Genomic DNA, 124,314 nt, shown 5'->3' with positions numbered 1-124,314 from the left:
AGTGAAAAACAATTGAGGATAACTTGCTTCATGGTTTTGAAAGCACTATGCAGATCTTCCATGCTGTTATTGCTAGCAGTATTCCGCGCTGTTAACTATGATGAAAGAGGTTGTGGGGATATGGCATGCAACCATGACACAGGCTATGTTTTAATCCAGGGCTGTGCAGGTCACCATAAAGAACAAACTGTCTGCTCCACTCGGAATGTAGAAGTGCGATTACCAGCAATTTAGAAGTTGCTCAGCAATGGGAAAACTGGCTGAAAAGAACACATGATGCACCCTGCAGGATAAGAACCGGTTCCATCACCCCAGCAACAGTGCAGTGTGACAAGGACATTTGCAGGTGTTGATGTTTAGTGTTGTGCTCTTAAATAAGCAGAAAGTTGTGGGAAGGAAGTGACAAGAAGCAGTTTTCGTGGTCAGCTAGAGAGCATGGCAGGTGTATGGTGCGAGACAAACAGAACTGTGAGAAAGCATTATTTTAACTTAAGGAAGTATTAGGGGGAGTTACTATGTGTAAGAAGTAGTTTGGGGGAAAAAATACCGTCCACCTTTTTGTCTCCCCACAGGACCTCAGATGCAAGCAGCAGAGAAGAAAAAAAAAGTTAAGAAGACCAAAAAAACAAAAACACCCCACCACCGCAGAACACATAACAGTACTAGTCTGTGCAAGCCAGCAAAAGAAAGGAACTAAACCTCAAGGGACTCAGCCAAAATGTTAGCTTTGGTTCTTACAAAAGCAAAGGGTTTTATTAGGTTGAACAGGACAATCTTGTTCTCAGCTTACCAATAAATTGTGTCCCCATGTGCTCATTGGGCCTTACTTCTAGGTAACAGCGAAAAAGCCGTAGCTTTTGGCTGCAAACAATAGTCTTACCTCTTGTAAAGAAGAGAATAATATTTTGCTTCTTTCAAGCACTGCATCCCCAAGGCAGCTGGTTTAAATAGCATTGCAACTGTTGTGTTGTGTTTCATGGAGTCACGGCCCAGGTTCAGATTCTGGTGTGTCATTTATAGGAAATTGGTAACCTCTAGCTAGAGAGCTAGATTAGGGTGGTGGTTAAGGCATTAGGCTAGAAACTGAGTGATTGCGAGTTCTAGTCCTGCTCTAGGCACAAAGCCAGCTGAGTGACCCTGGTCCAATCACTTTCTCTCAGCCCTAGGAAAGAAGTAATGGTAAACCACTCCTGAAAAATCTTGCCAGGAAAACTGCAGGAACTTTTTAATCTACCGGTCTCTCTCTCTCTCTCTCTCTCTCTCTCTCTCTCTCTCTCTTCTATCTATCTAAAACCTTTATGTAGTCACCCATTTTCCAACCATCTTTGGGAGGCTCCCAATCACAAGTTAAAACAATATGTACAATCATATTAAAACTATAAAACTGTAAAATAGATTAAAACTTTAAAGATAACAAAGATCTGGTACCAAGTCAAGCTTCTAATGTTCAATTATACAATCTTCTCCTAGCGCTTGAGAGAAAAGGCAGGTCTTCAAAGCCTCACGGATGGCTAAAAGGATGAAGGTCCAGAGTGTTCCATAAGGCAGCGGCTGCCACAGAAAAGGCACGCTTCTTGGCTCCCATTACATGGAAATATTTAGGAGAAGGGATTAGGAGCATGTTCATTAAAACTGCCATTTTCTATTATGAGATAAAAGTATTTCAGCCACCAATTTCATTTGTTTATTGAGTGCGAAATTGCAAGACAAACTAGCCTGGAGGAGGGACTTTAATGAGGTTGTCCAGTTTAAAGGGTAAAAAAACAGGCCATTTCTAAAACGTTTGTAGCAGCATTGGACCATTAGCATAAAATAACCCAGATCGACCCAGAGTAGAACACATGGCCTTTGGGTTTCCAGTCTGATGCCTTAACTTACTAGACCAAATGGCTCTCACATCCTGTAGACTAGAAGGGATTTTTTAAAAAAAGGAAACTGTGGGATGTCTGATACGCTATGGATGCAATTTCCAATGAAAACATTGGAAAAACTGTACAGGAATGCAAGTTACAAATTAGGATATAGTCCTTGCTTACCAACTGCTCATTTAGCAACCGCTCAAAGTTTCGATGGTGCTGCTGATGAAGATTTACGAGAGGTCTTCGAAGTTATGGCCATTGCAGCATTTCTCGGATTCTGGTGCTTGGGAACCTGGTGCTGTACACATTTATGACGGTCATGTCTCCTGGTTGCCATTTGTGACCTTCACAGCTGATAGGCAAAGTTTGCAGGGAAACTGGCAGAAAATCGTAAGACCTGGTCATGTGACATCACAGTGACCCACACGTGATTGTTTTTAACAACCCCTACTAGAATTGCTGTCATAGGTTGGGAGTGGTTATCTGACATTTCACTTTACAATTGTGTCATTTAGTCATGGAGTTGCCAGTTCTAACTGTGGCCAGTAAAAGAGGGTGGCCTGTATTACATAATAACTTATAGCAGTCCTGAAATCCTCTTCGTGCAGCTCTTGGTTCCATTTGATCAGTAATCCAGTGAGCGATCAAACTGGTGGTGCAATTTTTGAAGTGGGAACTATCTAAATCTACGATGGTGTAAGCTAGCTTGAGCAACTTAAGTTGGAATGGCTGTTTTTGAATAAATAAGCAATATATACAAGATACAAGATATACAAGCAAAGATCAGAGGTGATTTCTTCCATTGCAAAATGATGTTACGAAGATTTCTGAGCATTGACAGATTAATACATCATTGCACCCCAAATAAACATTGATGTTACAATAATCCCCCCAAAATGCATTTTATCACTGTTGCCTTTCCCTCATCTTAACATTCAGTGGAATGCATTTGTGATTTGTAGCCGATCTAATTGAGGAATCTATCCTCTTACTAAGATTAAAGGCTGCAGTTAGCGAAGGATGTGTTGTGATTGCATATCTAGGCAGGCCTCGCTGAAAGCGGCTAAGGCTTGCAATATTGTTGAAGTTAACATTTGCTAGTTTTGGAAAGATAACTCTCCTCTTCCCTTGGAGCCTCCGTCCTCTACTTAACTTTCCTTGGTTCTCCAAAATACACAAGGAAGAGCAAAGTTAGCCTCATTAAGCAAAAAAAGATATTTATCTAAATTGTGCATCTTGGTAAAAATCTAAGTGCATTATGGAGCATAAGCAAAAGGTTAGATTTTTTGTGCTCAGACGACAGTGGATGGGTGTGTGTGTCCCTGCGTGGCTAAATTACCGGTATGTATCCAAGATGAATGACATTTGGATCCTGAAAAAAAATCAAGGTGAAAAGGGAATGCCTGTAGCCATGTTGAGAACCCACATTGCAACACAACATGGCAAGAACTGGATATCAGTTTTCCAGCAGGGGTCAGGTATGTCTGGGATCATGTGAACATCATTATTCTCACACAAATACTTAAGACACCCTTGACTACAGGGCTTCAAACTTGGCCTTTTTATGACTTGTGGCCTTCAACTCCCAGAATTCCTCAGCCAGTCCACAAGTCATAAAAGGGTCAAGTTTGAAGACTCCTGCCCTTGGCTGTCCTTAGACCAAATAAGTGAGCATTTTTCAAGGGTTAAGAAAACGTATATATGTCCCACCCTGTCTACGACTTGTAAAATAAGCAGCTCTTTGTCTGACCTAATTCTTGGGAATGGCTCGCGTTCTTTTCTCTATCACAGCAAAGTTTCTCGAGATGCATAGCTACTTTTTTGCATTTTGATTAAGCCAGAGATGCATAATTCCAGGGGAATTATGGGTTTAACTGATCTGGAATTGATTTCCTATACTTTATTCTTGCTTGCTTTTAAACAATATCCGTATCAAAGTTTTGAAGAGAGCCTCTTTTTTTAAAAAAACATCGCACATGCTCTACGAAGCAACAATTCATGTACACATCCTGAAAACAAGTTTTGTTTATTCTACTTCAATCCTATTTGTTTCTCGACAACTGCAGGTTTACTGTCAGGCTTGTGAACTTGCACTGAACTCGCCATCAAATATCTTTTATTTTGTCTCGATTTGTTTTGTCTAACATCCATTTGGAGGCCTCCCGTTTAGCACTGTGTATGTTTGACTGTCTTCCAAAGAAATGCTTGCAAATGTATCCCTTTTGAGGGTACAGCTCAAAACCTCACTCTGAAAATTTGTACTGAAGAATTGAGAAACTGTAACCATGTTCAATGTGCTTTGTGAACGTAAGCACCATTGGATTCCTCATCGGGCGTTGATGGGCAGGGTGATACAAGAGTGAGCTACACCAAAGCTGGAGTGCTGTTTTGCCCTGGTGCTACTCCTCTTTTGCAGCCAATTTCAACAGGAACGTTCAAGTTTCAACACTGTAAGTTCAGCAACAATCTGGTGTTTGGCTGCTATGAATCACAGTCAAGGTTCCAGGAGAAACAGACATGCAGCCGGACATAAATCAAAGACATAAATTCTTAACATAGTAAGAAGGATCAACATCAATTTAGTTCCTTTAAAGCAGTGCTGCCTTTACGGCAGCAAGACTTTTGATAGGTCAATATTGGAAGAAAGAGGTACTGCCGACTATAGAAGAATGGACTTTAAAGGTTTCCGACCTGGCAGAGATGGCGAAGATTTCAGCCTATTTGAAAGATCATTCGCAAGAACGTTATATTATGGAATGGAGAAAATGGATTGAGTTTATCCAGAACAAGTATAGGGTTAAGAAGTTTTATGTAGCATTCGAATGAGTCTTCTTTCGTTTCTTTTTCTTTCTTTTATGCTAGTTTTTTTTTATATACATTTATTATGGTTAAGGTGTGTTTTATCCTATATAAGCTAGAGAGTGATGGATTTTAGAATCTATAGTCTTTAGTATATGGTAGTTTATGATTGCTTTTTTACATACATATACCTTGTATTTAGCTCTGGGAAGTCGGGGGGGGAGGGGGGGTGGAGGGAGGAGGGGAGGGAGGGACGTTGGGGGGAGGTAGGGGGGGTAGAGGGAGGGGGAAGGGTTTTTTTTTTTTTTTTTTTTTTCTAATGGAAAACTGTATTTTAAAACTTTTCAATAAAAAAAAAAAAAAAAAAAAAAAAAGCAGTGCTGCCTGAGGAATTGTGGGAGTTGAAGTCCACACATCTTAAAGTTGCCAGATTTTTTTTAAAAAACAACAACAACACTGCTTTCAAGCATTCTGGGCAAATGACCTTCCCCTCCTCTTCAGATAGCAAATGTAGCTACCACAGTTTGATTATGGGGAGTATGCAAAAGCACTTCCTTGGTCAGTTGTAAATTTTCCTTTCATTCAGCTCATTCCTTGGAAGAGCCAGGCTTCTAATACAGGTAGTCCTCGACTAACAACAGTTCGTTTAGTGACAGTTCAAAGTTACAACGGCACTGGGGAAAAATGACTTACGACCGTTTTTCACACTTATGACCGTTGCAGCATCCCCACGGTTCCACATGATCAAAATTCAGATGGTTGGGAACTGACTAAGGTTTACTATTGTGGTTGCGTCCCAGGGTCATGTAGCCACCTTTTGCAACCTTCCAACCAGGAAAGTCAAGGGGAAAACCAGATTCACTTGACCACCCTGTTACTAATTTAGCAACTGCAGTGATTAACAACTAGGGCAAGAAAGGTCATAAAACAGAGCAAAATTCATTTAACAAACGTCTTACGCTCAGCAACAAAAATTTTGGGCCCAGTGGTGGCCAAAGTAAGTCAAGGACTACCTGTATTGTCAAAAAAAGGCCAATGCACATTTTCTACACCATCTATACTGCAATTTGACAGATGTCTACCATGTTTGCCCCTCTTTTTAAAGAAACTTTAAAAAAAATCACCTTTTTCTAAATTTAAGTCCCAGGTTTTTCCTGCAGGGCAGTTGTTTCAGCTCTTTCATCATTTTGTTTGCTCTTCTCTATTTTGTTAAGATGCAATGACTGAAATGGTGCATAGTGTTCCCAGAGAGCTCAATGGGGATCTCTGCAGTTAGTAGTAGGGCTGGTTTGGTGTAGTAGATAAGACACTGGGCTAGAAACCAGAAGCCTGAGAAGTCTTCTCCCACCTTAAGCATGAAAGCTGGCTAAATGACTTTGGGCTGGTCACTCAGCCAACCCATCTCATAGGGTTGTTGTTGTTGTGGGGAAAATAGGAAAAGGATGGAGTGTGTTTTCTGCCCTATTTATTAAAAAAAAAAGTAAAGGCAGGATACAAATAAAATAAAAAAAATAAAATCATATTAATTTTTTAAATGGAGCTCACCTTTTCACTGTTGCCAGTCTAAATTGCTTGTTTCAACTGGTACTGCAAAGATTTGTGGAGACAGGTCCAGAGGAACCTTGTAACACCAACCTTCAGAGAGACTCAACATCTGCAATCCAGAAGAATCAAACTTCCCACAACTATCTGTGCGTCTTTTCTAAATCATCACACACGTTCAGGCTTGTTTTATATTCAGGGCGGTACTTTTGTTATAAAAGGTTAGAAAAATACAACCTAAGGGGGATTGGAAATGATGCTATGGCATATGCTTTTCTTATGCCTTCATTTCAAGGGCGCCAACTGGGATACAGCTAATAATTGTGGGATGCAAGGATTTGAGGACACCTCCCAGTTCTGTACAGCCAGACAAGTTTCCACCTGAATTAGATGGTTAGTTAAAAGGCTGGGAATTCTGATTTGGAGGACAGCAGCTCAGAAAAAGCTAGGCCACTCCTTTTATACGTTGCTTTTCTGCTTGTAATTTCTGCCAAAATACAAAGAAAAGAGGAGAAGGCAAGAAAGGAGGGGTGAAATTATGGTTGAAATTGTGGTTCCAGCCCAGCTTCTGGAGATCTTCACTTGTCCTTTTCCTACAGCTAGCTAGTTGAAACAGAGGTTATTCTGTGAAGAATCCAATGGTAGTTGCTGCAGTTGAAACTGGCTGACATATAGAATACTGTAAAGTCTGACCATTGGCAAAGCCAGCTGGGGTTGATGGAAATTGAGACACCTGGATGCTAAGGATGCTCTGCTCCAAAGAACAGAATTGTTTTGAACAAAATAACCATTCCACTATCTGACTGAATACAAGTAGTCCTCTACTTATGACCACAATCGAGCCCAAAATTTCTCTCAGATAGATGGAATAGGGCTGGAAGGGACCCTGGAGGTCTTCTACTCCAGCCCCCTGCTCAAGCAGGAGAAGCTACACCATCTCAGACAGATGATTGTCTAGTCTCTTCTTAAAAATTTCCAGTGATGGAGTGCCCACGATTTCTGGGGGTAAGCTGCTCCACTGGTTGATTGTCCTCACTGTCAGGAAGTTTCTCCTTAATTCCAAGTTGCTTCTCTCCTTGATCAGTTTCCAACCATTGTTTCTCATCCTTCTGTCTGGTGTTTTGGTGAACAACCTGGCCCCCTTTGCCTTGTGGCAGCCCCTCAGATACTGGAATACTGCTATCATGTCTCCCCTATTTCTTCTTTTCTCTAGAATAGCCAATCCCAAGTCCCACAGCTGTTCTTCGTATGTTTTAGCCTCCAAGCCTTTGATCATCTTAGTTGCTCTTCTCTGAATTTTTTCCAAACTCTCAACATATTTTTTGTGATATGGTGCCCAAAATTGGCTGCAGTATTCCAGGTGTGGTCTTACTAGAGCTTTGTAAAGTGGTACTAGTACTTCGTGTGATCTTGATTCTAAGAGAAACATTTGCTAGACATTTGTTAACAACTTTCCTTGCCAAGGAATTTCCTTTCCTTGCCAACGAATTTCCTCGTTAAGGAAATCACTGCAGTTCTTTAATTTAGTAAAACAGTTGTTCAGTGAATCTGGCTTCCCCATTGACTTTGTTTGTCATAAAAATGGGATCACATGACCCTAGGTCATTGCAACTGTCATAAATATGAATCAGTTGACAAGCAACTGAATTTGGATCACATGACTAGGGGGATGCTGCAACAGTCATAAGAGTGAAATACGGTCGAAAGTCACTTTTTCCCGTGCAGTTGTAACTTCAAATGTTCACTAAACGAACTGTTGTTAAGTCGAGGACCACCTGTACTGCATTCCTTCATACTTCATTTTTTGATCCAGGCCAAAGCCATTGATTTTGTCATCTAGTTGGGAATTCTGGGAATTGCAATCCCCAGGTTAGGAAAGACTGGCCTAGAGAAACCTAGTAGTATCTCAACCCCCAATTTTGTAAAAGATTAGCTTTGGGTGAATTGACATGCTCCCCACTTTCCAAGGACAGCCTCTGGATTCTGCAAGACCGGTGAACAGAACTCATTAGCATCTAAGCGCTACCTTTCTGCAGCTGATGGTAATTATACCCCACAGAACAGCTTAGCAATTAGTTGCCCTCTCCGAATTAAGTCGTGCTAAAACTTCCAATTAGGCAGATTATCCAACAAGAAACAAATTGCTGCAGCAGACCCTGGCTTTTTTTTTGTCACTCAAATTAGCATGCCGCCATATAATTTTTTATTATATAACTTTATTTTATAATTTTGACTAGCACCGGGTATGGATTTTTTTCTCCCCTGCACAATCTTGGTTCTTGAAGGTATTGCCAGGCACCAGTTCAACCCCCACTCCCCCCACTCCATAAAAAAATATAATGGTGAGAAAGTAGGATGGGAAGCCAAAACGTAAAATTGATTTCATCCCTTGTTCGTATTAAAATATTGTTCTCCGGTCATGTATCTAATACCTTTTCCTCCTACACTGCATTAAAATTAACAATTCAATCACAGTTCTGAGAAGTCCCTAGAGGACTGCAGCTGGCTTTGAGGCCTCAACTCAGATTTTATCCAAAGGTTAGGAGAACATCCTTTGGTGAAATGGGCAGCATATAAGAGATAGATAGATAGATAGATAGATAGATAGATAGATAGATAGATAGATAGATAGATAGATAGATAGATAGATAGATAGATAGATAGATGATAGACAGACAGACGTGAAAGTTGGACCTTAAAAAAATGAGACAGGATGAAAATTGACTCAGCTTCTTCAGCTGTGGTGCTGAAGAAAGATCCGGCATATTCCTTGTACAGCCCAGGTGACCAACAAGCAAGTACTAAATCGCCTAATGCCAGACATCACTGAAAGCAAATCACAAAACTACGTCTCACTTATTGTGGCCATGCCAAGCAGGGCAATTTACTGGAGACAGCAATTATGTTTGGAAGAGTAAGCGGTAAAAGGAAACTAGGCCGCCATCAAAGCTGGACACCATCAAAGCTGACACCAACCAGAGCATGGAAAAACTCAAACTAGTAGCGCAAGATGAGAAGATGTGGAGAGAGACCTGGTCCATAGAATCACCAAGAGTCGGACACAACTGGACATTATAAGAGGGCTGGGCACTTGCTTTTTCTGTTGATATCCTCAGGAATAATCTGCTTGGCCTGGTTAAAGCCAAGCAACCAAGTGCGACGGGCCCATTCCTCCTCTCCTTGACTGACCTGCTTCCCTCTTCCTCCTCAGCTGGCTTCTAGCTAAGGAGTAAATTGCTTACAATTTTGCAAATGGTCTTTGAAATTAAATCCAGGAGCTGCATCTCACGCTTAAGCTTCTAACTCTACATTAGAAGCAAGAGAAATAAGATTAATTCTTTCCTGGGGAGGGGGGGTTGGGTGGGGGGAGGGGACGTTAAGGCTGGTGGACTATGCATTTAATAATTGGTTTGATTGCATGATAGCTGGATTAAAGACAGATAATACCACAGAAAGGCTTAAAGAGGATAGGCTGTAGTTCAGCGTTGGAGCATATGGTTCGCAAAGTGGAAATGCATCCTAGCGCAATCCTTGGCATCAGTTCAGTTTAAAGGATTAGCTGGCAAGTGATTGCAAAACCTTTCTTTGTCTGAAGCTCTGGAGAATTGCAGCTTGTCAGAGAAGAAAGTGCTGTAATATATGGAGAAACAGGATGACTCGGCCTGTGCTTAGATTATGCGGCAAAACATTTTGAATCAAACCATATTAAATTCATATACCTCTACCCACAGCAATAGTGCAGCAGTTTGGCTGCCACCAACTCATTTATTTATTAAACAGGAGGCAGAACCAGCCAAATGGAAGGCTTATTAGGCTATCCTGTTTGGACATTAAGCCAGCAGAGTGTGAAGGTCAGAATTCTGGCCTTAACTTGTTGCAACAAACCCAAAGCTAATTAGATGACTTCAGAAAAGTGAGGCCGAGAAAGCTTTGAGCGCCTTGACAAAAGGTAGAATTCAAATGTGAATCATGTAACATTGCAACAATCAACAGCGGCCAGGTTAGACCCAAAGATTGGTTACTTTTAGACTAAACCATTTTGACAGCAACTTTTCCAGGAGGCTTCCAAGAAGACATCTTAGAGCTATCAGTCAAAAAGTACTGCACATTTCTGTATCATCATGGCCAGTTGCACTTAGCCTGAGGTTTAGGCTGGATTTGGCATTTTTGTCCATCTGTCGAGTCCTTCCCAACATCCTGAGATAGGCAGATGTTCGATGGTGTTAAAGGTATCGTCTGTTCCAAGTAAAGCTGCCTTTTGCTGTTGACTGACAGTGATTTTGTCAAGGTTGATGGTGGTCAAATGGTGTCCAGTTGTTTTGAAATTGCACCCGAGATGCCTTATTACTACTGGTACAATCTTTGCTTTCTTTTGTCACAGTCACTCTACATCTATTTGCAGGTCTTTGTAGTTTGTGATTTTTCTCCAGTTCTTTCTCTTCTCTTCTCTCCAGATACTGCTATGTCCACTATCCATTTTTTTGTCTGTGTTATTAATTTGAATCCTCTAAATGTCAGATTTCATCCAAAAGCCAGTTTGGTCTAGTGCTTAAGGCATCCGGCTAGAAAGCGGGAGGCCATGAGTTCAAGTCCACCTTAGCCATGAAAGCCAACTGGGTGACTTTGGGCCATTCACACTCTCTCAGCCCAACTCACTTCACAGGGTTGTTGTTGTGGGGAAAATAGGAAGGTGTGTTGAATATTTTCACCACCTTATTTGTCAAAATAATAGAGGGATAAAACAAATGAATGCAAGCACTGACCTCAAGCATGTGCAATTTTCCAACATCCCAGCTTTAACCAGCTAGGGCTAATGAAAATTGAAATTAGGAAATTTTCTCACCTCTCATACAGAAGAGACTTACTCATAACAATAACAATAACCACATTGCAAAGTATTTTAGCAACAGAAGACAGTACAGGGTTGATAGAAGATTGAATTCAAGTCTTCACTGATTGAGTTTGGAACCAAAGCTGTTTAGCTTATACCAGGGGTGTTCAAACTTGGCCCTTATATGACTTGTGGACTTCAATTCCCACAATTCCTCAGCCAGGCACGATGGTTGAGGAATTCTAGGAGTTGAGGTCCACAAGTCATAAAAAGGCCAAGTTTGAAGACCCCTGGCTTATACCATAGTTGATTTTGGTTGGTTTGGTGCCTTTGAATCAGTATTGACTCCTAGCAAATATGGAGCAGTTCATACATTTTCTTGACAACATCTTTGGAAGTGGCTGGCCATTGCATCCTTTCTAGGGCTGAGAGAAAGTGACTGGTTCGCTAAGCTGGCTTAGTATTTAAGATGGGGCTAAAATTTACAGTCTCCCAGTTTCTAGGTTAACCACTATACCAAATTGGCTCTGTGTGTCACAATGGCTGGTATAAATCAAATTGAATGGTGGGGAAATTGTAGACATGCCCTCTTGTTCTTTGGAGGAATAGATACTGTACATTAACTAATCACAAAGAAGTTGAGAATGGGAATTCTGTTTTAAATGCCACGGGTATGAGAAATTTAAAAATTTTAAGGATACTTTTTACTACATGTAGGTTTTCTTTCATTACCATGTACGTTGTTTTGCCCAATGTAAAGACAACAGAGGTAGAATTTCATGTAATAATTTGAAATAATAATTTTGTTATTTTGCAGTGAGAGTTGGTTCTTTTTTTTGGAACAAGTAGCAATAAGACAAAGCTAGCTTTAAAGTGCTGAGTGCTTATTGTATACCTTCTCCTCAAAAATAGGTTATCGTGCAGATATTTGATTTTTATTTTTTGGGTGGGGGGGAGCTCTCCTTAAGTTACATTGAGCCTGTATCTGGGTGTTTTTTTCCAGGGAAGCATTTTGAGACCTCAGAATGGGCCAATCAATGTTTAACTGGCAGGTACAGCAAATGGGTGAAGGATTATCAAAGAGGTCTAAACAGTGGCTTGCTTCTAGATTAGGCTCTGCTCAAATGACATGTATAATTAGAATACACAGTCTTTTAAGAGTTATGTGGAATTAGGTGGCACTTACAGCTTCATTTCTCTTCAACGAATGCTGCTCAGTTTTACAGATATTTCTTTAGAAATCCTTTGAAGCAACTGCATACTCTGAGATCATGGAAAAATACTGATGAGGGGCCTGGCCATTGTGTGCAAGTCATCGTCGATTGCGCAAAGGACTTCTCACAGCAGTAATGTCATATCTTCATGGATTTTCGGTGAGTGCCAGCATGAGGCCAGAAAAACACAGCAAAAAGACTCAGAGGCAGCCCTGCCCTAGCTTGCTGCTCTCTATTTTCTGGAAGCGATTCATATTCAGGGTGTGAATCTGGGATCGATTTATGCAAAAACTGCAGTGTTTTATGACAAAAGAATCCTTTGGTCAAGGCTCCAGCATTTCCATCTGTGAAATGGGGACTGGATTTTAATTGTTCTGTACAGTACATTTCTTCCTCTGATCCTCTTATTGAAGCATTTTCCCCCACGCCCCAGAATGACTTTTAGCGAATGGCGTGATATTGCCTCTTGCTGGGCCCTTGATTTTAAATAGCAACAGAGCAGTGCAAAGCAAAAGAAATTGGCAGCTGCAAATAATAATTAAATGGCCACGTGATAAGACTTTTATTTATTTATTTATTATTTATGGTAAGTGACCAGCTTACATAAGGTAACAACTAAAGTAGTAAACAAGCCAAGTACGGAAGCGCCAGTTTGAGTTCTAATGCCGCATCTGATTTGGCTGTTGCTGATCAGAGAGCTGCTCTTTAACTGATGTGGCTTCCCCCCCCCCTTTTGTGATGGTCACTGTGGTCCAAATGTACACAGCTGGTTCTGACGGCCAATGAAAATGCAGTGCCTGCTTTCCCAGCTCTATACATTGAAATGACAGCTTGTGACCATCAGACATGTACTGTGGCATCACTCATTTTTATAGTATGTCTTTTCCCAGATGATTCCTTCTATTCTGATAAAGGGATTTCCTTCCTCAACTAGGCTTGAATTCCCACTTCAGGAAAGTCGACGCCTTTTGATTCGCTTTCTCCCAAGCACCCTCTCTTTTGTTGGTCCGGCTGTCCTCCTGGCCATATTCTAAATGGACAAAACAGCAGTATTTATGCTGCGTGTATATTTGTTTTATGGCAGGGGAGTGGAAGTCCACCGGTCTTAAAAGTTGCCAAAGTTGGACACCCCTACGTATTTTAGGGAGTAAAATCGAAAATAAACTCATTTAACCAGGAACCTCTGTGGCTTCTTTGTCCTTGGTACTTGTGCCAAAGAGGCTTTTATATCTAAAGCGCTATGGAAACTGTATTCTGCTGACTGAAAATGCTTTCTCCATGTGTCAGGCAGAAGGTTGAGTTCATTCATACTGACTTCTAGCTGCAGAGTTAAAAGAGGGAGAAAACAAGGCTACTAATGCACAACTATCTGCTCTGAAGAAATCCATCTTGGCAAAGATACCCGAAGTGTGCTCGTTGATGATGTACATTCTGTGTCATTTGATAAAAGCAAAAATTCTTCCACAAGCTGCTAGCACTGCAGAGTATAACAGCTTTACGTGCCATTGGCCTAGTCGGGCCTTGCTGGTCTACCTTAACCATTATGGGATGTAACATATTATACACTAATAGAAAATCGTTTCACTGCTTTTTACAGATTTTCTAGATTTTAAATTTTTTTACATGTCATTTCTATTTCCTGATTCAGAACAAAAGCTAAATGTCAGTTTAAAAAAAAAACACTTTTCATGATGTGTAATGATAGCCATAAAATAGGAGTTATCTATTTTAAATATTCTAAGAAGCATTTAGCATAGAAAGATTAAGACATTTTAGTATTATTTCAAAGTGAAGGATGGTAAATAAAAATAATTCTTTTAGTATTGCATGAATAAACTTTAAATTTCAAAGACAACTAGCAAATAGAACTTTTGCCCCAAATCCAGCTAAAATTTGCGGTCGAATGCTGTGTGTTTCTATTCAGAAGTATTGCTCCAGAGAAAATATGTTCATTTTACACCTAAGCAGGAAAAACCAAAGGTACAAGTACAGATTAGGCAAAACCTGGCTCAAAAACATTAACTGTGAGAGGGACCTTGGAGTCCTAGTGGACGATCACTTAAACGTGAGCCAGTTGGATGTGGCAGCAGCCAAAAAAGCTAATAGAATCCTTGGTTGTATTAACAGAGGCATAGAATTAAAAACACATGAAGTACTAGTACCGCTTTATAAAACCTTAGTAAGACCACAGCTGGAATATTGCCTCCAGTTTTGGTCACCACATTACAAAAAAGGTGTTGCGACTTTGGAAGAAGTGCAAAGAGGAGCAACTACGTTGATTAAGGGCCTGGAGACAAAAACATATGAAGAATGGTTGCAGGAACTGAGCATGGCCAGTCTAGAGAAAAGAAGGACTAGGGGTGACATGATAGCAGTATTCCTGTATTTGAAGGGCTGCCACTAAGAAGCGGGGATCAACTTATTTTCCAAAGCACCAGAAGGCAAGACAAGAAACAATGGATGGAAACAAGAAGCGATTTGGAATTAAGAAAAAAACTTCTTAACAGTGAGGACAATTAACCAGTGGAACAGCCTGCCTTCAGAAATTATAGGTGTTTCATCACTGGAGGTTTTTAAGAAAAAACTGGACAACCACCCATCTGAAATGGTATACAGTAAAACCTCCAGGGACGCAGTGGCTCAGTGCGTTAGGATGCTGAGCTTGTCGATCAGAAGGTCGGCAGTTTGGCGGGTCGAATCCCGAGTGCCGCGTAGCAGAGTGAGCGCCTGTTACTCGTCCCCAGCTTCTGCCAACCTAGCAGTTTGAAAGCACGTAAAAAAATGCAAGTAGAAAAATAGGGACCACTACAGTGGGAGGGTAACAGCGTTCCGTGCGCCTTTGGCGTCTAGTCATGCCGGCCACATGACCACGGAGACGTCCTCGGACAAGAGCTGGCTCTTCGGCTTTGAAACGGAGATGAGCACTGGCCCCTAGAGTTGGAAACAACTAGCACGCATGTGCGGGAGAACTGTTGTGATTCAGGGTCAGCCTGTGGGTTCGGCAGTTGGGTCGGACGACTCAAAGGAGGAGGGGGGTGTTGAAGACCTTGCGGATGATAGCCCTCAGGCAGGCCCCTCCCACTTGGTCACCATGGAGACCCAGCTGTGTGAGCCTGACAGAGTGGATGAAGATGACCCACAGCTGGCCCTGTTCAAGGACGACCGACGCAGGAGGCAGTCAAGTAGGAGTAAACAGAGGAAGGCAATGGGGCTTCTCGGAAGGAGGGAGAGAGAAGCCACGCCCTGAACTCTTTATAAAGGACTTGTGTGGGGAGGGCTGGTTTGCTGAAAGCAACCGCTCAGATAGTGTTTCAAAGCTCCGGTATCTTGGTTCGTGTCTTGTTTGTTTTTGTAATAAATTTGGCAGACGTATTCCAGCCTCTTGCCGTCTGTAAAGGGGTTGCCTTTTCTGCAAGGCCGGTAGCAGGCTGGTACAGAACAAGAACCTTTACCTTTACCTTTCAACATCTGAATAGCAGCTCATGATGAGCTTCTCGGCTATATTGCAATTAGGTTTATAAAAAAATGCATTTCTATTTAGATATTGCAGGGCAGATGAAAATTATATTGGATTACTTATTATTGAATTATCTATAGATTTTTCTTGATCAATAGCAATAATAGTTCCTTGAATATCATTCCAATTTTATAAAGTAAAGAAAACTATGGCCTCTAGCACAATGCTAAAATGAACAGAGCCATTTAAAATTATTTATAGTAAGAAAAGGTCACCAATTTAATCATGTACATTAAGCAGGCAAGCAATTTGTAAACATTCAAAAGCGGCAGCATCCATGTTACAAACATCTTATAAGGGAAACAAAAATCAAGATTGTTTTAAGGATTACCCACCCCTTCTTCTTTGCTCTCCAAAAATTCTGGAAGTGATGTTTAAAAATACTACAAACACCAAAGGTGATCTGCCGGCCTTAACAGTCCTTTCTTATAAAAAGAAAGAGTTCCAAATTCTCAACACAACATTTTCTTAGTGTGCTCTTTAATATGATCTATATTGGTCACCAGGTCTGAGCTCTGTTTAAATCCCATTAGCGAAGGGAATGCTTGTATCTTGATTCAATGCTTCTTTAACTTCTGAGGGCAATGTATCAAAAAGATGATCTTCTACAATTAGTCCACTTTTCCTGAGAAGCCGACACTGACCCAAACTGGGTGGTAGACGGTCTAAACAGTTCCCCTTCAGCTCTAAGTTAGTTAGTTGCAACAGCTGACCAATTTTTTCTGGAATTGAGGTGATGCAATTTTGTCCCAAACTCAAAGTTCTCAACTTGGAGCACTTAAACAGCTGTTTTGGCAAAATATCCACTTTATTTCCTGTGATATGCAAGTGCTGGAGATTTTGAAGCAACCCTATTTCCACAGGAATCACTGCAATGGAGTTGTAGCTTACATCTAAGCATCTGAGTTTCTGTAAACTGAATACTGCAACAGGTAAGGATTCGAGTTTATTATTGGAGAGATAAAGTGACTCCAAGTTTTTAACATGAGTAATGGAAGAAGGAATGTTAACTATTTTATTGTGCCACAATTTCAGACAAGTTAGTCTTTTTAAATGTTGGAAGCTAATGACTTCTTCAATTGTGCGTATGGTATTTGACTTGAGATCTAGTTCCTGCAAGTTAGTGAGACTAAAAATGGCATGGGGAATACGTTCCAATTCACAGTTCTGCAGCTCCAATTCTGCTACATTCATCATTTTCTTAAGGCTATTCAGTACAAAAAGCTTGGTACCATCGTTATGAATTACCAGCTTGGTTAGATGTGGTGCTACATCTGTGATATTAGATGGAATTTTGGTCAAATTGCTTTTCACATAGAGAATCTTAAGGTGCCTTAACTCTCTAAGTGATTCAAGTCCTATCATTTTATTGTTTTCAGAATTCAAGTTGCCTACTAAATACAACTCTCGGAGATTTTTAAGCAAGTAGACCCAAGCGGGTATCTCTGCAACATCAGTAAATTTCACATGCAAGCATCTCAGGTGGTCACGAAGAAAACTGAAGGCTGTCTGCTCCACCTTTGCAGGGCAATGATAGAGATGTAGCTCTTGAAGGTTAGTCATCTGGGATATTTTAGCAGGGATTTTTGCTTCGGGAATCAGCTCGAGTTTTAACACATCTAAATCTGTCAGATCAAAAACCGCATCTGGGACTCCTGATAGCATGAAAAGATGTAATTCTTGCTTATCCTGAGCATTGCGAGAAACGTGTTGCCTCAATTTTTCAAAAGTCCATTCGTGGTTCAAACTTATTTCCCTCAGTTTGTTTTCACTGACCTCTGACAGGAATACACCAAACCTCTTGGAGTAAAGCTGATCATACTGGTCAACCATGTGTAAGAGAAAAGCAAAATCGTTTTTAACATCTGGAATATCGCTGAAACTGCTCTCTTCTCTAACTTTTTCAAAAGAGTATTCCTTCAGGGGTAACCGAAACAACCAGAAGAGAGTATACAGACAGACAAAACCATAGACACAGATGAGAGAAATATAACTAATAAGCAACTTTTTTAACATGTACGCCATATTGTGTGTACATTCAAATTCTTGGTAGCCAGTCAGATGTTCCACTTTGGGCATGCAAATATGCTCAAAACTGATTTCATTGACAAAATTGGCTGTGTAGCAGAGAATAAATATGAATTTTACAGTTTTGATGACAGTCTGAACAACATAGAGCTTGTAAATCAAATCACTGTCCTCCACGTGAGCCCGGAATTTTCGTACTTTTTCAAAAAGTGCTTTGGCTTGCTCTCCATCTTTTTTGTCCAAAATGGTCATACCTGGGACTTCAATAACTGGCTTTTCTGCTGAAAACTTGAAACCAGTCTTGCTGATCATGGGGGTACTGGCATTTGGGCTTCCTTCATCGCTACTAGTTGATACGTGCTTTGGCAGGGACTGGGCCCCAGTTAGTCTCTGTTTATTCTCCTCAGAGTCTTCACACGCCGTTTCAGACAATGCCTTTGTAGTCCAAGGGGATTCAAAGCATTTTCCTAAAATAGAGACAAAATGCTCAATTTTTGAGCAGGTTTTGGGGTATTTAAACCAAAAATTGCTACTGACCATTAAAATAATTGTGTGTATAAGAGCTAAGTAGGGAAAGTATTTCGAATACCAAGGAAGAGCCACATGATAACACATCTGGTTAATGAAAACATATTGCTGATAATCCAAGTTAGTCTTACGGCCCAGAAAATTTTTCTGCTCCTTCTTTACTTCCTGACTTGCAGCAGTTGAGTGTAATGGTGGGTAGGCAGTTCTATGTACATCAGGCGTAGTGACAGATGTTGGGTCAAGAGTTACAGTCATGGTTGCCTGTTTGTCTTTGTCTTGAATAGCTGGTGTTTCCAATTCTGGCATACTGGCAGCTTTGGCACTTCCCAAGGGGCTGGGTTGCATTTTTGCACTTACAGCAGACTGTAACACAGGCAAACAAACCACCTGATCTTTGGTCAACTGCATGGTTCCAGCAAAAATAGCAACCATAAGCATTACAACTGCCAGATAATCCATAAATACATCCCACCATGGTTTCAGAATTCGGTAAGTTGGCTGTATGTCATTCAGAGATGCAACTTCTGCAAGGGTAAACATTCCTGTAACAAAACAAAAGTTTCTATTATTTGCTGCTGAGAGGCACAGTAATAATTTATGCTTATATTTGTAATTTCTATTTTTTTCTACTTGTTTTAATTTCAATGTTATCTCTGATAAATGGTGGCCGATAGCCACAATTAAAATATAAATGGTGGGCAATAGCCACTATTAAATATAAAATAAATATAAAGGTCTCTCAAGCTGTACTGATAAGAAATTAAGACTGTGACACTAGTAGATGTTTTGGTGTTATTATCTTAATTTTACATTTTAGGACAGAAATGAAAGAAAATAATACAGAGTAAATGACCTTCAATGAGAATCAGTCTAATAGTAATGAGTGGGTTACATAATAATAGTCTATGTCAGGGCTTTTTTTCTCATAGAATGCTCAGAACGGCATTCTGGCACCTTTGTTTTCCACAAAAAAAGAGAAGCTCTCTCTATTGGCTTTCCTAAGCCTATTGCAGGGCTAGGCAATCTTGGCTCTTTTTTATGACTCGTGGACTTCAACTCTCAGAAATCCTGAGCCAGCCACGCTGAGGGGAAAGGGAGATGTTTCCAAGCTAAGCCATGCTGGCTCAGGAATTCTGGGAGTTGAAGTCCTTGAGTCATAAAAGAGCCAAGGTTGCCTACCCCTGCACTAGAGGAGGACATTAAAATTATTTACAGGGTTGCTTCTTTAGGAACTAAACTTTTAGAATCTAAAGCAGCTAATTCAAAAAAGCCAACAGGAAAGAACCTCAGATTTTTCATCTGCTTCTGTCTTTTGGAAGGTAAAATTAGATAACAAAATAATCTATTTCCTATGTTAACATCTCTGCAATGATGATTTCATAAAGGTAACAGGAAAGAAATGAGAAACATTTTTCTCAATGTAATATGTCTAATTTAGCTGATGCTAGAAGAAAAATAGTATCTTTTGTACTATTGAAAACTATTTTGAATCTTACCATCTATTACAACTAAACCACTTTAAATTAAACAATTCTTAAGAATGAAATATTCTTAATTTGGACTTTACTTTTACTGTTTGGACTGTTGTGTGTTTTGAAAAATAGATTATTTAGAATCTAGTTATGTTGCACTTCAGTCTTTAAATAATTAACCTAGTATATACATAATATATGATATTTTCCATGGTGAGCTTAACATCAATAACATTTATTAAAAAGGCTAAAATAATTTCTGGTGGTATTATCTGTACATTAAAATTTTGTTTAGTCACAATCTTTCACTTTTCACATTCTGGACAAACAGTGGTCATGTATTCTAGCAAAAGATGTTACATATGTGCATAAGTGTAGTCAGTAGCATATGCCTTTTTAAAAATATCAATCATGCAAAGAAACAAAAATAAGTCCAAAATATCTGTATTACATCCAGAAATGCCAACTTTGCAACCAATATTTCTCATCCATAACTATGGCACCCTAAGGATACCTGCATACAAGCAAATGCTTCTCTGGGATCAGTAACGCAGCAGGGATTGCTTTTTCCTTCCAGTAACATATACCTAAAACCAGTTTATTGCATTTGGCAATTGAACTAAAAAAAAATCTCATTGTCAACCAATATAATTCATTTAATTTGAAATCAAGTGAAAAATTGATTTAAATTATTTTATTAAAACAAATTAATGGCAATTCTTTTATAAGAAGTTGCCTCAAACAAAATGAGTTTGACATGCCTGGTCTAGATAGTTGAATGCTCCAAAATAAATTCTAGACCAGGCCTGTACATGCAGCCTGCCAAGCACCCTTAGACAGAGCACAGACTTTTCTTTTTTTAAAAAAGTAATAAAACCACCACCACTGCCCTAAAAGTCATGTTGCCTAGTGCCTCCATGGCTTACCATGACCATGAGCTCCAACACTGTAGATGCTCCTCTAGTCACCAAATCATTGATTAGCCCACCAGCATTCCCTTGCAGACCACAAAGATTTTTAATTTATCAGTGTGGGCCTTTCCCTTCTACAAGTTGCACAGACCTGTTCTAGATTTTCCTCTTGCCTTTCCGAATTAACTCCTTGGTCTGTCATTGAGCAAGAATTGACTTTGTAGGGAAGAATATTATCATTTGATGTATATTTAACATATGTTATACCTTTATTTACCGATTATATAATATTTGTATGGAATCCACATGGCGAGGTTTGGGGCAACTTACAATAGAAAAAAATATATTTTTAAAATCATAAGATTAAAACATAAAAGCAGGGCTTTTTTTCTCATTGAACGCTCTGAATGGCGTTCTGGCACCTTTTTTTGCACACAAAAAAAAGCTTTTGCACAAGCTATGCTACTCCCTCCCTCCTACAAGCTATGCTACTCGAAAGCCAATAGGAATTGCTGCTGAGCGCGCCAAAAGACCCGGCCAGCAAACGTTGCACCAGCAAGTTGTCTGCAGCAAAGGTGAGTTGGCAGGAAGTTTGCATCCCTCCCTGCTGCCCAACTACAGCATCTCAACTAGGTAAGTAAAAGAGGACAAGGAGTGGGAGGTGGGTTCTGCGGAGTCCATGTGCACTCCTTCCTTGTGCTCACCCATGGCAGCCAGGCTGGTGGCCTACTCAGTGCGCGCCAAAGTGGCCGCCCTGCATCGCCTGGCCCCCCACGCCTCCGCCGCCTGCCCCGCACAGCCCCGCCGTATAAAGCAGGCCCCACTGCTCCCACTGCACCAGCTGCGCCGGCTCCGGTCCCAGGGGGCAGCCCGCCGCCAACACCTCGCACCCGTGACCGCAGCAGCGCCGCCCCCACCCCCTGCCTCCTGCGTCTGCCAAGATGAGAGTTCCGGCACCTTTTTTTTTTTTTTTTTAGAAAAAAAGCCCTGGTCTATGTTATAAATTATAGCCATTAATAGTATTATTACATCAGAGCAGAGGTCCATATAAAAGGGATAGTAAGCAGTACATATGTGATTTTATTTTTCCAACTTCATATATACTTATTCATTCCAATATAGATATATTGCTATATTCTCATTTCCAAAACACTGAACTAAGGAAAAATCAATCTAATGTAATGGACAGGCAATGCTTCAATGCTATTAAATAATTAGCAGATGTAAATCCTCCTGTTAATCTTTTCCCATAAGGTAGGCATTATACTCAAGGTTTTATGGTCTATATATCCAATAACCTGCAGGCTGATTTTAGGATTAAGTGTCTCAAAATCAAAAGAATCAAAGTTTGCTTTGAACTGCCAAAGAAATGATATTTCTTTGGAATACTGGAAGGCCTAAAAGCAGGAAGGTATAATTAATGTAATTCAGCATATTTTTCAATTTGAGTTAAGCACATCTTTACTCTAGTCCACTAAAAAACAAGAGAATGAAAATGTTTTCATGATCATGAACTTGAATGATCTAACTGCCCTGTCCTTATTTAGCTCAATCCTAAATTGTTTGATGAAAAAAACAATTCCCTAAATTCAGTGTAAGTTTATTTCCAAATAATCAGGAGACAGTTGGAGTCTTGATGTCATCTGAGTTGCAAATATATGATATAAATATGAAACACAAGTTCTGAAAATACCAATTATCAGAAATTAGCTACTTGATACAATCAAATCTTTGTAGTTTAAGAGCTCTAGACAATCCAATGAGAAAGCACTATGTAATTTAGTTATTCTTTTAAAGCCTTCAAGTAATAATGTTAATGATTGGGGACCCCTGTCACAACTAATACAACAGAATGCAGCACTTTACTACTCACTGGTTTACAATAGTGTAAATAAAAAGCCACACCAAAAACCGCATGTCATATAAGCAGAACTGATATAAGTTAGGAAGGTCACTAATCATAAGCCAGCATTCTCCAAATCATATACATATGTGACTTTTATATGCAGTGTGAGACTGGGGGGAAATGAAAAGTATACAGTAATCTTTCATGTTTTGCTTCCTAAATAACCATCAGTTTTAAGGTTGCAATATTACTGAACCTAGTGTGAATGAGTAAATATAGTTAAAACTTAATTGTTAATGCTGTAATAATTTAAAACTTTGAAGCCAGGAGGAAAAAGCAAAAATAATTATTTCCTTATTCCAATTAGATATATTTACACATGTAGATTTTAAGTACACTGAATTCAGTCTAGTATGGATTGCAAAAATCTATCTGATCGCTAACCCCAAAGGTGCTTTTTCAACATGCAACTGGACTTTGAAGTCTTTGAAGACGTTTCGCTTCTCATCCAAGAAGCTTCTTCAGCTCTGACTGGATGATGAGGAATGGAAGGATTTATACTCCTCGCAGACATTTGCATTCTTTTAGAGTGTCGTTGAGGCCACCTGGAGATTTATCTGTGTCATCAGGGTCACCTGAATAGTGCGAATGGGAGTGGAGCCTTCTTGGAAGTGTTGAAAAGACTGTGTTGTAGACTGGAGATAGTTCATGTCGTATCCCTTCCCCTCTGGGAGAGATTTTGACATCGATGGCCTCTTTGACCCCTCTTTCAAACCAGCAGTCCTCTCTGTCCAAAATGTGGACTTTGCTGTCTTCAAAAGAGGGGTCACTCATTCGAAGACAGCAAAGTCCACATTTTGGAGAGAGATTACCATTGCAAAATAACACCATAGACATATTAGATGTTCATTTAAAGGAGTTACAGTTAGTCCTCAGTTAACTACAAGGTAAATGGGGCCAGAATTTCCATTGCTAAGTGATGTAGTTATAAAACATAACATCGCCTGAATACACTGCTTAGTGATGACAACCCCACACTCCCCATTGCTGTTGTTAAGTAAGGATCCTGGTTTGTTAAGCAATTCCCAGGTTGCTGCAAGCAGGGATGCAGGCAGGTAAGGCATGGTGGTGCCAGGAGTGGCTGCTGCTGGATATGGGAATGTGTGAGTGTCCTGTTAGGCTCAGTAAGAGTATAGCCAGGAGTGCCTGGTGCAGGGTGGGGAGGATGCAAGTGCCTTACTGAAGTAACTTACAACTTTTCCTGCAGGTTTCCCCATTGACTGTGCATCTGGAAAGCCGACAGGAAATATCATAAATGGTGATTATGTGGTCGCAGGACATTGTAACTATAGGTGCAAGTGCCTAGATCACAGTTACATAACTGCGGCCATGTTGTCACCGCCACAACTTCAAGGGCCAGTCACAACTTTGAATGGCTGCTGGGTGAAGACTACTTGTATTAAGAAACAGTTGCAAAACAAACACACAAGATTGGCATGTACTTAGCAAGCCAGTTTAGTCTGGTATATTGAAAACAGCCTGTACAGGCTGGGAAACATTTAGTATCTCAAAACTTTCTGTGATTTTTGGCAGGGGTTATGCATAATCACTTCTCCAATGAAAGAATAATAGCATGCATTTTGAGCATGATTAGGTTAAAACCTGGGTTTTTATTATGTTCAGAAAAGTTACCCTTGTAAGCAAAACATACTGCTTCAAAAAATACAGTAAAAGAAAACATCCAGGGAACACTATACTTAGTCAGCTAACGTAGTTATTCCAGTTAAAATAGATTTGTATCATATAAAGAATCTTCTGGCTGTTCTTGTATTTTCTAGGTCACCTTTTCACCTTCACTTATCCACAGTGCATTTTAAAAGTAAGAATAATAGCTATATTCTTTTCTCAGAATCCTAAGAATTGTTGTGCTACAGGAACCAATGTAACAAAAATCTCATCATATCACCCAGTTAACATTTCCTATGATAATACTGTATCTTCATCATTCCTCCATAAATCTCGGGATAATAACCTTGATTTTGGTTCTTAACCACTCAAGCACCTGGCCTCTTGCTGGTAAGCAAGTGAGTTTAATGATGGATTTGAACCCAGGAATTTCTGCTCCTAGGTTAAGCACACTCTGCACTTCTGCTTTAAAAAAGCCCAGTTTTAAAACAGAACTGCATCCCCATTTTGTATGAGACTAATTAAATACTTAACTGGTATCAACTTTATACAATATAGCTGGAAAAAACCCCAGGAGCTTTTATGTTTAGAAACAAAAGTATGTTGGGATAAAGGAATCACTAACTATTTCTAATGTTATTAGATTATCTAACTGTTTCTAAAATGAAGAAGCTAAATTGTTCTGGGACTTTAGAATTCGAAGAGGAAAGCACTTGCCACACAACACTCCAGATTTAACAATGGTTTATAAGAAAGATAAAAACATCTGGAGAGTGGATGTGACAATTCCCGCAGACAACAGAAGAGACGAGAAAGAACTGGAGGAAATCACAAAAACCAAAGATGTGCAAATAGATGTAGAATGACAGTGACCAAAAAAAGGAAATATAGTACCAAAAGTAATAGACACCTTGGGTGCAATCCCAAGACTTCAGGAGCACCACTTGAATAACACCAACATTGACAAAATCACCATCAGTCAACTGCAAAAGGCAGCCTTACTTGGAACAGCTTACATTCCATTATGATATCTTTAGCTCCATTAAACATCTGCCTATCCCAGGTCTTGGGGAAGGACTCAATAGGTGGATAGAAATGCCAAATCCAGTCTAAACATCTGGCTGACTGTATGATTAACCGTAATAGTAATAATGATAATAAAAAGCTGATGCTCGCAGTGTTACTGAATTGCTACGACTAAACACAGAAATTATGAAACTGTGCTATCTTGGTTTGTTTTACTTACAAACTCTAAAAACATATTTCAAAAAGCTGCTCTCAAATACTTTTCACTGAAATGTGGAACAAATTCATCAAAACTGCTCAAAGAACTATTGAAATCAATGTGTCTGAAAGCTCTTCAAAGTACAGGTAGTCCTCGAGTTACGAGTGTAATGAAGCCTGCCCATTCTACTCATAACTCGAAAACTCGTGGGAGTGAATCTCGTATCTCAAATGAGATCACTCCCTTGCTCGTTAAGACGCATGTGGCTCGTTAAGTGAACATGAGGTATGTCAGGGTGGGGAAGGCCATGGAGAGTCTAGTGATGGAATAGGGCCACAAGGCCTCCCCGACCCACTAAGGTACCTCATGCTTTCCCCTCCCTTCCTGCCGTGCTGGAGTCACCTTGAAAAGGTCCGTCTCTCTGCTGCGGTTCCTGCTGCCACCCGAATCTGAAGCCAGGGGACGCTTCCAGATGCCTCCAGAAGCTGGATCGAGGCACTGGAAGGCCACAGAAGCATCTCCTGGCCTCAGATCTGGGTGGCAGCAGCCTGGAAAAGGCCTCTGACACCCCGATCCAGCTTCCAGAGGCACATGGAAGTGTCCCCTGGCTTTGGTTCCATTCTCTGTTACAGAGAACCCAAGCCTAAAGTACCATGAGATCACACAAGATCAGTAGTGTGAAATCTTGCCCCACTGATCTCGTGTGATCTTGCGTTACTTTAAGCCTCCATCCTCTGCGAACGCACCAAAGACCTGGAGAAGCCGAGAAAGCAAAGGATCTCAATTGAAGGCCTGGTATCTAGGGAGACCCAGGGCAGGGGTGGGGAGGGACGGAATAACCTCTGCGGTCACTCGTAAGGACAAACGACTGCCGTGGTGCTGCAATATTCGTAACTTCAGGACTTGCTCGTAAGCACTAGGGGCACTTATCGTGTAACTTTGAATGAGTGTTAAGTGAAGGCTCATAACTCGGGGATTACCTGTACTCATTTTATTACTATGTAATTCTTATTTGCCCTATGAAAAGGAACAGTGCAGAGATTTCTCCCTTGAATGACTGCCCCTACATAAGGCAAAGACAAGTTTTTTGTTTTTTTACTAGGGGACCATATTCTTTCAAGAGTAATCTGGTGAGGCCACAAAGTGGGCAGAGCATAAGTAAACACTACTTAAGCTCAGAGTAAAAATGAGTGGGAAAGCTTATTTTCCAACCTCTTTTTTCTTGGACAATGTTTGCCTCTCTCTTCTAAACACCTTGCTGTAAAGAAAACAATGCTTATCCAAGGTCTGAACTGTTTTCCTGCAGTGTTTTTAAAATTAGACCAACGTCTCCAGATTAAATTTATCTCCAACTATTACAAAAACAAGTTGGACAGCTCCGTCTTTCAATCTTTGCTATTTTCAAGAATAAAATAAAGTACCAATTGCTACTAAAAATACATCTGACTTGTGGCTTTAGTCCTATTTGTCTGCAGTTCTAACAATAAAACCAGCAGAATATTACAAGAGATAATCAGTTTATTTTGTGAATTGATAACAAAGCTATGTAAATATATTGGGAAAAATTCCAAGATAATTCAATATATCAGAACTTGTAATGGGAACAAGGGAGGATAAATGAAAGAAAATATCTTAACTGAGGCTTTGAAGTTCAAAAGAAATTACATGCAGATAAGAGAGTCAGGTCAGAACAAGAAGTGTCACATCATATCTACTAAGGTAATTCAACAAACTCATTTGCAGCCTTGGGTTACTTCAGAAGTATAAACATTTATTTATTAATACTGTTTGGTCAGTTACATTTCTTCTAGCTAGATGCCTAGAAAATTCCTCATAACACAACCCCCAAGAGAGTAAACTATTTAATGACCAAACCTACATTCCCAGATTTCAAATGACAAGTTACTAAAATGGAGGAGAGATGAAAATAAACCTCTGTATGGCCACAAGAGTCGGCTCTGTCCTTCCTTTCATTTTGAGTCACTCCATATTTCCTGGCCAATCGGTTTTGTACAACATTGTTTGTAGTAAGCTGTGCAATCTGAAATTTTATTTCCAGTGCAAAATTAACTAGACAGCTTCTATACTAGGTAGAAGAAGATATAAAAGAAATACAAAATCATCACATATACTATTAAATAGGTGGGGCTAGCTCTGTCTAATTCTACCGATCCACTTCGCCTTATGCCCAATGACAACCTAAAGAATTACAGTTATAAATATTCTTAAATTAGCATTTCCTTTTGCACTTTCAAATCTATTCTGATTAGAATCATAAACGCATATCCAGAACTGGTTCATGGTTCAAAGATGAATATAACAATTAGTCGCACTGCAGAGCATTGCTGTCTCCAAATTACCTGAGACAATTCTCCCGTTCTGTTTTATCTTGGATGGATCATTTATAGAGACAAAGTATAAAATGATGTCAATTGGTATCAGAACTCTTCTGTTGGAAGAGAGTCTTCATCATGGTAAAAACCAGCAAGTATTTAAGAAGAAAGTATGACACTAAAGCAGTTTCTGGTTCTGCATCTCGTGTTACAATTTTGAATGTTTTCCTTCTTCCTCACAAATACATATTCCCAAGATTTGAAAAATGAAAAACATACATACCTAAAATGAAATATTTTGATGACTTGTGCCTAATAGTAAATTGCTTGTAAAAAAGATTTCCTTCAAGTGTTATATGTGCACCATTTTGTCTGAACATCTAAAATACCTTGTAAATATCAAAATCCTAAATACCTTTTCTATGAAAACCTATTAACTTTTTCCACTCTATACAATTACGAAACAAAGTAAGGATTTTAGTTTTTGTTTGCACAGGTGTTAAAATGCAAGCAGGGAATCAAACCCTTGGGGATTGAATTAAATCTCTGCTGGAAATAGTATAAAAGCTCCAGAATTTCAAAGCAGCGATTCAACTTCCTTACAAGAGCTTATCTACATAAACTCATTATTTCTAAATTAACCATTCTGAATTTTAAAAAAGAAAGAAGATATTTTTAATTCTGCCATTACAAATATTTTTAAAACGTTCTAAGTAGAGCTGGCAATAATCAGCCTTTACCACCCTTTGAAGACAACAGAGTCTGATGCAGTGTAATTGTTTCAAATGAAGCACACCAGGGAAAATTCTCAAATGCACACTTTTTCCCTTTCCTTTGTCCATAAACTATGTAAATACATGATCAGACATAGTAGATTTTGCCTGCCTTGTACTCACAGGACTTTCCTATGTTATACCATAAATGAACAGTTCAGATAAAGTATTTTCATTGCATGTGATTCAAATGTGTTATTTCAAAAGTAATCCCTGCTAATCCCTACATTTGTAGGTATTAAAATTAAAATACATATTAGTTCAGCCAGTATTCTGAATGATGGAAACATGATGATATGGAGCCTTCGAAAGGTTGTGGGATCTGTTTAGTTATGCTCAGATCACTATGAATGTTTGCTAGATTTTTGATTACAGCTGAAAGAATAAGGGCAACAAAAGATCAATGAAAGATTAAAAAACAAAAACAAAACCAGCCTCCTTAGCTAATTTGTCACTCATTAATTGCTACATGAACTGCACTTTGGACCAGATTAGAGCACAAAATGATAACTGGTGAGGCAGCAGTAATCTTGTATTGAACATAGAAACTGGGAGGTATACATTAATCTACAAAAGCAGCTACTTTTTATCTAAACAGCTTCTGAAGAAAAAATATCGACTTAGAAGAATCTAAGTCTATTTACATTCAAGCATTCAGCTAAATGCATGGAGGGATGCAAGTGGAATAGAGAACAGGATCCATTTTTTTCCTTTTTCTAACTTTCATGGGTTCCATTAGACTTCCGACTGGCAGGTGTACTTAAACCAACTTGAGTGCAAATAAATTTCATGATAATTTGGTTTCTTCTAGTTCAGGGGTTGGCAACCCGCGGCTCCGGAGCCGCATGCGGCTCTTTCAGCTGTCTCCTGCGGCTCCCAGTCCTCCACCGTGTGCAGTCCAAAAAAAAAAAAAACAAAAAGTGGGACTAAAAAAGTTCAACCAATCAATTCAAACTTCTCATGGAAAAGAAAAAACTTGTGAAGTTTGAATTGATTGGTTGAAGTTCTTTGGTTTGTGGGACTGCCCACAAACCTCTTCTTCTTTGGACTGCACATGGCGGCAGCGGAGGAAGAGACGGGAGGACTGCTGGAAAGGTAAGTAGTGGGTCGGTCGGAGGGGGCGTGCGGGTGTGGTGGTGGTGTTCCTGAGCAGCATATGGAGTCTCAGGTGCTGCCAAATCCCCTCCTTCTTTTCCCTCTCTCTCTCTCTCTCTCTCTCTCTCTCTCTCTCTCTCTCTCTCTCTCTCTGTCTGTGTGTGTCGGACCCACGGGGAACGGCTGGTAGGGAGGTGGCAGTCTGGCATTTTCCCCCCTCTCATTTGTGTGTGTGTGTCGGATCTGTGGGGAATGGCTGGTAGCGAGGCTGGTAGGGAGGTGGCAGTCTGGCATTTTCCCCCCTCTCATTGTGTGTGTGTGTGTGTGTGTGTGTGTGTGTGTGTGTGTGTGTGTGTCAGACCCGCGGGGAACGGCTGGTAGGGAGGCAGCAGTCTGGCATTTTCCCCCCTCTCGTTTGTGCATGTGTGTGTGTGTGTGTCAGTCCCGCAGGGAACGGCTGGAAGAGGCGGCGGCAGTCTGGTGTTTGTGTCTCTCTTGTGTGTCGAGCCCATGGGCCCGACACACACACAGGAGGGGGGGGGAAAAGCCAGACGGCCACCTCTACCAGCCATTCCCCGCGGGTCCAACACACACATACAGGAGGGAGGTAAACAACGCCGGACCACCGCCTCCCTAACAGACCTCTCCTGCATGCGGAGAAATGCCCATTCCCTCTGCTGAGCCATCCCAGCTGCTTGCATTGCAGAAGGCAATCATTTGGAACGAACACACGAGATTCGGTGTTTCTCCGCGCCCGCTGATCAGCACGCGCTAATACCCATTCCCTCTGCTGAGCCATCCCAGTTACTTCCCTGGAGTACCTCCATATCTCGCAAGGGCGCACAGGGAATCTGTGTTTCCACTGTTCTGTCAAGTCTTTTGTTTTGCGCATGCGCACGCATGCACATCCTTCTTTGCAGCTCCCAGTTTTTTCTTTTGTGAGGGAACCGGTTCCGAGTGGCTCTTTCACTGTTTCAGGTTGCCGACCCCTGTTCTAGTTTAAGCAGTTAGCACCAAACTGATAACTGGATAAGGCTTCCTTTGACCCAAGATCACTGGTGATTCTATGAACAGACGCTTACTCTTTTCTTGACAAAAGTATGAAAATGGTTAATCATTGCTGCCTTCTCCAATGTTTTTCCATTTCCCCTTCTTGTCTATAGCTTTGCCACGTCTTCTCTGACCGCATTCAAGACCAGACAATATCAGACATGAGCTATCCACTTTCTTCAATTTCAGCTCTAATCCTTTATTTTGGGGTGGACATTCAAATAAATTGATCTTTTCTTAGCATTAGTAATATTGATCTATCTGGGATGAACACACTAAAACAATAGTTTTCTTGTAATATTTTATTTTGGTCCCATAAAATATTCATGTCTCAATATGGTTACCATTCTTAATAACTAGCTAGTGACCACAATACGAACCAACAATTAATCAGAAACGACCACTAAGAATTGTATAACACGTTTATGCAAAGAAGAGCCATCAACTGCAGTTAAGGAGCTACACGGGATGGAGACAAAATAGCAGCAATCCAGACTGGGTTAATTACCCAGGTTTTACAAAACAAAGCTCAGCCAAGAGACATAAAAGCACAACATCCCAATTAGCTGCTTTTACAAGATACACTGAACAAATAGGCATCTATATTTTAAACTACCGTAATCTGTTGTGTGAATTCAGGCAATATGCTTAACTTATGGTAAAAATAATGGGTTAGTTGGGTGAACTATGGATTCGTTATGTAAGGGTAAGAATGTTGTGAATAACAATTCATTTATCTTACCTTACCCAAAAGGAAATCAACTGAAAACAAGAAATTAGATTAGCTAAGGTGAACTTTATGAAAGTTGTACAAAATGCTTCAGAAATAAAAGGAACCTGATCTCTTTTCTTGCCCTCATAGAAGCAGCTCCCCTTCTATGAAACATCAACACACACACCCCCAAGATGGCTTACACTCTCAATTTAAAATTTAAACAAACAAACAATATATAAACAACTGCTCCCCAGACACTGATTAGAACCTGGCTTTTTCAGTTGCCCTTTAGAGATTGATTGTGGAGCCACAGGCATATATTTAAGAAGGAATATAGTGGGGTTCAAGAGAGACATAGATATGCAGAGTGGTAGTTATGAGAAGCACACTATTTAATGGTGTTGTTTGAAATGTGTTTAAATGTCTCCTAGCTTCTGTGTACAGTAGTTTAGTTCAAATGTTAAGATCCAAGAAAGTTTAATTCAAGTTTCTACTTGATTATAAATTATAGTCTGCTGATGGTCTGGACAAGTCCTTAGGTGTTATCTTTAAGAAAATCTGAGAACTGATGAAATTACATTGACTGGAGAAGGAAATGGTATAAAACCCTAAAGAAAAGCAAATGAAGTACAATTCTACTTAACTGATTATAGATTCATATTTAGAGTGTCATTCCTTTGATTATGTGTGTTGTTCTAACTAAATTTCATTTTGCATAAAGTAAAATACGTCAAAGAATCAGAATTATAATAAAATAGTTAGTCTAATATATCCCTGGATTTTAAAACATCTTCTAAAAGCACTGTTTGATTTTTTTTTTACATTAAAAATCTACTTACCAATTCTTGCTAATGCAAAGTATCATTTCTGAATATTTTACCTCATTGTTTTCTCAGATTTTCTTTCTCTAAACGTATATAATGTACTTGTATGCAAGAATAAAAATGGAATGAAAATATGCAAACATTTTTTCATATCTTCTGTATGACATGATGCATCTCATAGAAGAGGAGAACGAGCCTGAAGATGCTGCATAATCAAATATATTGAAATATTAAACTACTAGATGTATCTCATTAAAAGATTTCTTGTATTTTACACTTATTTTCCAATATTCTGGAGCAAAGCGGAGTTAAATACTATAGTAGCAAGTCTTTAAAAGTTCAGGAGTTTTAAATACAAAGTTTTGTAGATACCAGTGGGCATTTTCATCAGATCAGGTAGAAAAAAATCAGGTTAGTATATTTCAACTATTTTTTTATTTGACTAGAAATGCTTAGCCCTAAAGAATGCATAATGCACTTCTAATCCCGTAATAATGAATTGTTAGTCAGAATTTACTAGAAAGCCAGTTGTGTTAGTCACCTATTACTGTTTTTTTAGCTCAAACAGCAGAATACATATCGGACAGTGCAATCTATTTACTGAATACATTTCAGAATGTATGGTTAAACTTTTTGAGAAATCTTTGTGCATACCCACAACATAACTCTGTTCTTTTAAGAGGAATTCTTAGGCTCTTAATAGATTTAGAATGGAATTTCTAAAGGATGCGCCTCTACACATTACAAAACAGCAACAAGAAAAATGTTTCACAAACTATTTTTAATAAAAGAGGATAGTTCATGCTGTCAAAGGTAAGAATCTTGAAAGATATTCTTTATAGTGCGGATTTGCTTCCTTTATTGTGCTGACATTCCTCTAATTTTATAACTTATCACACCACATCTTTAAATCTGTTTCTTTAAAAATAATGTTGTCTAAAAGAAAAAAAGGCCCTTCTAAACATCTATCAGAATTTTGATTGACACGAAAAATATAAATTGGAAAACAAAAACATAAATTAGAAAAAATAAGATCACGTAATTTTATTCTGCAAATACTTTCATTTCCTTAGCACTACCTCCAATTTTATTTCTTACTCAAATATCTGCAGGTTTTATAAAATGCCTTCAGAAGTCTTCCACTGATTCTTCTACATCTTTAATCACTTTTCTTATTATATTTCATTAATACGCTACAGGTGAAAAGGCAGCATCTACATCTTCAGACTAACATGCTGTTCAGGTACATAATCAAGCAGAGAATCAGTCCTGTGTGTTTTCTTCTCCTGGCACATGTTTTTCTAAGCACATGTTAATCACTGAAACATGTTTTTGCAAGCAAGGCTTTAACATTCCATAACTCCATATAAGCTAACAGAGCAACAGCTGTCACTGAACAAAGTTTTCATGTTTTTTAAAGGGCATTTGTCCTTTTCTATGAAAAAAATGCTAACAGGTATTAACTACTGTTTATCATACAAATGAAATCAAGGAATTCTTGCATATAAAATATAATTTCTAAATATTATGAGTAATTAATTCATTTTCTGTACAAGGCTACAGCAAATTAAATTGGCCGATACTCCTGGTGATTTTTGCACTTTTCTTAGTTTCTTCTTTTAAGTAAACAATGCAAATGTTTAAGATTCCCTAAAATTTAGAGTAGTACTTAGTTAAGGTTTGAGGAAGGCATTAAAAATATACTAAGGAGTTTGATTATAAACTGATTAGAGATAATGCTTTTCCTGCTGTCCCTCACATCTGTTCTAGTACTAGTTTTGGACTCTAGTATTAGCACTGCTCCAATGCGTTTCGATCCCATTCACACAATCTTTTTAAGCAGCAATGTAAAGGGATGGAAGCTAAGCAGCTGTGTTATTCAATATGACTAATTTTATCTATTATAATATCCTTGAGTTAAAAAAAATTATGGTCTGCACCAATCAGATGTGAAATAAAAAAATAAAAAAAATCCAAAGCTTGTATTGCCAGTTTGCTCAACAGGTAGCTGGAAATTGGTAACTGAAACAACGCTGCTGGGAAACACACATACCAGATACTTTGGGAAAAGGTATACCAAGGGCAATTTGCCAAGGGTCCTCAAGCCTTTAGAACCATAAATTGAAAATGAACTTGACTGACTTTGACTGCAAGTTTTATACATTCTGTAGGCTACGTGGCTTATATTGCAAACCAACTGCACATTGCAACTGGTTTTTTTAAAAAAAAAACAAACAAACATATTTCATCATCACTCTTCAGATGAAAAAGGCTGAATGTCTGCATAAGTAATTGTGCACTAAAGCACAGTGTTTTGCCATCAGAAAAACACTGCAGAACAGCACAGGTTTAGATATATGTTCGAGTTCTCAGGATTCAAGGGCAAAAACTAGATATTCAAGAGCGTATCTACTATGAAGCAAAACAGATCGCAGTGGGACCTGTGCTATACTCCAATCCATGTTCACAAAAAGCTGCAAGACTCAATGTAAGATGTAGAGATATATTGTCACGATGATAAATACAGCTAATTCAAAATCAGCTTTAATTTTAAATGCTTCAAGAAAAACAGACAATGGGCACTGAAAACCTGAAAGTATTTTTCCCCAGTCTGGTACATCTGAATGTCCTGGACTGCAGTTTTCTTCATCCCCCATCAGCACATATATTTCAAGGATGCTAGTTCACAAAGGGATTCTCTTCTACCTTGTATAGCTTCAAAACATTCCAAAGTATGTATAGTTCATCTACTACTACAAATGTATCTTTTAAAAAACCCTAACAAATGCCAAGGAATTTATTATTCAACTTACTCAAATTCCTAATTACTTAACAAGAATGAGTTGTGTAAATATTCAAGGTTTAAAGGTGAATGTTCTTGGAGAATATTAGCATCATTTCTATTGTCCTTTAACTATGTAATTTATAAGCATTACAAAACTAAAGAAGGTACATGTAATATTTATCATAGCTGTCTCCATAAAAGGAAAAAAACCCATTCAAACTCATTTTTGTTTAGCTAATTGCATTACAGAGAACATCAGTGCCTATTATTAAAATTGCCCAACACCTTTAAGTATAATGATTATTTTAAAAAAAAAATTGCCCTGCAGAACCTAATTATTGGAACTAATAATTAACAATTACAAAAAACTAATAAAATCTCCATAATTGGTTATTCAGAACATTGTTTTTAGAAGTTTTGCTAAATAATAATGTTAAAGGTAAATTAAAGCATTATGAAAACTTCCACAGCAGCTTGATATCAACAGAAGAGAGGAAAAATATAATCTTAAAATTAAAATTAGTGTTAATCTCAATAGTTCCAACATCTGTGAGCACATTCCCAAACTGGCCATGCCACATACTTTTAAGATAATTGGCAGAAAATATTAATTAACCATAATATAAATTATGACAATCAATTTATTTACCTTTATTTCTAGAAAGAACAGAAAAAGACAAACTAAAAAAAAATCTAAATAAAACTACAATTGGGACCAACAATTAGGTCATTAAGTGGACACTAAAAACTGCAACTGTGCTTATGATTTTATTCCTGTTGCTTTACAAACTTATAAAGGTCATACATGCAAGGACTGGTCACAAATCTACTTTGTCATCACATATCTGTAAATGGTTGCTAAATGAAGACTATGTTACATTCCCTTACGTTCACACCCATATTCCCTTGTGTGAGTGCACACATACACACGCTAGTGAGAGAAAAAGGCTTTATATTTTGCTACTCCCTAATAATCAACATTGCCATTTTTTTTACTGCTGAGATCCTGAAGAACCAACAACAAACATGGGGCCTGTAGGTCAGTTGAGTTTGTCACTGTCGTTTCTTATGACTAGGATTATGTGGTGAGAGCAAGATTGCCCTCGGCGGCCATTATGCCGCTATAGTGTCGCTGTTGTTTTGTGATTATTTATTCTTGCTCTGCTGGTTTATTGATCTTGGGTTCGCAATAATGAGAAGCAAGGCTATATAAATCACTATCATAAATGAATAAATGATAACCCCAGCCTATCCTCTCACTCTTACCCTCCTTCATCATTGTTCCTCAGTAGGAAAACGCAGTTGCTGGCAAAATTAGTTAGGCCCAGCGGAATAACCACTCTGGCCATCGTTCTGCAAACTCTATGGTTGACAACAGAATCCGTTCAGATTCTGCCACCTGCAGGGCCAGAGTTTTGCAAAGCTGAATCCCAGCATCTTCCAACACTTCCAGAATGCTTAATTATGGCTGCAGCAGGAAAGGGAAAATAAATGGGGTGCAAAACAGGATGTCGAGAACTGCATGAAATCTACTGGGTTCCTTCCCTAGATGCATGGTACAAGTACACCAATCTTCTCCAGCCAGCGTAATCATTTCAGGTGGAAATAGTAGAAATGCTGAGAGACAATGTTTGGGAAAGGTTACATATGGCTACTGTGCTATTATTACTCCATCTCTCCACCTCCATTTTCTCTTTGATCTCACAGAGCTATGGTTAAGCAAGGCCAGATACAAAGTAAAAATCTGGTATTGGATTCCAGATGCATCTATTATTTTATTCACTAGATGTACACCCACCCATTATTTTGCATCTCTCAAGGCAATTAACGTTCCTTCTTCCTATTTTATCCATAAGAATCCTGTGAAGTGGGTTGAGCTGAGCAAAAGTGAGTAGCCTAAAGTCACCCAGCTAGCTTTCATGCCTAAGGGAAGACTAAAACGTACTGAAACTCCAGTACTGTTTATTCTGAACTAAAGAACTGAAATCTCTTCATGTAAACAAGTCAAGAGGTTAATTGGAGGCTGTTGGAGTCGTGACTCAACCGTTTCATCTCCAAATATCTCATTCTGTCAATGGAATTGAGGTCACCATCTCGGAGACAGAATTCCCTGCAAGAAAACAGTTGTGAAAAAAGGATGGGCTAATATACAGTACACGATTCCACAACGAGTAAAAGGTAGCTACAGATGAAGAATCACCATTTCTGTCAACACTAGATCTCATTTCTTCTTCACTCTTGCTACGTTTTCTGAACATTAACTGATGGGTCCTATTAATGTCTTTCTTACTGAGAGATTACACAACCATTTTTAAAGGAATATAAATAACATTAAAGATTTATAAAGAACATTTTATTTAAGGGGAGAAAGCATTGCACACACATCAATTTTTTGTTTGGCCACAAGCCAAAGAAAACCCTTTAAAATTTCATTTGTTTTTAATGAAATAAACACCAATACTCCCACTGGTTAATAAATAGTGCTCCAAAAACAGAGAAAGCAATGCATAGATTTCTACACTTTTAGGAACCTTAAGCAAGCTCTTCAAAGATTTTTATCTAAACTGCACAAAGAACACACATATCTGTTCCCCAGTGAATTCTGGGGGCAGGAATTACAAAACACTGTGATATTATCTCAGGTTTGGAACAACAGCAATATTACTAGTCTGCTTACTAATTTATCTGTCTACTGAATAAGTCTATTCCCATAAAGCGTCCTGTTTCCAATACTTACCGTATATACTTGAGTATAAGCCGACTCGAGTATAAGCCGAGACCCCCATTTTCACCCCCAAAAACTGGAAAAAGTTCGTGACTCGAGTATAAGCCGATCCGCCGTTCTGCAAGCCTCCGCCGCCAGCAGAGGCTCGATCCGCCATTTTGCAAGCCTGAATACACAGGAATACCCTGTGTGGCCGCGGCTCTCGGGGAAGCCCTGGCTGTCCGCTTCCTCGTTCCACGCTGCCATTCGGGGCCCGCGCGTTCCCTGGGCAAATCACGGCGCCCAGCAGGCGAGGAAACACGCCCGCTCCAGTCGCCCCCCCTTCCCTCAGGAGACGCGAAGCAAGTGACCGCCCGGAGCTTACCGAGGACTTGCGCGCGGCCGAGGCTTCGGTGCTTCCAGGATCGCGCGCACCTCTCCCAAGCCGCCGCCGTCCGGAGACCTGCCGAAATTTGGGGAGATTTGGGGAGGTGCGCGCGCACCTCCCCAAACCTCCCCAAACGTCAGCAGGTCTCCGGATCTCCGTGCCTTGCCTGCCTGCTTCTTTCGCTCACCCGTGCTTTCTCTCCCCATCGCTCACCCGTGCTTTCCCCCCCATCGCTCACCCGTGCTTTCTCTCCCCATCGCTCACCCGTGCTTTCCCCCCCATCGCTCACCCGTGCTTTCCCCCCCCATCGCTCACCCGTGCTTTCCCCCCCCATCGCTCACCCGTGCTTTCCCCCCCCATCGCTCACCCGTGCTTTCCCCCCCCATCGCTCACCCGTGCTTTCCCCCCCCATCGCTCACCCGTGCTTTCCCCCCCCATCGCTTACCCGTGCTTTCCCCCCCCCATCGCTCACCCGTGCTTTCCCCCCCATCGCTCACCCGTGCTTTCCCCCCCATCGCTCACCCGTGCTTTCCCCCCCCATCGCTCACCCGTGCTTTCCCCCCATCGCTCACCCGTGCTTTCCCCCCCCATCGCTCACCCGTGCTTTCCCCCCCCATCGCTCACCCGTGCTTTCCCCCCCCATCGCTCACCCGTGCTTTCTCTCCCCATCGCTCACCCGTGCTTTCCCCCCCCATCGCTCACCCGTGCTTTCCCCCCCCATCGCTCACCCGTGCTTTCCCCCCCCATCGCTCACCCGTGCTTTCCCCCCCCATCGCTCACCCGTGCTTTCTCTCCCCATCGCTCACCCGTGCTTTCCCCCCCCATCGCTCACCCGTGCTTTCCCCCCCCATCGCTCACCCGTGCTTTCCCCCCCCATCGCTCACCCGTGCTTTCCCCCCCCATCGCTCACCCGTGCTTTCTCTCCCCATCGCTCACCCGTGCCGCCCCGAAAATGCCGCTGCCGCTCGCCCGCTTGCTCGCTTCCTCGCCCGGGGACCAGCACCAGCCAGCCAGCCCGCCGGCGAGAAGCCCGGCCCGGAGGTGAGGGGAGGGAGCGGAGTCGCTCACCCGTGCTTTCCCCCCCCCATCGCTCACCCGTGCTTTCTCTCCCCATCAAAGATCCTTGGAAGTAATGGTTGGAAAAGTTTGCAAGTCTTTGGGAAAGTTCAAGAAGTGAAAGGAATACCCTCCTCTTGAAAGACCAGATAAGGCAGACAGGGAGATGAAGAGTTCAACCGAGTTTCCTCTTTTGTTCAGGCATCTGCACCCGCTGCTTTTAAACTCGCCGGGCGCTGCAACGGCACCCGTTTTCCCCGGCGAGTTTTCCCTACCTGGCCCCTACAGAATCGCGGCGGCGCCCCCGGAGAAGCCTACCCCGAGGCTGCGGCCGATTTTTCCTTCTCCTAGACTCTGCCGCCCAGAGCGTTGTTTCTCCCCCTCGTGCGTGCGTGGGATGAGGCGAGAAACCAACAGCCTGCGTCCGTCTCTCTTTATGTATATTTCTGTATATATCTTATCTCAGGATCTAGACCTTTCGAAGGAGAAGGGGCGGCTGGAGTTCGTGAGTTGCTGTGGGACCCAAGGGTTGGGGGAAGAGAGATGGGAGGGAAAAGGGGAGAAACCTGCCGCTGGCTAGTTCTTTGTCTGATCGGGGAGCCTGAACAAAAGAGGAAACTCGGTTGAACTCTTCATCTCCCTGTCTGCCTTATCTGGCTTTTTGAAACGCACCACCGGCTGCTCCGTCCAGAAGCCCAGATTCGGGAGGGCTGCTTGGCTTCCACTTGAGCCCATCTATGTCCGCGGGCCCCCCCCCCACTACCCCTAGACCTCCGCCGCCGGCGGAGGCTGGATCCGCGCTCCGCAGCGGCAGGGCGCGGATCCAGCCGGCGGCAGAGGCTTGTGGAGCACGGATCCAGCCTCCGCCGGCATGCAGGCAAATCCTGCTAAAGGGCTTTCCCCCCCCCCACACTGGATCCGCGCTCCGCAAGCCTCTGCCGGCGGCAGGGCGCGGATCCAGCAGAAAGAAGCAGGCAGGCAAGGCACGGAGATCCGGAGACCTGCTGATGATTGGGGAGGTTTGGGCACCTCCCCAAACCTCGGCAGGTCTTCGGATCTCCGTGCCTTGCCTGCCTGCTTCTTTCTGCTGGATCCGCGCCCTGCCGCCGGCAGAGGCTTGCGGAGCGCGGATCCAGTGTGTGGGGGGGGAAAGCCCTTTAGCAGGATTTGCCTGCATGCCGGCGGAGGCTGGATCCGTGCTCCACAAGCCTCTGCCGCCGGCTGGATCCGCGCCCTGCCGCTGCGGAGCGCGGATCCAGCCTCCGCCGGCGGCGGAGGTCTAGGGGTAGTGGGGGGGGGGCCCGCGGACATAGATGGGCTCAAGTGGAAGCCAAGCAGCCCTCCCGAATCTGGGCTTCTGGACGGAGCAGCCGGTGGTGCGTTTCAAAAAGCCAGATAAGGCAGACAGGGAGATGAAGAGTTCAACCGAGTTTCCTCTTTTGTTCAGGCTCCCCGATCAGACAAAGAACTAGCCAGCGGCAGGTTTCTCCCCTTTTCCCTCCCATCTCTCTTCCCCCAACCCTTGGGTCCCACAGCAACTCACGAACTCCAGCCGCCCCTTCTCCTTCGAAAGGTCTAGATCCTGAGATAAGATATATACAGAAATATACATAAAGAGAGACGGACGCAGGCTGTTGGTTTCTCGCCTCATCCCACGCACGCACGAGGGGGAGAAACAACGCTCTGGGCGGCAGAGTCTAGGAGAAGGAAAAATCGGCCGCAGCCTCGGGGTAGGCTTCTCCGGGGGCGCCGCCGCGATTCTGTAGGGGCCAGGTAGGGAAAACTCGCCGGGGAAAACGGGTGCCGTTGCAGCGCCCGGCGAGTTTAAAAGCAGCGGGTGCAGATGCCTGAACAAAAGAGGAAACTCGGTTGAACTCTTCATCTCCCTGTCTGCCTTATCTGGTCTTTCAAGAGGAGGGTATTCCTTTCACTTCTTGAACTTTCCCAAAGACTTGCAAACTTTTCCAACCATTACTTCCAAGGATCTTTGATGGGGAGAGAAAGCACGGGTGAGCGATGGGGGGGGGAAAGCACGGGTGAGCGACTCCGCTCCCTCCCCTCACCTCCGGGCCGGGCTTCTCGCCGGCGGGCTGGCTGGCTGGTGCTGGTCCCCGGGCGAGGAAGCGAGCAAGCGGGCGAGCGGCAGCGGCATTTTCGGGGCGGCACGGGTGAGCGATGGGGAGAGAAAGCACGGGTGAGCGATGGGGGGGGAAAGCACGGGTGAGCGATGGGGAGAGAAAGCACGGGTGAGCGATGGGGGGGGAAAGCACGGGTGAGCGATGGGGAGAGAAAGCACGGGTGAGCGATGGGGGGGGAAAGCACGGGTGAGCGATGGGGAGAGAAAGCACGGGTGAGCGATGGGGGAAAGCACGGGTGAGCGATGGGGGGGGAAAGCACGGGTGAGCGATGGGGGGGGAAAGCACGGGTGAGCGATGGGGAGAGAAAGCACGGGTGAGCAATGGGGAGAGAAAGCACGGGTGAGCGATGGGGGGGGAAAGCACGGGTGAGCAATGGGGAGAGAAAGCACGGGTGAGCGATGGGGGGGGAAAGCACGGGTGAGCGATGGGGAGAGAAAGCACGGGTGAGCGATGGGGAGAGAAAGCACGGGTGAGCGATGGGGGGGGAAAGCACGGGTGAGCGATGGGGAGAGAAAGCACGGGTGAGCGATGGGGAGAGAAAGCACGGGTGAGCGATGGGGGGGGAAAGCACGGGTGAGCGATGGGGAGAGAAAGCACGGGTGAGCGATGGGGAGAGAAAGCACGGGTGAGCGATGGGGAGAGAAAGCACGGGTGAGCGATGGGGGGGGAAAGCACGGGTGAGCGATGGGGAGAGAAAGCACGGGTGAGCGATGGGGAGAGAAAGAACGGGTGAGCGATGGGGGGGAAAGCACGGGTGAGCGATGGGGGGGGAAAGCACGGGTGAGCGATGGGGGGGGAAAGCACGGGTGAGCGATGGGGGGGAAAGCGGCAGCGGCATTTTCGGGGGCAGCGGGTGAGCGATGGGGGGGGGAAAGCGGCAGCGGCATTTTCGGGGGCAGCGGGTGAGCGATGGGGGGGGGAAAGCGGCAGCGGCATTTTCGGGGGCAGCGGGTGAGCGATGGGGGGGGAAAGCGGCAGCGGCATTTTCGGGGGCAGCGGGTGAGCGATGGGGGGGGGAAAGCGGCAGCAGCGGTTGTTGGGGGCGCAGCAGGCGAGGCAGCTTCTCTCAGCAGCCTGTTCCGAACGAACGGACAGTTCTTTTTTTTTGTTGACTGGAGTATAAGCCGAAGTGGAGTTTTTCAGCCCAAAAAGTGGGCTGAAAAATTCGGCTTATACTCAAGTATATACGGTATTTTAAAATATGAGCCATCCCGATTAACTTTTTCCACTAACGTAATATCTTACATGTGTTGCCCTATATCTCAGTTTTCAGTTTCTTGTCCATCTAATCTGTTTCTAAATTAAATGCATACATTATTTAGTGAAAGCATATCAAATGTATCAAGGAGAGAAGTTGGCTGATATTTTATTGATTTATCTGAAAGAATAGTTATTCAAGATTCCACAGCTGTAATTGTAAGGTTGAAAATGTTTCAGAGTTCAGATGTGGGACCACTGACCCCATTAAATCTGTTGTGTAAAGAGGCAAATTCAAAAAGAAAGCGAGCCCATGATACAAAAGTGGGCCGGGGCAAAAACTAAATTTAATTTAATATAAATTTATTTCACATTAAGTTCCATTAAATAAAGTTAATGTGATTTTCCCCGAGATGTGTTTGTTCATCCTGCCATATTAAAAATTACAGCTTGGTAGCAATTTTTGGAGTATTTTTGGAGGCTACACATGGCTCTGGATCTGACTTAATATAACCTTTAATTTAAAAATAGTCATATTTATTTTACATAATATGAAAGTAAGTTGTAAAAACAAAAAGGAATCAGTTAAAGCTTTTAGGGTAAGGCGATGTCATAGATCAGCACTTTTCAGCTGTGATGGCCAGGATTATGTGTTGTAATCCAATATATTTGGGAAATGCATGCTTGAGGAATGCTGCCAGATTTATAATCCTTTTACTTCATATGTATTTCCTTTTAATCAACCAGGCTGCCTTGGGTCTGAATTCTTCAAGATGGAGTATCTGTCAAAGGTTTGTTTTTGTGGCCTTGAGAAAAGCAGATTTACAAATGATATAAAAACCATATCCTCAGCAAAATCCAACTCTTCCCTCTATAACTCTTAAACATTTTTCATCTCCTCTGCAAATATTTCTATAGTTCATTCCTAACATAATGCAAATCCAGAAACCTCACTGCTGTTATTGACAGCAGTAAATAATTCATTACTATATAATTTATTTTAAAAGCAATTAAGACTTTCCACTGCTTTTGTACTCTAGAAAGAGAGTAAACTGAAGGGTATATAGCCAGCTATTATTCACCATGAAACAGTAGCATTTTTTTTAGTTCTGAGAAGAATATTACACACATCCACACATTCATTAACATTATTGTTTTATATTTAATGTATCACTAAATAATTATGAATGTACAGAAGACCAAACTTGATAGATTAGGGACAAGACCTATGTATTGAAAGACTCTGCTTTGGAAGAAAAGTGATTAGCTGGAACAAATTTGTAAAGCCAGAAAAATTCCAGGTCCTACGTCTGCCTATAGAAACAGATCCATCAGCAGAAATATCTAATAGGACTTTGTCCTCAGATTTTCCTGCGATAGCATTTTCAACTGTATTGGTTGCCTATAGGTTTTAACAAGATCAGTGGACAGATAAAGAAAAACTCTATTAATAAAAATAGAGTTAAAGGCACTATTAAATAAGATGGTTTCTATTTAATGACCACTCATTCAGCAACCATGTGAATAGCCTGCTGATGGCCTCGGAAATTGTAAGAATAGAATAGAGCTGGAAGGGACCTTGGAGGTCTTCTAGTCCAACCCCCTGCTCAAGCAGGAGAATCTATACCATCTCAGACAAGTGACTGTCCAGTCTCTCCTTAAAAACTTCCAGTGATGGAGCACCCACAATTTCTGGAGGCAAGCCATTCCACTAGTTAATTGACCTCACTTTCAGGAACTTTCTCCTTAATTCCAGGTTGCTTCTCTCTTTGATTAGTTTCCAACCATTGTTTCTTGTTCTGCCCTCTGGTGCTTTGGAGAATAATTTGACCCTCACTTCTTTATGGCAGCCTCTCAAATACTGGAATACTGTTATCATGTCACCCTTATTTCTTCTTTTCTTTAGACTAGCCAAACCCAAGTCCTGGAGCTGTTCTTCATTTGTTTTAGTCTCCAGGCCTTGGATCATCTTAGTTTCTCTTCTCTGAACTTTTTCCAAGGTCTTAACATCTTTTTTGTAGTATGGTGACCAAAATTGGTTGCAGTATTCCAGGTGTGGTCTCATTAGGGTTTTATAAAAAGGTACTAATACTTCGTGTGATCTTGATTCTATGCCTCTGTTTATACAACCCAGGATTGTATTAGCTTTTTTGGCTGCTGCTACACATTGCTGGCTCATAGTCAAGTAATCATCGATTAGGACTCCAAGGTCCCTCTCACAGTTACTATTTTTGAGCCAGGTCTCACCTAATCTGTACTTATATCTTTGATTTTTCCTGCCTAAGTGTAAAACTTTGCTTTTCTCCACAATGAAACTCATTTTGTTGGATAGGGCCCATTGTTCAAGTTTGTCAAGATCTTTTTGGATCCTGAGCTTATCTTCTGGGGTGTTGGCTATTCCTGTCAGTTTAGTGTCATTTGCAAATTTAATGAGTTCCCTTTCTATTCCCTCATCTAAGTCATTGATGAAAATATTGAAGAGTATTGGGCCTAAGTCGGAGCCTTGTGGTACCCCACTGCTTACTTCTCTCCATGTGGATATAGTACCATTAAGAACTACTAGTTGAATATGGTTTGTCACCCAGCTGCAAATCCATCTGGTGGTGATGTTGTGTATTCCACCTTTTTCTAGCTTACCAAGCAGTAGATTATGGTCTACTTTGTTGAATGCCTTACTGAAATCTAAGTATACTATGTCCACAGCATTTCGCTGGTCTACTAATTTGGTCACTTTTGGTTTGGCATGATCTGTTTTTAACAAATCCGTGCTGGCTATCAGTTATAACTTTGTTTGCTTCTAGTTGTTCGCAGATCTGTTTTTTATTATCTTTTCCAGGATCTTCCCAGGTACCAGTGGCGTAGCGTGGGGGGTGCAGGGGGGCCCCGGCCGCACCGGGCGCAACATCTGGGGGGGCGCGCTCGCACACGCAGCTCTCTGCCCCTGCCTGGCTCACTCACTCTCTCTCACTGCAGTGCTGGCTGTGCGAATCCGATCCGAGGCGCTGGGTCGCCGCCCACTGTGGAGGGGGGGGTGCCAGGCATGCGGTGCGGAGAGAGAGAGAGGGACTATCTGGGGGAGGGACTGTGCAGTGGCCGCCCAGCGGGTTAGGGGGCGCAAATTACTTGCCTTGCCCCGGGTGCTGACAACCCACGCTACGCCACTGCCAGGTACTGATGTTAGGCTGATTGGTCTGTAGTTTCCTGGGTCTGTTTTCCCCCTTTCTTGAAGATGGGAAACACATCAGTCTTTTTCCAATCCTCAGGTACTTCTCTGGTGCGCCAGGATTTTTGAAAGATATGGTGCAATGGTTCTGCATCTGCCAGCTCCTTCAGAACTCTGGGATGTAATCTGTCAGGTCCAGGTGATTTATATTCGTCAAGGTCGGATAGGTGTTCTCTTACCATTTTCTTGCTTATTTTAATTTTTGTTTCTAGTTTGTGTTTTGCAGGATTTTTTTTTTGGTATGTTGTGCTATAGTTTCTTTTTGTGTGAATACTGATGCAAAGAATCAGTTAAGCAGCTCTGCTTTCTCCCTGTTGCTTTTAACTTCCTTGCCATCTTTCTCTTTAGCGGACCTACAGTTTCCTTGACTTTTTTCTTGTTATTAATATGTTGAAAGAAACTCTTTTTTTATTATCCTTGATTTCTGTTGCAAGTCTTTGTTCGTTCTGAGCCTTTGCGTTCCTGACTTCGTCTCTGAATGTTACTGTACATCTTTCAAAGTTGCTGAGATTGAGAAACGCTGGTTTTGGAAACTGGATGCTTCTGATTTAATTGTTCTTGTGTTATATCAGTCCAACGGTAATCTGCACTCCTTTGCTCTACGTTTAGAGCAAAGAGTTGCTTAAGAGCTGAACATTTCGTGTTTATGATGCCACCAGCTCCTAATTTAAAAAAAAATTAAGCCCCTAAACTACTGTTCTAGCTTTTCTTCCTTAATCTGTGCTTTTTTTTGATAACAGTAAAAGTAATAGAAGCAGTGGATAAATGTAAGACATGAAAGCAGCAGCAACAGAACTCTTGTAAAACTCTGTTAACATGATCGGGTAATTATCACACAACAAAGAAATCCCTTGTGTGAGCTGGCATGACAACATTTATTAACAAGGATAGGACCAAATTCAAAAAAGAAACAAATAAGTGAGTCACCATCCATGTCACCTGAAAGCTTAACTCCTATACATAATAGAGATAAAATAGGTTTTCCTTAATGGTTTTCGGGAGGCTTACCTCAATGTTGCACAATTTTAGGGTCTTGGGGAACCACCCAAAACTTCAAAAAGAGTTGCCAGAATCTTTCAGTTGTGATTTTAAGTATGTCAGAAAATCATTCACTACATTTAGGGGACAATAAAAAACAAAAAAAGATATAATTCAGTTCTTTCCACAAATTTATTTTAGATTTTTTTTTTAACTCAATGGTTTAGCCCAGGGGTAGGCAACCTTGGCTCTTTTATGACTTGTGGACTTGGCTCAGGAATTCTGGGAGTTGAAGTCCATGAGTCATAAAAGAGCCAAGGTTGCCTACCCCTGGTTTAGCCTTTGTTAATTATGGAATTTCAAAAGTGACATCCAGTTAGGAGTAGTGGTTAAGGCATCAAACCAAAAATTAGGAGTCTGCGAATTCTAGTCTCATTTTAGCCACAAAACCATCTGGTTGACCTTCAGCCCGTTTCTCTCTGCCCTAGGAAGGAGGCAATGGCAAATGGCTTCCGGAATCCTGCCAAGAAAAATGCAGGGGCACATCCGGGCAGTTGGCAAAGGTCAGTAACGACTCAAAGGTTCATGCACATAGACACACAATCAATAGTGCAAAGTTAACAACAAACACAAGAGAATGCAAAAATCATCACAGTCTGCAAAAACCGTGTCACTTCTATTTCCAGCTTAGTTTGAGTAATGATTTTTGATGCAAGCAATAGCTCTGACTTCCACAGGAATACTTCCTGTGACAAACAGTTTATTATGACACATGACATAATATGGAAAAAACAGACTTCATGCCCTGCACCCCGCTGTCCTCCCACAAAACAACCCACTACAAACCAAATCAGAAGTCCAAAGATGCTTTCATTTCTCCTTGGTTTTAGTATATTGTTAACATGCAAATACACCTACCATGCATTCAAGAATCATTTATTCAAAGCCGAAGAAATACATGTAGAAGAATTACTTTGTGGAAGAATTTTATAAAATAATGTGGAACAAAGGGTTTTTTAAGCACAATATAGAAAGTAATTTTTTTTCAACCATCATAAACAAAACAAATTTAATATTGAAACTTACACATACTGAGAGGGCTGCCAGATAGAATAATTTATTCAGACTAAAATTAAATTTAATTTTTTATCTTTTTATTGATAACAAGCAGTTTCATTCTAACAGAACCCAACATATCTTTTATATCTAATTGCTTTTATTTGACAGTAACCAAACAAGGCATTAAATGATTAGTTATATAACACATTATTGATCCAGAATTTGCTGTTGGTAGGAATTCTGGATTCTTGTTTTCAAACTGTACTTCAATTTCATCCACTACATTTTCCATGTATTTCTATCACTAAGTCTTGAGGCTGGAGCCAGCCTTGAGAGCTCATGTTACTCTCCCTTGGCTTGAATAAAAACCTGAGCTTCCATCAAGCCAATATTACTTTACTCAGCTATACTTTTATCAATTTCAGATAAATGAATATCATGTTTTCTTGTTAATACGGTAGTTTTGCAAAGTAAAGGAGCATTTTTATTTTTATTTACATTTAGGTTTATCTATTCATCACAAACAGCTCCTCAATAACCGCTTCTGGGTTATGGTCACTTAAGGCAGATATTTTTTCTCCACCAAGTGCCTGGTTGAGATTTGTTTGCACCTTCAGCAGCTTTTAGGACTCTCAGAGATTGAACAGCATCTTTTTAAAAAGGGATCTAAGGAAGCAAAAGTTTATGAAGGATGTTTGAGGGAGGTTTAAATCTCTGGCAAGGGATCTATACGGAAATAATCTTTGTGCAAAGGAAATCTTTGATAGTTTCACATATAGGAAGAATACATTTTTGCTGTGAAAGTACCAAGGGAGTTGGTTATGTTAAAAGGCATCATTTATGTTGAAATATAGGTATTTCTCGGGTTATGACCACAACTGAGCCAAAATTGCCATTGCTAAGCCAGGAGGTTAAGTGACTTTTGCCCCATTTTATGACCTGTTTGCCACAGTTGTTAAGCGAATCACTGCAGCTGTTGAATGAATCGTGCTGTCATTAGGTTTTCCCCATTGACTGCTTTTTGGAAGACAGCTGGGAAGGTTGCAAATGGTGATCACATGATCCCAGGACAGTGCAACTATCATAAATCAATGCCAGTTGCCAAGCACCCGAATTTTAATCATGTGACCATGGGGATGCTACAACAGTTGTAAGTGTGAAAAATGGTTATAAGTCAGTTTTTCAGTGCTGTTGTAACTTTGAACAGTCACTAAACGAATGACTGTAAGTTGTAATCATTCAGCCTAGCAGCAATAGGAAAGAAAGAAGAAAAAAAGAAAGCTTTTTTCTGAGAAGTGTTGAGGACTAAAGGTATGCCATGCATTTGAAATTCCCTTCATTTATTCCTATCCAAGACAATCAAGCATTTTTTGATTAGTCTGATATTTTCATTCCCTTCTGTATTCAATTTATGGTACCACTTGAGTTGCACCCATGAAACATCTGTAAGAGACAACAGTGGAATGCAGTGTCCCAGACTCACCCAGCAAAAAAAGTCTCTCAGCAGTGACACAAGGACGGTTATGAATCCATGTGAACTGGTACTTTCACAGCAAAAATGTATTCTTCCTATATGTGAAACTATCAAAGATTTCCTTTGCACAAAGATTATTTCCGTATAGATCCCTTGCCAGAGATTTAAACCTCCCTCAAACATCCTTCATAAACTTTTGCTTCCTTAGATCCCTTTTTAAAAAGATGCTGTTCAATCTCTGAGAGTCCTAAAAGCTGCTGAAGGTGCAAACAAATCTCAACCAGGCACTTGGTGGAGAAAAAATATCTGCCTTAAGTGACCATAACCCAGAAGCGGTTATTGAGGAGCTGTTTGTGATGAATAGATAAACCTAAATGTAAATAAAAATAAAAATGCTCCTTTACTTTGCAAAAATACCGTATTAACAAGAAAACATGATATTCATTTATCTGAAATTGATAAAAGTATAGCTGAGTAAAGTAATATTGGCTTGATGGAAGCTCAGGTTTTTATTCCAGCCAAGGGAGAGTAACATGAGCTCTCAAGGCTGGCTCCAGCCTCAAGACTTAGTGATAGAAATACATGGAAAATGTAGTGGATGGAATTGAAGTACAGTTTGAAAACAAGAATCCAGAATTCCTACCAACAGCAAATTCTGGATCAATAATGTGTTATATAACTAATCATTTAATGCCTTGTTTGGTTACTGTCAAATAAAAGCAATTAGATATAAAAGATATGTTGGGTTCTGTTAGAATGAAACTGCTTGTTATCAATAAAAAGATACAATAAACTTAGTAGAATTAAAATTGATTGTTACAGTGTGTCAAGTTTTATTTTCTAGCTACAAAATGTTGGCAGCCTTATACATTGGTGGGATTTGGCACAAGAAAATGCATATTATTAATCATACAAGTCTATGCCTTCCACATTCAAACATCTTCTCTAGTTTATCCATGAATTGTATTAAAATTAAAACATTCATTTTTGCACCATAACATTTGATTTCCTTATACATTTATACATACATACATACATGTATGTATGTATGTATGTATGTGATATATATACCCCATACTCATATCCCATACTTGGTTTTTTTACCAATTGTAAGGCAGATATATTAAAGTGTCCAACTGAGAAAAGCATTCCACAGAAACATTGGGTTGGAAAAGACTTGGGAGAATTTCTAATCCAACCTGCTACCCAAGGCAAGATTCTCAAGATATTTGCTATTTTAAGAAGGACGCTACAAATTATGTATTAATTTAATAACTCAAGAGAAGAATTAATATGAGCTTCTCTGACTGCAAGACTAATAGAAAAGAAGTTTTACCTACTAGCATTACTGTCTTGATATTGCCAAAGGCATGGAAATCGAAGGAAGACTATATGGAAGAAAAACAAAGGAGGACTATAAAAGTTTACAGAATGCTTTCAAGATATCAAGTGTAATAACAGGCTGCTGAATTTATATAAAGCACTGCCATATTGTCATAATGTTATTTAGTTAGGCAAGCTGTGGTTTTCAAGCCGTAATTTATGGCTCACCATGTCTTGTATATCCAAACATTGTGGTTCAGTCAATAAATCACAGTAAAGCAAACTATGGCATAACTTGGTACAGAAGCAGGCCACTACTTTATTCCTAGGAGTAATCAGTCCCTTGATTTCTTGTTAGGTTTTTATCCCACCTTTCAGTTAGATGCTCAAGAGAACATTTTGTAATGTTTTATCCCCCATTTTCCCAACAAGCATCCCTATGAGATTGGCTGAATTCAGAGACAATCACTGGCTGAAGTTCACCCACTGAACTCTGAGGATGGATTTGGGTCTCCCTAGTTTTAAGGTCAGTACTTTCACCACCAAACACATTGTGGTGGTTTTCCCCCCAGAAATTTTCAGGAGAGTGGAGCATATTGTTCAATACACCCAGACTACAGTCTGCAAAGATATTCATATGTCTATTTTAAAGAACTACCAATGTCTTTTATAACACTAGAAATAGGCTAATGACTCAACCCAGCATCTTATGTCTCCAATCTTTTATAGCCAAATTTAGAAGCATTCCATTTCTATTCCAAAAATATACCTCTACAGTTTTTATTTTAACATCTGAAAAAACGAGTCAGCATTTTAGTATAAAAAAAATAGTATAGTGAATCCTGCATACGTCTGGGAATTGGAAGGTTGTAAAATACATGCTAGAAAACTCAATGTGAATTTCATTCGAACAACAGGCTGGGAATAGCAGTTGATTAGCTTTCTTTCACTAGATGAAATGGTTAAATTATTACATAAAGCCTTTTTGGCAGTCAATACAGAGGGCAAATTTAGTTTCCAAATGTCAAACGCTTGTCCTTTCATTATCATCCTGCAGTCTTGTAACAGTTTGGAAATAAAACTGTTTGGTCAGTCAAAATTTGTTGTGATAACAGTACGGGGAAAAAATAAAACAAAATTTCTCCTGAAAGAAGAAGAAGGCTTTTAAGATATCTTTCTTTCAAAAGTTTTTTTCCCGTTATGTGAAGAGAAAGCAACAAGAAACATCTAGAACAAATCCGGTTCTTCCAGTTTTTGTCAGGCGCCCAAATTAAAGAGAAGCCTCAGTTTAATTATTTTAGTATTTTCTGTTGCAAATGGAGATACACTGGTTGGCCCTTGAACAGAGCAAATACTTCATTTCATTGATTTACAAGCTGAAAACAATTTTTTTCATAACTATAAAAGACGGTGCAATCCTTTCAAGTTCCATCAAAGACAATATTCCTAGAAGTGCTTGACCTTTGCAGCAAAAAGAACACTTTGCTATTGATTATAGAATGAATCTAAGAAACATCAAGCCAGGCACCTTTGAAATATCATTTAAAGCTTTGTTGAATATTTGAGTCTCTGGTTAGATCTCAGATTTAAACAATTACATATTAGGAGAGAGGGAGAAAATTGCTGGACTTGGGAAATTTTGCAACAGTGATTATTTTTTTAAAAACAATTACTTTTTTTAAAAGAAAAGAAAATGCTTAAAAACTTCCAAGGATTCACATTTTAAATTAATTTTTGAAACCCTTGTTGCTGCTTATGCGATTACAACAGAGAAAGTGATCATAAAAGGGCTTTTGATCTTTCTGGAATCTGTTCTCAAAGCTTGTCTGACAGTATGAGTTAATATTCAAAAGGCAAACTCACTGGGCTGAATTAATTCTCCCCAAATCCCTATCAAATAATACTGGTAAATTAAAGAGTGTTTTTCAGAATTCCAGTGAGATTAGTTTTCATGTGTGTGTGTGGGGGGGGGGGGAAACCCCTTCTCTTAATAATGTCTACATCTTTACCAAAAGAAAACAGCAAAGGTCAGCAAGTTCCAGGAAGGCATGGACAGTGATATTGAACAGTCAGTCATCCTTGCCATTTCTATTCATTGCATTTTCTTCTGGCTCAGACTACAGATCCTGCCTGTGGAGGATCTTCTTTCCTGGGGGCAGTATCACCCCTAATGCTTTACCTGGAGCGATGGGTAGCAGGAAGCTGGCAGATTCCAAAAGCCCTCACAAAGCTAAAGCATATCCACTGAGACCAATAACTCTTTTGCTCCCCTTTCAAGGAGAGTCTGGTTCCCAGGATATTTCTTGAAAGCCTTCCTATATTTAGGTTTTACGCAATTATTTTAATCTTACTTGAATCATAGTTGGTCTCTATTCAATTGTTACTAAAATTAGGATCCTTGCATTGTTTTTGCTTCAATTTCCTTTTGTGCTATATACGCGGTGGCTCAGTTGGTTAGGACGCTGAGCTTGTCGATCAGAAGGTCGGCAGTTTGGCGGGTCGAATCCCAGGTGCCGCATAGCAGAGTGAGTGCGTTACTCGTCCCAGCTTCTGCCAACCTAGCAGTTCGAAAGCACGTAAAAATGCAAGTAGAAAAATAGGGACCACTACAGTGGGAAGGTAACAGCGTTCCGTGCGCCTCTGGTGTCTAGTCATGCTGGCCACATGACCACGGAGACGTTCTCGGACAAGCGCTGGCTCTTCGGCTTTGAAACGGAGATGAGCACCGGCCCCTAGAGTCGCAAAATACTAGCACGCATATGCGGGGGAACCTTTACCTTTCTGTGAAACTCCTGAAATTCAACTACAACAAGATTACAAGGAACTGAGAGTCTATTGGCTTGTCCATACTACAAATAAAAACTAAACAATGCGGTAGGATTAACCTCTCACTGCAGTGGGAAGGTAAGGCACAAACAAACTGGATGGCTGCCTGAGTAAAATAGTATCTTAATAGAGACTGCATCTCTTCTGAAATGCCAGGAAGATTCCTAAAACATGAGTGGCCCCAGTATTTACATGAAAGCTCTGTTTATATGTTTGATCTGTGGCATATAAAAGTTCTAGCTCAGGGGTGGGGAACCTTGGCTTTTATGACTTGTGGACTTCAACTCTCAGAATTCCTGAGCCAGCAGGAATTCTGGGAGTTGAAGTCCACAAGTCATAAAAGAGCCAAGGTTCTCCATCCCTGGCCTAGCTGTATGTTTCATCTAAGATACACACATACTGTACAAACACCATTTGATATTATCAGTCGTCAACAGATACATCCTGAGATTGAAACAGACAAGCATTTCAGGTAAAGGAGAGGAAATAAAGAGAAATATTCAAAACAACACACAATTCAGAACGAACAAACATACAATGCAACTTTATCTGCCTATTTCTATTTGTACTTTTGTTCTTTCCTTTAAAACTGAAAGTTGGTTGTTATTAAATTACTAGAGAACCACATGCAATTCAAGGAGTGTAAGGTCTCTAAATAGTAATAAAACCATCATAGCGATTGATTACAAAACCCAGCTTGGTAGGCATCATAGTCCCACCTTAGGTATGAAAGCAAATCTCTCTCTCTCTCAGTCAAATCCACCTCACAGGGTTGGTGTTGTGGGAAAAACAGGAGGAGGAAGGTGTATTCGCCACCTTGAGTTATTTGTAAAAAATAATGAAGGTACGAGGATACCAATAACTATATAAACATGTGCATAGGTACATAAATAATTAAATATTTAGGATTAAATTTAGCGTGAAATACCAAACATGAGAGAAAGAAGCCTACTTTGTACCAGGACAGGACCAGGACTTTTAAGCAACAAACACTTTTCAAGGTGTCAACCTTTATTTTTGAATGGCCAAGATAAATGGATCATTTTGCTCATGAGGCAAAACAATAAATAAGGAAAAGAAAATGGGTAACTTTATCCCGGGAAAAGGCTCTGCAGGAAATGAAGGGAAGTAATAGTTGAATGTCATTCAGTCTGGGCAGCCAAAGTTATTGCTGTACACACTTCCTGGAAACAGCGTGCACCAAATATCTAAGAGCCTTTTAATATAGTTAAAATGGAGGCCTGTAAGGGCTGATCTGCAATCTCTGTAATTTGCAGGCGGAATTTGCATCTCCCGATGGTGTATTTGAATCTTCAGTGACACAAACTAGTTATCTGTCTAGTTGAGGGGTGTCGGAGACAAACTCAGATTAGTACTACTTTTGCAGCCTTCTGTATAAGGGCACAGACATCAAGTCAATTAATGGGACAGCTGTCTTATGCACGTTTGCATACAATTCTCCAACTTTTTCAATAAATCTTTCTGTTCACTGCTTGGCAAAGCTCCAAAGGTGTCAATTAATTCTGCCTCCAGTGGTTCAGCTGCAAGTTGTCCTCCTCTCTCTGCCTGAAAATGTTTATTTGAATAAGCTTCTTCCAGGGAAAGGGCTGGTTTGTTATCTTCGCAATCGGCAGCAGCATCAGGATCCATTCCTGGGTTCTCATTTGAGGTGCTGGCAGCATCCTGATGTAGTGACTCAAAAAAGTGGTGAGATCTGAGTCTGACAAAAGACAGGCCTTGGGAATATTAGGAAAGTGGTTGGCATAAGCTTCATTTTAAAAAGCATACTTGGAATTATGGACTGCTTGAATGTCAGTAGGATTTGCTTACAGCCCCCCACCTTACTAGAATGCCTCTCCGCCAAATGTAAGTTAGTTGCATAGCCCAGGTAATCCTCAACTTACAATCATTTGTTTAGTGACAGTGCAAAGTTACAATGGCACTGGAAAGAATTACTTATGACCCTCACACTTCCAACCCTGGCAGCATCCCCATGGTCATGTGACCAACATTTAGGCACTTGGCAACCAGCCTGTATGTATTTATGACTGACGTAATGTCCTGGGGTATTTGTCATCTCCCTAGATGGTTTCCAACAAAGAAAGTAAATGGGGAAGCCAGATTCGCTGAACGGTTGCTTAACAACTGCAATGATTTGCTTAACAACCATGGCAAAAAAGGGTCATAAAATCAGGGGTGACTCACTTAATCAATGCCCAGCTTAGCAACGGAAATTCTGGTCCCAACTGTGTCTGAAATTGACATTCAATTGACACTGAAGGAACTGACTTTGGGAATAACGCATTGCTTTCTTTGAATCCCACCATCCGCTGTTGCTTCTGTTATGGGTGCTTTGCAGGCCCATCTAATTTGTTTGCAGACGTTGGTCCCTTTACTCAGTAGATTCAGATATAGAGTCTTTACTTTGGGTCACAACAGCTTGATCATTTTGGGGACTCAAGAGTTTTCTTCTTCTTCAGCCATCTATGTTAACTTACTGTAAATGGACCAAGTGGATAAGGGACTCTTTCTATTAATCCACTTTCTTTTTATTTCTCTTAATTTTTTTTTAAAAAGATAGAAAGGTCTGCGCCGTGATTAAGTTTTGCCTAGACACAAGATCTCTAGTCTCATTTTGAAAAAGCTCTTCCTGACAACTTTTGGTCACAAATGCTGGAACTGAACATGCTGCAGTGCCTCAGAAGAGAAAACTGTTTTGTCTATGGAGCCCAGGGAATTGGGTTTCCTGCTGTTACAGTATAAGTGGAATGGTCCACTATACTTTCATCCTGTGAGTCCCAATTCAACACATCATATCTATTTGGTGCATTCCCAGGCTTGGTTTATTAATAATTGTTGTTGTTGTTAGTTGCAAAGTCATGCCCGACCCATCGCGACCCCATGGACAACGTTCCTCCAGGCCTTCCTGTCATCTACCATCTTCTGGAGTCCATTTTAGCTCACGCCTACTGCTTCAGTGACTCCATCCAGCCATCTCATTCTCTGTCGTCCCCTTCTTCTATTGCCCTCGATCTTTCCCAGCATTAGGCTCTTCTCCAGTGAGTCCTTCCTTCTCATTAGGTGGCCAAAGTTAATAATTAAATATTAATAATTACTTACAAAATAAAGGTGGGATATAAACAAAAATAATTAAATGAATTATCTTTTTCAGCTGCCTTCTTTTTAAATTCCATGAGATCTTCAACTTTTTGTTGCTTTAAAGGTTTGGACCAGTTGTGTATAACCACAGGCCACATGTGGCCCCGGACAGCTAGTTACAGTGAGGGGAAAAATTATTTGATCCCCTGCTGATTTTGTACGTTTGCCCACTGACGAAGAAATGATCGGTCTATAAGTGTAATGGTAGGTGTATTTTAACAGTGAGAGACGGAATAACAACAAAAAAATCCAGAAAAACGCATTTCAAAAAAGTTATTACCGGTAATTGATTTGCATTTTAATGAGTGAAATAAGTATTTGATCCCCTATCAATCAGCAACATTTCTGGCTCCCAGGTGTCTTTTATACAGGTAATGAGCTGAGATTAGGAGCACTCTTTAAAGAAATATCACATTGGCATAATTTTTAATACTCTTCATTCAGAACTTGGTTGAAGCATCTTTAGCAGCAGTTACAGCCTGTATGCACAGTATATTTAATACTGTTTGCAGAGTCAAGAGGATTTGGCTTTATAAAACAGCTTTTGTAAACTTCTGTAAAAGCTTCCACTGTAAAATATTTTTCCAAAAAGCAGAAAGTAGAAATAAGCAAAAAGTATCAAATAGCAAAGTGGGTTCTAACAGGAAAGAAAAGATAATGTAGATATTCAAATTTCCATTATTATTATTTTTTTACTTTATCAAAATGAATTGAAATCAAATATGGATCTCCTGACTCAAAAGGTGCCACGAAAATCATTACCTTAAGGCAGGGCTTTTCAACCTTTTCACCTATTGTACCACTTTTAGGATATGGCAACATTCGAGTACCACCAGTTGCCTAGCAAGATGTCAAAAACGTGACCAAAAAAAAAAAGGAAAAAAGTGATGAATACAGGTAGTCCTTGACTTACAACAGTTCGCTTAGTGACTGTTTGAAGTTACAATGGCACTGAAAAAAGTGCCCCCCCAAGCCACAGCCGAGCAAGACACTTGCCTGCCCTCCCGGAGGCGCTCTTCCTCCTGTCCGAGGTTTTCATTGTTGTGAGCATTTCTGTTGAGGATTAGCAGTGGGGGTGGAGTGGGGGGTGTTTGGTTTTTATTCCCCCCCCCCCCGTCTGCTGGGTGGTTGCAGCAGGTTTTGGTCACTTCACATGACCCTGGGACACTGTGACCATCATAAATATGAATCAGTTGCCAAACATCTGAATATAAATCAAAAGACCCTGGAGATGCTGCAACATTCCAGGTGATTGGCGCTTCTTCTGGGCTCAGCAGAAGCACCAGGATCAGCGCTGAGCTCCAGCTGGAGCCTGGCACTGATCCTGGTGCTTCCGCTGAGCCCTGACAGCCCTGCAGCTCCAGCCATCTCTCGCTCAGGCTTGTGCGGTGCTGACACCGGTTCAGCTCATTCCCCTCCCCCACTACCACTTTTCTAGGATGGTCGCGTACCACTTGCCAGGTGCCAATGTGCCACAGGTGGTACCCGTACCACTGGTTGAGAAGCCCTGCCTTAAGGGACTGGAATGACACTTTTAAAGAAATGTTTCTAACTACCATCTGCCATGGAAACTCACTGGGCAATTTTGAGTGAGGTGAAACTGTCACAGAAGGAGACAACACTGAAGAGGCAAGAGTAGATTATGTAGGCCACCCTGATCTCCAGGAGGAAAGACAAGATAGAAATCTAACAAATAAATAGATATTGAAGACTCCATCATTTAGGTTGTGCCACAACATCTGGTGGTGGCAGTATATTTTATACACCTCCTAGATGGTGGCATTTGATTCACAGTATGGTGGTTTTTAAGGTATCTCTAGATCAGAATTCCTGGTTTGCATGGAATAGCATGGGGATACATGCAGTGAAAATGGACACTGACCAAAATGTGCCAAAACCAGCTGGCATTACTCTGAACATTAGCAGGAAATGCTACAAGTATTGTCAAGATAGTTAAGGTTGATGTCTTAGCCTATCTTTTTTCCTAGTATTACTTATTAGCAGTTTGTAATAGCCTCTTGACCAAAGCCATGATAGAAAATTGAAGTTAATATCTTTGGGTCAATAAAATGATGTCCACAGCGAATGGAAAATTGCCTTGGAATGTAAAAAGAAAATGTGGTAAAAAGTATGAATTAAGAAATGAACAGAACAGAAAAAAAAGTTGTGTATCTACAAAAATAAGACAAATTGATGGATTAGGTACCATCGAGTCATTTTCGACTCCTAATGACCACTTAGATCAGACATGTCAAACTCGCGATGTCATGTGACGTCACGTGATGTATCGGAGCTTTTTCTCCATTGCCGGCAATGGGGTGGGCGCAGTTTCTTGATGACGCGTCCGGCCTGCGGGCCAGCAGTTTGACACCCCTGACTTAGAAAACAAGAATAAGAAAAATAGAATGGATAGAATAGGCCTGAATCTTGTTGGGCACAGCTGATTAATACTTGCAAAGCAATAGAATTGTAAATTTAGGTTTGATTTTGAATGAAAGGGCTAAAAAAAAGTCAGGAAAAATAAACTGGTGTCATTTAGGTTGAGATGGATGCACATGAAAGTAGGAATAAATTGGGGATAGCATAACATGCTCCAGAAAATGGTGATATAGATCAACTGGAAATCAGTCTGAGGGACAGCTGTGCAACATTCTAATTATTCTTAAAGAGACAAGAATCAGTGGGTAAAAATGAGTCAATACAAATAAAAAACTGGGCTGCTCAGAGACCAAAGAATGAAAGAGAACTGTGACTATGCAGTGAATCTCTTCTTATCAAAATATCTGTTTCAAATTAAACGATATATGTGAAAGTCTATTCATGTATATATACAGATCTAAATGAAGCGAAAAGCATGATTAATTTAATTGTTTACAAAGGAAGATTCAGAAGAGTTGTGAAGGATAAAAAAAGGAACAGACCATTATTTACAGTATCAAGAGTGCATCAGAGCTGGTTGAAACATGGGTGGCTACATAGATGTTTAAATAAATAAAATCACAGAAGGAAAGAAATTAAAGTGAAAGCAGAACAACTGGAGGAAGAAAACATAGGGGTTCTGCATGAAAGAATATCAAAAGGATGGATTAATCTCCCAACAGGCTGAATGGAAAGCAGACATAAAAAAAAATTAAAAAGATGTGGCAGCTGCTTGGAACCGAATGAAAAGAGTTCTATTACAAACTACTATAGAAGTGTATGGAGTTACAGTGGGAACTATGAAAAGAAATGCTGGGTGGAGTAATGAAAAAAAGAAAGACTGTGGATGAGGAAAAAAATGTATTTAAGAGAATGACTGCTACCAAAACTCAGGATATTTTTTTTAAAAAAGACACTGCATACTGCAAACGGTGGGGGGGGGGGGAGATAGCTGTAAAGGATGTAGTCAAAGAGAAAGATGTAAATATGTATAAATATGGTTGTGGATATACACATACACACACACACACACATATACAGGTATATATTTACATATACAGGTATATATTTACACAGTGCTTTTTTTGTAAAAGAAAAAGGTGCCGGAACTCACACATGTCATACAACCTGCCTTGCCTACCCTACAAGGTTCCATCCAAAAAAGGTGCGGGAACTCCGTTCTGAGCGTTCTATGAGAAAAAAAAGCCCTGTATTTACATATACAGGTAATCTTCATTTAGTGGTTAACTTGTTTAGTGACCATTCACAGTTGCAATGGAGATGAAAAGTTAACTTTCCAGCCAATCCTCACATGATGACATTCACGGGTCATCAAGGAAAGCTGATATAACATCATAAATGCAGTCATGGTTTCTCTTAAGTCACCTCTTTGCTTAACAACTGAATTTCCGGCCCCAACTATGGTTGCTAAATAAAGACTACCTGTAGTTGAATTTGTGTAGCCAGGCAGAGCATTTGTTAAAGATAGGAAACGGTTGGAAAAACGGAGATGTCCAAATACTGATAAGAAAGTAATGGATAAAATTGATGCTCTGCTCCTACCCACCTAGCAGTGTGAAAGCATGTAAATGCAAGTAGATTAATAGGTACCACTTCGGTGGGAAGGTAAGTGTTCTATGTGCCTTTGGCATACAACCATGCTGGTCACATGACCACAGAAACTGTCTTCAGACAATGCTGGCTTCCTCAGCCAAGAAACGGAGATGAGCACTGTGCCCCAGAGTCAGACACAACTGGACAGGGAAACCTTTTATCTTTAGTTGGTGCTCTATATTGCCAGGGATGAGTGATTGTTGAAAAAAATGATGATGGTTGTGTATTACCAAGGTCATCCGTACATTCCCCAGCACAGCAACCCATTTCTGCTACAGTTAGTTTCTTTTTATCCATCTGTATACCAGTCCCATTCTGCCCTTTTTGTTATAGAAAACTGAGGACTGGTATACGGAAGGATAAAAATAAACCGACTGTAGCAGAAATGGGTTACTGTACTGGGGAATGTGCAGATAACCTTGGGAAAGAGAAGAAGAGATGCTACCTAGGAAATAATCAGATAAGAGAGGCAGGGGTCACCCAGTGGCTTCCTGGTCAGAGAATGAAATTTAAGAATTCACCTTAATTGATCAAGGAGTTAAAAGTGGTGGCAGAAAGTTTGTTCTTTCAGAGTTGCAACTGTTAATCTAGTCTTACAATAAACTGGAATTAGTTCTTCTAGTCACGTTTTGGGTCTGGTTTACCTAAAAGGGCTGACATGTCTATCATAAACATGAAGGGATAGATCAAAAACAATGTGCGTCGCAAGTGTGTTGATTGTGCAAATCTAAATTAACAGAGGAAAGAAATATCTCTCTAAGGTGAACTCATCTCACAGTGTGGTTGTTGCTGTAGAAAAATAGGAGCAGTATTAGGCATGTTCACTGCCTTGAATTATTCATAAAAATAGTAAAGGTGGGGTGTGTTTGTAGGTGTGGGCGTTCCAACTTACAACCCATCCATTTAAGGACCATTCAAAGTTACAACGCCGCTGGAAAAAGTGACTTATGACCCAGTCCTCACACTTGTGACCACATTGCCATAGTCACGTGATCAAACTTCAGCTTCCTGGCCATGCATTTACGATGGTTGCAGCATCCCAGGATTCTGGGTTTGTCATCTGCAACCTTCTTAGGGAGCTTCTGACAAGTAAAGTCAATGGGGGGAGTCAGATTGGAGTAATGACTGAATGGTTCACTTAACAACTGTAGCGATTTGCTTAATCATGACAAAAAAGGTTATAATTTGGGCCATGACTCAGTTAACAAATGCCTTGCTTAGCAATGGAAATTTTGGGCTCAGTTGTAGTGGTAAGCCGAAGACTGCACCTTTATGTCTACATCTGTGCGTGTACCCCACCTGTATTATTTTTGTAACTAAACAATTTTATAAATATGTCAAGGCGGTGATATACCTAATATTCCTTCCTCCTCCTGGTTTCCTCTAAGAGGTTAGTTGGCCTGAGAGAAAATGATTGGCCCAAAGTCACCCAGCATGCTTTCATTGTCAAGTGGGACTAGAACTCACAGTTTCCTTGTTTCTACCTGAAGTCCTAAACCACTAGACCAGGGGTAGGCAACCTTGGCTCTTTTATGACTCGTGGACTTCAACTCCCAGAATTCCTGAGCCAGCCTGTGAGTTCTAGTCCCTGGCTCAGGAATTCTGGGAGTTGAAGTCCACGAGTCATAAAAGAGCCAAGGTTGCCTACCCCTGAAGTAGACCAAACTGGCTCTCTATCTAAAAATATAATATAAGGTTAATTCCCCCTTCATGGATTACTGCCTTGTCGTGGCGAAGGGGCTTGCGTAATTCAATGAAGCTATGAGCTATGCCGTGCAGGGCCACCCAAGACGGACAGGTCATAGCTGAGAGTTCTGACAAAACGTGATCCACTGGAGAAGGAAATGGCAACCGACTCCAGTATCTTTGCCATGAAAACCCTATGGACAGTACCAAAAGGCAAAACGATATGACGCTGGAAGATGAGCCCCTCAGGTCGGAAGGCGTCCAATATGCTACTGGGGAAGAGCAGAGAGCTAGTACTAGTAGCGCCAGAAAGAATGAAGCGACTGGGCCAAAGCCGAAAGGACGCTCAGCTGTGGATGTGTCTGGTGGTGAAAGGAAAGTCCGATGCTGTAAAGATTTTTTCTCCATAGGAACCTGGAATGTAAGATCCATGAATCAAGGAAAGCTGGACGTGGTCAAACAAGAGATGACAAGACTGAACATCGACATCTTAGGTATCAGCGAACTAAAATGGACAGGAATGGGTGAATTTAATTCAGATGACCATCAGGTATACTACTGCGGGCAAGAATCCCTCAGAAGAAATGGAGTAGCCTTCATAGTCAATAAAAGAGTAGGAAAATCAATACTGGGATACAATCCTCAAAATGACAGAATGATCTCAGTTCGAATCCAAGGCAAACCATTCAATATCACAGTAGTCCAAGTCTATGCCCCAACCACCAGTGCTGAAGAGGATGAAATTGACTGGTTCTATGAAGCCCTACAGCACCTTATAGAACTAACACCAAAAAATGATGTCCTTATCATCATGGGGGATTGGAATGCTAAAGTAGGAAGCCAAAAGATAACTGGAATAACAGGCAAGTTTGGCCTTGGAGTACAAAATGAAGCAGGGCACAGGCTGATAGAATTTTGTCAAGAGAATACGATGGTCATAGCAAACACTCTTTTCCAACAACCCAAGAGACGGCTCTACACATGGACATCACCAGACGGTCAACACAGAAATCAGATTGACTATATGCTCTGCAGCCAAAGATGGAGAAGCTCTATACAGTCGGTAAAAACAAGACCAGGAGCTGACTGTGGCTCAGACCATGAGCTTCTCCTTGCAAAGTTTAGGCTTAAACTGAAGAAAGTAGGGGAAAGCACTAGGCCACTCAGGTATGAATTAAATCATATCCCTGTTGAATATACAGTAGAGGTGACAAATAGATTTAAGGAATTAGATCTGATAGACAGAGTGCCTGAAGAACTATGGACAGAGGTTCGCGACATTGTACAACAGGTAGCAACCAAAACCATCCCAAAGAAAAAGAAATGCAAGAAAGCAAAATGGCTGTCTGAGGAAGCTTTGCAAATAGCTGAGGAAAGGAGGGAAGCGAAAGGCAAGGGAGAAAAACATAGATATGCCCAATTGAATGCAGAATTCCAGAGAATAGCTAGAAGAGATAAGAATGCCTTCTTAAATGAACAGTGCAAAGAAATAGAAGAAAACAATAGAATAGGGAGGACCAGAGATCTTTTCAAGAAAATTGGAGAGATGAAGGGAACGTTTAATGCAAAAATGGGCATGATAAAGGACCAAAATGGCAGGGAGGCAGAAGAGATTAAGAAGAGGTGGCAAAATTACACAGAAGAACTATACAAGAATGAGCTTAACGTCCCAGATAATCACAATGAGGTGGTCACTGACCTCGAGCCAGACATCCTAGAATGTGAGGTGAAGTGGGCCTTAGAAAAGCTGAGCAACAACAAAGCTAGTGGAGGTGACAGTATTCCAGCTGAGCTATTCAAAATCTTAAAAGACAGTGCAGTAAAAGTGCTACACTCAATTTGCCAGCAAATTTGGAAAACTCAACAGTGGCCACAGGATTGGAAAAGATCAGTTTACATTCCAATTCCAAAGAAAGGCAGTGCCAAAGAATGTTCAAACTATCGCACCATTGCACTCATTTCTCATGCTAGTAAAGTCATGCTTAAAATCCTACAAGCTAGACTTCAGCAGTATGTGGATCGAGAACTACCAGAAGTACAGGCAGGATTTCGAAGAGGCAGAGGAACTAGAGATCAAATTGCCAACATACGCTGGATCATGGAGAAAGCTAGGGAGTTCCAGAAAAACATCTACTTCTGCTTCATTGACTATGCTAAAGCCTTTGATTGTGTGGATCATAAAAAACTGTGGCAAGTTCTTAAAGAGATGGGAGTACCAGACCATCTTATTTGTCTCTTGAGAAACCTATATACGGGTCAAGAAGCAACAGTGAGAACTGGACATTGGGGAAAGGAGTCCGGCAAGGCTGTATACTGTCGCCCTGCCTATTTAACTTATATGCAGAGCACATCATGAGAAAGGCAGGGCTAGATGAATCAAAAGTTGGAATTAGGATTGCCGGAAGAAATATCAACAACCTAAGATACGCAGATGATACCACTCTAATGGCAGAAAGTGAAGAAGAACTAAAGAGCCTCTTGTTGCGGGTGAAGAAGGAGAGTGCAAAACTTGGGTTGAAACTTAACATTAAGAAAACCAAGATCATGGCATCTGGCCCTCTCAATTCCTGGCAAATAGATGGGGAAGAAATGGAGGTAGTGACAGATTTTATTTTCCTGGGCTCCAAGATCACTGCAGATGGGGACTGTAGCCAAGAAATTAAAAGACGCTTGCTCCTGGGGAGGAAAGCCATGGCAAATCTAGACAGCACACTAAAAAGCAGAGACATCACCCTGTCAACAAAAGTGCGTATAGTCAAGGCTATGGTCTTCCCAGTTGCAATGTATGGCAGTGAAAGTTGGACCATAAGAAAGGCTGAGCGCCAAAGAATTGAGGCCTTTGAACTATGGTGCTGGAGAAGACTCCTGCGAGTCCCTTGGACTGCAAGGCGATCAAACCGGTCAGTCCTAGAGGAGATCAATCCTGACTGCTCTTTAGAAGGCCAGATCCTGAAGCTAAAACTCAAATACTTTGGCCACCTAATGAGAAGGAAGGACTCACTGGAGAAGAGCCTAATGCTGGGAAAGATCGAGGGCAATAGAAGAAGGGGACGACAGAGAATGAGGTGGCTGGATGGAGTCACTGAAGCAGTAGGCGTGAGCTTAAATGGACTCCAGAAGATGGTAGAAGACAGGAAGGCCTGGAGGAATGTTGTCCATAGGGTCGCGATGGGTCGGACACGACTTCGCAGCTAACAACAACAACAACAACAACAAAGGTTAATTCTATAGAAGGAATGGATAATGACTGAATCACAAACTAAATATGTGAAAGAAGAGTGAACGGCTTCAGAGAAAGACAAGGACCATGAAAACTAAGTAGACACAAGAGATGAAACCTTTTTAAAAAAAGAGCGAGAAAGTTAAAGAACAAAAGGCAAAGTATGAGTGGCATGCAAAAGTAAGCATGATTTGCACGAATAGAAAGATACAGAGTTACAGTGCATGTTAGTGTATTTAGTCATTGAGTTACATTTCTTTTCCTTTTGCTCACTTCATTCCCAAAACAGGTACACTGTGTTCAGATTCTGTCCCTCATTGGTCTCTTCTGTCTACTATCTTGTACTGATATACCTAATTTTGGATAGATCATTTTTTGAAGAAGGAACCCATCCTTCTGTATCATCTCCAATATCATCACTGTCCATAACACAGGGATCTTCAAACTTGGCCCTTTTATGACTTGTGGACTTCAACTCCCAGAATTCCTCAGCCAGGCACGCTTACTGAGGAATTCTGGGAGTTGAAGTCCACAAGTCATAAAAGGGCCAAGTTTGAAGACCCCTCCCGTAACACTTCATCAATAATGGCAACTCACAATTTGTGCTAACTTCTGTCTCCTCATACTGGGACTTGGCATGACTGTGGGGAAACTGATGGCATTGGAAAATCATATATGGATGTTTTACAAAGCCAACACAGCCAGTTTGGCACTCCTGATAGCTTATGGCAACTTCTTGTACATGGCATAATGAAAGCAGAAAGTCAGGATTTAGAACAGATCTCCAGGTAGAGGTAGGCTTGCTTGAAATTACGGAAAAATATTCTTCTGCTTTTACAAAGGGAAAAAAGGCAATGCATGTTTATAATTGGAAATTTAAATATATTACAAACACGATGACCTTTTGTTGCCCAGTCCCAATTTATATTCCAATCACAGTCTCATCACAATTGGGCAAGGAAGAAGAATAGAGGTACATTCATCTTTCCACTCTCCTGTTCCGAACATTTCTGCATAAATGCTCGAAACAAATAAGATGATTTAATCAATTATTGATATAGTAAGAGTGCATTTTACTTAATTGCTATAAGTAACTGAGCCTCATGGATTCCTACCCAAAACAAAATAAATTTAAATAACAAAAGAGAGTTACCATGTACAAAACATTGTTCTTGAGTTTTTATCTATATTTTTACAATAATACAACAGAATACACATATAGCTAGTTCTCGACTTACAACATTTCATTTAGTGACTGTATGAAGTAACAATGACACTGAAAAAAGTGATTTATGACTTTTTTCACCCTTATGACCATTGCAATGACCACTGCAGCATCCTCACGGTCACGGGATCAAAACTTGGATGCTTGGCAACTGGCTCATATTTATAATGGTTGCAGCATCCCGGGGTCATGTGATCACCTTTTGCGACCTTCCGACAACAAAGTCAATAGGAAAGCCTCAACAACCGGGTGACTGATTTAACAACTGCAGTGATTCGCTTAACAACTGTGGCAAGAAAGATTGTAAAATGGGGCAAAATTCACTTAACAAATGTCTCCCTTCACACAGAAATTGTGGGCTCAATTGTGATCGTAAGTCAAGGACCACCTATATGAGCACTTTGATGATATGGTGGTTTTCATATGATCACATTATCCCACGGTTTGCTGAGTAACAAGCAACACAAAACCATACGCCAATGTTTGAAAACCATACTGCTTGGACTCTTATCATACTAGATCCAAACCAAACAAGCCACATTAAGATTAATCACAATGCATAACAGACCCAAGAGTGGGTAAAATGACCCAAGCAGATTATTTCATTACAATTAATGAAATAAATTTAAGTCTGTTCTGTGCAACATATGGGATATTGTTGCCAAGGTTGCTTTTAAAAATGGGGTTAAAAATATAGCACATGAACAAGGCCTCTAAGATTTACTGTTGGACTCAGAAAGACCTTAGACTCATTCTTACCTCTATTCCTCATTTTTTTGTTATTAAGAACGAAGTCTATGGCAGCATATATTTATATATTTACAAAATGTGTAGCATGTATATCTTCTGCCACTTCCTTTGAGTTTTTTTAATGAATGGCAGACAGTAAAAAGCTTTAAAAAATTTTTTTTTAAAAATTAAAAAATAGAAGAGATAGAGATTACAGCATGCACAGGGCATGCAGAATAAAGTAAAAAAATGCCCCCGTTCTATGGGTTAAAACTTGCAAAACTAACTCTGCCCTTTTCCTTGTCTTGCGTCATATATTATGAAACTTCTTGTCATATAACTCAGGATGAAAACAATAGAGGGAAAGACAAGAAAGAAAGAAAAAACGAGCAATGAATGGGAGAGAACTTTCTACTTTTCACTAGTCTCAGTTGTCATTTTTCAAGTTTTGGGGTTTTTTTAACAAGAAGATCTGGACAAAGAAGAAAGAAAATACATTGCATAAACTGTAGAGCTATGTTTCAAATTAGAGGTTTCACAACATTATACAAGCAGAAGTCTTTAAGGCTAAGAAGCCTATTCTCCCTTCCTTTCTTCTGCATGCTCCATAATCAGGGTGTTTCCCAAATCTTCAGAATTAAGTTTTGAAGACATAGGGAAACTCCCTTGCTAATGGCAGTGATTGTACGAATAGAGGCCTTCTTAAGTCTTTTTCTCATGACAATACATCTAAACATTTATACTAGAATGTAGAGATAATCCTCAACTTACAATCACAATTAGGACCAGAATTATCACAAAGCAAGGCAGTGAAGAAAGTCATCACGTCACCATTCCCAATTTTATTACCTTTTTTTGCTATGGACATTAAATGAATCCAGCTTCCCCCACTGAATTTGCTTGATAGAAGCCAGTTGGGAAGGTCACAAATGGCAACCACGTAACCCTGCGGCTATCATAAATACATGCCTGTTGCCAGATCACAATCACGTGAACGCAGGAACACTGCAACAGTGTTACGTCCGAGGACCAGATGTATGCCATATTTTTATCCAGTGCCATCGTAACTTCACAAGGTTGGTAAATGAACGGTCATAACCTGAGGGCTACCTATATCTGTGTGCATTTAGACAAAACTGAAATTATTACTGTTTATAATGACACCGGTTTCAGTAGAAGCATTCAGAAAATCTCTTGAGTAGTTAGTAACTTCTAAAACATTGCACTGATTAGCATTCCAAACCCAAAAGATTCTACACAGCAGATGTATTTCTTTCTGAACCACTAGAATTATAACCTTTAACAATAGGGCAACTGAGATACATATCAGTGCTTTTGAAATAGTAAACAATTTCTGCTTTGTTTGAAACTCTTCTATGATCCCACTCTTAGAAAATCTGAAATTCAATAGGCTTTGTATGCTTGGATGTAAGACTATTACAGCTTTCTGAATGAATTGCAGTTCTTCATATGTGTGTGTGTGTGTGTGTGTGTGTGTGTGTGTGTGTGTGTGTGTATATGTATGTATGTATGTATGTATGTATGTATAAGGGATGCGGTGGCTCAGTGGGTTAGGACGCTGAGCTTGTCGATCAGATGGTCGGCAGTTTGGCGAGTCAAATCCCGAGTGCCGCGTAACAAAGTGAGCGCCTGTTACTCGTCCCAGCTTCTGCCAACCTAGCAGTTCGAAAGCATGTAAAAATGCAAGTAGAAAAATAGGGACCACTACGGTGGGAAGGTAACAGCGTTCCGTGCGCCTTTGCCAGCCACATGACCACGGAGACATCCTTGGACAAGCGCTGGCTCTTTGGCTTTGAAACGGAGATGAGCACCGGCCCCTAGAGTTGGAAACAACTAGCACACATGTGCGGGGGAACCTTTACCTATACCTATACCTATACCTAGATAGATAGATAGATAGATAGATAGATAGATAGATAGATAGATAGATAGTAAAGGTAAAGGTTCCCCCGCACATGCATGCTAGTCGTTTCCGACTCTAGGGGCCGGTGCTCATCTCCGTTTCAAAGCCGAAGAGCCAGCGCTTGTCCGAGGACGTCTCCGTGGTCATGTGGCCGGCATGACTAGACGCCAAAGGCGCACGTAACACTGTTACCTTCCCACCGTAGTGGTCCCTATTTTTCTACTTGCATTTTTACGTGCTTTCGAACTGCTAGGTTGGCAGAAGCTGGGACGAGTAACAGGCGCTCACTCCGTTACGCGGCACTCGGGATTCGACCCGCCAAACTGCCGACCTTCTGATCAACAAGCTCAGCGTCCTAACCCACTGAGCCACCGCGTCCCTTGCATATATATATATATATATATATATATATATATATATATATATATATATATATATATACACATACAAACACATACACAACGCACATAAGGTCAAACATTCTTCTGATACTCCTCCCCTTTAACTTTCACACACCTTATTGTAAACTGCAAGGTGTCTCACAAAAGATAGTAATTGTTTACATCATTCTTATCTTTATACACGTTATCATCTCTTCCACTCATAATTAAAAATTATCTGAAGATGAAAATGTGATAAAAATGTGCCGCAATCTGACCACACCATCAGGATCAGATTTAACCCTCTCCTAACCTTCTCCCAATGTAATTCCCTCTTTCTGCAATTCAGAAAGATCAATAAGCCACATTAGTAAGTGGCACTCTCTAATCTTTCGCCAGGGTTCACATCTAGCAATGTCTCTGCTACCTGTACAACACAGCCATTTTAATTTAACTCAAATGCTCAACTTAATCAGAATTGTTTCAGATATTACCAAACAAAAAGAGCTCAGCAGGTTTACAATCAGTTCTCTTTATAACCTGGTAGCAGTTTCTGTCGAATATGGAAGGGGTCCCAAACCCCCGGGCTACGGCCCACTACTAGGCTGTGGCCGATTTGGAACCAAGCCGCATGAGCAGTGGGCAAGTGCACACACATACACAAGCAGCTTGATTTGCACGAGCAGCGGACCGGCGCGTGTGCACATACACACGCAGCTCAACTTGCGTAAGTTGAGCTGTATGTGCAACATGCGGGTCAGCCCACCTCTCACGTGGCCCAGTTCCCCTCTCCCCCCCCGGGGGACCGCCAAGCCGCAAAGGTTGGGGACCGCTGCAATAGGAGACTTGCCTATTACCTTATCTTCAGATGTTATAGCAACAATATCAGCTAAATTCAGACATTCTCAGCAGTTTTTGAAACCACTGTACTTTTTCAGTAACACTGAAAGCTACTGCAGAAACAAACAGCTTAACAATAGGTGAATGTTACTAAAGTGGTTTGTGTTGTGCTAGGCAAACTTCCAACTAATTTACATGTTTAATGGAAAAAAATGTAATGAAAGGACAAATTAAGAATTTCTTTCCAAAAATTCCTTGTCAAGTGCAAGGAATCAGAACAACACTATGAGCTGATCAGAGAAGTTTCTTGATTGCTACTTGCATATTTACAGGAATCTCGCCAGCCTAACTGCATTCTCTAGAGAACAACCAGGTAAACCCTTTAGGGATTTAGGGAAAGTCAGGTTTCTGTCACTTCCTCTCCTTCAGGGATTTCATGCTATCCAATCTCTTAACTCCACCCACCACTTCAGAAGACTCCATCTCCATCTATTAACTCAAAACATTTCTTAAGGCAAAGTTGGTGCTAGGTCTAAGATCAGGGGTAGGCAACCTTGGCTCCTTTATGACTCATGGACTTCAACTCCCAGAATTCCTGAGCCAGCATGGCTGGCTCAGGAATTCTGGGAGTTGAAGTCCATGAGTCATAAACGAGCCAAGGTTGCCTACCCCTGGTCTAGATAATCAAGACGATTATCTAGGGCAGGGGTCCCCAATCCCCGGGCCGTGGACCAGTACTGGGCCGTGGCATGCCAGCAACTGGTCTGCACAAACAAGCAAAGCCTCATCCGTGGGATGCAGGCAGCACACAAAACCATGCACTCTCCAGTCCGTGGAAAAACCTCTCTCTACAGAACCAGTCCCTGGTGCCCAAAAGGTTGGGGACCTCTGACCTAGGGCACCAAAATTAAAAAGACTTTTAAAAACCACAATTTGGGGGAAAAAAGGCAAAAAGCAATAAATAGCACATTCCATGTGCCAGCAATCCTACTCAAGGGTTATATGTAATTTTGTGGAATTGTTGCCATAGGATAACAATGCATGTTGATGTAAATAAGATTATGGACTCTGATTCCATTCAAGAAAAGAAAAAAAAATTTCCAGGCTGAAAATTGAAAGCATAAAACTTAAAAACTTGAAGGAAAAAAAAAAACAAGAGGGCGCCTTTTCAAAATTCCAAACAAAATCAAAAGATGAACTGAACCACAGGGGGCGCCAGAATATGTCTTTGCCAAAACATCTGGAAATGGCCCTGCTTAAGGACAAATTGTATCATGCAAAATACACAATAACTATTAATATGAATAAATGCAGCCTTATATCCCTGCTTTCAATGAAAATATAATTCACTATAAATTCCGTGAACAAAATGGAAACAACACTTTTTCAAAACCTGGATAGCTGAAAAAAACCCAAACAAAACTAAGAAAAGATGTTGGAAGCATTTACCTACTTTTCCTCTTTTGCAATTCACAGTAACCTCCCCCCTCCACACACGCAGAAGATTTAAATATATTTATGCAACTGTCTTTTTAAATGTAAACTTTTATAATTTAAAATGCTTTAAGGGTAAGATTATATGCATGCAGATAATGCTTTAAATGTAAAATCGTCTGCCTGTCTGTCTGTCCATCTGCCTAACTATCCCCAATATCTAAAATGTTCAACCTGGCAATTTACATGGGCTTCATTCAGGATTATCATAGTTCTCTCTGACCCAAGACCTCATTAAAAAGCTAGATCAAGATATAAACCCAGGTAGTCCTCGACTTACAGTTCATTTAGTGACCATTCTGTCAAGCACCAGGGAAATCAGAAGATCCAGGCAGCTCAAATGAGTACAAAGATTTATTGCAAGCTTAAGCTCTCTACAAGAATCTGAACTACTAACAGTCAAGAAAAATTGGGGAAATGCAAGAGTTAAGAAAGGAATTCAAGGTGGGCTGCGCTCAGATCTTTTGTGGGAGTGCAGGGACTCATGTCTAATGACGCATTTGACCCTCCCTCAGGTTCAGCCTGGTCATCTCCTACACCAGACATGTGAAACACAAGGCCCGGGGGCCGGATGCGGCCCGCGAAGTGGTTTCATGTGGCCCGCGAAGCCATCCTGGAAACAGTGAGGGAACAGCCCCCACTGCCTTGGCCCCGGCCCAGAGACCCTCCTTCCGCCAGAGACCCTCAGATCTGTCCCACTCCTGCCCAGGCCCCCATAGGCACCCTTGATGCGAACGATGTAGAGCTGGCCACGCTCACCCAGTAGGCCATACACACTCTAGCCACGCCCACTCAGTAGGCCACACCCACCCTGGCCATACCCACCCGGCCCCCTGAGGGCAACCGCAATGCTGATGCGGCCCTCAATGAAATTGAGTTTGACACCCCTGTCCTACACATTCAAAATTACAACGGCACTGGAAAAAGTGACTTATGACCATTTTACACACTTACAACCATTGCAGCATCCCCACAGTCATGTGATCAAAATTTGGACGCTTGGTAACTGACTCATATTTATGACAATGGCAATGTCCCAAGGTCATGTAATCATCTTTTGTGACCCTCTGACAAGCAAAGTCAATGGGAACGCCAGATTCACTTAACAGCCATGTTACTAAGTTAACAACTGCAGTGCTCCACTTAACAACTGTGACGAGAAAAGTCGTAAAATGGGGCAAAATTCATTTAACAACCATCTCGCTTAGCAATGGAAATTTTGGGCTCAATTGTGGTCCCTAACCCTAACCCTGTAATAAAAGTAGTCGGAAATCCTCACATCAGCCATTGAATTGGAAGAGATTTTTAACATGGCCTGTTCCCCAGGGCTGGATAACAAATACGTCTTAAAACAGAATGTCTATTCAAAGTATTGTATTAAATTTGTACAAGTCTATTCCTGCATGAAAAATATTTTTAAAACATACAAGTAGTGATGCACCTCTAACTACAGTAAAGAAGTTAAAAAAAATCAATCAATAGGGCTAGGAAAAAAAGTATTTTCCAATATCTACCTTTTTTATAAGATCAAATAAATAACCATGAAAGAGAGAATACATGATCATTGAAGGTCAAAAGTACAGGTAGTCCCCAAACTATGATCACAATTGGGCCCAAATTTTATGTCGTTAAGTGAAACATTTGTTAAGTCAGTTTTGCTCCATTTTATGACCTTTCTTGCTACATTTGTTAAGTGAAGCACTGCAGTTGTTAATAACACGCCTGTTAAGTGAATCTGGCCTCCCTATTGACTTTGCTTGTCAGAAGGTCGCAAAAGAGGATCACATGACACCAGGACAAAAATATGAACAAGTTACCAAGCACCCAAATTTTGATCATGTGACCGTGGGGATGCTGCAAAAGTTGTGTGAAAAATAGTCATAAGTCACTTTTTCCGGTGCCGTTGTAACTTTGAACAGTCACTAAATGAAATGTTGTAAGTCAAGGACTGCCCGTATATACTTTCCTTAAAAATTAAGTCATATCCAGATCATCATGCCAACAGCTTTAGATCTCCATTAACTTAGTCCATTATCTTAAGACTTCTTCTGAAATCATTAAGAATGTTTATGTGGAGAACACCAAGTTTGCCAAACCATTTGATATTGACTTGGTTGATAAATATTTCAAGGAGGGCGATTCTACTTTACCTCTTCTTTTCTTGGCAAACTACATAAGCAGTATTCTGATAAAATATCAGAAATAAATGGCATAAAGTTTTATCTAAGATCTATCATCAGAGGCAATATAGGTTCATGCATTACATTATGCCATGCTTTCTTTCAGGCATGACTTGTAGAACTAGTTATAATGGCTTAATTCATGTGTAAATTATAGTTAATGTACTTCAAGGGCTGGCTTCACATCTGAAACAAGCCACATGAGCTCAGGATGGTCCATGAACATAACTACTGTCCAATCTTTGTTGGACGCCGGAGAGTGGAAGAATCATCCCTAAGGGTTCAAGAGTTAAGTTCAAAGAACTATGCTTACGCATAATAATATAACATTCTGTAACTGAGACTGAACATGAAGGGGGTAATTATATTTTTTAGGACTTTCTGGTAACATGCAAGTTATTTTGTTAGTCTGATACGCCTTGAAAAGAGCAGGAAGAATGTACATTTTGCCAGACAGGTTGGATAACTATACCCTACTCTACTGTCTAAAACTATGATGGGTATACCAAGATAAGCCTGAGGAATCACTGAGAGCTAGATTTTAAAAGGTAAAGGTTCCCCCGCACGTGTGTGCTAGTCGTTTCTGACTCTAGGGGCCGGTGCTCATCTCCGTTTCAAAGCCAAAGAGCCAGCGCTTGTCTGAGGACGTCTCCGTGGTCATGTGGCCAGCATGACTAGACGCCAAAGGCGCACAGAACGCTGTTACCTTCCCACCATAGTGGTCCCTATTTTTCTACTTGCATTTTTATGTACTTTCGAACTGCTAGGTTGGCAGAAGCTGGGACGAGTAACAGGCACTCACTCTGTTACGCGGCACTCAGGAGTTGATCCGCCAAACTGCCGACCTTCTGATCGACAAGTTCAGTGTCCTAACCCACTGAGCCACCGCGTCCCTTTAGCTCTGCAGAATTTTCCAAGGATATTCTAATCAACAGCTTGAAAGCAAAGGGGATCCAAAATGTCTTCATTGCCATATTTCTTTACAACCAAATTCTCCAGGAATTTTCCAATCTCAATACCGGTAAGGGCATTAAACATTTTCTTGAGAGTAAATATGAAGGAAAAAGGAATGCATCACCTTCTTCTAGCCTTCCTGGAGAGAGGATAAAGCCAAATATTATCATGCAAAAAAAAAGAAAAGAGTGAAGGCATAGAAGAGACAGTTCAAAGAGGATAAATATAAAAAGTCTGAAAAAATGAAATTATTACAGAGGCCCAAGTAAAACTTTTTTTAAAAAAAATTCTTGGGTTCTATCAAACTGAAATAGGACAGAACTTTTTCCAAGAAAGAGAAAAGGACTTATTTTGGTTATTCCTTCTGACAGGAATGGTCTCCTATCCCTTGAACAAGATGCATACTTTCAGGGAACGGATTTGCTATCAAAGTATCTAGTTTGGTCTTTGGGAAAAAGAGTTGGTATGCAATTTAGGCCTCAGATATCCAAGGATGGGATAACTATTCATAAATACTATTATCCAACTCACTCTTACTACTTAAAAGAGTAGTAAGCCTTGGTATCATCTTCATTTAACCTGTGACAAATCTAACCAACAGTTTCGTTTTTAGACACTGCAAATTTAAAACAAGTCTTGACCATTTTCGACACTGCAAGGACCAGTGGAATACACATTCCTGAACCAGAGAATGTCAAACATCTGCTTTTATCTTCCAGAAAGGATTGGGATATAGAGGATAAGCAAATTGAACTCACTTTCAGAAGTACTGAGTATCTCGTGACTGCAGCCTAAATCAGAAAAATTCCAGCTCAAAGCTAATCTGGAGACGAGATTATAACATTAGTATTTTATTAACAGAGCAAAAAGAACAAGAAAAAAAGAAAACATTCACTTGGACCAAGTTTTGTGCACGTACTATTGGCTTGCTAGGTTGACTTATTTATTAAATAAAACTGACACGCTGAATGCTGCACAATTATTAATAAAGTCACAAGAATTTCCAGAGAAAAGAGTAAGAGTTCCATGTTAAACCCGATCCTTCAATTAAAAATATTTAACCTGTATTATGACTGCTTATCAATACATCTACAACTCTCAAAACAAAAGCTCTGGTTGCAAAGCTATACTGTTACATGGGTTAAGCGAGAAGAGAGTAGACAGAAAGTCAGGTTGTCACCCTTCTCCATTTATATTTCAGTGGAAAAATGGGACGGCTTTTCCCCCCCCCCATCCAGGCCTTGATTTATTTTATAGATAGATAGATAGATAGATAGATAGATAGATAGATAGATATAGAGATAGAGATATATAGATATATAGATAGATATATAGATATAGATATAGATATTTGTATCAGCCAAGTACTCCTTGCTCTGCCAGGCTATAAAACAGCTTGCAAAAAAGGGCACATAAACAGCGCTCGCATCAATCATGGCAGAGGCTTCTCAGCTACCACAAAAAAATAAATAAAAAATTGGTCATTCCTTACTGTAAGCAGTGGCTATGAAACAAGGCTTTTTTTACCCGAGGAAAGGGGGTGTATTTTGTACCCTGCACACTGCCCCCTTCAGTGCCAAAGGAAGTGATTGATACATCTTTTGTTCCAAGCCACCGGCGCATCACACATGTCACCGGAGCTTCCCCTCCTGATAGGGCAGGATGCACGCAGGGCAGACCCAGCTCTCCCGACCCTTCTGGCTGAGCCAAAAGAACTTTACGCCGGAAACCTTCGTTCTCCTCCTTTCAATGCACCGAAGGCTTCAGCCAAACACCCTCGCCCGGCCGGATTGCCTTTTCCTTCCACAGACCCAAGGCTGAACTTACTGCCGGGAGAGAGAAGATGTGACAAAAGGCGACGGCGGGCCCTTTCCCCCCCCCTCTTTTCTTTTCTTCCCCCCCCCTTTTCTTTTTAATAATAATAATAAAAAAAGAGAGAGAGCAGAGCCAACCTCAGCCCCAGTTGCGCCTGCTCTCCTCGAAAAGCGCTCTCCCAGTCCGGCGTCAATTCAATTCCCCTCCTCCGGCGCCTCCCGGCTAGAGCCGGTTTTGCTCTGATGCTACTTTTCGGTCTGCTGGGCGAGCGGCGGCGGCGGCGGCGGCTCCTCCACCATTGTCTGCCCAGACTCCCCGGATCGCGATACAGGCGCTCAGGTGGCGGCCGGCCGGGGGGGGAAACAAAGAGCCACCGGCCCTCGCAGGCTGGAATAAGCCGGTCCCGGAAAAGCTCCGCTCCCCGGGAAGCCCCAACCGGGGAAAACAACGTGCCTTTTACCCCCGCCCTTCGCCTCTTCCCCCTCCCCTCCCTCCCTCCAAACCAAACTTGTCAACTGCGCATTTGCACCGAGCAACAGCAGCAGCAGCAGCAAGCAGCAAGCAGCAGCGCCGAGCCTGGCGTTGAGCAAGCAGGCAGCGGGGGGGGGGGGCAGGCGGACACGCACCGTAAACGTACGTACGGGTGCAGACTGCTCGCTCCTCAGTTGGACACGTCGGTACCTGACCGAGCCGCGCTCTTCTCTCTCTGCCGCCTTCCTTCCTTCCTTCCTTCCTTCCTAGCGGGGCTGAAAGCTGCGGCTTCCTGGAGGATCGGGGAGGGGGGGAAGCTGGAGAAGGCGGCGACCCCGAGAGTCACTCAGTCATTTTGCTCAGCCCTGCAGAGACGCGAGGGTCTCCTAGAAGACAAGGGGGGGGGAGAAAAACAAAAAGCAGGGTGGGCTGTCAGGCTTGTCCTCGGCAGCTGCTACCCGGACCTCCATTTTCTCCCTCGAGGTTGCCCCGAGGAACCCGAAGCGGAGCTCTTTTTCCCCCTCTACCCCCTTCCCGGCAAAAAAAAAACCTGCCCGTCCCGGCTGCCCCCACCCCACCACGCGGGATCCTTGCTTGATGCTCCCTCTCACCGGGATCCAGCGCCGAGTTTTGAGATGGGCACCCGTGAATCGCTTGCAAAGTTTTTTTGTTTTTTTTTCTTCCTCGCCTGGCGCCGCCGCTGCTTCGCTCTCCGCCGTTGGCTCGCCAAAGCCCAAGCGGATTCACACCGGCACCTTGCTAGCTGCTATGAGGCGGGAACTAGGATCCCTCGACGTATTACAGCGAAGGGCTGTTTTTCAACCGGCTCCCCGTTTTGCATAAAACGCGAGAGCCGGACTGTGCGCCGAAGTATCTATCGGCTTGCATAATTTTATTTTCCTTTTATTTTTTTTAAGGAGAAAAAAAAATAAATTCACCGTTCCCCGGGCCCGCCTGCTTGAGCAAAAGGTGGTGAAACTTCATGCTCCACTCAGTTGCCCTCCGCGCGCGAGTTAGAGCGGGCCTCACTCCCTATATTTCATCCCACTTTAACAACAGCGTTTTCTCTCTGGCTTATGTCGAGGCCAAAAACTTCATAGGTGGTTGTTTTTAACGAAGACTTTCGAGTGTTGCCCTGCTAGACAACTCTCCGCCCTGGCCACGGATCTGAAGGTGGCTTGGCGCGGGTTCAAAACGGGTTTAGCCTAAGCGGCCACGTTAATCACAGCACGCCGAGTTAAAATGGAAGGTGAAATAAGTGCTATTATATTATGTCTACGTTGTGATCGTTTCCCTCTCCCTGCCATCTACGGCTTATCTCACAACAGTTGTCTGCTATTCAACCACCTCTCAAGGTTATCCATTCCTCCAGTATTGTGGACAAGATAAGGCTATGGGCAGGAAGTTTTACTGATATACAGGGGAACAGCGCGAAGTAACCACACTTCCTGTTTGTTGGGTGCAACTTGGGAGTTCTGTTTTCTTCTGGACTACATGACAGAAAAGTCTACCTGAATACTTGGGAATGTGCCTGCGCTGGTGCCATGCAAGCAACCGGAGCCGAATTGTCCACTGGTTAGGAATATCTTATTCTAGCATCCGTCCCTTTTTGGCACCCAATCCTTCCCAAATAACAAGACTGCAAAATTGGAAGCCAGACAATGTGGTTTAGCCCTTTCAGTGCTGGATTAAATAAGGAAGACCCAGATTTTAGTCTGCCCTCTAATACAGGGCTTTTTAACCGGTGGTACACATACCACCAGTGGTACTTTGGCAACCATCCTAGAAGTGGTAGCGGGGGAGGGGGGGGAAAGGAATGAGCTGAAGCGGTAATAGCATCGCACAAGCCTGAGGGAGACACAGCTGGAGCTGCAGGGGCTCAGCAGAAGCCTCAGGATCAGCTCCCGGCTCCAGCTGATTGATGCTTCTGGGAGCTGGAGGTGCCCTGAAGTGAAGAGGAGGAGGAGGAGGGGAGAGGAGAGGATATAAAAGATTGTTTTAGTAGGAAAGGGCCAGCGAGGGGCTGCACCCACCCCACAGGCAAGTGAAGAGGAGGCAGAGCACCTGGCGTCCCTGATGACCATCCCTGGTGACCACTGAGACAGAAAAAAGGTAAGAGAAGTGCTTCCCTTTCCCCCAGGATGCCAGCGCTCGCCGCCTTCTCTGTGCACCCCCAGGGGGCAAGGGCAGAGATGGCCGATGGGGGGGCTCACTGGCTCCAGGGCGGCCCCGTGGATCTAAGCCTGAGCGTGTTCAGCTTTGATGGCCCCCGCCAGTAGATCAGCGCCATGCCTGCTCACTGACCTAGCCTCGCAGCCACCAGGCTTCCCTTTCACCAGGACCACCCCTGCCTGCGTGGCATAGCGACGGCCAGCGGCAGCATGGCCAGCGGCAGCGCTATCAATCTCCCCCCCACACTGTTGTCATCCCTTCCTGAGCGCGGAGGAAGGAAAGAGAAGCAGGGAAGGAAGGGAAGGAGGGAGAGAGATTATGAGAGGGAGGGAGGGTCTGAGGGAAGCCCTGCTTTAGCACTTGGTCACGACCAGCCCTGCTGCCCTTTTGCCATCCCCTTGTCCTCTCCTCCTGACTCTCCTGGTGGTCTCCCATCCTATTGCTGAGGATGCTTTGGTTACAAAGCTGAGTCTCCTCGCATGGAGAGGGAGTGGGCCTCCCTCTGACCCACACATTTTGCCCTCCCACACACACCATGAGCAACCTGGCCAAGGAGAGTGAGCCAAGCAGCAGCAGCCTCGCAGAGAAGGTAAGCCCAGCCGGACACCCCCTTGGGGAAGGCTGGGCTGACCTGGGCGTTTGCCCTCCACTGCCCAGGATTCTGGGCAGCCTGCACCACCGAGGGTCCTCCGTGTGGCCTGAGAGCAAAGGAACCGCCACCACCAAAAAAATTAAAACCGGTATTTATTTTTTTTTACAGTTTGTAACATTTTATTAGATCATGGAATAAAATACAAAAATACAAAAGCAAATATTAGGACACAGCGGGGAGGAAGAAGGGGAAAAAAGTGAGGGGGAGAAGGGAAAAAGAAAAGACATTGACTTCCAACTTCCTCTGTTGCAGTAGAATGAAGCATTAACATCGAACCTCAACTTTTTACATTTCCATAATAGTATAAATTAACCATTTCTGTAACAACAAATGAATCTAACCAGTAAAACCCAAAAATCCCCCCCTTTTTTGACACCTTGCTAAGTCCTAAAAGTGGTACAATCTGTGAAAAGGTTGAAAAGCCCTGCTCTAATACACACTAGTCCAGAGGTCCCCAACCTTTTGGGCACCAGGGACCGGTTCTGTGGAGAGAGGTTCTTCCACGGACCGGAGGGTGCATGGTTTTGTGTGCTGCCTGCATCCCGTGGATGGGGCTTTGCTTATTTGTGTGGCCTGGTTGCTGGCATGCTGCGGCCCATTACCAACCCACGGCCCGGGGACCTCTGCGCTAGTCTACTCCCTCTATTCTAGGGGGTGTCTTTGTCCAACTTACTCTCGTGCAGCTGAATCCTGCAGGGTTGTTGTTATGGAGAAGAGTAGAAGAGAGCACTCTGTATCTTGAACTCATCTACAAAAGGCACAATATAATTGTCTTTGTTTTGGGAGATACCTGGACAAGCCCCTGCAGTTTCCTTGGCAAGATTTGACAGTGCCTCCTTCATGGATCAGAGAGAATAATTGGCCTAAGGTCACCCAGTTGTGCCTAAGGCACAACTAGAACTCACAGTCTCCCAGTTTCTAGTCTGGTGGACTACTGACATGGTAGGCTAAATGTAATAGTCTCCACATAAGTACTTGCGCTATACTATACTGAACTGCGCTACATGTAGCCTTCAACTTACAACTCTTATTGAGCTTGGAATTACAGAAGTAAGTTGTTCCAGTCCCTAAGCAGGTCACCAGGTAACTGCACCCGACTTTATTCTATTTTGCAGCAATTGTTAAGCAAATCCACTGTCGGCAACCAGAAGCACTGGTTTCCAGCAAAAAAAGTATCATAAATTGCAGTCACATGACCATAGGACCCTGCAAACAGTAAAAGTGACGATTGCCGAGCACCTCAAATACAGTCACATGACCTGGGGGATGTTGGAATTTTGAATATGGGTCATAAGTAGCCCTGGAGAGGTCCATCATATCTTTGAATGGTCAATAGGTGACCCATTGTAAGTTATTTTTATTTTTTTATTTTTATTTTAATTCCATTTATATCCCGCCCTTCTCCAAAGACCCAGGGCGGCTTACAAGCTTAGCAGTAGTTGAGGGCTATCTGTACATCCTACAGAAAATGCCTTCATAAGATTTTGTAGATTTGCCATATTCTTGAAACATCTAAAACAGAGTTCCCCAATCTTTCAAGGTTGGTGGCCCAGAGCGGGAGGGGGGGTGAGGGATGGTTGTGTGTGTGGGGGGGTGAATGCATGTGTGCACATGTGCATGCACACATAGAGACACACATGGCTCATGTGAGTGGAAATGAGCGCTCACGCTACTGGGGCTGCAAATGCCTGCAATGCTTGCATAAGTGGGGCTGTCCACATGCATAAACACGTGCACCAGCCAGCCTCTAACGCAGCCCACAGGTTGGGGACCTCTGATCTAAAATGTTCCTAGATGTACGCAATGTGCAATTATTCTTTTAATCCACGTTGATGTGCTTCTGAATCAGAAGCCAGACTCACCTTTTTAAATGTAGATATTTATCACCTTTTGAACATTCCCTTTCTTCTTTATTAAATACAATTTTAAAAGCAGCAGGATTTCTCACTAATAATGGATGGTGCATAATGAATAGATAGCTCAAGACCAATTAAGTGGTACAAACATTCAGGAAATTAATTTAGTATTTTTTAAAAAACATCTCACTACTGCTGTGTCTATGGCCCAGTTCTTAAAGTATCTTTGCATCATAAAAAAATTCTGGATACAATCCTACTCAACCTCTAGGAGAGCAAAGTCCATAATCTGGCACCTAAATGAACTAGAATATATCAAGAGAGCAAGAAACAGGAAGTTTAACTAGTTTAAACCTGCTCGGTTCAAGCTTGCATGGCTATTATCTAGGACTAGTAAAAGAAAGCCTGTTCAACTGAAGACTCCTTTAACATCCACCATTCTGCTTGCTAGACTTTCTGCTCCACACTATTCTAACAAGCAAAATCTTACTTTTCTTGAGAGAAGAGCAGCTGTTTCTACACAATCATAAATCTCAGAACAGAAGGCCTTGAGTTCTAGACACGATTGCTGTGCATTCATCAGGGTTCAACCCCACTTTCTTCTTGCACAATGTTACTGCATCTCGCGTTATCTACAAGAAAACAACCAAATGCAGAGTACCAAGGACTCCACAGTTCAACCCTGAGCTAAAAATATTCTGTTGGGATTTGCACCTGCTACCCATTCTCCAAGAAGGAAGAGTATGGTAAATAAACCTTGCAGTTGTAACAACTACACAGTTGTATCTGGTAATGTGGAAAATGGATATTTGTACTTTTGGTGTGTAGGCTACAAAAAAACCTCATTGCTTCATTCTATGAGAATGAACTTGGGGGTGGGGGGAAGATGCAGAATGACAAAACTGTGTTTGCTGTAAATCCTACCTTTTTGTCTGTGCATGAGAGACACAGCATATCTATCTCCGAAAGACAGACTTATGGGATAATAATTATTTTGATGAAAGCAGGAAACTCCTATAGTGTTTCCATGCTCATGCCCTCAAAACTGGCTTTGAGCATTCATGAGCCTTTCTTTTCTCACAATTTTTGTTATTCTCTCCTGCCTGCCACTACTGCTTCGAGACCATAAATTTTTATTGAAAACTGCAAATACATATATTCTGGGACTCCATAATTACAGGTAGTCCTTGGGACTGCGATATTTTTGTTGCTAAGTGAAACATTTGTTAAGTGAAGTTTGCCCTATTTACGACCTTTCTTGTCACAGTTGTTAAGTGAATCACTGCAGTTATTAAGTAACATCCTTGTTAACTGAATCTAGCTTCCCCATTGGTTTTGATTGTCAGAGGGTCACAAAAAGTGATCACATGACTCGTGAGACATTGTAGCCATCATAAATATCAGTCAGTTGCCAAGTGTCCAAATTTTGATCACGGGGATCCTGCAACAGTTGTGTATAAAATGGTTATACGTCACTTTTTTCAGTGACATTGTAACTTTGAACGGTCACTTAAAGGAACTGCTGAAAGTTGAGGACTACCTGTATAACATTTCATAATATAATAAATATACTATTTCAAATAAACGTTTGTAAAACAGGGACAACCTACCTAAACCCATGGATTGTAAGGTAAACTTCTAGGCCTGTTTTTGTGGACTCCTAATTTGCACTTTCAAAATTAAACGGCAAAATTATTCTTTTTAAAACTTAAGGGATGAAATAATTTTTCTCAAGACCCCAAAATATCAGGTCCATCCTCTCCAGTGACCCATTTCTTTTTCCCCTGCAGCCATTAGGTAAAGGTAAAGGTTCCCCCGCACATGCGTGCTAGTTGTTTCCGACTCTAGGGGCCGGTGCTCATCTCCGTTTCAAAGCCGAAGAGCCAGCGCTTGTCCGAGGACGTCTCTGTGGTCATGTGGCCGGCATGACTGGATGCCAAAGGCGCACGGAAGGCTGTTACCTTCCCACCGTAGTGGTCCCTATTTTTCTACTTGCATTTTTACGTGCTTTCGAACTGCTAGGTTGGCAGAAGCTGGGATGAGTAACAGGCGCTCACTCTGTTACGCGGCACTCGGGATTCGACCTGCCAAACTGCCGACCTTCTGATCGACAAGCTCAGCGTCCTAACCCACTGAGCCACCATTAAGAGGCTATAAAAACCATTGCCCATTCCAGACCTGCCATATCCAGACCTTACTATGTCAAACTGCAGGTGAATTTAGCACAGCCTCATATTAAGATACACCTGTACATGGAATATTAGACGCTAGGAAGAACAGAATGCTTGTCTCTTAGGTCAGGTTAAGGAATTTGTTTTCTTCATGTTGCTAAACTACACTCTGTTTATTCCAGCGATTCTCAACCTGTGACCTGCGGGATCCTGGGGGGGGGCATGATGTCATCACAGGGGATCTGCATAGACTTTAAGAAATGTTATGACTTAAATTTTAAGCCTTGGGGCTCCGTGACCACAAAAGGTATTTAAAGAGGGTCCCTCGTGAAGAAAAGATTCAGATCACTGGTATGTATCACTGGTGTTCTGGTGGAGATTGTTCCGCAACACGTACAGCATCACAATTCCATATACTTCTCTAAGGAGAGGGCATCAAATAGGTTCCATTCCTGCAGCTTGAGATATATGGACTACCTATGAATTTGCAGTAGAACTGGGATTCTATGGAGAAAAATTTTCCTGATACTTGACAATGGGGATTCTATAATTGATCATTAATTGATGCATTCCTCGCCCACCCACCCCCAAAAAACCCTGTGGTATTCTTTGAAGAGGTATCCTTTGTTCATCCTTTCAGCAAAGAGACTTAAGATTTGTGTGCTGCTTACCTAATATTCCCCTCCTCCATTCACAGGTTTATTTGTTGAATGAGAGTGAATCTTTCAGAATTCATACTTATGTAATCATCAGATAGGAAGCAGATCCACCCTTATGTAATGGCTATGTTCATATTGACTTGCTGAGGTTATTAGTGTGCTTTCTGGCGCTTTGCAATATCAGCAATTACGTGGCTTTATTCCATAGTTAACAGGACTTCACGGAACATCCTTACAAGTTCTTCAGATTGTAAGGGATTTTTTTTCTTCAAATCATTGCACAAGATTCTTACTGAACGTTTTCTATTAACTCACGAGTGACGAAATAAAATTTTTAAATAAGTCAAAAGAGCTGCAACGTAGTTTACTACTCTCACAAAAAAAGAAAGAAATTAAGCTGACCACTAAAGAGAAAGCATTGTACAGCAATTATTTCTTTTGCTGTTTGATTTTCTTTGTTCAAGAAGGATTAGCTAGTGAAAACACACAGAAGTTAGCTTTATAGAACACATCCAGCACCAACTTTTCTAGCTAACAAATGTTATTAAAAAGCATACCATACCAACTCTGGAGCTGATGAAACGAGCTGCAATTCAAAAATGCTATGCATTTTAATACAGGTAGTCCTTGACTTACAACCACAATTGAGTCAAAATTTCTGTTGCTAAGCAAGACAGTTGTTAAGTAAGTTTTGTCCCATTTTACTACCTTTCTTGCCACAGTTGTTAAATGAATCATTGTAGTTATTAGGTTAGTAACACAGCTAAGTGAATCTGGCTTCCCCGTTGATTTTGATTGTCAGAAGGTCACAAAAGGGGATCACATAATCCCGGGACACTGCAACTGTCATAAGTATCTGCCAGTTGACAAGTGTCAAATTTTTATCACATGACCACTGGGATGCTGCAACAGCTGTTAAGTGTGAAAAACAGTCATAAGTCACTTTCTTCAGTGCCGTTATAATTTTGATTTAGTCACTAAATGAACTGATATAAATCAAGGACTATTGTAAAAGGAGTTAGTTGGAAAAAGTGCTACCTGATTTTTGGCTACTAAATCAGGTACAGATTTGCATACTTGTATAGAGACTAACAAGTTTTCCTCCTATAACAACAACGACAAAAAAGATAACATCTGATTTCATGTAAATATTATTTAAAGTAAATAATACTTTCATGTAAAGTATTATCTATCCACTCATTCTCTACGTCAAATGATCCAAATGAAGTTTTGCGTGCTCTCCTGCCACTTGTGCAGCCCGGTTCCCAATGGGCCACGGTCCAGGGGATGGGGACCCCTGCTCTCCATTACTAATTTCCAACATCAAGAAGAAAAACATTAGATACATGCATGGTAGGTTTCACTTCTTCAATAATATTTTTTCCATTTTTAAAAGAGAAACGGACAAGCATCCATCACAGTTTGGCACACACCCCTTTCTGCAGATGCAGTGATGGCTTTGCTTGCTGTCATTGCTGTCACTGAACAGGACATCAGACCCATTCTAGAGACTTAGTCAGGTCTAGCTATTGTTCCACTGTTTTTATCATCTTTACCTTCAACTGATTAAGAGAGCCCTGTAAACCAGTGGTAATTATTATACAATAAGGTGGCTAAATTGCTACGTATCTCTTTCAAGAGTGATTCTAGAAAAACAGAAGGGCTGTGTATTCATGAAACTCAAAGAACTCGTTTGGAACTCCTAAGTATCTTCAGATGCAATCTGAGAGACTCTCCATGCAAAATACATAAAAGCAGCAGCTTATGTAAACAATTCAGGTTCATGCTGTTCAAAGGCTTTACTGCAGTTCTTCCCATTAGATAGTCATGGGCCAATATTATTTGAGGGTCAACCAATTTGGGGACAAAAGACTTTGGGTTGCACAGCACAGCAGGATGAAGAAAGCCCAGGAGATTCATGTTTAAGAGCCACCTATGGAACAATAGTTCTGTGGAGTGAAATGTTTGTGTATAGAGATTTATACCAATCAGGTGGTTTTCAGAATACCAGCACTTTTTTTAGCAGGCAGGTAACAGAGAAGGTTGGTGCAATTTCATACAATGACACTTTTTTAAATCAATATATGCAATGAATTTCTGGATTAGACTGAGGTAATTACCATGGTTAGCAATTAAAAAGGGTTGACTGCCTTAGGAGACAATCTTTATTTGAAACTGGATAGAGAAGAGTACACCCTTGCCAGTTTGCTAACTGATCTGTGTGTTTTTGTATCGTATTACCTTTCTGGGCTGCTTAACTGGTTTGGGACTTGGAAACAACTGCTTTATTATTCTATACAGTTTGTGTGAGGTTGGAGCAGACGTCTATGTGGTCATCAGCCAGTAGAGCTTCTCAAGATTCTATCTTATCCTTCCAGCTATTTGATAGTTCTACTGAACTGCTGAAAGAAATAGTGGAGGATCAGAGATATTACTAAACATTAGTTAAATACACACCTCTTTCCATAGAAATACATATAAATTCCATATAAATATAGGTACACAATTAAATCCATGCCTTTTAGAAGGAAGCTGCTTAAGTTCTGAACTGCTGTCTTTTAGTGACAATGGACTGAAATAGAGCGAAGAACCTAACATGGACTCCAGATAAGATAGCGATGCTTTTAATCATTCAGGAGGCAGATCATGGAACAGATTCAGTCTGTCTTGGATAGATTTGCCCTCCTTTGGAGACCTGGTAAGCAAGTAATTATATTGCTCACCCACCAGACTAGTGTCTACACACATTCTATGAGCCACCGCTTTAAAAGTGTTCTGAAATTTCAGATTAGATTAGATTATTACAGGAGCTCTATACAGATATCCTGTAAGTTCCATGAGACTATTCTGTAAGATACTTTCATTCCCACAGAAAATTTGATGAGGCGAGTAGCACAACATATCTATCTGCATGCAAAGGAAGATTCAGTGAAATTATCTGTGGCCCCAGAGTCTAGTTTGACAAAAAATATATGTAACAATTTCCTCTTCAGAGATGTGCTGTTGCTAGTCCTGGTGATTTTATTTTATTTTATTTTTAATTTGTGCTCCGGGCACAATATTTTATGTATTCCTAAATTTTTGAAATGGCCACTTCATGATATCAAGAAAAATAAATGCCTGCTGCATATGAGTGATTTACCTGTTTTGGAAAAAAACAATTATTTTCTATTAATCAAAGAATGCGGAAATATGTGTTAGCATGGCATGGATTTTGTAATGTCTTATATTGTATTGTATTGCTCATATTATAGTAGTGAACTCATTAGTAAACCAATGACTATTATAAAAAGTTTTTTTTTCCTCCATAGTTGTATTTTTAACTTGTATTTTTAATTTTTTCCTTAAGATTAAAGATAGTCTTAATGCATGAATTAACTAAATAAATTTTTAAAAAAGAATGAAAAAATGTTGAAATCAATTGAAATTTGGTATTCATTCAATATTTTTGGGATACTATTTTAACTAATGATCTGTTATTAAAGTAAGCAATCAAAATGATCCTGGTTAGCTAGTCTTAATCTTCTTTGCGATAATGACTTCAAATCTCCTTACTTTAATAATATTGGGCTATTTGATTCTGTGGCATTTTACATGGTTAGTAAGTAATTTGTTCTGAAAAAGCTATATAGACTGATATTTTTTGTTAAATATTGATATCTGATTATATGTTTTGTGAAAGAGTGTAAAAAAATTAATGGATCTAACTAAGATTTAACATTAACAAACTTTTTAAAATAATTATGTGCTTAACTACTCTTCTGAAATAAATGTGATAGAGAATAGTTCTTAGGATTTCCTGGGAAAGTTTGTAGTTTGGAACAGAGAATATTCAAATTACGTTATCTTCAAGTATTGAATTCCATTATGAAATTAGGAACCTTTAAATAGAACAAGGCTGGATCATTCTTAACATTTTCTACTGTAGGACATGTGATAATCCCAGATTTTGCAGCCATGTATGTTTCCTATTAAGCCCTGAAGCTCCTGGGAATGCTTTATGAAGCTAGCTGGAAATGCCTACAGAAAACGTTCCCAGCCACATACTTTATTTTTCTTTATTAATGCACAAATTAGAATGTGTCATGTAATTAGAACATATATTACATAAAATATTTTTATCATATCATCAACAAAATTAAAGTTCTTTACTCAAGGGTAATATTAGAACAAATAACTAAAAATGAATATCTGGCTTTTTCATTAAAAGGGAATGACTTACCCTGAATTCCTGCTTTCCTGTGACCACAGGAGTTCCAAAATTATTGAGGCGATGGGTCATCCACTACAGAGTCGATAGAAGTCCAAAATCTAGATACACCCATCCAGATCACACTAGACAGGCAGAAGAATCCCTCAACCTCTTACAATGCCCACCAGTCAGCTGCTGATAGGTTTTCAAAACAAAATTAAAATGAGAAAAATGTAAGCTTCCCTGCATACCAACCTAACAGTGTTGCACTAGGAATGGGAGACCAAGAGTTTAGGACTTGGAAGTTGCCTAAGCCAGGGGTCCCCGACCTCTGGTCAATGAACTGGCACCGGGCTGCGGCATTCCAGAAACCGGTCCGCGCAAACAAGCAAAGCCGCATCTGTGGGATGCAGGCAGCACACAAAATCATGCCCCCTCCGGTCCGCTGAAAGACTTCTCTCCACGGAACCGGACCCTGGTGCTTAAAAGGTTGGGGGTGTCTGGCCTAAGCCACTTATCCTCTCTAAACCCAACGTACCTTATGTGATTTTGGTTATGAGAAAAAAAATAGGTCTTTCATTGCACTTAGATGTAAGGGCATACCAAATAAAAATACCAGACACTATATATGGAGAGGAATGAAACTAAGTTTTTTTAATTTTATTTTGAATGCGCAGATCCCAAAAAAAGGTGTATGAAGTGTGCTTGGTTAGACGAGGACAAGGACAACAGGAATACAGCGTAAATATCATCTACAGATTGTCCTCATCTTACGACCATAATTGAGCCCAAAATTTATGTTGGTGAGACATGTGTTAAGTGAATTTTGCCCCATTTTATGACTTTTCTTGCCACAGTTTTTAAGTGAATCACTGCAGTTGTTATGTTAGTAACAGTTGTTAAGTGAATCTGGCTTCCCCATTGACTTTGTCAGAAGGTCACAAAAAGGGATCACATGACCCTGGGACAACACAACCATCATAAATATGAATTTGTGGCCAAGCATCTGGATTTTGATCATGTGATCTTGGGGATGCTGCAACAGTCGTAAGTGTGAAAAACGGTCATAAGTCGCTTTTTTCAGTGCTGTTGTAACTTTGGTCACTAAACAAACTGTTGTAAGTCAAGGACTACCCGTATTTCTCCCTCTTCAACTCTTCAGAATATTGAAGGGTAGTTTCAATCCAAAAAGGGACCCTGAATTTAAAGAAACTGTTCACAAAGCATCATTTGCTAAAGAGAAAATATATATTTGTAATGCCTGGAAAACAGTGAGGTAGTCAATTTCAATATTTGATGGGACGGTTCATTAGTTGATGGGACGGTTCTCTTCACCAAATCAAAAATATGTTCTGGGATCCATTTATCTGCAGTCTGGCAGGCCCACAAAACTCAAAAGCTCAACTTTTCAAGACACAGATAATTTGGCCACATTCTAAATGAAACAATTGTTAGTCTATCCTCATAGATCCTACTTTGTAAAATGGTGTGTATCTTGCTAAAGTTAAAATATAGTGCACTATTATGTTCAACCAGGCCTCTAGTTTTTCTTGATAATGTACAGGCTGAAGGAAAGACAAAACTGAGGACCTTGGGAGAGGACAGCAAATTTTGAATTATTAATAGGAAAAATATTTGAAACCTGACAGTTTGCAAAGAAAAAAAAGGCTGATAAATTCAACCTATTAGTCTTGTAGGAGCATAAGCCAATGTAACTTCAGTTCATCGCCCTTATTAAATTCAAAACCTGTATTGATAAATGATAACATTATTAAAGAGTGTAATTATAGTAAGTGGGTTTTATGCACTTTTAAGTAGAAAAAGAAATCCAATCTAGATTAATATCTATCAAATATATGCACGTTCGTATGAAATATGATACAAATTATTGGAATCTCTGTAGTTTACTTGTGGTAATTTAATACAATATTCTATAATTAAAGGTGGTCCAGAAATCTACCTTTCAGCACCTGGGCAGCCTTGTTTGGACTCAGAATCTAAGTATGATAAAATCTGGGAAGCTGCCAGGGAATATCAGGGCTCTGAAAAAAAAATCTCAGAAGCAAAGTCAAGCTACTTTAATATTGTTGCCCAAAATTATACATCAACGTCCATGGAGTCATCATGAATCAAATCTGACTTGACTTACCTTATTAGCTGCATTATGGTTGTTAATTGCGTTACATATGATATAATTTCATTATTGTTACATTGTGGATCATCCACAACTGAAATTAGGTTTTCAGCTTTGAGTAAAACGTTCCCTGACACTTGATGTAACACAGATTCCTTTCATCTCCTTGAAAAGATATTGTCTGGATCCATGTATCAAGCCAAGCCACAGTTTGTTAAGTAAACCCCAAGAGTTGAGCTTACATGTTGCTCTAAGCCATTAAACATGACTTACTAAAACACAACTGACTGGATTCACATACCACACTTAACCAAAACCAAACAAAGTACATTATGGCTTACTTGGAGGTAGGAGTACTAGACCACAGACTGAACAGGCAAGAAGTAAGAACGGAGAAGAAAAATAAAGGAAGTCAGTGGCAATATTGACAAATAAAGCTCTTTCCTATACACACACACCCATAACATAGGAGGAACAATGCAGAGGGTTGATATAATAGGCAATAATTTTGAACCAAATCTTCTATTCTTTAAAATACGACAGTAAAACGTTATTAATAGAAGCATTCCAGGAAATACATAATTCACTTTCTCAAAGAACATTCCAAGCTTTTTCTCTCTCAACAGTTGTAGCCCCTAAATCCTCTCTGGCAGATTTCCATGGCTGTTTATAAGAGGATGGAAAATGCTTTACTGAAGAACAGTGAAGGCCTGTACTTCAAAAACAGTGTTGATTCCTCCACATTAAAATAATTTTTACCACTAGAGACAGAGGGGCTATGTCAGTTAAAATTAGGAATGGGGAAGTAAGCATTACTTACTGTGCTGAACAGCCAACTTGACTTTGGGAAACACATTTTGCCAAAACACAAAAAGATTATTCAAGTTAAATCTGAATAAGGCTGGCTTTGTTCCGTTACAGCAGACATACTATTCCAACTAGTCTTATTATTGCATATCCTAAATAGTCAAAGTATGCATACAAAAAAGAATAATTATTTTTAATTAAATACAGCAGCAGGGAACTGGAATTATTATTTTAAAAAGTGATTCTGGGGAAAAGCGTGAAGGAATTTCCTGATTAAAATCAGCCCATCAAAGCTTCTATCTGTTCCTCAAGGCAGGAGATGAATAAGATGCTCATTGCAATTCAAAGTAGATAAAATAGCTGAGTTAGCATGATTCTAACTTGGTTGGTTTGTGTTACATATGAACCAGGCCTCTGTGATTTATTACATAACAACTTAGTTTGATGTATGAACCCAACCAATGATGGTTTAATCATATGTGACCACATTTTTAAATTTACATTATTTTTTTAAAGGAGGGATAAACTAATGCCATTTGTGTTCAAAGCTATCTGGCCTGCTCTACCAACTATTTACTAAGCAATTAAAACAAAAAGCAGACTACATAACATAACACCAAGAATTACAGTACAGTATAACTAGTTTGACCCCCAAAAATAGAAAGAAATATGCATTTGGCTATTATATGATAAAGCTACAGATCAATAGTAGTAGATCAACTTTTAATAGAAGCGATGGAAGATTCAAAAAGGATCATCTAGCTGACATTATATTTGCAGTTGCTGGATAATGTAGAAAACAACAAATTTGCTTGTAAAACTTGAGGCTTTTATAGAATATGCATAATGGGAAAGGTTCCACAGCTCAAACTATTTAGAAATAAGCCATTCACACAGAGTGTATTAGGACAGGGCTTTTCAACCTTTTCACCCATTGTACCACTTTTAGGATATAGCAACATCTGAGTACCACCAGTCGCCTAGCAAGGTGTCAAAAACTTGATGACAAAACAAAAAAAAAAGGAAAAAAAAGTGATAAACTACAGGTAGTTCTCAACTTACAACAGTTTGCTTAGTGACTGTTCGAAGTTACAATGGCACTGAAAAAAGTGCCCAAGCCACAGCTGAGCAAGACACCTGCCTGCCTGCCCAGCGGTGCTTTTCCTCCTGTCCGAGGTTTTCATTGTGAGCATTTCTGTTGAGGATTGGCAGCGGGAGTGGGTGGGGGGTGTTTTGTTTTTATTCCCCCCATCTGCTGGGTGGTTGCAGCAGGCTTTGGTCACTTCACATGACCCTGGGACACTGTGACCATCATAAATATGAATCAGTTGCCAAGCATCTAAATGTAAATCAAAAGACCCTGGAGATGCTGCAACATTCCAGCTGATCGGCGCTTTTTCTGGGCTCAGCAGACGTGCCAGGATCAGCGCTGAGCTCCAGCTGGAACCTGGCGCCAATCCTGGCGCTTCCGCTGAGCCCTGACAGCCCCGAAGAAGCGCTGATCCTGGCGCTTCCGCTGAGCCCTGACAGCCCTGCAGCTCCAGCCGTCTCCCGCTCAGGCTTGTGCAGTGCTACCAGCAGTTCAGCTCATTCCCCTCCCCCACTACCATTTTTCTAGGATGGTCGCGTACCACCTGCTAGGTGCCAATGTACCACAGGTGGTACCCGTACCACTGGTTGAAAAGCCCTGTATTAGGATTCTTCCCAATGAAAGAGCCCAGGAGTATTCCAAGCCACAACTGCTTAGGTCACATTTTAAATGTGTCAATCAAAAATGCTCAGGTCCTCATCTCAGCACATTCAAGTCAATTTAAGAACCAGAATCATGTCCTACGCATCAGCGCTGATATCAGTGCAGAGAAGGGAATGGAAGGGAAAGGTACAACCTGGGAAAATCCAACAGTTTTGTCTTTCTGCTAGAAACAAGAGTCAATCTTCACCATGTCTCTCTTGGGCTAAGACTAAGTCATGACTGGGGATTCCTAGCCGGAGGAAGAGAGGCGTGGAAAAGGTTGATTGACTTAGTCTCTAGGGCAGAAAGGCAAGATCAACCCATCTGTGGATTCTCCATTCGTCATGCTGGAGAATTGCTTGCTCACTGTTGTTATGTATGGGGTAAAAGCAGCAGCTCTGCATGTACCAGCAGGTGGTGCTGTGCTGTGGCCGGATTGGCTGAAGGGTTTTCGGCGGGAGATACGGATGGATGGATTGGCCAGAGTGATACCTGGCTAGGTATATAAGGGGTCCAGGTAACCCCCTTTGTTCAGTACGCGCCTACCACTAATAAAGAGCTGACATGCGGTACTCATCTGTTCATTCATTGCCATGCGGTCCAGAACCCACTACACAATAGTTGTGAACAAAATCAGGGTAGAACACAGCCCTCCTCCCCTCATCAAATTCTCATAAAACAGTAAACTTGAACAGCATCAATACCAAAACATTTCTCAAAGTTCAAAAGGTTTGAGTTATAGTCATAGTTAAAAGTTAATTGTAAATGAATTGATTATGAGCAGTAAGTATTTTTATTTCCTTGTACAAAAGGAAAGGTACAATTAAATTTTAGTAGAGTATTCTACCTTAGTTGGTAGCTGAAATAAGGACCATATAAAGATATTCCTTCAACCAAGTTCTTGGAACTTTTTCACAGTTCTGCAGTAATAAAAGCAGCTGAAGGATGACCAAATCAGGGTAATCATGGTAATTCAGAATGGATGTTGGATTACTTGAGAAGGAATAAATAGTTCCAATTCGCTATGATATCTGTCAAAATCTCTGCAAAGCTCCAATGCCACTGTCCTGAAACTAGTGGTGATGGGCATAGGAGGGAGGAAAACTGGACCAAATGATCAACCCATCTGTCCTGTCCATGAGTGGTGCCTTTAATAGATGGCAATGTCATCAGGAAAGGGTCTGTCATCAATGAGCAATGCCAATCATTCAACTACAAGCACAAAGAATTTATTAGGAGTTTGGAGGACACAGCAGAAGAAGCCAAAACATGTAGTGGCTGAGGTTTGAAGGCACCTTTGTTCCCCAAAACAATGCAGGATGTCTCTACAGAATCACATCTGATTCAAAAGGTGGCTATTTGGGCTGGAGTCAAGCTAGGTCATTGTAGTCATTAGGCTTTGGAACAACACTATCAATTTTTCCTTTCCTCCTACTCTCTAGCAAGTTTAGTGGCAAGACTTGTATGTCATCTGAAGGTGACAGCTTGTCATGCAGACCTTTGTTTTAATGTTTCTTGAGAGACTGTATGGCAGGGGTGTCAAACTGCCAGCTCGTGGGCCGGTTTCATCATACCGAAACCAGGCCCAGCCCATTGCCGGCAATGCAAAAAGAGTCGCGATATGTCGCGACATTCACGTGACGTGGTGAGTTTGACACCTGTGCTGTATGGCATTGGTTGTCCAACAGGGAAGGGTTAAAAAAAGGGGATGGCTACCCCATAATTCTTTACACTAAGCATCTCTGGGAAAAGCAGACACAGCAGCTGCTCTCAGAGTCTTTTCTCAATTAGACTCAACAGAGAATCAAAATCACCTGAGATATATGTTTTGCTTCTCTACACCACTGGGAGAATTATTCCTCCAGAGAACATTGTTCTGTTTTCCAAATCATGTTTTGCATCGTTTGATCATACCAACTCCCATTTTAGGGAGCTTTTAGTCCTAATGGAATTGTTCTCTGCCCCATGCATAATATTATATATCTTCCTTGACCATATCTTCCTTGAGTCATCTTTTTTTTTCTAAAAAAATCCAGATGTTGCAGTCTTTTCCTGTAAGGAACATGCTCAAGTGTTCTTTTTCCAGTTTTGTGATATCTTTTTTCAAATCTGGCAACTAAAATTGCATATATGCAAATACTGTATTTTAAAAATTGGTGTACGGACATTAGAATGTTGGCAATTTTATTTTCAGTCTCTTTCCTTCTGATTTCTACTATGAAATGCTAAACTTGATTGAACAGGCTATTTCTGCAGCCCAAGACTTTTATAAAACTCTGGTGATATTAGTTAATTCTACCAGCCTTAATAGTTCTGGTCACCTGGTAGAAACAAACTTATTTTTCACACATTAAAATAAAATGTTGGTTTAATGTAGTCACTTAGCACACAGAAATTAATCTTGGACTGTAGTGTTATATTTCAGTGGAAAATACTGCAATATTTAAAAATATCTGTAATTTTCCAAATATAAATCCTGATTAACATTTTAGGACTACACTAAGAAAGGGGAGGTAACAATATTTAAAAAAACTGAAAATAACAGGAACTAAAACAATAATTTTAGTTGTATTTTAATAATAATAATAATAATAATTTTATTTATATACCGCCCTTCTCCTGAAGGACTCAGGGCAGTGAACAGGGCAGATATATAAAAAATACAAAAATACAAAAGTTAAAAGAAAGTTAAACATATGCCCAACTAAAAACAGTAAATACATATATTAAAAATGACAATAAAAACCCAACCCATCCCCCATCAGGCCAGGCCGGCTTGTTCAAATAAGAGTGTCTTCAGATCGCGACGGAAGGAGCGAAGGTCGGGCGCCATCCAGAGCTGAACCGGCAACCGATTCCATAGCTCCGGGGCGCCCACAGAGAAGGACCTCCCCCTGGGGGCCACCAATCGACATTCTCTGATCGGTGGCACCCTGAGGAGGCCCTCTCTGTGGGAGCGCACAGGGCGGAGGGAAGTTGATGCCGGCAGCATCAACTTCCCTTACCTTCCAAAATTTGCTTCTTGTAGAGTCAATTCTATCAGATAAAACTATATACCAAATTAACAACTAACACAGACATGTCAAACTCGCAACGTATCGGAGCTTTTTCCCATTGCCGGCAATGGGGTGGGCGCGGTTTCGTCATGATGCATCCGGCCCGTGGTCTGGCAGTTTGACACCCCTGATCTAACACTTTGGTTATACCCTCAAACAGTTTTGCCTACTCTAACTCAGTGTTTCCCATCCTGGGCAAGTTCCAGGCATGTAGATTTCAAAGCCTACATTCTTTTTAGCCAGTATAGCCCTTGCTGAGAATTCCGGGAGTTGTAGTCCACATACCGAACATTTACCAAGGTTAGGAAATCCTGGAAAATAAAGGCACAAAATAAAATAGATGATCATGGCGGCAGCCATAGATTGACTTCTGAAAGCCAAGATTATTTTTTTACCAAGCAAAGATCTTTCCTGTTCCCTCTACACAGAAATAATCATTGTACCTCTTGCTTCTGACATTTACACTGGAAAGGCACTGTAGCTTTCTCTTTATGCAATCTTGCTAAGGTAATACCTACCCTCTCTTAAAATAATGTTCTTTTGAACTTTGCATAGTGAACTATAAAGCCAAATGTAAACTCGTATCCTAAACAGATGAGTTTCATAACATACAGTACAAGAGTATTTTTTACTTAACGACTTCTATTTCCAACCATTTTTAAAACTATTTTATAGTTTTAGATTATCTACAAACAAAAAACGACCATACTTTTTTTCAGACAACTCTCGACTATAGCTCGGTGGCATTACTAATGCCAGCTTAGAGTTATTTGCAATGCCCCTTGGGGCTGAACAGAGCGTAATGGCCTTTTTAAGCCAGAACAAACAAGAGGAGCAACCTATGACTTATTTTAACGTTAACAAGTTTCCCCTCTGGCCTAAAAGGGTATCATGATGTAGAGAGAGGTTAAAGCATAATTGTACTGTGAAGAATATCAGAAAACACTTCTTTGTATCTTTTTTTCTTTAACTTTTTTTCTTTCTTGCACTTTTCGCTTTCTCTGAGTTTTTGTTTTTTCTTCCTGATTTTAGTTTGTATTAGTTCTTTATTTTAGCCCAGAATTCAGCAATGTGGGTAGTTACAGACCCAATCTGTTATGCACACTGCTACTCCTCAAGTTACCTGGCTTCCAACAAACCCAGATGTAATTCTAGATGCTGTTTAACTTTAAAGCCCTGCATGGCATACAGGGCCGAGTAAGTTGCAGGACTGCCTGCTTCCAATATAGTCGCAATAGCACTTAGACTTATATGCCACTTCATATTGCTTTACAGCCCTCTCTCTAAGCAGGTTTACAGAGTCAGCATATTGCCCCCCAACAATCTGGGTCCTCATTTTACCGACCTCGGAAGGATGGAAGGCTGAGTCAACCTCGAGGATTGAACTCCTGGCAGTGGGCAAAGTTAGCCTGCAATACTGCATTCTAACCACTGCGCCACCAGGGCTACTTATCCCCATAAGGGGGGAACACTCCAGGTTCCTTCATTTAAGTATTGCTATGTCATGTGACCTAGGAAGTGGGCCTTCTCAGTGTCCGTGCTGTCTTCAAACATCTTCTCCCACATACAACAGGCCTAACTCTGCTGGCCTTTGGAAAAGCAGTCAAGACTTGACGTTTTTTCGCAGTCAACAACTATTGGTTGTTTTCATCTATTCCATTCAGTTTGTCATTTTACACATCCTGGTTGTCTTTTAATAATATAACTTTTTTCTTATTGTTCACATTTAGTGTAGGTCACCCAGAATCATGTCGGTTGAGTTACATAAATATGGCCTTAAATCAATAAAGATCAGCTATCAGGACAGTCCAAATTCTGCCAACATACTTTAGTGCCACTTCACTGATTGAAGGAAAGCACATTAAAGCAGCTGCCTGGATGACTCCTTAGTCTCTTTACTTCTGGTGGAAGGAAGAAAAACATTTTTCTAATGCCAAAAGGAACAGATGCAATTTGTTGTTAGTTACATTTTCAGCAAAGCTATGATTGTAAAATAATGACTAGATAGTCCTTGAGGACCAACTGTCCCATATTTACCACATCTTAGAGTGGGCTGGTGCACAGCTGATAAACAGAAAAATCTGCAGATGATAAAAATTAGTGGTAACTAAGGTTAATGAGCAAAAGGTTTCAAGGGTTCAAAGACTATGAGGCGCACATGATTTTATCATGCACTAATATTAAAAAATTTAAATCTTGATTACACTGCATTAGGTAGACGATTTATGGGGTTTTATGTCTTGTAATGTCAGTAATAATGCAAAAAACATGAAAGGCCAGATTAATCCTCTCAACAAAGCTTAAAGAGAGGCAGAAAAAAAGTTTTCTTCCTTTAATGCCCTTTAAAAAGGCCTTGAAAAAAGTAGGTTAAAGCCTTATGCAAAGGGAAATAGTGTGAATCATAAATCGAGGAAGCAATCTAGTTCTCATTTGCTATGATGAGAGAAAAGAGTTTTTGAAAAAGCAGATTGATTCTCCTTCCTAGGTGAAACAGCTTTGGTGAGACACAGTGAAAAGGCCCCAGAGTGGCCATTCCTGTATTGCCCCCAAAAAGATTGACCTATTTCCATTTGCAAATCTAAGATGTATACATGCAAATTTAGAATTGGCTGCTGTAAATTCAATAGAAACACAAGTAACATTTTTCAGCACTGTGCGGAATTGTTCAGCCAGGGAGGGGGCAATGTCAACCACAACTTCAGTGAAACCCCTCCCCCTCTTAAAAGGGGCAGGACTTTGATCATTGTGGTTGCCATTTTGACTTTTTCCTTGAGTCCAGCCAAGGATACCCTTAGCACAGTGGGAATATAGGGATATATGGGCTGGCTCATTTCACTAAGGGGCAACACAAAATCCTGCTTTTCTTCCCTTCTGATGATTTCTCTTTTAAAAATGGTCGCTGTTCAGGAAATACTCACAAGTAGAAAACTATTCCCTGAAGAGCACTTATTTCTTTTACTAGGGGCTTACCTACCACTTCAACTGTTAGCTGATTTTGAGCAGTTTACAACCTTTCCATGCGTAAGGCAGATTAAAACAATTAAGAAATAAACCACATAAATAACAATACACGGTTGAATACTCCTATCTTGAGGAATCATTAAAAAAAACATATTATGTACACTTGTACAGAGGAAGTATCTCCCCCAATTCATCTCCCTCTCAAAGACCTGCTAAAATTACCGAACAACTTTCTTAAATCCCTCTAATCTTGAGGGCCATTTCACAAGAATGCTAGAGAGAGGGCTACTCCATCTCATAGTTTGGGCCACAAGACCAGCTGTAGAGTCCCAAGAGATAATTATGGCTGACCTTAGGAGTCTCTTTCTCTCTTCAGCTTCACCCTGGTCATTCCTTAACTAAGCCCGGTCTCCTTTTTTTTCTGCACTGTTCAAACCCTGTTGGCAGCTCTCTCAGACCTTTATATGCTTCTTCAACAATCTCTTTTATTGGATGTTTTTATTTGAGATGTAACAGCTTAATTCTAAAGGCTGTTATTTTATCCAAATGTTATTATTAACTGCCTTGACAGTATATTTTTACTGGAAACGAGGGATATAAATGTTGTATTTAATAGCTATAAACCTATTGAACATAATGGACTTCATGGTACTATTAAAGTATCATAAGTCATACCTTCCTAAATCAGGACAGGGCCAATAGATTGTTTATCTGTACAATGATGTTAATGGTTAAACAATCCACATGCATAATTCCTCACCTTCAAGAGCCTTTGCTTATTTATCAAGAAAAACGGACGTGTTATTGCCAAGGCAGCTGCAGCTCGGCCTACACTATGCCGGCTGATACACTTTTTCCTCCTCAGTTGTTTCCTAAACAGACTTGATTGTGTCACAATGCTAAGCCATAACGTAGCTCAAGCAACTTCTGTTCCTTGAATTCCCAGCAGTTTTCACCCTTCAGATGTTGCTGGGTAAGGCTCTCCATCTACAATGAAGACACTTAGGATTACAGAGAAAAACTTGCTGCAGGCCCTATATGGCAGGGGTCCCCAACCCCCGTGCCATGTGACCAGTACCGGTCCATGGTCTGTTAGGAAGCAAGCCGCACAGCTGGAGATGACAGCGGGCGAGTAAGCAAATTTCATCTGTGTTTGCAGCCGCTCCACTCAGATGATCAGGCATTAGATTCTCAAACCCTCCTATAAGCTGCATATGTGAGGGATCAAGGTTGCACGCTCCTCCTCCCCCGGACCTTGGAAAAATTGTCTTCCACAAAACCGGTTCCTGGTGCCTCAAAGGTTGGGAACCGCTGCTATATGGTATGGATGAATCTTGATTTATTTATTTATTGTTTGTTTGGTATTAGGTTTGTTAGAAAATGTGACAGATACCCAACTCCATGGATAACAAAAAGATGTTGGGGGTTATAGTTCAATATAGTTCATATTATAAATGAAGTTGGTTTCTGCAAAAAAAACCTATAGCCTACTTAATTTTATTTCATTAGTTTGCAACATATGAAAGGTCACAGGTTGTCCATCCCTGATTTAACATTACAAAAATGAGCTACAAGTAATTCTCCACTTACAACACTGAAAAAAGTGACTTATGACCGGTTTTCATAATTACCACCGTTGCAGCATCCTCTTAGTCACATGATCAAAACTTGGCAGCTGCTTAGCAACTGGCTCATATTTATGACAGTTACAGTGTCCCAGGGTCATGTGATCACTTTTTGCGAGCTTCTGACAAGCAAAGTCAAAGGGAAAGCCAGATTCGCTTAACAACCTTGTTACTAACTTAACAACTACATTGATTCATTCAACAACTGTGGCAAGAAAGATCATAAAATGGGACATAACATTTAACTGTTTTGCTTAGCATAATCTTAGTGGTTAACCTTTTATAAGGCTAGTTGAAGCAAGTACTGGTAGTCCTCAATTTAACAACCATTTTGTATTATATGTAAGTGAAACACTGTTCAATGTAAGAAATGCAAGTGACAGCTCTTTTGACAGCTGACAGCCGTACACACGGTTTCCGATGACAGCTCCACACGCGGCTACAAGTGACAGCGGAATCTGACAGCTGCACACGCGGTCCGCGCAGATTGGAGGAAACCGAAACGGCGGGAAATATCCTAGGACAGGGATTGGACAGAGACTCACCGGCGTCTCTATATAAGGGGGGTTCACACTTGCTTGTCGTTCCTGTGAGGCAATAAACAGCTGTTTGAGTTGAAGCCTGCTGTCCACGTATCTTTGCCGGGAACTCGCCACAAACACTACAACTGGCGACGAAGGTGGTACTGCTTCACGGGAAACAAGAGCGAAGTCACAAGCTGACTAGTCACTGAGCAGAGTCACTGAGGGAAACTAATTCCCGTAATAACCGTGAAGCAGTAATTACCGAGACAGCATGACAGCAGTTGGACAAATCAAGGAGTTCGACATCAAATACCCAGAGCGATGAAAGTCGCACCTAGGTCAAGTCGAAGGCTACCTCTTGTTCAACCGAATAACCGAAGACCGCATGAAAGCTGCAGCTCTACTTTGCCTCAGCGGCACAGCTGTATACGATGTCGCGGCCGGCCTCTGCAATCCAGACCCAGTTAGTGCCGCCCCATACGCAGAGCTGACGGAAATGCTAAACAAGCACTTTGTGCCTGCCCGATCGGAGCTCTACTGGCGGCTCCGATTCGCCCAGCGAACCCAGAGGTCCGACGAAGCGGCAACCGACTTCATTGCGGCCGTTCGACACGCCGCATGATGGTGCCATTTCCCAGACCTAGAGGATAGGATCCGGAACCACATTGTCCTTGGACTCTTGGACAAGCGACTACAGAGAAAAATAGTCGCCAAGCCGACCTTAAGCCTCACTGAAGTAGTGAGTGAAATAAAGGCTTATGAAGCCACACGCGAGGAACATCAAGAATTCCCCACCAACGGGGCCAACGGGTCGGTCCATCAATGCCTTCAAGCCGACAGCGAGGAGGAAATCACGGGGCCCGATAACGAAATCAACGCACTCCAACAGCAGTACACAAAGTTTCAGACACAACGGAATGATAGACGAGGCCCTAACAAACCACAAACTACCCGCACAACAAACTCTAGACAAAAATGTGCAAGCTGCGGAGCACCTCACCCTCGAGCATCCTGCAAATTCAGGAACGCCAGGTGCCATGAATGCGGAAAGACCGGCCACATCCGTACCGTTTGCCGCAGCAAGAACCGAGGAAACATAAACGACCTGGATTCCTCCCTGCCAGATATGACCAAACCCCCTTCCCCAGGCACAGAGCCCCCAAAGCCCTTAGTACAAACTACGAATTGGCTGGGTAAACCTGACAACCGGTTAAATGTCCACCAACTACTGAGGCCCAAGATTAGAATTAGGGTCCAATTACAAGGAATACCTTGTGAAATGGAGGTGGACTCTGGGTCCTCCGTCTCAATAATCTCAATGGATACCTTAAAAAATATTCGCGGCCTCAGCAAAAGGTGGATTTCACTTAAGTCCTCCATGAAACTAGCAGATTTTCAATAAGCCCCAATTAAAATTAAGGGCATTGCCACGCTACACGTACAATATAAAAAATTCCAGGGACCACTTGAAGTCCTTGTAACCCAAGGAAGGGGGGCTAGCCTGATCGGTCTTAACTGGTTCCAGGCCCTGGGAATTTGGGTAGGAGGAGTCCACTACACCCAGACCAAAAGCCTCGAATCCGTCTGCAAACGGTTTGCAGACGTATTCGATGGCTCCTTGGGGAAATATACAGGGGCCCCAATCTCCCTAAAACTCAAACCCGAAGTCCTTCCAGTCAGAATTAAGGCCCGAAGGGTTCCATTCGCCCTCAAGAAAAAAATCGAGGACGAACTGGAACGCCTGATTAAACTAGGGGTGCTGGAACCCGTGGAGGGAGGAACGTGGGAGACCCCAATAGTCACCCCCCTAAAACCTAACGGGGAGGTGCGTATTTGTGCGGACTATAAATCCACCCTAAACTGGGCCCTGAACCCCCATGCTTACCCTGTTCCGGCAGTGAAGCATGTCCTCTTGGCTATTCAGTCCGGCGCCATCTTCTGTAAACTGGATCTCGCGCATGCCTACTTGCAGCTCCCTGTCACCAGGGAAACCGCAGATGCGCAGACAATAGTCACTCACCGCGGGGCTTTCAAAGTTCACAGACTCCAGTTTGGCATTTCAGTCGCACCAGGGATTTTCCAAGAAATCATGGAGCGAACCTTGAAAGCCATTCCAGGGGTGTGACCGTATTTTGACGACATTCTGATAGCTGGAGAAAATGAAGTAAAACTAGCAGAAAGACTAGAAACAGTACTAAGCAGATTTCGAGCCGCAGGGTTAAAATTGAAAAAAGAAAAATGTTCCATTGGAGTACAATCCACAGAATTTCTGGGATTTAGAATAGATGCGCAGGGAATTCACCCCACAGAATCCAAGATTAGGGCAATTAAAAAAGCACCAGCACCAAAAAACAAAGCGGAGCTACAAGCCTTTTTAGGGCTCTTAAACTTCTATCATACATTCCTCCCTCACAAAGCAGCTAAGGCAGAGCCCTTACACAGGCTTCTAGATAAAAACACCCCATGGGAATGGACCTCCATCCATGAAGCTTGCTTCAAGGAACTGAAGGAGTTATTGTCCAGTGACTCCACTATAACACACTATAATGAGCACAAACCCATCTGCATTGCTTGCGATGCGGTGACTTATTACCCCCCGTAGATAGGGCTCGCAACTTGGGAGTCCTCCTAGATTCACAGCTTTCTTTAGAAGACCATATAGTAGCTGTGACTAGGGGGACCTTCGCCCAGGTCCGCCTGGTGCGCCAGTTGCGGCCCTATTTAGACCGGGATGCCATACGTACGGTCACTCATGCGCTCGTGACCTCTCGTTTGGACTACTGCAATGCTCTCTACATGGGGCTGCCCTTGAAGACCACTCGGAGGCTCCAACTGGTACAGAATGCAGCCGCGAGAGTTGTGTTGGGAGTTTCCCGATACTCCCATGTTACACCTCTGCTCCGCGAGCTGCATTGGCTTCCAGTTGTCTTCCGGGTGAGATTCAAGGTGCTGGTAATGACCTACAAAGCCCTACATGGCATGGGTCCGGAATACCTTAGGGAGCACCTGCGGCCGGCGTCAACTTCCCTCCGCCCAGTACGCTCCCACAGAGAGGGCCTCCTCAGGGTGCCACCGGTCAAAGAATGCCGACTGGTGGCCCCCAGGGGGAGGGCGTTCTCTGTGGGCGCGCCGGATTTATGGAACCATCTTCCGGTTGAGCTCCGGATGGCGCCCGACCTCCGCTCCTTCCGGCGCGATCTAATGACTCACCTCCTTGAACAAGCTGGCCTGGCCTGATGGGATGGGGTTGGGTTTTATTAATGTGTTTTAACCTATTTTAATGTGTTTTAACTAATTGTAAGAGTTGTGGGCATTCTGTTTAATTCTCTTTTAATTTTTGTATTTTTGTATTTTGTATTTTGTCTTTTAACAAGTACTGCCCTGTTCACCGCCCTGAGTCCTTCGGGAGAAGAGCGGTATACAAATAAAATTAATAATAATAATAATATGGGGTTGGCGCCGTACTTAGCCATTTGGAGGAAGGAGGGGCCCAGAAACCAATAGCATTCTGTTCCAGAACCTTAACAAAAGCTGAACGAAATTATGCCCAGATCGATAAAGAGGCATTAGCCATTGTCGCTGGAGTTAAAAAATTCCACGATTATTTGTACGGTCGGGAGTTCACGATCTTCACCGACCACAAACCCCTATTAGGACTCTTCACAGTTAACAAACAACCCCCCCAAATTCTGTCCCCAAGAGTCCTGCGTTGGTCCACCTTTCTGTCAGCTTACACCTTTAAATTGCTACACAAACCAGGCAGGGAAATGTGTCACGCCGACAGACTAAGCAGGCTCCCCGTTGCAGATTTTGACCCAGACCCTGCTCCAGGGGGACAGATCCTGGCCATAAACGAACTTCCTGATTGCCCTCTGCAGGTTAAAAACATAGCCTCAGCTACAGCTTCAGACAAACTTCTGAGTAGGGTACTAGCATGGGTAACCTTGGGATGGCAGAACCATTGCCCGGGAACAGACTTCCAGCCCTATTACAATAGGAAAAATGAATTATCAACACACCAGGGATGTATGTTATGGGGAAGCAGAGTGGTAATTCCCGAAAAACACAGGACCAAGACCCTCCTAACACTGCATGAGGGTCATCCTGGCATAGTTAAAATGAAAGCTTTAGCTAGAAGCTATCTGTGGTGGCCAGGCATAGACAAAGAAATAGAAAAACACATAGCTGGCTGCTACCCCTGTCAGCAGTCCAGACCAGGACACCCTCATGCACCACTACACAAGTGGGAGCCTACGCACAGACCCTGGTCAAGGGTACATATAGATTTTGCCGGACCCTTCCAAGGGCAGCTGTTCCTGATTGCGGTGGACAGCTATTCCAGGTGGCTAGAGGTCATCCCAGTTAGAAGTCTGACCACAGCCAGCACTGTACAAGTGCTTAGGGGGCTCTTCGCCACACATGGTCTCCCAGATATTATCGTGTCTGACAACGGACCGCAATTCACTTCTGCTGATTTCCAGATTTTCATCAAGGCCAACTTAATTAAGCATATCACATCGGCCCCCTTCCGGCCTTCCACCAATGGCCTGGCAGAAGTTATGGTGAGAGCTACCAAGGACTCATTGCGCCGTATCATCTCCGGCAACTGGCACCAGCGGCTGGCACAGTTCCTGCTAGCACAACACTCAACCCCCTGCACAGCTACTGGCAAAAGCCCGGCGGAATTACGTTGGGGCCGTCGCCTAACCACCAGACTGGACAGACTGCACCCGGACAGGGTAACGACTGAACCTGAACCACCACCCCCACGTCAATTTAACTCTGGGGATCTTGTTTGGGCCAGGAATTTCGGATTAGGAGACAAATGGCTCCCCGGGGCCATTATTCTGCGCACAGGACCCGTTTCATATCTAGTTGAGGGGGAAGGGGGCCGGAAGATAAGACGCCACCTTGACCAGCTAAGGAAGAGAGGACCGAGCAACCACCCCTCAGGGCCGGAGGTAACCCCAGTGGCAGTGGCAGCAGAACCTGTTCACGTTACCCCTAACGCAGCAGAATCATCACAACACGAGGGAAACAGGAACCTCCCAGATCTTGAGGAAATCCCTATCACACCAGCAAGCCCCACTACTGCTCCCAGGCATCCAGTCAATCCAGAGCCCGCAACAACTATTCCCCTCCCCGGGGAAAAGACTATAGACCAACCCCTACGTCGCTCCAGCAGAGCAAGAAGACCACCAGCATACCTAAGGGACTACGTTTGGCTGAAACCCAAGGGTCAGGCCAAATGAACATCCAGACACAACACCATGTAAATAATTAACTGTTTATTTGTTGGGGGGGGAAGGGATGTATTATATGTAAGTTCACTGTTCAATGTAAGAAATGCAAGTGACAGCTCTTTTGACAGCTGACAGCCGTACACGCGGTTTTCGATGACAGCTCCACACGCGGCTACAAGTGACAGCTGAATCTGACAGCTGCACACGCAGTCCGTGCAGATTGGAGGAAACCAAAACGGCGGGAAATATCCTAGGACAGGGATTGGACAGAGACTCACCGGCGTCTCTATATAAGGGGGGTTCACACTTGCTTGTCGTTCCTGTGAGGCAATAAACAGCTGTTTGAGTTGAAGCCTGCTGTCCGCGTATCTTTGCCGGGAACCCGCCGCAAACACTACGCATTTGCTTGGCAACCGTTTTAAGTTACAATAGCCCCCCCCCAAAGTATTTATGACACAATTCTAAAGTTCTGACAGCTGCCCCTCCCACATTTTGGGTGCTTGGCAACCCCCCCTCCCATTTACAGTCATTTCCTGTGATCATGCGATGGTGATTTATAATGTTTTTGCTGAAAACCTGTGTTTACATAGCATACACTGGTTTTGCTTAATGACTGCAGTTTTGCTTAACAACTGCAAGTGATTTTCTTTTTTGTGATCAACACACAAAAAAGTTGTGAAATCAGGTTGGTAATGTGGATGATTCACTTTATGATCTTCACAACTTTACTACCATAATGGGCAGATGCCATTTTGGTCGTTAAGTTGAGGACTACTTGTATACTTCAAACCATAGTTTATGAAACTTGCTTGTTTTTAATAAACTTGGAGTTAAGGTCAATTAGTTTGTTCAAGTTCAGATGACATGATAAATTGAGATTAGTCTAAAAGAAGTGCCTAATATCCTCTGCGGCAAAAGGGAGAAATGATAACTGAACAAGGCCAAGAGTAATTCTCACATATAATTTAGCATTACATTTCAAAACAGTCATGGTAGCTTGTCAACTAGAAAAAGAATTGTGCATTTATGTTTTGCACATCATATGACTGGATTCCTCTATATACGCTTAGCCATGCTTACGTTAACCAGAATAAGTAACTTCAGTCATGTCACTATGGAGCTTTCAACTAGTTACATATGTGAACATAGCCGACGGATTGTTTTCATATTTAATCCAAAATAGGAAATTTGAGGCTGTTATAGTGTAGTCCTATTAGAACTGGACAGGATTAACTATTTCACTCCTCTTAATTTCTCATTATTTCTTCATACATTTGTTTCATCTTGCTACTTCATAAACTTTCTGACTACTTTTGTTTAACACCATTCAGAAAACTGTAAATATTTTTCTATGTATTTTCTCTAAAGTAGCATTTTTATGTACATTTTTCATAATGTACAATTTTTCCATTGTGGAGGTGCACTGAAAATTCTAAAAAAAGTAATCTAAACCTATAATTGTATTTCTACATTGATCAAAGGCCCCAATCAATTGTAAAAATATGGCTTAAGTCAAGATACAATCACTCCAGTGGAAACTGTATGAAAGGTTATTAAAAATATAATCTCTCATTCAACTGGTACAACCGTTAGGGTGGCAAACCAAAGGAACCATCCAAGAGTGTTTCACAATATTTTGAAATGATACCTTGGATTACACGTAGTCCTTGATTTACAGCAGTTCATTTAGTGATTGTTCAAAGTTACAACAGCACTGAAAAAAATGACTTATGACCACTTTTCACACTTATGACCATTATTGCATCCTCGTGGTCACATGATTTACATTCGGATGCTTGACAACTGACACACAGTGTCCCTTTGCAGTGTCCCAGAGTCATGTGATCCCCTTTTGTGAACTTCTGACAAGCAAAGCCAATGGGCAAACCAGATTCACTTAACAACAGTGTTACTAATTTAAGAACTGCAGATTCACTTAGCAACTGTGGTGAGAAAAGTCTTAAAATGGGGCAAAACTCACTTTGACAAATTTTTCACTTAACAACGTACGTTTTGGGCTCAATTTTGGTTGCAAGCTGAGGACTACCTGTATAGAAACCAAAGAATCTTTAAGAATCAAAGCCAACCAAAGAATCTTTAATCCAGCGGAAAACTGTTAAATCTGCTATAAGCAAAATCATACTTCCTGAAGACATAGCACTGAACTATACAAAGTCTTTATGATGCTTTTCCCAGCACAAAAAGGACACGAATGCATTTGCTGCCACCTGAGGCTTCACAAATTAAAAGAGTGATGCCTGGAGGGCATGACAAATAACATTTCGTATTTATAGCCTTTCATTTCTACCACACCTAGACTGCAATACACTTCCTCCTTTCTCCTGGCACATACAGTACTCAACTATGGAGAGATTCATCTCCCTTCAATTACTTTCCTTCCCATATCAGCAGTACTATTAGTTACTTTCTGTTCTCAGCAGCAGCTGCTATTCTCAACATTTACGGATGCCTTTCTGCAAGTCTCTGTTGGCAGCCAAAGGGGGGGGTGAGAGTGGGGGAGAACAAACAAAAGACTTTTGCAATGGAATTTAATCTGAGGATAGTAGCCTTCCCAATTTCAGTGGTCTTGCTACAAGTCTGGATATGTTCCAGTTTCCATTCATAACTGTCTATCTCCATGACAGGAATGGGAAGCATCAGATCTTGGTAACATGATACGTCACTGTATTGTCTATTGGTATGGCAAAAACCCTAAGCATTTCTCATACATTGGTGTCATATGCTTTAGAATGCTTTGGCTTTGCAGCTGATGTCTTTTTCAGCAGTACTAATACCTTAGTTTATTTTTACATGTTCTTCAGGCAAAAAAATCCACTTCTCTTACCTCTGCCCAGAGAAAGAAGGAAAGGGAGTGACCTGAGGATTCCCCCAGAAGATGAAGTCATACAACTGTGTCATAAGGGTACAGCTTTCTGAATAAGATTTAATTTAATCCAATCCAGCATTGCAAGGCTCATCTTTAAAACACAATATCTTCTTCAAAGGAAAGTCTGCAGTATTTCATTTTCTCATATTATAAATGAAGTTGGTTTCTGCTAAAAAAAAACCCAACTATATAGAGTATTGAATTTTATTTCATTAATTTACAAGGAGATGAAGCTTCATCTTTACCATGAAAATCCATTCTCATTCAGATAGTTAATACCATATAGTTATACAGTAGCGCACAAGATAAGTTTACGGACTGTGTCACAAGCCAACTAGTCTGTTAATATTTCATATATTTCTTAACTTTTACAAAAGGAGAGAAGTATGATACTCAAGAAACTAGCAGCTTAAGCATCCTTCCCAAAGCAGTCAGAAACCCTGAGGAGCAGAGCTATCTGTTTCTATTTGCAAAAGAGAGCTAGTGGTGCAAGCACACAGTAGCAAAACCCAAAATAAAGATCAGAGAATCCAAAGTTCAAATCCAAATTTATTTGCAGGGCAAGAATAAACACATCTATTAATACCAGCAAAAGTTGTGTTCAGTATCGCACACTGCCATAACGTGGCTTTGTCAACATTGCAAGCGTTTGAAACCGGTCAATTCTGACTCATTAAATAAACCATGAATAAGCTGCGCTGCGTTTACTTGCACTGACTTTCAGGCAATCAGGTGCAAGTTTGAAGTCTAAGGCTATAATCTTACCTTCACTTACCTGAGCACAAGACTCACTGAATACAAAGTCTTTACTTTCCAACAGCCACAAAAACCTGAGCTTTGTGCTTCCAGCGGCCGAGGCAAATCACTTTCTCACCAACTCAGCGCCCCTTCTTCCCCCAAAGGGACGCCAACACCGGCCCACCGAACAAGATTGTTGTAAAAGGGATGCACGGCATTGTGGTGAGAGCTTTGGAAAACCGTCACCGCCGAGCATTATGCATGAGACTGCACCAAATCCCTTATCCGCAATACAACGGGGCGAGTACCGTAGACCAGCGTTTTCCAACCTTAGGAACTTGAAGATGCGTGGACTTCAACTCCCAGAATTCCCCAGCCAGCATAGCTGGCTGGGGAATTCTGGGAGTTGAAGTCCACGCATCTTCAAGTTCCTAAGGTTGGAAAACGCTGCCGTAGACCATCCAAGCACCCGGTTAGAAATAATACGAATCGTCTGGCAAAACCGGGGTATTTTACGCACCTCAGCTGGCGGCGGGAGCCCCAGCGAAGCGAGTCACTCTTAGCAGCCGAGCCATGCAGCAGGCGGGGCCAAAGCGCTGGGCTAAAATCGCGGGCGAGGCAAGCTTAGACGAAGCCCCCCCGTTCCCCCCCCCACACACACACAGCTTACCTCTTCGGCCTTGCTGGAGGAAGGAAAAAGCAAACCTCCACCATTTTTTTTTTGTTTTTTGCACGCCCGGTCTGGCTCCCTCGCTTCTCTCAACGCAGAGCGAAGCTAATGGCTAGGCCCTATCCAATGGCACCCGAAGCAGGGAGCCCATGTGATTGCTCGGCGACGCCTTTCCTCTCCTTCCCTGCCTCTCGCCGTTCAGGTGCAGTGCAGCCAAACCGAGCCAGGGCCCGCAAGGAAGAAAGTCCGGCGCGTGGCCGCCGGCGCTTCGCCGCTCGTGCCCGGGTGCTTGCTTTTTTTTTTTTTTTTTTGCAGATTGGCCGGGCGCCTGTCTCCAAGGGCGGGAATGCCCCCTCTGCACCCTCTCCTGGAGACAGGTGTACGTGGTAGAGCGCAGAGATGCGCTCGGGAGGAGGGGACTTCTGCCAGCTACTCTGCAGCCTGTGACCTTGATCCCTTTGGCATCCAGGCCAGGCCTTGCTCAGCCGCCCTGTGAGCCGGATGAGCTGGACACGGTGGTACCGAGATCACCCAATGCGCTATAAGGGCTAAAAGAGGATTTGAGTCTAGGGCTGCCTTTAATGGGAGATTTACATTAGTAGCAGAACTTGGTTCCTGCGGAGTGACGTGATTAGGGGTGTGTGTGTGTGTATATATGTATATGTATATGTATATATAAAAAATGTTTGTTAAGTATTTAGATTACCTTGCTAGGCCTATATGTATATATGTATGTATATGTATGTATATGTGTGTGTGTGTGTGTGTGTGTATATAGTGTGTATATATTTAGTTCTACGCGGGGAAAAACCCGAATGACCAAACATCCACATACAAACACCCGCGAAAACCTCAGAAAACATATATATATATATATATATATATATATATATATATATATATATATATATATATATATATATATATATATATATATATATATATATATATATATATATATATATATATATATATATATATATATATATATATATATATATATATATATATATATATATGTAAATGCTTGTTAACTATTTAGATTACCTTGCTAGGCCCCAAACATGGGACAAATCTTTATTTCCTGTTTCAGCCTAACGGAAGGCCATCGACAGGCAGTAGTCACAACAGTGACAGCTCATATTTGTGTAAATTTTAGATTGCTAACAAAGAATTAATTAATCAGTCTCCCTTTAATTCTTTGTTAGCAATCTAAAATTTACATGTATGTATGTATGTATGTATGTATAAGTAAAGGTTCCCCCATACATGCGTGCTAGTCGTTTCTGACTCTAGGGGCCGGTGCTCATCTCCATTTCAAAGCCGAAGAGCCAGCACTTGTCTGAGGACGTCTCCGTGGTCATGTGGCCGGCATGACTAGACGCCAAAGGTGCACGGAACGCTGTTACCTTCCCACCGTAGTGGTCCCTATTTTTCTACTTGCATTTTTACGTGCTTTTGAACTGCTAGGTTGGCAGAAGCTGGGATGAGTAACAGGCGCTCACTCTGTTACACAGCACTCGGGATTCGACCCGCCAAACTGCCAAACTTCTGATCGACAAGCTCAGCGTCCTAACCCACTGAGCCATCGCATCCCTTCATATTGTATGATCTTGGTTTGAGAAAAGGAGGAGAGAAGAATTTGATGTTCTCCCTTGAAGCTTGGGCTGGTTTGGGGCCAGATACTCCTTAAACCAAGCCCATCATCTTCCTTAGAAAAGCTTATGTTTTTCTAAATCATGGTTTGTTTCACTGTGGTTTATAGAAAAGCCACGATGGGGAAGATTCTCACAATATATTGAAAGATGGTTTAGAGTCTAAAAAAAACCCCTAAGCTTGATTAGGACTGAGCAGGCTGAAAACAAACAAGTTTGTGATGTGTTAAGAGTTTTAAAAAAATACAATGTAGATGGAAGGTTTTGTTCTGTTCACTGTTAAATCAGAAACAGTTCTGAGGGAATTTGCTAATTATTTGTAGGCTTGTGATGAAGACTTTTCCTTCACTTGAGTTCACCCAAGGTATAAAGCTAAAATGCAGTTTGCTTGCTTGCAGAATGGAATGCAATTTCACAATAACTGTTTTTTTTAAAAAACTAATATTTAACTGAACCAGTTAAGCTGCAACCCATATATATTCAACAGGCAATCACGGTTCATGTGAGTGTGTTTGTAAACCTAGGTTACATTATGTGCTGTAAGGCATTCAGGTTAGTTTAAATGTCTTTGGCTTCCTAATCTCATCAGCTTCTAGCTTCCTGGCTCCAACCTTCCTGAATGGATTATTACATCTGCATTTCTAAAAGCTGGTTTCTGCTGAGTTTTTTGGCTGTGAGGAGGGAGAAGTTTCTGGGGGCTGATTTCTGTCTTTTTAAAGATCTTCTCCATTATTCCTTTGGGAAAACATATTCTGCCTTTTTAATATTCCCCAAAATATTTCTTTCTCTGGATTCTTCCCACTCTGTATTAGATAACAATTGATAACTAAAGGTAATCCTCGACTTACAACCATTTCTTTCAACCTTCCTTAAAGAATTCCACTTCCATGACTTGTATTTTAGATCACTGCTGATACAAAAGAAGATAATTTTGCTTTAATGCTGAGTAAAGAATATATAGAACAGCAAGTTGATATTTTACAGACCCTTTTGACAAGATACAGAGGTGCTTTTAAAATCTCAGATATTGCTGGAGTGGAATGGAAAGAATCAGGTTCTAGACTACTATCAGGTGTGGAAACTCACTGATGATTTTCAGTCAATCATTTTTTCTTGGTCCAACTTACATCACAAGACTGTTGTGGGAATCCAATGAAGGGAAGTCCCCACATAAACTGCCTTGAACTTCTGGAGGAGAGGCAGGGCAAACATCTTATAAATATAAAGGATAAGCAAATGCCATTAAAAGTACTAAATGTATTTTAAATTTCAATAATAAATAAAAGGGTATGAGATAGAAAAGGTTCAAAGTTCCAAATTAACTCAGCACAAAGCATTAATAAACAGAAACTTAAATTACAACAGCTCAAAGATTAATTGGCAGCTCAAGCATAAAGAAGGCCTTTAATTTTATTAACTCTTTAGGAAAACTAAATATACAGTACATGAGGACACATTAAAAAATAGAACTACGATGCACCATTTGGTCCAAATTAAGATCATGACAATGAGAGTTTTAGTAGCATAGACATAAACACTGAAAGATAAACTTTATTAACCCTGCATTAATTCTTTACAGAACAGTTTTAAGAACCCAGGAGGATTCTGAGGTATCTTGAAAACTAGCATAACGGCCCATTAGAGTTTTCTCCTATCACTGCCTGGGGGGAAAAAAGGTGAAGCTAAAAGTGGGAGATGTTTATGTCATGGGAACAACTTGACAGACTCATTTTACAAGCTGTACATGATTTGGGAAATATTTAACCCATTTCTGCACTATTGAAGAGGGCACAACAAAATTTAAAATCTTAACTATTATTGAGAGTCTAAAACATTTTGTGGGCTGTTCCTCTTTCAGGGAGGCCCAGCATACAGAGCTACCAGATCTGGGCTACAAAATCCAGAATAGATAGCAGCAGAGAGTTGAGGGTTTTCTCTACCACCATGTTGCCATCTAATGTTCATTCAAAATATGTTTACCTTACCAATGCACTAAACTTATCAATAATTCAGACTGAATGTAAGTACAGTGTGTAGAACGTTAAGTACAGTGACCAAGACAAAAATCTCATTTTTTTACTTGCTTCTGCCTTTATTTTTGCATCCCCAAACTCAATGTTGAATTTTTTTAAAAAAAAACACTATTCAAACAATTAGGATTAAAAACAATATTTCAAAATCAACTAGTCAAATTGCTGTTTAATGACTTTAGCAGACTTGACTTTTCTGCTTCTCAAAGAGCTCCCTCTGCTGACCAAGTGTCCTTGTATAAAGACCCCAGCCACAAGAATTGCGGCACCAATCTCATTTGAAACAAATGAAGAAAAATATTACTTCAGTGCTCCTCCTTAATAAAAGCATGCTCACTGATCTGACTTTAAAACTTCAAGTGACATTATGGTATATGCTCCAGGACATAACTGGACAGAGGACACATTTATCTTTTTAAAGTAATAAAAAGTGAAACTGAAGATACGTGAAAACCTTTATGCATTTACTGAGGCCTTGTTTTTGTTTATCAATTACAATGCATAAAACTATGCATAAACATTAATAGAATAGAATAGAATAGAATCTGGAAGGAACCTTGGAGGTCTTCTAGTCCAACTCCCTGCTCAAGCAGGAGAACCTATACCATCTCAGACTAGTGACTACGCTAGTCTATTCTTATAAATCTCCAGTGATGGAGTACCCACGATTTCTGGAGACAAGCTGTTCCACTGGTTAGTTGTCCTCACTGTCGGGAAGTTTCTCCTTAATTCCAGGTTGCTTCTCTCTTCGATCAGTTTCCAACCATTGTTTCTCATCTTTCCTTCTGGAGCTTTGGTGAATAACGTGACCCCCTCTTGTTTGTGACAGCCTCTCAAATATTGGAATACTACTATCATGTCTCCCCAATTTCTTCTTTTCTTTAGACAAGCCAAGCTCAAGTCCCGCAGCTGTTCCTTGTATGTTTTAGTGTCCAGGCCTTGGATCATCTTAGTTGCTCTTCTTTGAATTTTTTTTCCAAACTCTCAACGTCTTTTTTATGTTATGGTGACCAAAATTGCCTGCAGTATTCCAGGTGTGGTCTTACTAGGGTTTTATAAAGCGGTACTAATACTTCATGTGATCTTGATTCTATGCCTCTGTTTATACAACCCAGGATTCCATTAGCTTTTTTGGTTGCTGCTGCACACTGCTGGCTCATAGTCAAGTGATCGTCCACTGAGACTCTTAAGGTCCCTGTCACAGTTACTATGTTTGAGCCAGGTCTTGCCCAATCTGTATTTGTACCTTTGATTTTTCTTGCCTAAATATAAAACTTTGCTTTTCTCTACATTGAAACTCATTTTGTTGGATAGGGCCCGTTATTCAAGTTTGTCAAGATCTTTTTGGATCCTGAGTTGTCTTCTGGAATGTTAGCTACTCCTGTCAGTTTGGTGTCATCTGCAAATTTGATGAATTCTCCTTCTATTCCTTCATCTAAGTCATTGATGAAGATATTGAAGAGTACTGGGCCTAAGACGGAGCCTTGTGGTATCCCACTGCTTGCTTCTCTCCATGTGGATATGGTGCCATTAAGGACTATTCATTGAGTACAGTTTGCCAGCCGGCTACAGATCCCTCTGGTGGTGATGTTGCCTATTCCACTTTTTTCAGTTTACCAAGCAATAGATTGTTATCTACTTTGTTGAATGCCTTACTGAAATCTAAATATACTATGTCTACAGTATTTCACTGGTCTACTAGTTTAATCCCCTTTCATGGATTACTGCCTTGTCATGGTGAAGGGCCTTGCGTAATTCAATGAAGCTATGAGCTATGCCATGCAGGGCCACCCAAGACAGAAAGGTCATAGCAGAGAGTTCTGACAAAACATGATCCACTGGAGAAGGAAATGGCAACCCACTCCAGTATCTTTGCCATGAAAACCCTATGGACAGTACCAAAAGGCAAAATGATATGACGCTGGAAGATGAGCCCCTCAGGTCAAAAGGCATCCAATATGCTACTGGGGAAGAGCAGAGGGCTAGTACTAGTAGCGCCAGAAAGAATGAAGCGACTGGGTCAAAGCCGAAAGGACGTTCAGCTGTGGATGTATCTGGTGGTGAAAGGAAAGTCCGATGCTGTAAAGATTTTTTCTCCATAGGAACCTGGAATGTATCCATGAATCAAGGAAAGCTGGACGTGGTCAAACAAGAGATGACAAGACTGAACATCGACATCTTAGGAATCAGCGAACTAAAATGGACAGAAATGGGTGAATTTAATTCAGATGACCATCAGGTATACTACGGCAGGCAAGAATCCCTCAGAAAAAATGGAGTAATCTTCATAGTCAATAAAAGAGTAGGAAAAGCAATACTGGGATACAATCCCCAAAGTGACAGAATGATCTCAGCTTGAATCCAAGGCAAACCATTCAATATCACAGTAGTCCAAGTCTATGCCCCAACGACCGGTGCTGAAGAGGATGAAATTGACCGGTTCTATGAAGCCCTACAGCACCTTATAGAACTAACACCAAAAAATGATGTCCTTATCATCATGGGGGATTGGAATGCTAATGTAGGAAGCCAAAAGATAACCAGAATAACAGGCAAGTTTGGCCTTGGAGTAAAAAATGAAGCAGGACACAGGCTGATTGAATTTTGTCAAGAGAATACGATGGTGATAGCAAACACTCTTTTCCAACAACCCAAGAGACGGCTGTACACATGGACATTACCAGACGGTCAACACAGAAATCAGATTGACTATATGCTCTGCAGCCAAAGATGGAGAAGCTCTATACAGTCAGTAAAAACAAGACCGGGAGCTGACTGTGGCTCAGACCAAGAGCTTCTCATTGCAAAGTTTAGGCTTAAACTGAAGAAAGTAGGGGAAAGCACTAGGCCACTCAGGTATGAATTAAATCATATCCCTGTTTAATATACAGTAGAGGTGACAAATAGATTTAAGGAATTAGATCTGATAGACAGAGTGCCTGAAGAACTATGGACAGAGGTTCGCAACATTGTACAAGAGGTAGCAACTAAAACCATCCCAAAGAAAAAGAAATGCAAGAAAGCAAAATGGCTGTCTGAGGAAGCTTTGCAAATAGCTGAGGAAAGGAGGGAAGTAAAAGGCAAGGGAGAAAAAGAAAGATACGTCCAATTGAATGCAGAATTCCAGAGAATAGCTAGAAGAGATAAGAATGCCTTTTTAAATGAACAGTGCAAAGAAATAGAAGAAAACAATAGAATAGGGAGGACCAGAGATCTCTTTAAGAAAATTGGAGAGATGAACATTTCATGCAAAAATGGGCATGATAAAGGACCAAAATGGCAGGGACCTAACAGAGGCAGAAGAGATTAAGAAGAGGTGGCAAAATTACATAGAAGAACTATACAAGAATGAGCTTAACGTCCCTGAAAACCACGATGAGGTGGTCACTGACCTCAAGCCAGACATCCTAGAATGTGAAGTGGGCCTTAGAAAAACTGAGCAACAACAAAGCTAGTGGAGGTGACAGTATTCCAGCTGAGCTATTCAAAATCTTAAAAGACAATGCAGTAAAAGTGCTGCACTCAATTTGCCAGCAAATTTGAAAAACTCAACAGTGGCCACAGGATTGGAAAAGATCAGTTTACATTCCAATTCCAAAGAAAGGCAGTGCCAAAGAATGTTCAAACTATCACACCATTGCACTCATCTTACAAGCTAGACTCCAGCTGTACGTAGATCGAGAATTACTGGAAGTACAGGCAGGATTTCGAAGAGGCAGAGGAACTAGAGATCAAATTGCCAACATACGCTGGATCATGGAGAAAACTAGGGAGTTCCAGAAATACATCTACTTCTGCTTCATTGACTATGCTAAAGCCTTTGATTGTGTGAATCACAACAAACTGTGGCAAGTTCTTAAAGAGATGGGAGTACCAGACCATCTTATTTGTCTCTTGAGAAACCTATATGCGGGTCAAGAAGCAACAGTAAGAACTGGACATGGAACCACTGATTGGTTCAAAATTGGGAAAGGAGTCCGGCAAGGCTGTATACTGCCGCCCTGCCTATTTAACATATGCAGAGCACATCATAAGAAAGGCAGGGCTAGAAGAATCAAAAGTTGGAATTAAGATTGCCGGGAGAAAAATCAACAACCTAAGATATGCAGATGATACCACTCTAATGGCAGAAAGTGAAGAAGAACTAAAGAGCCTCTTGTTGCGAGTGAAGGAGGAGAGTGCAAAAGTTGGGTTGAAACTTAACATTAAGAAAACCAAGATCATCGCATCCGGCCCTCTCAATTCCTGGCAAATAGATGGGGAAGAAATGGAGGTAGTGACAGATTTTATTTTCCTGGGCTCCAAGATCACTGCAGATGGGGACTGTAGCCAAGAAATTAAAAGACGCTTGCTCCTGGGGAGGAAAGCAATGGCAAATCTAGTTGTTGTTGTTGTTAGTTGCGAAGTCGTGTCCGACCCATCGCGACCCTATGGACAATGTTCCTCCAGGCCTTCCTGTCCTCTACCATCTTCTGGAGTCCATTTAAGCTGACGCCTACTGCTTCAGTGACTCCATCCAGCCACCTCATTCTCTGTCGTCCCCTTCTTCTATTGCCCTCAATCTTTCCCAGCATTAGGCTCTTCTCCAGTGAGTCCTTCCTTCTCATTAGGTGGCCAAAGTATTTGAGTTTTAGCTTCAGGATCTGGCCTTCTAAAGAGCAGTCAGGGTTGATCTCCTCTAGGACTGACCGGTTTGATCGCCTTGCAGTCCAAGGAACTCGCAGGAGTCTTCTCCAGCACCATAGTTCAAAGGCTTCAATTCTTTGGCGCTCAGCCTTTGTTATGGTCCAACTTTCACTGCCATACATTGCAACTGGGAAGACCATAGCCTTGACTATACGCACTTTTGTTGACAGGGTGATGTCTCTGCTTTTTAGTGTGCTGTCTAGATTTGCCATGGCTTTCCTCCCAAGGAGCAAGCGTCTTTTAATTTCTTGGCTACAGTCCCCATCTGCAGTGATCTTGGAGCCCAGGAAAATAAAATCTGTCACTACCTCCATTTCTTCCCCATCTATTTGCCAGGAATTGAGAGGGCCGGATGCCATGATCTTGGTTTTCTTAATGTTTAGTTTCAACCCAAGTTTTGCACTCTCCTTCTTCACTTGCAACAAGAGGCTCTTTAGTTCCTCTTCACTTTCTGCCATTAGAGTGGTATCATCTGCATATCTTAGGTTGTTGATGTTTCTTCCGGCAATCTTAATTCCAACTTTTGATTCATCTAGCCCTGCCTTTCTCATGATGTGCTCTGCATATAAGTTAAATAGGCAAGGCGACAGTATACAGCCTTGCCGGACTCCTTTCCCAATTTTGAACCAATCAAAATCTAGACAGCACACTAAAAAGCGGAGACATCACCCTGTCAACAAAAGTGCGTATAGTCAAGGCTATGGTCTTCCCAGTTGCAATGTATGGCAGTGAAAGTTGGAAAGGCTGAGCGCCAAAGAATTGAGGCCTTTGAACTATGGTGCTGGAGAAGACTCCTGCGAGTCCCTTGGACTGCAAGGCGATCAAACCGGTCAGTCCTAGAGGAGATCAACCCTGACTGCTCTTTAGAAGGCCAGATCCTGAAGTTGAAACTCAAATACTTTGGCCACCTAATGAGAAGGAAGGACTCACTGGAGAAGAGCCTAATGCTGGGAAAGATTGAGGGCAAGAGAAGAAGGGGACGACAGAGAATGAGGTGGCTGGATGGAGTCACTGAAGCAGTAGGCGTGAGCTTAAATGGACTCCAGAAGATGGTAGAGGACAGGAAGGCCTGGAGGAACGTTGTCCATGGGGTCACGATGGGTCAGACACGACTTCGCAGCTAACAACAACAACTAGTTTAATCACTTTATCAAAGAATGAAATATTGGTTTGGCATGATCTGTTTTTAACAAACCTGTGCTGGCTACTAGTTATAACTTTGTTTGCTTCTAGTTGTTCACAGATCTGTTTCTTCATTATCTTTTCTAGGATCTTCCCAGGTATTGATGTTAAACTGAGTAGTCTGTAATTTACTGGGTCCGTTTTTTTTTGTTTATTGAAGATGGGAACCACATCAGCCCTTTTCCAATCCTCAGGTACTTCCCTAGTGCTCCAGGATTTATGAAAGATGTGATGCAATGGTTCTCAGATAACATCTGCCAGCTCCTTCAGAACTCTGGGATGTAGTCTGTCAGGTCCAGGTGATTTATATTTGTCAAGGTCGGATAAGTGTTCTCTTACCATTTTCTTTCTTATTTTAATTTTTGTTTCTAGTTTGTCTTTTGCATGGGGTTTTTTTGTATGTTGGGCTATAGTTTCTTTTTGTGTGAAGACTGATGCAAAGCATGAGTGTCAGAATCCATTTATATCACATTCATAAATGTATGTTTAAAACATCCCCTCCCTATGGATTCTGCCATCTCCCGAGGAAGGAGGAGCATATGTGGATTCAGCCTGCCTTAGGTTATTTCAAAGGCCAAGGGAACCTTTTGAACTGGGGGGAACAAAAGGGAGGGTTAGAGAAGAAGGCTTCTGGCTTGTGTCTTCTTTTAATTCTGGAGAGGAAGAAGGCAATAACCATAAAGATTCGAAGTTCCTTTTTTTCCCCACGAAAGGGATGACACGAAGTAGAAGGATGGGGGCTGACCAAATGGGGTTGAGGGAAGGGGGGTTGAACCGGGTACCCTTTATAAAATTTCAGTTTGTAAAACAATACTAAGTCCTGTCTTGTATTCCCACAACCAAGCATGTCCTAGTAAAGATTCCTTTTGGACTAGAACTGACTCCCAAGAGTTGTTGTTTTCCTAAGACGTGGATTGGGGTGGGTCCTGACAATGAGTTAAGCAGCTCTGCTTTCTCCCTGTTGCCTGTTATTTCCTTGCCATCTTCTCTCTTTAGTGGACCTACAGTTTCCTTGATTTTCTTCTTCTTGTTAATATGTTGGAAGAAACCTTTTTTAGTATCCTTGATTTCTGTTGCAGGTCTTTGTTCGTTCTGAGCCTTTGCTTTCCTGACTTCATCTTTGCATGTTCTGGCTGTCTGCTGATAATTGGCCTTAGTTATGTGGCCCTCTTTGTATTTTTTGTATTTGTTCTTTTTGTCTTTCAGTTTGTCAGAGAGATCTTTGTGCAGCCATGCTGGTTTCTTCTTGAATTTCTTGTTTTTCTTTTTCAGTAGTATTGTGCTGGTCTGGACCTTTATGATCACATTTTTCAGAGTTTCCCACACTTCTTGGGTTGTTTTCCCCTTTAGGATTTTCATCCATGGGATCTTTCCTAGGTCTTTGCTGAGTTTGTTAAAGTCAGCTCTTTTGAAGTTTAAGACACTGGTTGGATTGTTTTCTATTGCATTATATTAAATTCCAGTATGATGTGGTCACTTTCACCCAAGGTTCTGGCAATTTCAATTCCCTCTATCTCTTCTTCTCTATTAGTACGGATTAAGTCCAGTATAGCTTTGCATCTAGTTCCCTCCTCCACCTTTTGAGTGACAAAGTTGTCAGCTATGTTGGTTAGGAATCTGTTTGATTTCCTGCTCACTGCAGAGTTTGTCTCCCAGTTGATATCTGGATAGTTGAAGTCTCCTATTACTACTGTGGTATGCTTCCTACATACATTTGTTAACTGGTTGGCGAAGACTTCATCTATTTCTTCTGATTGGTTGGTGGGCTGTAGTATACACCTATGGCAATGTCACTTTTTTTCTCTTTTATATTGACCCTTATGCATTCTGGAGAGATTTTATCTTTGATCATGTGCTTTTCTGTAGATATGTAGCATTCTCCTACCTATAGTGCAACTCCCCCTCCCCCTCTTTTTGTACAGTAGACCTGTTTCTTTTGAACAATTTGTATCCATCCATCAGTCCATTCCATTCTTACTTTGTTAGGAGATGTTTGTTTATTGAATGTTGTTGTTGAACATTATCTGAGCTTGATGTTGGCGTCTATATTTGTCTGAAGGAATAAAACTAAAATGTATATGTATAACCAAACCAGATTATGCATAAGGTAGGAGCTGAATGAACCAATCATTACAAATGTTAGATGCAACTGTAGTTTAATTTAGTTATGCTATTAATATTATAACCCTAACTATTACACTGAAAAATAGAAAAAAGTAAATATAAGATAGGGAAAAGTCATATTTTTCTACTGCATTTCCTTCTGATGGGAAGCAGAAACCCAGAAGGAAATCAGATTGTTCTTATTTCCACACAGATGATGAGTAAATTAGTAAATAGATTAATGGTGACTCTGCCCTGTTTTCTGTTCATTTTTATGATTTAAGGATGACATGGAAAATAAATTCTCAAAGGAACAGGAGACCATATGCTAAAATAATATCAGCTGAAGCAATAGAAACATGGATTTTACACAGACAGTCAAGGAATGAGAAATGACATCTGAGCTAATGAATATTCTTATTCCAGAAGAATATCATTCCTATCATGCCTTATTAATAAATTAGAAATAAATACAATATTTTCTAGTTGCCATATTATACTTTTATTACTCATATTTATGAACATATTTCTATCTCATCTCCAAAACACTAGTCACTATTTCCAGTGTAAGAACAAAATAGGAAATAGCATATGGATAGACATTTCAAACAAAATGGAATATAGTTGATGACTGATACATAGAACTGGATCATAAACAACTGAAGTGAAGCTGAAACTAGGTAACAAACCAATAATAGAGAGTGAAAGTTGGGGCTGCAAGGTAGAATGGCAAATTACAAAGACTGGGCTCCAAAAATAACCATGGATGCAAGATTGGCTGCTAACCTCGACGGGAAGTCAAATCAGATTGAAATTAGAATGTCTCAGTAGCTTTTAAAGAAGGCTGTACTATAAGTAAGCTAAGTCAGATGAGAACCCTGGCCAAATTAAAATCAGGAAGCCCAAAGAGTGTGACAGACATCAATATTTGGTTCATGGGTCTTCAAGCTTTATGGTCCAATGGGCATATCCTCATGAGAGGTTTTACAAAATGGTGGTCATGGATGGAACAGTGAATCCTGAAGAACCAACCTACCAGAAGGTAAAGTGATGTTATTTCTCCCTAGCTGC

General features: G+C 41.4%; 1 protein-coding gene across 6 annotated transcripts; it reads right to left on the bottom strand.

Moving 5' to 3' along the window:
- Window positions 1-15,692: 15,692 nt before the first annotated feature.
- Window positions 15,693-111,959, bottom strand: LRRC8D (leucine rich repeat containing 8 VRAC subunit D). 6 transcript variants are annotated; one of them, XR_014026167.1, is made up of 5 exons: window positions 78,120-78,798; window positions 77,675-77,894; window positions 75,981-76,045; window positions 46,748-46,851; window positions 43,292-43,322 (listed from the first exon to the last, which is right to left on the bottom strand). XR_014026167.1 is itself a non-coding variant. In XM_081325766.1 (3 exons), exon 3 carries the CDS (start codon window positions 18,856-18,858, stop codon window positions 16,282-16,284), a length of 2,577 nt encoding a protein of 858 aa, XP_081181892.1. In that variant the 5' UTR covers window positions 18,859-18,860; window positions 77,664-77,894; window positions 111,588-111,959; the 3' UTR covers window positions 15,693-16,281. The 6 variants fall into 6 exon arrangements, 5 of the variants coding, with proteins under 5 accessions (XP_081181892.1, XP_081181889.1, XP_081181890.1 ...); XM_081325766.1 differs by lacking the exons at window positions 43,292-43,322; window positions 46,748-46,851; window positions 75,981-76,045; window positions 78,120-78,798 and adding exons at window positions 15,693-18,860; window positions 111,588-111,959 and having other exon boundaries at window positions 77,664-77,894; XM_081325763.1 differs by lacking the exons at window positions 43,292-43,322; window positions 46,748-46,851; window positions 75,981-76,045 and adding an exon at window positions 15,693-18,860 and having other exon boundaries at window positions 77,664-77,894.
- Between the last annotated feature and the right edge of the window lie 12,355 nt (window positions 111,960-124,314).

The sequence above is a fragment of the Vipera berus genome, assembly GCF_964194415.1.
Source record: "Vipera berus genome assembly, chromosome: 3".
Taxonomy (NCBI): Eukaryota; Metazoa; Chordata; class Lepidosauria; order Squamata; family Viperidae; genus Vipera; species Vipera berus.
This window is presented reverse-complemented; position numbering and strand designations above follow the sequence as displayed.

Excerpts from the sequence above, each read along its gene's own strand:
- LRRC8D (XM_081325766.1), bottom strand. The coding sequence starts at position 18,858 with ATGTTTACCCTTGCAGAAGTTGCATCTCTGAATGACATACAGCCAACT.